Source organism: Grampus griseus, assembly GCF_964374135.1.
Source record: "Grampus griseus genome assembly, chromosome: X".
In the NCBI taxonomy this organism is placed as follows: domain Eukaryota; kingdom Metazoa; phylum Chordata; class Mammalia; order Artiodactyla; family Delphinidae; genus Grampus; species Grampus griseus.
In genome coordinates, this window is record NC_138999.1 from 62,620,541 (window position 1) to 62,764,719 (window position 144,179).

General features: G+C 38.9%; 1 protein-coding gene, 1 long non-coding RNA gene and 1 pseudogene across 4 annotated transcripts; 1 reads left to right on the plus strand and 2 right to left on the minus strand.

Moving 5' to 3' along the window:
* Positions 1–36,037: 36,037 nt before the first annotated feature.
* On the minus strand, positions 36,038–98,315 carry LOC309839129. 2 transcript variants are annotated; one of them, XR_014298461.1, is made up of 7 exons: positions 98,290–98,315; positions 89,127–89,267; positions 88,538–88,693; positions 87,999–88,101; positions 60,803–60,897; positions 60,033–60,152; positions 36,038–38,049 (listed from the first exon to the last, which is right to left on the minus strand). It is a non-coding gene; the product is annotated as an uncharacterized lncRNA (long non-coding RNA). The 2 variants fall into 2 exon arrangements; XR_014298462.1 differs by lacking the exon at positions 36,038–38,049 and having other exon boundaries at positions 59,256–60,152.
* Positions 98,316–105,122: 6,807 nt separating this feature from the next.
* Positions 105,123–105,629, plus strand: ZCCHC13 (zinc finger CCHC-type containing 13; the record flags this gene model as incomplete). Its single annotated transcript, XM_082681393.1, is given in 4 exon segments — positions 105,123–105,218; positions 105,222–105,527; positions 105,529–105,574; positions 105,577–105,629. Coding segments are annotated over 4 exon segments (501 nt in total).
* Positions 105,630–139,891: 34,262 nt separating this feature from the next.
* LOC309839816 (N-alpha-acetyltransferase 50-like) lies at positions 139,892–140,387 on the minus strand (annotated as a pseudogene). Its single transcript has one exon. The product of its transcript is annotated as an N-alpha-acetyltransferase 50-like (transcript).
* Positions 140,388–144,179: the final 3,792 nt, after the last annotated feature.

A 144,179-nucleotide genomic window follows, 5' to 3' on the forward strand; every position in this document is an offset into this window, starting at 1 on the left:
AGAAAAAAAAACTTCTTGTCCAAGAGTGGGACATTCCCAGGAAGAAAAGGAAGGTTCCAGTTGTTTCCTAAAATCACCAAAAGCTACAAATAGAAATAGAAGTGTATTTTCCATAAATATTAGTAGAAAGGGCTTAGCCATCTAGACAGGTGACCTTGATTTGTCCCATCTGCCAGAAACCCAATTTGAATCCAACCTCTTTTGTAACTGATGGGTTTTACAATGTTGTACCTGACTCATGGCTGAAATTTTGGAGTAGGAACTATGAGGTCCCTGTGTTTGTGTGTTTGTACATGTTATAGATGTGTGGCATTGCCAAAATTAATTTGTAAAAGAGCTCTGTTTAACTGGCCTAAAGGAAATTAAGCACTTACATAAATACTCATATATAAAAGAAACTGGCCAGAATTAATCTTGGGTTCATGTGATCTAGGAAATATTCAGTATTGAATTAATATTTTGTATTAAATTTAGCTTAAGCCTGTTGGTTTGATTAATATAGTAATGTCTTTAGAGTTATCAACATTAAGTGTAATACTTTTATTGTACCTAGGTTTACTAGAAATCAAATAAGACTTATTCCTGTTACAAAGTTTGTCAGCAAGAAAAGTAACAATATGACAAAGGTTTTAAGTAAATAAAATAGAGGTAAATGAGGTAAGAGTTTTAGGTAAACTCTATAGGAATAATTATGTTTTGGGAATGTCCATCTAAAATAGTCTCTCTTCTTTTATTTATATATATATTTTTTTAAACAATAAAAATTTATTGACTATCTACTAGCCTTACATCACAAGGTGTTATGTCATAAGTAGGGTTTGTGTATGGAGAAAAATACAATCATTAAAATAAATGCACTGTATTTCTTTATTTTGAATTTTTATTTCTCCTTTTTAAATTTATTTATTAACATCTTTATTGGAGTATAATTGCTTTACATTGTTGTGTTAGTTTCTGCTGTATAACAAAGTGAATCAGCTATATGTATACATATATCTCCATATCCCCTCCCTCTTGCGTCTCCCTCCCACCCTCCCTATCCCACCCCTCTAGGTGGTCACAAAGCACTGAGCTGGTCTCCCTGTGCTAAAGATAGTCTCTCTAGATTTTCATAACTTTAAACTAAGTTAAATGAAGATAATGCATTGACTCTCTGGGTCATTGCAAATAGGATAAAATATTAGAACATTAATTGCTGGGCAGGTCTAAGTTTACCTACCTTTGCCTTCTTGAGGGAGAATGACTAAAGCATAAGTTGTCAATCAGGAAATGCTAGTATGACAGAGTTTATAATTACTTGCTTCTTGGTTTTCACTAGAGATTAAAGTTTTAAGGTTAAGAATTATAAGGGAAACATTTTAGTATGCAAAGATGTAGAATGTGTGTTTTCAGCAAACAAGGTATGAGGAATGAAATACATTTTTGTTAAAGGGGAAAAGGTGTTTCTGTCCTAGAGCTGGTTGTTTCTGAATGGAAAAGAAAGTGAGGAACAGAATAATATGGATATAATATGGATACAGAAAATTGTGGAAGGTTTGTGGAGGAGGAAAACTGAAAGAGTTGTGTGTGTGGTCAGGATTGGCTAAGATAAAATTGAACTTAATTTAGAAAATGAATTTCAAACTAGAAAATGAATTTTAAAGGTAAAGTGGTACAAAACCTGAATTTGGTTCTCTAAGAGGACAAAGTTTTCTTAAAATATTGAACTGCTTTTGGTAATTGTGAATTTCTTTAAGTGATCTGTATTTGCCATTGATCTTTTATTTTCACTGGTTAAAACTTTTTGATATTTTTGACAAACTTCCCAAAGATCAAATTCTAAATGAAGTTCATTCGACCTCTAGCTAAATTTGAGGTTTTCCAAAGGGTCCCTGGAACACCTCAGATTGTTTTCTTTCTATTGCTGAGAGGAATATTAAACTAATTAGACTTATTTGGTATATTAAATTATGTGGGAAGCATTATCAAATAAGTGGTGATAACATTTCTTAGATTGTATCATATGGGTAAACATTAATATACACATTCTAGAAACTATATGGAACTCCTGGGCTTCCCTGGTGGCACAGTGGTTAAGAATCCACCTGCCGAGGCAGGGCACATGAGTTCGAGCCCTGGTCCGGGAAGATCCCACATGCCACAGAGCAACTAAGCCCATGGGCCACAACTACTGAGCCTGTGCTCTATAGCCTGAGAACCACAGCTACTGAGCCCGCACGCCTAGAGCCTGTGCTCTGCAACAAGAGAAGCCATGGCAATCAGAAGCCCATACACTACAACGAAGGGTAGCCCCCGCTTGCTGCAACTAAAGAAAGCCTGCATGCAGCAAAGACCCAACACAGCCAAAAATAAAATAAATTAATTAAAATTTATTTTAAAAGACTATATGGAACTCCTAAAATGCTAATGTATCCTGGTAAATGATCAGTCATAATTTTAGTAATTATCTTAAAATGTTTTATGTCACAGCAGTAACCAAGTTTCTTTTCAATTGCATTGCAATCCTGGTTGGTTGATGCCAAAGCAAAAAGGCTTCCTTTTAATGGTTAGAGATGATCAATTGGTATTCATGGTTTTACAGTGGCTTTTGAATAACTCTATAACTATTTGTGAAGAAGTGGGGAAGAACGATGAAATCCTTTGTGTACCAGCATGTGTGCTATTACATCGGAAAATAAGAAAATGGAATGAGACTGAGGGTATGTTGCTTCAAATCTTAACTCCTCCGGCTGAGCTCAGGACTTCCCCTCCTTCTAGGGATCAATTAGAAAATCCTGTGTTAGTTTCTGGGGCACAGGGAATTGGTCTGGTATCATAATTTGAGACCCGACAGGGCACCCAATTTGGGCCAGGAGCCACTCCCAGGGCAAGGTAATTTCCATTGCCGTTATCTCACATAGGGGGCTAAATGCAAATAATCAGCCAGATGGGTTTCTCAGGCGTTTTAATTGGAAAGATTGCAACCCTCCCTTATAGAGAGGATCCTCTACACCTGAAGCCCACTTGGCAGTACCCAGCTGAACAAAATTAGGACCCCAATGAAGGAAGAATGCCCTTATTAGAGCACTACTTATTAGTGCATCTTGGCAGGGCTTTGAAAAGGGGAACCAAAGCAAAAGAGTTTGAACAAAATTCAAGAGACTCAAAATAAAAATCCTTTCCAAAAATTCAGAGAGGTCTTATCAGGCCTACAGACATCATCTTAATGCAGATCCTGAAGCCCCCTAAAATATTAGAATGGTAAATTTGACCTTTATTTTGGGCAAAGTGCCTCAGATATCAGGTGAAAGTTGCAAAAATTAGACGGTGCACTTGGAATAAATCCTTATCAATTGGTAGATGTTGCTTTTAAAGTGTTCAACAGGGAGCAACAACAGAAGAAAGAAGATGCAAAATGAAACACCACTTTTTGGCAGTGGTATTGGATTCCTGGAAGCTGAGTAACCGAAGAGAGGTAAGCCACTATTGGGGAAGGAAAAATGTGCTTCTGTAAGGAGGAAGAACATTGGAGAACAGATTGCCCTAGGCTGAAACATAAGAAGAAAATAAAAGACAAGAACCTCTCATATGGTAGAAAGAGGAAGATTCTGAAGAATGAAGAGGCCCAGGTGCTCCCTTGGACTTGAGGCAACTAATTCCCCACAGGAGCCCCCAGTAAAATTGACAGTGAAGAATGAGCTGATTAACTTTTTGATAGACTTCACCCTAAAGTTTTTCACCAGAACAGCTTGACAGAGTCCCACCAGAGCACACTTTAAGCCTACAGGTGGTGTTCATGAAAACTCCAGGAAAGGAAACAGAGCTCTCCCCCACCCTCAAGGTCTACAAAAGAGTAAGACCAGAAGTGTGTGTTAACAGCAGCCCAGGGAAGCCCAAAAACACATGGCCAATAGTAATCCCATTAAAAAGGGATGCTGGGACACCTAATCTAAAACAACATCCTCTGAGGCAAGAGGAGCACTTCTCCCACAGATTGACTTGTCACTACCAGCCAGTGTATTCCTAGCCAGTGTATTCCTTGAGTCTGCCCCTCCAGGACGTCTACAAAATTGGTGGTATTGGTACTGTCCCTGTGGGTTGAGTGGAGACTGGTATTCTCAAACCTGGCATGGTGATCACCTTTGCTACAGTCAATATTACGACTGAACTAAAGTCTGTTGAAATGTACCATGAAGCTTTGAGTAAAGCCCTTCCTGGGGACAATGTGGGCTTCAATGTCAAGGACATATCTGTCAAAGATATTCGTTGTGGCAATGTGGCTGGTGACAGCAAAAATGACCACTGATGGAAGCAGCTGGCTGCACAGCTCAAGAGATTACTTGAACCATCCAGGCCAAATCAGTGCTGGATATGCACCTGTGCTGGGTTGTCACACAGCTCACATTGCTTGCAAGTTTGCTGAGCTGAAGAAGCTTGATTGTTATGGGGAAAAGCTGGAAGATGGCCCCAAATTCTCGAAAACTGATGATGCTGCCATTGTTGATATGGTTCCTGGCAAGCCCATGTGTGTTGAGAGCTTCTCTGACTGTCCTCCTCTGGGCCATTTTCGCAGTTCGTGACATGAGCCAGACAGTTGCTGTGGGTGTGAAAGCAGTGGACAAGAAGGCAGCTGAAGCTGGCAAGGTCACCCAGTCTTCCCAGAAATCTCAGAAGTCTAAATGAATATTATCCCCAATACTTGCCACCCCAGTCTTAATCAGTGGTGGAAGAATGGTCTCAGAACTGTTTGTTTTAATTGGTCATTTAAGTTTAATAGTAAAAGACTGGTTAATGATAACAATGCATCATAAAATCTTCAGAAGGAAACGAGAATGTTTTGGGGACCATTTGCTTTGTGTGTGGCAAAGTTATTAGTTTTTAAAATCAGTACCTAATTGGTTAAAGCCCTCCTTAAGGAAATTATCTCCTGATTTGGATTAAGCCATTGGAACTACATTCATCCTGGAGCCCACAGTCAACAGGAAAAACCAAGAAAATGAATAGTAACTTAACTTGGGATAAGGCCTTGCCAGTTGCTCTGATATTGATCAGTGTCTCCTTCTAAGAAGCAAGCTTAAATTAAGCACTTTTGAAATATTGCATGGTAGGCCATTCCAGGTGTCTGCCCAGGTGAGAGAATCTATAAGTGCTCTAAAAGAACTAGCAGTTGCCAAATACATTAAAACTTTGGGCACTATACTAACCTCTGTTCATGAGTTTGCCTCCAACAAGTCTGCATATCCAACTGAAGCAGATGGTAATTTCAGTGCAGCTGGAGAAGGGTTAATCAATTTGTTTAACTTTGTCCAAATAATTACAACAGGAATTTAGTGTTCGTATTGAGAACTGGAACCAACACCCCAAGTTCAATTACAAATTAGAGTGCTAAGGGGTTTCATCAGGTTCAAATAGTTGTAGCTAAAAAAAGACTGACTAAAGATTATAAGGAATATTTGTCACCTCCATTCAGCAGGAAGTAGCCAGAGTAGTCTTTGTCCCTTTTCCCACAAGATTGTGGAATGGACATTGACAGTGCAGAATTGTAACAGGGAAGAATCTTTGTATTCTATTACAAGTTAATCACTAAAGGGATGTTGCATGTAAGCTTAAATATACATAATGGCCCATCTCTGGAACCCTGCCTCCCAGGTAATGAGCATTAAGCTAAGCTACTTTTGTTTAGCTCACAGGAAATATCCTGACCAGGCCGACCTGTGAATGACTGCAGGAACACATCCCCTCTGGAGGCTGACCAGAATCAGGAAATATTTTACTTGATTCCTTCCCCTTTCAGAAGAATCCTGAATTCCTGAATTCTAACTCAGGCAAGATGTATTTTGGGGACATGAGTCCACTATCTTCTTGGTCTGCTGGCTTTCTAAATAAAGTCATTATTCCTTGCTCTAACAACACATCTCTTGATTTACTGGCCTGTTGTGAAGCAAGCAGTATGAGCTTGCAGTCAGTAACAATAACTTTTAATTCTACTATAAAAGATAAAATTATTAAAAACAATTATAGATTATGTTAATGATACATATCAATAGTGTGTAATGAGTGAGGAGGAGAGATAAAGCTGAGACTTTTTGTATGCAAGTGAAGTTGTTATCAACTTACTTTAAGTTATTATCAGCTTAAAGTAGACTATTATAGCTCTAAGATATTTTAGGTAAGCCCCTATGTGACCACAAAGAGAATACCTATAGAAGTTACACAAAATAAAAAGAAGAAAATCAAAATCTATCAATACCAAAAAATAAAAATCCAATGGGAAGACAAAGGAAGATAGAAAGAGAGAAAAAGAGGGACAAAAGAATCACAAGACAAACAGAAAAGAGCTAACAAAATGGCAATAGTAAATCCTTTCCTATTAATAATTACATTAGATGTAAATGAACTAAATTCCCCAATAAGGAGAGTTACTGAACGGATTAAATAAGAAAGATCCAACTTTATGCCATCTGTAAGAAACTCACTTTAGATTTAAGGATACACATAGGCTGAAAATGAAGGAATGGAAAAAGATATTAGCCACTCCTGCTTTGTTTTCTTTTTATTATGAGACACAGACTTTAAGTCAAAAACTGTTTCTAGAGATAAAGATATTATATAATAAAAGGGTCAATTCAACTGGAAGATATAACAATTCCAAATACATATGTGCTCTGATGTTGAGTGCATAAGTACACTGACAAACTGAAAGGAGAAATTGAAATAAAATAATAGGAGATGTCAGTAAACCCACTTTCAATAATAAATAGAACATTCAGACAGAAAGTCAATAAAGAGCAGAATAGAGCAATGCTGCATACCAAATGGACCTAACGGACATATACAGAACTTATCATACAACAGCAGAAGAATACATTTAAAGTGCACATGGAACATACACTAGGATAGGTCACACATTAGATCACAAAATAAATCTTAACAAATTTAAGAAGATTAAAATCATACCATGGATCATTTCCTACCACAATGGAATAAAACTAGAAATCAATAGCGGCAAGAAAATGGGAAAATTCACAAACATGTGGAAACTAAATAACACACTATTTAACAACCACTGGGTAAAAGAGGAAATCAAAAGGGCATTTTAAAAAATATCTGAAGACAAAAGAAAATGAAAACACAACTTACCAAAACCTACAGGATGCAGCAGAAGCAGTGCCAAAAGGGATTTCTATAGTAATAAAGGCCTACATTAAAAAAGATCTCAAATAATCTAACTTTATACCTTAAGGAATTATAAAAAGAACAAAATAAACCCAAAGTTAAAATAAAGAAGGAAATAATAAAGATTTAGCAGAATTTTTTTAAACTAGAAAAACAATAGAAAAAGTCAACAAAACTTTGATTCTCTGAGTATTGATATTCATTGGACAGTTAGATGAAAATGAATTGCAAATTATTAATGAGTCACAAATAAGACCTATTTCTTGAAAATGGAATAAGCATCAACTGATACTCCTATAATAACTATTACACTATTAAAAGAGGTAAGGCCCCTGAAAAAAAAATTTTTGGAAGAGATGGATTTTAGAAAAAAATGAACAATAATGACAAACCCTTAGTTAGATTAAATTAGAAAAAGAGAAAAGACTCAAAATCAATTGGAAATGACAAAAGAGACATTACAATGGAAGCCTCCAAATTTATAAAGATCATAAGGAACTATTATGAACAATTATATGCCAACAAATTGGATAAACTACAATAAATTGATAAATTCCTAAAAATGTACAACCTAACAAGAATGAGTCAAGAAGAAATAGAAAGCCTGAACAGACCAATAAAAATATAAGGAGATTGAAGTAGTAATCAAAAGTTTCCCAAAAAAGAAAAGCCCAGGCCCAGTTGGCTTCACTGCTGAATTCTACCAAATATTTAGAGAAGACTTAATGCTAATTGTTCTTAAATTCTTCCAAAAAATAAAAGTAAAAGGAATACTTCCAAATTTATTTTATGAGGTCAGCATTGCCCTGACACTAAAGCCAAAGATATGACAAGAATAGAAAACTATAAGCCAACATCTCTGATGAATATAGATGCAAAAATCCTCAATACAGTACTACCAAACTGAATTCAACTCATCAAGTAGATTACACACCATGACCAGGTGAGGTTTATTCCTGAGATGAAATGTTGGTTTAACATATGAAAATCAATCAATATGATATATCATATTATCCAAATAAAGGATAAAAATCACACAATTATCTCAATAGAAGCAGAAAATAGTTTGTTCAACATACATTCACAATAAAAATTCTAAACAAAATAAGAATAGAGGGAACTTTCGTTACCAAAATGAAAGCCATTTAGAAAAGCCCACAGCTAGCATCCTAATCAATGGAGAGAAACTGAAAAGCTTTTCCTCTAAGATTGAGTACAGGGCAAGAATCTCCACTTTGCCATTTCTATTTAAATAGTACTGAAGTACTAGTAAGAGCTAGACAAGAAAAAGAAATAAAAGGCCTTCAAATCAGAAAGGAAGAAATAAAATTATCTTTCTTTGTAGATGACATGATCCTATATGTGGAAAACCCTAAAGAGTCCATAAACAAAAACTGTTAAAAGAAATAAATGAATTCAGTAAAATTGCAGGATACAAAAATAAACATATAAAATCAGTTATATTTCTTCATGCCAACAATGACTAATCTGAAAAGGAAATAAAGAAAACAATCCCATATACAATAACATCAAAAAGAATAAAACACCTAGGAATAAAATTACCTAAGGAAGTGAAAGATCTGTACACTGAAAACTATAAAACATTAATGAAAGAAATTGAACCAGACACAAAAAAATGGAAAAATAACCTGTGTTCATGAAGTGAAAGAGTTAATATTGTTAAAATGTCCATACTATCCAAAAAGACCTAGAGACTCATTGTAATCCCTAACAAAATTCCAAAGGTGTTTTCACAGAAATAGAAAAAAACAATTTAAAAATTGGTATAGAACCACAAAAGGCCCTGAATAACAAAAGCAATCTTGAGAAAGAAAAACGAAGTTGAAGACATCACACTTTCTGATCTCAAATTATATTACAAAGCTATAGTAATCAAAACAGTGTGGTACTGGCATAAAAACAGGCATGTAGACCAATGGAACAGAATAGAGAGTCCAGAAATAAACCCAAGTACATATGCTCAATTAATTTTTGACAAAGTTGCCCAGAACACACAATGGAGAAAGGATAATCTCTTCAATGAATGGTATTGGGAAAACTGTATATCCACATGCAAAAGACTGAAACTGGGCCCTTTCTTATACCATACACAAAAAACCAACTCAAAATGGATTAAAGACTTAAATGTGTGACTTGAAAGTAATAAAAGCACTAAGAAGGAAGTTTATAGAGATAACCACCTACATTTACAAAGAAGAAGATTTCAAATAAACAACCTAAATTTACCCTCAAGGAACTAGAAAAAAAGAACAAAGCCCAAAGTTAGCAGAAGGAAGAAAATAATAAAGATTAGAAATAAATATGAAATAGAGAATATTAAAAATTGACAATCTAAAATATGATACAAATGAACTTATTTACAAAACAGAAACAGACTCACAGACAAAGAAAACAAAATTATGGTTACCAAAGGGGAAAGGGTGGGGAGTTTGTGATTAGGAGATACAAACTACCATATATAAAACAGATAAACAACAAAGTCCTAGTGTATAACACAGGGAACTATGTTCAATATCTTGTAATAACCTATAATGGAAAATAAAATGAAAAAGAATATATATATATAAAAATCACTTTTGCTGTACACCAGAAACACAACATTGTAAATCAACTATACTTCAATTTTAAAAAAGAAAATGTAGTATAATATATACATAAATAGAATATTATTCAGCCTTAAAAAAAAGCAGGAAATCCTGCCATTTGCCACACCATGGATGAACCTGGAGGACATTATCCTAAGTGAAATAAGCTAGACACAGAAGTACAAATACTATATAATACCACTTATATGAAGGATCTAAACTAGTCAAACTTATGGAAGCAGAGAGTAGAATGCTGGTTTCCAGGGTCTGGTGGGAAGATGGAAATAGGGAGATGTTAGTCAAAGTGTATAAAGCTTCGGTTATGCAAAATGAATGATTCTTAGAGATCTACTCTACAATGTGGTGCCTAGAGTTAATACTGTATTGTATACTTAAAAATTGGCTAAGTGGTAGATTTTATTTTAGGTGTTTCAAAATAATAACAATAATGGTGGTGGTGGTAGTAATAGTAGTAGGTAAAGAAGGCAGGATGAAACTTTTGTAGGTGATGGATATGTTTATTGACATAGATTGTGATGATTGTTTTACAGATGTATCTCCAAACACATGAAATTGTGTACATTAAGTATAGCTATTTGTATGTCAATCATACTTTAATAAAGTGGTTAGAAAGGAATAAAAGAAAAGGGAAAAAGGAAAACTATGAGAATTTGTTACTAGCAGACCTGCAATTCAAGAAATGCTAAAATATGTTCTTCAGAATGAAGGAAAATGACACCAGGTTGAAACAGAGACACTCAGAATAGAATGAAGATTATTGAAAATTATGTCTCTGGATAAATAGAAAAGATAATTTTTTTCTTTGCTATTTACCTTTTTTTATGAGTCACACACTAATTATAGCAAAAATTATAATGTTGACTTGTGGGATTTATTATCTATTTATAAGTAATAAATATAACAATTGTAATATCAATGAGGGGAGATGTCAAGCATATGAACTTATACAGTTGCAGGGTTTCCATTTTTTTACATTAAATGATATAACACTAACCATAAGTGTATTGTAAAATGTTTAGAATGTATATTATAATGCATAGAGAAACCTTTGGATATTTAAAATAAAAAATCAAAGGTAAATTAAGTGATGCTAGAAAATATTCAAATAATCTAAATAAAGGAAGGGAAGGAGGAACAGAGGGAAAAAACAGAGGAGACATGTAGAAAAGAAATAATAAGATTGTAAGAAGATGTCCAACCATATAAATAACACCATTAAATATTAATGGATAATAAATTTGTATACTTTTAAGACACTAGTTTTGTGGTAATTTGTTAGAGTAGCAATAGGAAAGAAATACAACTTATATCAATGAACAAATTTAAATTGGTAAAAATATTCTTCCCACAAAGGAAAGTCCAGGCCCAGATGACTTCACTGGTGGATTATATCAAATATTTAAATAAGAAATATTAACAATCCTACACAAATATTAGAAAGTGGGGGGGTGATAATACCAACTCATTTCATGAGGTGTTACTCTGATACCACATCACAAGATTATAGAACTACAGAATATTCATGATGACCAGAGATGCAAAATTCCAATAAAAATTTAGTAAATTGTATCCAATAATATATAAAAATCATAATTCATTATGGCCAAATGGAATTTATGGCAAGAATTTAAGTTTAGCTAGTTCAAGATGGCACCATAGGAAGATCCTGAAACTCCCTTCTCACTCACACACTGAGTCTACAGCTACATATGGAACAATTTCTTCCTAAAAAGACAAAGTCTGGCTGAGTGATGACTACACATTGGGCAAAGGAAAAGAAAATCACATCAAAACAGGTAAGAGGAGTGTTCTTGTCCCTGTGGTGAGCCACAGCCACCCGCGCCACTGCAGGAGACCCTCAAACACTAGCAGTCTGAGCCGTGTGGATGAAAGGCTCTTGGTGCTGCAGCCAGGAGTCAGTGCTGTGCCTCTGAGGTGGGAGAGCCAACTTCAGGACACTGGTCCACAAGAGACCTACCAGCTCCACATAATACCAAATGGCAAAAATCTCCCAGAGATCTCCATCTCAACACCAACACCCAGCTTCACTCAACGACCAGCAAGCTACAGTGCTGGATACCCTATGCCAAACAACTAGAAAGACAGGACCACAACCCCACCCATTAGCAGAGAGGCTGCCTAAAATCATAATAAGTCCACAGACATCCCAAAACACACCACCAGACATGGACCTGCCCACCAGAAAGACAAGATCCAGCCTCATCCACCAGAACACAGGCACTAGTCCCTTCCACCAGGAAGCCTACACAACCCACTGAACCAACTTTAGCCACTGGGGACAGACACAAAAAACAACGGGAATTACGAACCTGCAGCCTGCAAAAAGGAGACCCCAAACACAGTAAGATAAGTAAAATGAGAAGACAGAAAAACACACAGCAGATGAAGGAGCAAGATAAAAACCCATCAGACCTAACACATGAAGTGGAAATAGGCAGTCTACCTGAAAAAGAATTCAGAATAATGATAGTAAAGATGATCCAAAATCTCGGAAATAGAATAAAGAAAATGCAAGAAACATTTAACAAGGACCTAGAAGAACTAAAGATGAAACAGGCAATGATGAACAACACAATAAATGAAATTAAAAATACTCCAGATGGGATCAATAGCAGAATAACTGAGGCAGAAGAACGAATAAGTGACCTGGGAGATAAAATAGTGGAAATAACTACTGCAGAGCAGAATAAAGAAAAAAGAATGAAAAGAACTGAGGACAGTCTCAGAGACTTCTGGGACAACATTAAACGCACCAACATTCGAATTATAGGGGTTCCAGAAGAAGAAGAGAAAAAGAAAGGGACTGAGAAAATATTTGAAGAGATTATAGTTGAGAACTTCCCTAATATGGGAAAGGAAATAGTTAATCAAGTCCAGGAAGCACAGAGAGTCCCATATAGGATAAATCCAAGGAGAAACATGCCAAGACACATATTAATCAAACTGTCAAAAATTAAATACAAAGAAAACATATTAAAAGCAGCAAGGGAGAAACAACAAATAACACACAAGGGAATCCCCAGAAGGTTAACAGCTGATCTTTCAGCAGAAACTCTGCAAGCCAAAAGGGACTGGCAGGACATGTTTAAAGTGATGAAGCAGAAAATCCTGCAACCAAGATTAGTCTGCCCAGCAAGGATCTCATTCAGATTTGATGGAGAAATTAAAACCTTTACAGACAAGCAAAAGCTGAGAGAGTTCAGCACCACCAAACCAGCATTACAACAAATGCTAAAGGAACTTCTCTAGGCAAGAAACACAAGAGAAGGAAAAGACCTACAATAACGAACTCAAAATAATTAGGAAAATGGGAATAGGAACATACATATCGATAATTACCTTAAATGTAAATGGACTAAATGCTCCCACCAAAAGACACAGATTGGCTGAATGGATACAAAAACGAGACCCATATATATGCTGTCTACAAGAGACCCACTTCAGACCTAGAGACACATACAGACTGAAAGTAAGGGGATGGAAAAAGATATTCCATACAAATGGAAACCAAAAGAAAGCTGGAGTAGCAATTCTCATATCAGACAAAATAGACTTTAAAATAAAGACTATTAGAAGAGACAAAGAAGGACACTCCATAATGATCAAGAGATCAATCCAAGAAGAAGATATAACAATTGTAAATATTTGTGCACCCAACATAGGAGCACCTCAATACATAAGGCAAACAGTAACAGCCATAAAAGGGGAAATCGACAGTAACACATTCATAGTAGGGGACTTTAACACCCCACTTTCACCCATGGACAGATCATCCAAAATGAAAATAAATAAGGAAACACAAGCTTTAAATGATATATTAAGCAAGATAGACTTAATATGTACAGGACATTCCATTCAAAAACAACAAAATACATATTTTTCTCAAGTGATCATGGAACATTCTCCAGGATAGATCATACCTTAGGTCACAAATCAAGCCTTGGTAAATTTAAGAAAATTGAAATTGTATCAAGTATCTTTTCCAACCACAACACTATGAGACTAGATATCAATTACAGGAAAAGATCTGTAAAAAACACAAACACATGGAGGCTAAACAATACACTACTTAATAGTGAAGTGAACACTGAAGAAATCAAAGAGGAAATAAAAAAATACCTAGAAACAAATGACAATGGAGACACGACGACCCAAAATCTATGGGATGCAGCAAAAGCAGTTCTAAGAGGGAAGTTTATAGCAATACAATCCTACTTTAATAACAGGAAACATCTCGAATAACAACCTAACCTTGCACCTCAAGCAATTAGAGAAATAAGAACAAAAAAACCCCAAAGTTAGCAGAAGGAAAGAAATGATAAAGATCAGATCAGAAATAAATGAAAAAGAAATGAAGGAAATGATAGCACAGATCAGTAAAACTAAAAGCTGGTTGTTTGAGAAGATAAACAAAATTGATAAGCCATTAACCAAACTCATCAAGAAAAGAAGGGATAAGACTCAAATCAATATAATTAGAAATGAAGAAGGAGAAGTAACACCTGACACTGCAGAAAAACAAAAGATCGTGAGAGATTTCTACAAGCAACTCTATGCCAATAAAATGGACAACCTGGAAGAAATGGAAAAATTCTTAGAAATGCACAACCTGCCAAGACTTAATCAGGAAGAAATAGAAAATATGAACAGACCAATCACAAGCACTGAAATTGAAACTGTGATTAAAAATCTTCCAACAGGCCTTCCCTGGTGGTGCAGTGGTTGAGAGTCCGCCTGCCGATGCAGGGGACACGGGTTCGTGCCCCGGTCCGTTAGGATCCCACATGCTGAGGAGTGGCTGGGCCCGTGAGCCATGGCCACTGAGCCTGCGCGTCCGGAGCCTGTGCCCCGCAACGGGAGAGGCCACAACAGTGAGAGGCCCGCGTACCGCAAAAAACAAAAAAAAAACAAAAAAAATCTTCCAACAAAGAAAAGCCCAGGATCAGACAGACGGCTTCACAGCCGAATTCTATCAAACATTTAGAGAAGAGGTAACACCTATCCTTCTCAAACTCTTCCAAAATATAGCAGAGGGAGGAACACTCCCAAACTCATTCTACGAGGGCACCATCACCCTTATACCTAAACCAGACATGGATGTCACAAAGGAAGAAAACTACAGGCCAATATCACTGATGAACATAGATGCAAAAATCCTCAACAAAATACTAGCAAACAGAATCCAACAGCACATTAAAAGGATCATACACGATGATCAAGTGGGGTTTATTCCAGGAATGCAAGGATTCTTCAATATATGCAAATCAATCAATGTGATACACCATATTAAAAAATTGAAGGAGAAAAACCATATGGTCATCTCAATAGATGCAGAGAAAGCTTTCGACAAAATTCAACACCCATTTATGATAAAAACCCTCCAGAAAGTAGGCATAGAGGGAACTTTCCTCAACATAATAAAGGCCATATATGACAAACGCACAGCCCACATCGTCCTCAATGGTGAAAAACTGAAAGCATTTCCACTAAGATCAGGAACAAGTCAAGGTTGCCCACTCTCACCACTCTTATTCAACATAGTTTTGGAATTTTTAGCCACAGCAGTCAGAGAAGAAAAGGAAATAAAAGGAATCCAAATTGGAAAAGTGGAAATAATGCTGTCACTGTTTGCAGGTGACATATAATACTATACATAGAGAATCCTACAGATGCTACCAGAAAACTACTAGAGCTAATCAATGAATTTGGTAAAGTAGCAGGATAGAAAAGTAATGCACAGAAATCTCTGGCATTCCTATACACTAATGACGAAAAATCTGAAAGTGAAATCAAGAAAACACTCCCATTTACCACTGCAACAAAAAGAATAAAATATCTAGGAATAAACCTACCTAAGGAGACAAAAGACCTGTATGCAGAAAATTATAAGACACTGATGAAAGTAATTAAAGATGATACAAATAGATGGAGAGATATACCATGTTCTTGGATTGGAAGAATCAACATTGTGAAAATGACTCTACTACCCAAAGCAATCTACAGATTCAATGCAATCCCTATCAAACTACCACTGGCATTTTTCACAGAACTAGAACAAAAAATTTCACAATTTGTATGGAAACACAAAATACCCTGAATAGCAAAAGCAATCTTGAGAATGAAAATCGGAGCTGGAGGAATCATGCTCCCTGACTTCAGACTATACTACAAAGCTACAGTAATCAAGAGAGTATTGTACTGGCACAAAAACAGAAATATAGATCAATGGAACAGGATAGAAAGCCCAGAGATAAACCCATGCACATATGGTCACCTTATCTTTGATAAAGGAGGCAGCAATGTACTGTGGAGTAAGGACAGCCTCTTCAGTAAGTGCTGCTGGTAAAACTTGACAGGTACATGTAAAAGTATGAGATTAGAACACTCCCTAACACCATACACAAAAATAAGCTCAAAATGGATTAAAGACCTAATATAAGGCCAGAAACTATCACACTCTTAGAGGAAAACGTAGGCAGAACACTCTATGGCATAAATCACAGCAAAATCCTTTTTGACCCACCTCCTAGAGCAATGGAAATAAAAACAAAAATAAACAAATGGGCCCTAATGAAACTTTAAAGCTTTTGCACAGCAAAGGAAACCATAAACAACCCTCAGAATGGGAGAAAATATTGGCCAGTGAGACAACTGATAAAGGATTAATCTCCAAAATTTACAAGCAGCTCATGCAGCTCAATAACAAAAAACAAACAACCCAATCCAAAAATGGGCAGAAGACATAAATAGACATTTCCCCAAAGAAAATATACATATTGCCAACAAACACTTGAAAGATTGCTCAACATCATTAATCATTAGAGAAATGCAAATCAAAACTACAATGATATGTAATCTCATACAGGTCAGAATGGCCATCATCAAAAAGTCTAGAAACAATAAATGCTGGAGAGGGTGTTGAGAAAAGGGAACGCTCTTACACTGCTGGTGGGAATGTGAACTGGTACAGCCACTATGGAGAACAGTATGGAGGTTCCTTAAAAAACTGCAAATAGGACTACCATATGACCCAGCAATCCCACTACTGGGCATATACTCTGAGAATACCATAATTCAAAAAGAGTCATGTACCAAAATGTTCATTGCAGCTCTATTTACAATAGCCAGGAGATGGAAACAACGTACGTGTCCATCATCAGATGAATGGATAAAGAAGATGTGGCACATATATACAATGGAATATTACTCCGCCATAAAAAGAAACGAAATTGAGTTATTTGTAGTGAGGTGGATGGACCTAGAGTCTGTCATACAGAGTGAGGTAAGTCAGAAAGAGCAAGACAAATACCGTATGCTAACACATATATATGGAATTTAAGAAAAAAAATATCATGAAAAACCTAGGTGTAAGACAGGAATAAAGACACAGATCTACTAGAGAATGGACTTGAGGATATGGGGAGGAGGAAATGTAAGCTGTGACAAAGTGAGAGAGTGACATGGACATATATACACTACCAAACGTAAAATAGCTAGCTAGTGGGAAGCCGCCGCATAGCACAGGGAGATCAGCTCGGTGCTTTGTGACCACCTAGAGGGGTGGGATAGGGATGGTGGGAGGGAGGGAGATGCAAGAGGGAAGAGATATGGGAACATATGTATATGTTTAACTGATTCACTTTGTTATAAAGCAGAAAGTAACACAGCATTGTAAAGGAATTATACTCCAATAAAGATGTTTTAAAAAAAAACAAAACAGGTAGGATAGGCTGGGACACAATCTTGCCATAAATTCCTCCCCTGGCATTGCAATCCACAACTGGAAGGGAACTGAAATCCCAGAGCTTCTCTCTGAAGACAAGAGGGTTCAGACCCCACATTAGACACCCCAAATTTTAAGATGTGCACCTAAGAGACAAGCCCCCCAATCTTCTAAATTTGAAAATGAACAGGGTTCACATACTGAGGCCCACAAGACAGTAGCAATCTGAGAAACACATCTTAAAGGACTCACGCACTCAGACTCATCTGCCCCACGGCCCAACTCAGAGGCAGCCGATAGTGCCTAGACTTAAATTGAAAGAGGCTCACCTACTCATATTGAAACCTTGGCCTGAGGGGCAGGCATTTAATTTAACACACACATCTAGGAGCCTGCTGGAAAACTCTCCTGGGATTTAGATTGGTGGATGACATCTTTGTGCTCTCCCTTTACCATGTTTCAGACTTCACATGCATCTCATGTCCCAATTTTTGGCAGCTGACACCCAGGGAATGTCTCTTCATTGCCTGGCTCTGGAGGCCAGGGGAGTTACCTTTTCTGGTACCATGAGACTGTAATAATTTGTGTCACCCACAAAGAAGCTCATACTCTTATTTAGCACCCCAGCTTTTGTGATTATTGCCTGGCTCTGGTGGCCAGTGGGGCTTATGCTCCTGGGTCCCACTGTACTACTGCCAATGGAAAAAGAGTTCATAAACAACTACCACCTCCAGGGCATAGCAAGAGACAATAAACCCAAGAACTTGGTCTTTCTGTGAAAGAGGCCTATTAGCTAATCATCATAACTGTGACCTGAGGGACAGGGTTCTAATTAAACATGCATCTAGAGGCTGACTGTAGTCCTTTCCAGAGACCTTGGAGGGCAGGCACTATCTTCACACTCACCCTCTGCCATGCTCCAGAGCACTGGTGTCTCTTGGAGGCGAGCTTTACATGTGTCTGGTTCCTGGATCTTATGGTTGATGCCCAGAGGATAACCCCTGATTGCTTGGCACTGGTGGCCAGAATGGTTTGCATTCCTGAGTCCCACAGGACTGCAGCAATCAGAGGGACAGTTCTCAGCAGGCTACCACCCCAGGGCATTGCACAGACAGCAGAATTAGACACACATACTCCCCCTGTCTTTCTGTGAAGGAGGCCACTTTATTTGTCCTAGAGCTCCAGACTGAGGATCAGGCTTCAGGTTTGGCCACACTTAGTGGCCTACAGAACTGCTCTCAAGGAACGTAGATTGTGGATGCCATCTTGGAACTCTCCCTTTGCCTTATTTCAGTTCACTGATATCTCCCAGAAAGCAGCTTATCCACTCATCTGGAGCCACAGATTTTGTGACTGCTGCACAGGAGACACCTCTAGATTGCCTGGTTTTGGTAGCCACTGAGGCTAATGCTTGCAGCCCCTCGTGACTGTGGATATAGATATAGACAAAGATATAGATACAGATATACTTTTAAAAGCTACTGCCTGAGGGTCTGTCTTCCAGTTACCCTGAATCCAGGTGCTGAGATCCTCCCCTTTGTGACACTAACAAGTATTGACACATCCTCAACTACTGGGAGCTGTTACAAATATAATAGACTGATTGGATAAGTACAGATGGTTGAGAGATGAAAAAAGGCTGGGGCAGGAATGAATGAAAAGTTTCATTTCCTACATGAAGCCACTCCTTCAAGAATGGGAGAGGTGGTTGTTTCATCTACTGTAGAGCAACCAACACAGAGAGTCAAGCAAAATGAAGAAACAAAAAAATATATTCCAAATGCATGCACAAAAGGAAACCTCAGAAAAAAATAACTTAATGAAACAGATATAAAATTTACCTGATAAAGAGTTCAAAGTAATGGTCATAAAAATACTGGACTGGGTAGAAGAATGGATGAACACAGTGAGAACTTCAACAAAGAGGTGCAAAATTTAAGAAAGTACCAAATAAAAGTCACAGAGCTGAAGAATACAACTGAAATGAAAAATACACTAGAGAGGTCCAAGAGAAGACTAGATGAAGCAGAAGCATCAGTCTACTCAAAGACAAGGCAAGGGAACTCATCCAATCAGAGTAGCAAGAAAATTAAAAAAAATTTTTTTTAATGTGAAGACAGATTAAGGGACTTAAAGAACAACATAAAGCAGACTAACATTCACATTATAGGGCCCCCAGAAGGAGAAGCAAAAGAGAGGGAAAGAGGCAGAAATCTTATTTGAAGAAATAACGGCTAAAAACTTTCCCAAATTGGGGAAGGAAACAGAAATCCATATCCAGGAAGCCCAGAAAATTACAAGTAAAATGAACCCAAAGAGACCCACATGAAGACACATTATATTTAAAATGACAAAAGTTAAAGACAAGGAGGGACTTCCCTGGTGGCACAGTGGTTAAGAATCCACCTCCCAATGCGGGGGACACAGGTTTGAGCCCTGGTCCAGGAAGATCTCGCATGCCACGGAGCAGCTAAGCCTGTGTGCCACAACTACTGAGGCTGTGCTCTAGAGCCCACAATCCACAACTACTGAGCCCACACACCACAACCACTGAAGCCCATGCACCTAGACCCTGTGCTCCACAACAAGAGAAGCCACTGCAATGAGAAGCCTGTGCACCGCAACCAAGAGTAGCCCCCGCTTGCCACAACTAGAGAAAGCCGCTGTGCAGCAATGAAGACCCAACACAGCCAAAAATAAATAAATTAATTTTTTAAAAAAATATTAAAGACAAGAATAGAATATTTAAAGCAGCAAGAAAAATACAACCTGTTACATACAAGGGAACCTCCGTAAGGCTATCAGCAGGTTTTACAGCACAAACTTTGCAGGCAAGAAGGGAATGACAAAATATATTCAAAGTGCTGAAAGAAAAAAATTCCAACCAGGAATCTTCTATCCAACAAAGTTATCATTCAGAATTGAAGAAGAGATAGAGTTTTCCAGACAAGCAAAAATTAAGGATTCATTACCACTAAACCAGACTTACAAGAAATGTTGAGGTAGTTTCCCTCTATGTCCACATTTTGGAGAGTTTTTATCATAAATCGGTGTTGAATATTTTTGAAAACTTTTTCTGCATCTATTGAGATTATCATATGATTTTTATCCTTAATCTTGTTAATATGGTGTATCACATTGATTGATTTGTGTATATTGAAGAATCCTTTCATTCCTGGGACAAACCCTACTTCATCATGGTGTATGATCCTTTTAATGTGCTGCTGGATTCTGTTTGCTAGTATTTTGTTGAGGATTTTTGCATCTATGTTCATCAGTGATATTGGCCTGTAGTTTTCTTTTTTTGTGACATCTTTGTCTGGTTTTGGTATCAGGGTGATGGTGCCTCCCTACAATAAGTTTGGGAGTGTTCTTCTCTCTGTTATATTTTGGAAGATTTTGAGAAGGATAGGTGTTAGCTCTTCTTTAAATGTTTGATAGAATTCGCCTGTGAAGCCATCTGGTCCTGGGCTTTTGTTTGTTGGAAGATTTTAAATCACAGTTTCAATTTCAGTGCTTGTGATTGGCAGTTTATATTTTCTATTTCTTCCTGGTTCAGTCTCGGAAGGTTGTGCTTTTCTAAGAATTTGTCCATTTCTTCCATGTTGTCCATTTTATTGGCATATAGTTTCTTGTAGTATTATCTCATGATCCTTTGTATTTCTGCAGGGTCAGTTGTTACTTCTCCTTTTTCATTTCTAATTCTATTGATTTGAGTCTTCTCCTTTTTGTTGATGAGTCTGTGTAATGGCTTATCAATTTTGTTTATCTTCTCAAAGAACCAGCTTTTAGTTTTTTTGATCTCTGCTATTGTTTTCTTCATTTCTCTTTCATTTATTTCTGATCTGATCTTTATGATCTTTCCTTCTCCTAACTTTGGGGAATTTTTGGTCTTTCTTTAATTGCTTTAGGTGTAAGATTAGGTAGTTTATCTGAGATGTTTCTTGTTTCTTGAGGTAGAATTGTATTGCTATAAACTTCCCTGTTAGAACTGCATCCCCTTTTCCTGCATCCCATAGGTTTTGGGTTGTCGTGTTTTCATTGTCATTTGTTTCTGTGTATTTTTTTTATTCCTCTTTGGTTTCTTTAGTGATTTCTTGGTTATTTAGTAGCATATTGTTTAGCCTCCATGTGTTTCTATATTTTTACAGCTTTTTTCCTGTAATTGTTATGTAGTGTCATAGTGTTTTGGTCGGAAGAGATACTTGACACGATTTCTATTTTTTTTAATTTACCAAGGCTTTATTTCTGACCCAAGACACGTTCTATCCTGGAGAATGTTCCATGAGCACTTGAGAAGAAAGTGTATTCTGTTGTTTTTGGATGGAATGTCCTATAAATATCAGTTAAGTCCATCATGTTTAATGTATCATTTAAAGCTCTTATTTCCTTATTTATTTTCATTTTTGTTGATCTGTCCTTTGGTGAAAGTGGGGTGTTACATTCTCCCTACTATTATTGCGTTACTGTTGATTTCCCCTTTTATGGCTGTTAGCATTTGCCTTATGTATTGATGTGCTCCTAAGTTAGGTGCATAAATATTTACAATTGTTATATCTTCTTCTTGGATCAATCCCTTGATCATTATGTAGTGTCCTTCTTTGTCTCTTGTAATAGTCTTTATTTTAAAGTCTATTTTTTCTGATATGAGAATTGCTTCTCCAGCTTTCTTTTGATTTCGTTTTGCATGGAATATTTTTTTCCATCCCCTCACTTTCAGTCTGCATGTGTCCCTAGGTCTGAAGTGGGTCTTTGTAGACAGCATATATTCGGGTCTTGTTTTTGTATCCATTCATCCAGTCTATGTCTCTCGGTGGGTGCATTTAATCCATTTACATTTAAGATAGTTATGGATATGTCCGGACGCACAGGCTCAGCGACCATGACTCACGGGCCCAGCTGCTCCGTGGCATGTGGGACCTTCCCGGACCGGGGCACGAACCCACGTCCCCTGCATCGGCAGGCGGACTCCCAACCACTGTGCCACCAGGGAAGCCCTGCATTTAGTTTTTGATAGTTTGATTAATATTTGTCTTGATGTGTTTCTCCTTGGACTTATCCTGTATGGGACTCTGTGCTTCCTGGACTTGATTGACTATTTCCTTTCCCATATTAGGGAAGTTTTAAACTATAATCTCTTCAAGTATTTTCTCAGTCCCTTTCTTTTCTCTTCTTCTTCTGGGACCCCTATAATTCTAATGTTGGTGCATTTAATGTTGTCCCAGAAGTCTCTGAGACTGCCCTCAATTCTTTTCATTCTTTTGTCTTTGTTCTGCTCTGTGTTAGTTATTTCCACTATTTTATCTTCCAGGTCACTTATCTGTTCTTCTGCCTCAGTTATTCTATTGATTCCTTCTAGAGAATTTTTAATTTCATGTATTGTGTTGTTCACCATTGTTTGTTTGTTCTTTAGTTCTTCTAGGTCCTTGTTAAACATTTCTCATATTTTCTCTATTCTATTACCAAAATTTTGTGTCATCTTTACTATCATTCCTCTGAATTCTTTTTCAGGTAGAGTACGTATTTCCTCTTCATTTGTTTGGTCTGGTGGGTTTTTACCTTCCTCCTTCATCTGCTGCGTATTTCTCTATCTTCTCATTTTGCTTAACTTACTGTGTTTGGGGTCTCCTTTTCACAGGCTGTAGGTTCGTAGTTCCCGTTGTTTTTGGTGTCTGTCACCATTGGGTAAAGTTTGTTCAGTGGGTTTTGTAGGCTTCCTGGTAGAGGGGACTGGTGCCTGTGTTCTGGTGGAAGAGGCTGGATCTTGTCTTTCTGGTGGGCAGGACCGTGTCTGGTGGTGTGTTTTTGGGTATCTGTGAACTTAATATGATTTTAGGCAGCTTCTCTGCTAATGGGTGGGGTTTTGTTCCTGTCTTGCTGGTTGTTTGGCATGGGGTGTCCAGCACTGGAACTTGCTGGTCGTTTAGTGGAGCTGGGTTTTAACATTGAGACGGAGATTTTGGAGGGCTCTCGCAGATTGATATTACATAGGACCAGCAGGTCTCTGGTGGTCCCATGTCCTGAAATCAGCTCTCCCACCTCAGAGGCTCAGGCCTGATACCCAGCTGGAGCACCAAGACCCTGTCAGCCACATGGCTTTCAACACAGGTCCTTCTGACTGGTGTGGCTTGTGCCCAAAGGAGACCAAGTTTGGTTCAGAAGCAGAGGAAACTCTATTCTCAGACTGAAGAATGGAGAGGTGTGAGCTCAAGCTCTAGAGCACACACTCTCCCAACAGGCAGTCTTTCAATGTGTTTTTAACCCCTGTTTATTTCTTTCATATAGGAAGAGGGGGAAAGCATTGTCATTTATACATTAACACTATAAGTCCTTCCTCACAGATGTTGTTGACATTTAAGTGTCAGGAGACTGGATGTATTACAAGAAAAAGACATTGGGCTAAAAGACAGACTTAGATGTGTTCATTTATCGATACACTAATCAGCCACACAGCACATTATCAGAAGCCTACTATGCACAAGGTACTAGTGTTACAAAATACTGTAAAGAAGCCTATCATCTAATATAGAGAAGACATTCATGAAAACATACCATTTTATAGCAGTAAAATGAATGCAATAATGACAATATGAATGAAAGAATGGACCAGGAGAAAAGATATACTGAAGCCTACTGAATGGAAAATGCCCATAGTAAAGGTAGTCCTTGGGCAAACCAAAGCCTTATTTATTTTATGACTGGAAATTTGTACTTCCTTATCCCCTTCACCCATTTTGCCCACCCTCTAAACCCCTCCTCTCTAGCAACAACCAATCTGTTCTCTGTATCTATGAGGTTTTTTTTTTTAATATATAGAACATTTTAAAATTTTTTGACTGTGTTGGGTCTTCATTGCTGTGTGCGGTCTTTCTCTAGTTGTGGCGTGTGTGGGCTACTCTTCATTGTGGTGTGCAGGCTTCTTACTGCAGTGGCTTCTCTTGTTGCAAAGCACAGGCTCTAGGTGGTGCGGGCTTCAGTAGCTGCAGCATGCGGGCTCAGTAGTTGCAGCACATGGACGCTAGAGTACACAAGCTTCAGTAGTTGGGGTGTGCAGGCTTCAGTAGTTGTGGCACATGAACTCAGTAGTTGTGAGTCGCGGGCTCTATAGCACAGGCTCAGTAGTTGTGGTGTATGGGCTTAGTTGCTCCGTGGCGTGTGGGATCTTCCTGAACCAGGGATAGAACCTGGTTCTATGTCCCCTGCATTGGCAGGTGGATTCTTAACCAGTGTGCCACCAGGGAAGTCAGAGGTTCTTTTTTTTTCTTTTGTTTGTTCAATTTGTTTTGTTTTTAGATTCCAAATATAAGTGAAATCATATGGTATTTGTCTTCACTGTCTGGCTTATCTTGCTTAGCATAATACACACAACATCCACCCATGTCACATATGGAAATATTTCATTCTTCTTTATGGCTGAGTTGTATTCCATTGTGTGTGTGTGTGTGTGTGTGTGTGTGTTGTTTGTATAGTCTATTCAAATTACCTTCCCATATTTTAAATTGAATTGTTTTTTATTTGTTATTCAGTTGTACAAGTTATTTATCTATTTTGGATATTAACCCCTTGTTAGATATATGATTTGTAAATATCTTCTCCCTATATTTAGTAGGTTTCAATATCATTTTGTTAATGGTTTCCTTCACTGTGCAGAAGCATTTTAGTTTGATGTAGTCCCATTTGTTTATTTTTGCTTTTGCTTCCCTTGCCTGGGGAGACATAGCCAAGAAATATTGCTATGATTTATGTCAAAATGTTCTGTCTATATTTTCCCCTAGTAAGATTATGGTTTCTGATCTTACAATTCGGTATTTAAACTACTTTGAGTTTATTTTTGTATATGGTGTTAGAGAATGTTCTAATTTCATTCTTTTTATATGCAACTGTCCAACTTTCCCAGCACCAGTTTCTGAAGATACTGTCTTTTCTCCATGTATATTCTTGCCTCCTTTGTCATAGATTAATTGACTATAAGTGTGTGGGTTTATTTCTGGGCTTTCTATCCTGTTCCATCAATCTATGTCTGCTTTTGTGCCAACACCATAATGTTTTGATTACTATAGCTTTGTAGTATAGTTTAGATTAGGGAGTGTGATGCCTTGCTATTAATTCTTAAGAGTAAAGTATTGAAATCTCCAGATATAATTGTGGATTTTTCTATCTCCTTTCAGTTCTGTCAGTTCTTGGTTCAGGTATTGTTATGTCTTCTTGGTATAGTGCAATCTTTATCATTGTGTAATGTCACTATTTATCCTAGGGATATTTCTTCTTCTGAAGTCTACTTTTTAATGTTAATATAGCCATTCCAACTTCCTTTTGATTTGTGTTTGCATAATATAATATTATCTATGTACTTTTATTTGAAATGTGTTTCTGGTAGAAAGCATATAGTTAGGTCTCATTTTAAAAACTAAATATTTTATGGGACTATACAGCTTTCCTATTATTTCTTGAGTTGGTTTTGTTAAGCCACATTTTTCTAGGAATTCATCTATTTCCTCTAAATTTTCAATCCTATTGACATAAATTGTTAAAACTGTTCCTTGCTCTTCTTAATCTTTTTTCCTTTGTTATGATTTCCCTTTTATATTATTTCATTGTATATCATCTTGATGAATCTCCCAAATGTTTGTCTATTTTATTAGTTTTGTAAAACAAACAAATATGGGGTTTTATTGACCTTTATTTTGTCTTTGTTTTCTATTTTATGAATTTATGGTTTGCCTTTAATACCTTCTTCCTTCTACTCCCCCTTCCCATTTTTTCTTACTATATTCTTAGATTGGATACCTAGCTGTTTAATTTTCACCCCCTCATCTAATATAAATATTTAAGGCTATAAACTTCCCTTAAAACATGCTTTCATCATATCTCATAGGTTTTTATATGTATTATTTTTAAACATTTAAGTATTTTAAGATGTCCCTCATGATATCTTCTTTGATTCATATATTTAGAAGTGTGTTTTAAATTATACAATATATGTAGATGTTTTATTTACCTTCTTTTTCGTATATAACTTAATTGCATTGTGGTAAGATAACATGGTTGCTATGATACCAGTTCTTTAAAATTAGTAAATAATTTATGGAGAATCAATTCTTTTTTTGAATTTTATTTTTTAATAAACTATTTTTTAGAACAATTCTTGATTTACAGAAAATTGCAAAGATGGTACAGAAATTTTCCATATACTCACACCTAGTTCTCCCTGCGTTTAACATCTTTCATTGTTATCGTACATATTTTAGAATTAGTAAACTAAAGCTGATACTTTATTATTAACTAAAGCCCATACTTCATGCAGATTTGCTCAGTTTTTACCTAATACCCTTTTTTTTTTTCTGTTCTACGATCCCATCTAGAATACTACATTACATTTAGTGATCATGTCTTCTTAGTCTCTTCTTGGTTGTGACACTTTTGTACCTTATTTTTGATGGCCTTGATATTTGGGGAAAGTATTATTCGGGTATTTTGTAAAATGCCCCTCAATTGGTATTTCTCTAGTAACTGGTATTTTCTCTAGTAGTTTTTTTTTTTCATGATAAAACAATAGGCTATATAATTGTTTTTTGGCTTCCAGTTGGATTAGTCAGTGGAGAACAAGAGTAAGAAATCAGAAAGGGATGAGGTTTTGTTTTATATTTCCATGGTTCTCTCCATGTGAGGAACTTGGGCTGACTGTATTCGTCAAATACAGTGCACGACTCCACTAAGAGTGTCTCTGCCCACAGTTCTCAAGTTCTTGTAGCCACTCCCTCTCCTTGTCATTTCTGGAATTAAAAATAATTTCATCTTCACTCTTAGTGTTCCTAAACTCTTTTTTAACCCCTAATGGTTTTCTAATTCCTCACACATATCTTTGAAAAGAGTCCCTTTATTAAAACTTTCTTGAATCATTCTAATGAATCTGTGCCATTTATCCCACTGGAACACTGTCTAGTATATTATGAATCTAAATAAGCTTCTCCGGACATTGAGGCAGAACTGACATTTTTTTAAATTTATTTTTTATTGAATTATAGTTGAATTACAGTGTTCTCTTAATTACTGCTGTACAGCAAAGTGACTCAGTTATACATATATACACATTCTTTTTCATATTCTTTTCCATTATGGTTTATCACAGGATATTGAATATAGTTCCTTGTGCTATGTAGTAGGACCTTGTTATTTATCCATTCTTTGTTTTTTAAGTAACTTTTCTCCTTTTTAAAAAATATTTTATTTTTGGCTGCATTGGGTCTTAGCTGAAGTACCTGGGATATTCATTGTGGCATGTGGGATATTTTGTTGCAGCATGTGGGCTCTTCATTGTGGCACACGTGCTCTTCATTGTGGTATGTGAGCTTCTCTCTAGTTGTGGCACAGGGCTCTAGAGCGCATGGGCCCTGTAATTGTGGTGCACGGGGTTAGTTGCCCTGTGGCATGTAGAATCTTAATTCCCTGACCAGGGATCAAACCCATGTCCCCTGCATTAGAAGGTGGATTCTTAACCACTGGAGCACCAGGGAAGTCCCCTATTTATCCATTGTATATATATCAGTTTTCATCTGCTAATCCCAAACTCCCAATCCAACCCTCTCCCACCCGTCTCCCCCTTGGCAACCACCAGTCTATTCTTTATGTCCCTGATTCAGTTTTTGTTTCATAGATAGGTTCATTTGTGTCATATTTTAGATTCCACATATAAGTAATATCATATGGTATTTGTCTTTCTCTTTCTTACTTCACTTAGTATGATAATCTCTAGTTGCATGCATGTTGCTGCAAATGGCATTATATCGTTCTTTTTTATGGCCGAGTAATATTCCATTGTATATATGCACATCTTCTTTATCCACTCACCTGTCAATGGGCATTTTTGTTGTTTCCATGTCTTCGCTATTGTGAATAGTGCTGCTATGAACACAGCAGTGCATGTATCTTTTTTATATATAAATTTATATTTATTTTTGGCTGTGTTGGGTCTTCATTGCTATATGCGGGCTTTCTCTAGTTGTGGCAAGTGGGGGCTACTCTTCGTTGTGGTATGCGGGCTTCTCATTGCCGTGGCTTCTCTTGTTGCAGAGCATAGGCTCTAAGCGCATGGGCTTCAGTAGTTGTGGCATGAGGGTTCAGTAGTTGTGGCTCATGGGCTCTAGAGCACAGACTCAGTAATTGTGGCACACAGGCTTAGTTGCTCCACACCATGTGGGATCTTCCTGGACCAGGGCTCGAACCTGTGTCCTCTGCATTGGCAGGTGAATTCATAACCACTGTGCTACCAGGGAAGTCCCTCATGTATCTTTTTGATTTATAGTTTTGTCTGGATATATGCCCAGGAGTGGGATTGCTGGATCATATGGTAATTCTACTTTTAGTTTTCTGAGGAACCTCCATACTGTTTTCCATAGTGGCTGCCCCAACTTACAGTCCCATCAACACTGTAGGGGGGTTCCCTTTTCTCTACACCTTCTCCAGCATTTATTATTTGTCAACATTTTAATGATGGCCATTCTGACTGGCGTGAGGTGGTAGCTCATTGTAGTTTTGATTTGCAATTCTCTAATAATTAACGATGTTGAGCATCTTTTCATGTACTTATTGGCCATCTGTATTTCTTCTTTGAAGAAATGTCTCTTTAGGTCTTTTGCCCTCTTTCCGATTGGGTTGTTTGTATTTTTGTGGTTGAGTTGTATGAGCTGTTTGTATGTTTTGGAAATTAAGCCCTTGTCAGTTTCATTATTTGCAAATATTTTCTCCAATTCTCTAGGTTGTCTTTTTGTTTTGTTTATGGTTTCCTTTGCTGTGCAAAAGCTTGTAAGTTTGATTAGGTCCCATATGCTTATTTTTATTTTTATTTCTATTGCCTTGGAGACTGACCTAAGAAAACATTTGTACGATATATGTCAGAGAATGTTTTGCCTATGTTCCCTTCTAGGCGTTTTATGGTGTCATGTCATGTTTAAGTCTATAAGCCCTCTGAGTTTATTTTTGTGTATGGCGAGAGGGTAGGTTCTAATTTCATCGACTTACATGTGGCTATCCAACTTTCCCACTGACACTTGTAGAGACTGTCTTCTCCCACTGTATATTCTTGCCTCCTTTGTTGAAGGTTAATTGACCATAGGTGTGTAGGTTTATTTCTGAGCTCTCTATTCTCTTCCATTGATCCATAAGTTTGTTTTTGTGCCATTACCATGCTGTTTGATTTCTGTAGCTTTGTAGTATTGTTTGAAGTCTTGGATGGTTATGCCTCCTGCTTTGTTCCCTTTCTTCAGGATTGCTTTAGCAATTCTGTGTCTTTTATGGTTCCATATGAGTTTTAGGATTATTTGTTCTATTTCTGTGAAAAACGTCATGGGTAATTTAATAGGGATCACATTAAATCTGTAGATTGATTTGGGTAGTATGGTCATTTTAACAATATTAATTCTTCCAGTTGAAGAGCATGGGATATCTTCCTACTTCGTTGAATCATCTTCAGTTTCCTTTATTAATGTTTTATAGTTCTCAGTGTATAAGTCTTTCACCTCCTTGGTCAAATTTATTCCTCAGTATTTTATTTTTGGAGCTGCAATTTAAAAAGGTATTTGTTTTTACCTTCCCTTTCTGATATTTCATTTTTGGTGTAAAGAAATGCAATCTTTTTTCTGTATGTTAATCTTGTATTCTGCTACCTTGCTAAATTCACTGATCAATTCTAGTAGCTTTTGTGTGGAATCTTTAAGGTTTTCTATATATAGTATCATATCATCTGCATATAATGAAAATTTCACCTGTTCCCTTCCAACTTTGATACTTTTTATTTCTTTTCCTTGTCTGATTTCTGTGGCTAGGATTTCCAACACTATGTTGAAGAGAAGTGGTGAGAATGGGCATCCTTGTCTTGTTCCAGATTTTAGTGGGAAGGCTTTCAACTTTTCAACATTGAGTATTATATTGGCTGTGGGTTTGTCATAAATAGCTTTTATTATTTTGAGATATGTTCCCTCTGTACCCACTTTGGTAAGAGTTTTTATCATGAATGGATGTTGAATTTTGTCAAATGCTTTTTCTGCATCTATTAAGATGATCATGTATTTTTTGTCTTTTCTTTCATTGATGTGATGTATCACGTTGATTAATTTGTATATGTTGAACCATCATTGTAAACTTGGGATGAATCCCACTTGGTTGTGTTGTATGATCTTTTTTATGTGCTGTTGGATTCAGTTTACTAATATATTGTTGAGAATTTTTGCATCTACATTCATCAAAGATATTGGCCCGTAATTTTCTTTTTTGGTAGTGTCTTTCTCTGGTTTTTGTATCAGGGTGATGGTGGCTTCATAGAATGTCCTTGCAAGTGTTCCCTCTTGTTCAGTTTTCTGGAAGCGTTTGAAAAGGATTGGTATAAATTCTCTGTATGTTTGGTAGAATTTGCCTCTGGAACCATCTGGTCCTGCACTTCTGTTTGTAGGGAGTTTTTAAATTACAGATTCTATTTCAGTTCTAGTGATCAGTCTATTCAAATTATCTATTTCTTCTTGATTCAATTTTGGTGGGCTGTATGTTTCTAGAAACTTGTCCACTTCTTCTAGGTTGTTGAATTTGTTGGCTAATAATTATTCATAGTATTCCCTTATTTTTTTTGTATTTCTGCAGTATCAGTTGTTATGCCTCCTTTTTCATTTCTTATTTTGTTTATTTACGTTCTCTCTTTGGTTCTTGGTGAGCCTGGGCAGAGGTTTGTCAATTTTGTTTATCTTTTGAAAGAACGAGCTCTTGGTTTTATTGACTTTTTTTAAATTGTTTTTTAGTTCTCTATTTTGTTCATTTCCTCTCTGATCTTTATTATCTCCTTCCTTCTGCTGTCTTTAGGTTTTGTTTGTTCTTCTTTTTCTAATTCTTTTAAGTGATAAGTTAGGTTGTTTGAGATTTTTCTTATTTTTTGAGGAAGGCCTGTATCACTGTGAACTTCCCTCTAATAACTGCTTTTGCTGCATCCCATAGATTCTGTATGGTTATATTTTCATTGTCATTTGTATCAAGGTATTTTTTAATTTCCTCTTTGATTACATCATTCACCCATTTGTTTTGTAGTAGCATGTTGTTTAGTCTCCATGTAATCTTTTTATTCTCATTTCTTTTTCTGTGGTTAATTTCTAGTTTCATGCCATTGTGGTCAGAAAAGATGCTTGAGATAACTTCTATACTCTTACACTTGTGGAAGCTTGTTTTGTGCCCTAGTATGTTGTCAGTCCTAGAGAATGTTGCACGTGCACTTGAAAATAATATGTATTCTAGGTTTTTTTTAGTGTAATGTCCTGAAAATATCAATTAAGTCTAACTGCTCTATTGTATCACTTTGCATCTCTGTTGCCTTATTGATTCTCTGTCTGGAAGATCTGTCCATTGATGTGAGTGGGGTGTTAAAGTCTCCTACTATTATTGTATTCCTGTCAGTTTCTCCCTTTATGTCTGTTAGTATTTGTTTTATCTATGTGGGTGCTACTATATTAGGTGTATATATGTTGATGAGTGTAAAATCCTCTTCTTATGTTGATCTTTTTTGTCATTATATAGTGTCCTTCTTTATCTTCTTTATGGCCTTTGTTTTAAAGTCTATTTTTTCTGATATGAGTACTGAGGCCTCTGCTTTCTTGTCATTTCCGTTTGCATGAAATATCTTTTTCCATCCCCTCACTTTCAATCTATGTGTGTCCTTTGCCCCAGAGTGGGTCTCCTGTAGGCAGCATATCATAGGCTCCTGTTTTTTTTTTTTTAATCCAATCTGTCACTCTCTCTTTTGATTGGAGCATTTAGTCCACTGACATTTAAGGTAATCATTGATAGATATGTATTTATTGCCATTTTGAACCTTGTTTTTCCATTGATTCTGTATTTCTTCTTCCTTTCTTTTTCCTTTTGTGACTTGATGATTTTCTTTTGTATTGTACTTGTGTTCTCTTCTTTTTGGTTTTTGTGAATCTACTGTATGTTTTTGATTTGTGGTTACCCTGTTTTTCAAGTATGTTAACCCCTTCCTATATCTACTTGCCTTAAACTAGTAGTCATATAGGCTCAAACACTTTCTAGGGGGAAAAAATCTACGTTTTCTTACTCTCCTCCCCCATGTCTTATGATTTCAATGTCCTCTTTTACATCTTCATGTTCATTCTTGTGTTGTTCATTGTGGTTGTCATCACTTTCACAGAAATTTTTTTGTTTTTAATCTGTGTGCTGGCTTATTTAAGTGATTTATTTTCCAATTGTGATTTTGTCTTCCCTATGGATTCTTACTTCTTTTCTATTTAGAGAAGACCTTTCAATATTTCCTTTAGGATAGGTTTAGTATTGCTATGAGAGATTCTTTATCTCTCCTTCTATTCTAAATGATAATCTTCCTGGGTAGAGTATCCTAGTTTGCAAATTTTTCCCTTTCAGGACTTCGAATATATCTTGCCACTCCCTTCTGGCCTGCAACGTTTCTGTAGAGAAATCAGTTGATAGCCTAATGGGGGTTCCCTTGTAATTCACTCTTTGTTTTTCTCTTGCTGCCTTTAGAATTCCCTCTTTATCTTTAACTTTTGCCATTTTTATTATAATATGTCTTGGTGTAGGTCTGTTTGTGTTTATCCTGCTTGGGACCCTCTGTGCTTCCTGTACCTGGATATCTGTTTCCTTCTTTAGGTTTGGGAAGTTTTCAGACATAATTTCTTCAAGTATATTTTTGGTCTCCTTTTCTGTTTCTTTTCCTGGAATCCCTATTATGTGTGGGTTGGCACACTTTATATTATCCCATCTGTCTCATACTATTTTTTTTCTTTTTTTTTTTATTTGGCTTTCTGTCTGCTGTCCTGATTGGGTGATTTCCATTATTCTGTCTTCCAGGTCACTTATTCATTCTTCTGCATTATTCATTCTGCTATTCATTGCCTTTAGCTCAGCTTTCATCTCTGTAAATGAGTTTTCTAATTTTTCCTGGTTCCTCTTTATAGTTTCTAGTTCCTTTTTACAGTGCTCTGCATTTCTTTTGATAGCCTTTCTTAATTCCTTCATTATCATTATCTCCTTTTTGAACTCAGTGTCAGAGACCTGTTTCATTGTTAATTCTTCCAGGGGAATGTTCTTGATATTTTAACTGGGAGTTGTTCCTCTGTTCCTTAATTTTACTTATATTTCTCTTACTCTGTGAGTTTAGGAGAAAGTTACCTACAAACTCAGTGTCAGAGACCTGTTTCATTGTTAATTCTTCCAGGGGAATGCTCTTGATATTTTAACTGGGAGTTGTTCCTCTGTTCCTTAATTTTACTTATATTTCTCTTACTCTGTGAGTTTAGGAGAAAGTTACCTACTGTGGTCTTGGACGGCTATTTATGTGAGGTTGTCCCTGTGTAGCTTGTGTGGGTTTAATATTTTTGGTGTGAGGGCTGTTTTTAGTATGGATGCCTGTCGCCTCTTTCCCCAGAGTGTGCTGGTTGTTCCCCCCTTGATAGGGGGTGGGTGTGCAGATGCAGTGGCTCATGCCCAGTCTTGGGGTTCTCAGTTCAAGCAGGCAGCTCAGGCGTGCACTTGGGACATGTGATGGGAGTGGAGGCAGCTTGTAATAACGACTGGAATTTGGGTGGGTTCATGACCACTCCCAGGGTCTGGGAGGGAGTCAGCAGGGGCCCACAACCACTCCTGGTGTCTGAGTGGGAGGTGGTGGGGTCCCACAACTGCTCCTAGCGTCTGGGGAGGCAGCAGTGGAGGCTTGCCACTGCCTCTGGAGCCCATTCAGGCAGTGTCCTGCCCTCTGAGAGTGTACACAGAGGAAGAAGTCTACAATCTGGTCCCACCCCTCCCCACATGCACCCCGCAAACAATGGCGACTGGCCTCTAAAGTGGCCCAGGCTTCCTCTGCTTACACACCCAGCCACAGTCGCACTGGATTCCAGCGCCCCCACCCCACCCCAGTCTGTCTACACACAGCCAACCCCAGTCCTCTCCTGGTTCTGATCTCTGAAGCCTGAGTTCCAGCAACCAGCCCCCACCAACACTGGCGGACGTGCATGTCAGGCTGTGGAGTGCTGGGCAGCAGCACTGACCACCTGTGCAGTTCTCCCTCTGCTCTGGCTGCAGCAAACTGGTTGCTGCATTCTCCTCTGAGGCTCTGAAGCTCCCCTTCTGTCTTGGCCAATCTCCCTGCCGGTAAGGGGGCTTCCCAGGGCGCAGGAGCCTTTCCCATTTTACAGCTCCCTCCCAGGGGCGCAGGTCTCATCCTGATTCCTTGCTCGCTTTTTTTTTCTTTTTTCCTACCCAGTTACGTTGAGATTTACTTGCCTTTTCAGAAGTCTGAGGTCTTCTGCCAGCGTTTAGTAGATATTCTGTGAGAATCACTCCACATGTAGATGTATTTTTGCTGTATTTGTGGGAGAGGGTGAGCTTCACATCATGCTACTCTGCCATCTTGCTCTCTCTCCCAGAATCAATTCTTGTAACTGTTCCAAGTGTGCTTCAAATGAATTATGTTTTCTGTAACCCTTCAAGGCAGAAGTGTTTGTATTTCCACTCCCATTTGGTAAGGCTTGTGATTTGTGTTGTTTAAATTTTCTGTATGCTGTTGATTTGTATATGGGATTTCTCAACAATTGAAAAAGAGCTGTTTAATTCTCTCAGTTGCTTGGTGGATTTTTCAGTTTCTCTGTGGACTTCTATTAATTAATGCTCTGTATATTTTGAGGCTATTTTCACGTGGAAATGTAATATTATGTAACATTTTTATGAAAATGATGATCGCCATATCCTGTTGGTTAGAAGCAAGAAACAGATCCTGCCCACATTGAAGACGAGGAGATTACACAGTGTTAAGGACTAGGACAGATCTTTTAGATTTATCCTTAGAGTCTCACTTCAACAATAAATATTTGTAGTATTAAACACTACCTGGATAATTTAAGTGGCTTTGAACATTTTAATTTCATTTATACCCACCCCAAATTACATTGTCATGTATTTGACAAAGTGGACTTTGTCAAATTAAACACTTACTCTGAAGAAGGCACTGCTAATAGAAAGACAAGCCACAGACTTGGAGAATCCAATTCCAAATAATCTATCTGACAAAGGACTTGTATCAAGAATATATAAGGAAGTCTAAACACTCAACAGTAAGAAAAAGAACAACCTAATAAGAAGGGGGAGGGCAAAAGATTTGAACAGAGACTGCACCAAAGAAGATATTCAAATGGCAAATAAGCATATGAAAAGATGTTCAAACTCATATGCCATTAGGGCACTGCAAATTAAAACCACAATTAGAGATCACCACACACCCAATGGGTAAAATTTTTTAAAACATGATAATGCCAAGTGCTGGTTAAGATGTGGAAGAAGTGGAGCAATTGGAACTCATATTTGTGGTAGGAATGTAAAGTGATACAGAAACTTTGGAAAAGTTTAACTCACTCTCACTCCTAGGCATTTACCCTATAGAAGTGAACATTTATATTTACACAAAACTGGTACCTGAGAGTTTATAGCAACTTTATTCATAATGGCCTAAACTGGAAATATCTCTCATGTCCATCAATTAGTGAATGGATTAAAAGCTGGTACATCCATATAGTGAAGTACAACAATAAAAATAATGAATATTGATTTACATAACAATATAGATGATACTTAAATGCATTTTACTAAGTGAAAGAAGCCAGATCAAAAGGTGTACATATTGCACGACTCCATTCATATAACCTTCTGGAAAAGGCAAAACCATAGGGATGGAGAACAAATAGGTGGTTTCCAGGGATTGAGGGAAAGGGTTTACAACAAAAAGAGCAATCAAGAGAAATTATTAATGCTAAAACAATTGTGTATGGTACTGGAGTGGAAGGATACATGACTCTATACTTGTCAAAACTATAGAACTATACATGATAGGAATGAATTTTAGTGTATGCAAATTAGAAATAAAAATCTCAAACAAATGGATATTTTTGCCTGTCAAATGATGAGAGATTTATAAAAGGAAAGGGCATATTTTGATGCACATTTATGTACCACTGATGGGAATGTTATTTGTACAATATTGAGGACAATTCAACAACACCTTTCAGGTGCCCTAATAATGCTCTCATCAAACTCAGTAATTCCAATTCTAGAAATTTATTCTAAAGAAATAGAGATGCAATAAAGGTTAATGTGCAATTATGTTCATTATATTTTAATTTTATAGGCAAAATTGATAATATCCAAAATGTCTGCATCATGGGATCATCCACAGTAAGTCCCCTATATACAAACAAGTTCCATTCCAAGAGCGTGTTCATAAGTCCAATTTGTTTGTAAGTCCAACAAAGTTAGCCTAGGTACCCAACTAACACAATAGGCTATATAGTACTGTACTATAATAGGTTTATAATACTTTTACACAAATAATACATAAAAAACAAACACAAAAAATAAAGAAAACATTTTTAATCTTAAAGTACAGTACCTTGAAAAGTACACTAGTACAGTATAACAGCTGGCATACAGGGGCTGGCATCAAGTGAACAGGCAAGAAGAGTTACTGACTGGAGGGAGAAGAGGTGGGAGACGGTAGAGCTGAAGGATCATCAGCAATAGGTAAGCTTCAATTTTTTTTTTAACCTTAATTTAAAAATACTTTTTTTATTTAACATCTTTATTGGAGTATAATTGCTTTACAATGGTTTGTTAGTTTCTGCTTTATAACAAAGTGAATCAGCTATACATATACATATATCCCCATATCTCTTCCCTCTTGCGTCTCCCTCCCATCCTCCCTATCCCATCCCTCTAGGTGGTCACAAAGCACCGAGCTGATCTCCCTGTGCTAGGCGGCTGGGTAAGCTTCAGTTTCACTCACATTCTGGGCCTGAAATAAAGATACTGTACTACTATGCTCTATACAGTACGGTACAGTAAAGTACACAAAAGCACAACCACTTGTAGAAGATGCATGCACGTGACAATGTACACCAGACACGTGAACTAACTTACATGACTGGACATGTGAACACACGTTCGCATCTTTGAAAGTTTGCAACTTGAAGGTTCATATGTAGGGGGACTTACTGTAAATGAATTTTGTTAGAACCATATGAAATATTATGTGACACTTAATACTGTATTTTTAAATAATGCTAATGATATAGGAGAATGCTTGTTTATTCTCAAATGAGAAAAGTTAGAGAATAACATATACAATGTCAATTTTATTTTTAAACTGTGTTATATACACTTATTTTAAAGAGTAAAAGGAAATACATGCAAATGTTATGAATTATTTTCTGGGTTATAAGATTATAGGTATTATTTACTTTTTAATTTACACCTTTCACTTTATTTTTTAACAATGACCACTTGTTACTTTTGTCATCAAAAAGAGAACATTTTTTATTTTCAAAAAAGAAACAAACCCAGCCTAATGCAGCCAATCCCATGATCTTTTCAGTTGCTATCTTCACTCAGAAGGCCACACTGTTGTCCCCCTGGATGCTTGTTGTTGTCTTGCTCCTTCAGGTACTGGACTCATTGCAGATGAATGAATACCTGCCAAAGTGAGAGACAGAGAGTGGCAGCATCTCTCCAGCAACATGAAACTGCTTAGTTAAACTGGCCTGATCAGCCACAGGCTGATACTGGTATCAATCTCTATGACCTATACAGGGAACAGATGTCTTTAAAAGCTATAATGCCCATCTTATATAACTGGAAGTTTCCCCTCTTCTAAATCTTTCTTCTATGAAATAATCTTTTAAAACCCTTCTCCAAAGCAGCTCCTAATTTTATTTTAGATATTCCATCATTCTCTGGGGAATGACAAACGTCCAAGTATTGACCTTTCATTGTACTGTTTCCTTATGTCCTATCTGCTGTTTGGGGTTGCATGAAGCCATTCTGCCCACTATCTCTGGCCCATTCATCCCATTAAAAAGAAAAACAAAAAAACTGAGCTATTTGGTACTACTTGTGCTATTTCCTCCGTCCTCAACCCCTTTAACACCCTGTTATTGAACTGGAGAGTTCTTCTAAGTTGCAAACTTTTTTCTGGGTTGTTTTTTTTATACAGGTCAACAGAAACCTCCACAAGGGCAGACCTACCTAAGAAAAGTTGCTGACAGTGACTCTCACGAGTAACGAAAGTGCAGCACAACAACTTACCTTCACTCTACCTCTAAAAATAACAGGTTCATAAAGCGAGTCTCAGTGCCTTCTCCACTGAGGTAAAGGATTTTATGACCTTTACTTTTCTCTCCTCCCTTCATTCTTAATGGCAATAAGGAGTTAACACCTATCTTCACTCACAAATATCAGAAATCTCAGGTTTGCTTCCTTCAATCATGTAGGCTTCTAGGTCTAATACCCACTAAAATGCCAAGCATTTGTTACTCCATAATGGGATTTCATAGCTTCCCTCTCCTTCCCCTCTGCACCGCACTCCTTCTCTCCTTAAATCCAGAGAGAAACATGGTGTCACTACCAACACTCATTGAATCTTCATTCACTCATTCACAGTAAGGCTCTTCCTATCTGGGGCCTGTTACAGATGGCCTGGGGGAAGGAAAAGAAAATAAACACCTGCTGAAACCCATCAGGGTGGGGCAGGAGATGAAAGGTGGCTAGAGAGAGCAAGGAGTGCACTAGAAGGATTATGAAGAAAGGAGAGGCAAGGCACAGGATAAGGCACCAGAAGATGTGACTAGGGGTGTCCTGAACAATCACTGGGAATATTTGAAAGGTTCAAGACTTTCCACTTCCCCCATACCCTATCTTGCCCATCCCCAAGAGACAAAAAGTAACCTGACACTGTTTACTATTGACCCATAAGATGTGTGTCCTTATATATCATATGTATGCAAATCCTAATCTCTGATGACCAAGTTAGAAAGGGAAACAAGCCCTCCTACTGGTATTTCATAATCAGTTGAGACATCAGGAGTAATCCCTGGGGCTGGGGTCCAGTTGCTGGCCATGGCTACAGTGTCTCCTGTGGCTGCCCCAGGAGATAAGGTGGGAGTTGGTTTCAGGGTGATTAACATTGAGTATTCTCCAACTGCAGAGTAATTATGACAAATTCAACCCCAACCTTAGTATTCATACCTCCTTGGGTTTTAAGAGATGGAAAGAAGTGCTAATGAAAGACAGTGACTCACAGTGGCATATACGTGGGATAGAGAAGTGCCAGTGGAAGGAGAAAGTCATGGCTTTTGTTTGCTTTAATCAGTGATATCTTAGCCATAGGACTGAAGGAAAAAGAATATGAATGCAGGGATTGGGGTTATTTTCAAGTCAATTGACTACCTTCCTTCCATGAAGTTGGGGTCTTATGTTGCTGAAACTCAAACTCATCTCTGGTGGCCTATATTCCAGCATTGGGGATCTGGCAATTTTTGACTACATGGTGTCCTCTTTATGGGAAGTGATAGTTCATATATACATACATAGAGTACAACTTCTGAAAGGAGCCAAGAGGGCTAAGCATGCAATTGAAAAGAGCAACCTGTGGTCTGGAGAGTCTTCAAAAGAGTGATCTATCTATTGAGTCATGCTTTGCAAAGCTGGGATGAAGAGAGGCTGTAGTCATCCTCTGATCTTTTCCTTTTCTTCTCCTTCATGAAGTCTTCTACCAGCTCCTCCTGAGGAATAAATATAGAGCAGCCCCCATGGGAGGGGATGGGCTATCTGAGGGTCTGGTCACTCTAACACAGTGGCTCTAAACCTTTATTGGAATATTGGCTCATTTGAAGACTATAACAAAAGAAAAATGACTGCATGCAATTTCAGAGGGTTCAGAGAGACTCTCTTCCTAAACTTTACCTTCCAAGTCCTAAAGGCCATCTCTTTGCATCAATTTCCAGCCATCCTTCCCAACAGCACAAGGAACATCTACAATATGGCCACCAGACTGGATGCATCCTGAAGCTAAATGGCTTTTACAAAGTGGTTTTGTTATTCACCCACTGATGTGGGCTTTCTTTTGTCTACTCTTTATCTTAAAAGCTCAATTAGATAATAGGACTGTGTCTTGTTCTAATCAACACGAGTGTTTTTCAAGTACTGTGCCTGTCTTTTTCAAAGGGCAGTTCTAGTTCACTCCTCAACTCAGAGGCTCAGAAGCCAAAGCACATTATGGAACACAGCCAACAAAAGCCTGTACCATGTAATGAAGTTACATCAAGGTCAAGGGAAAATTTTAATCCTAAACAAATCTTTTTATCATACTTCCAGATGACCAGCCTTGCTGCTCTTTCAAAGAGTTAGGAGATGGCCACAGGATTCCACCAGTGTTAAGGGCCAGCAGCCTAGCTATCCTTGCCTGGGATTGCTGCTCATTTTCACACATGAAATGTTGACAGATCCAAAAGGGATAAACAGATGGCACACAGCAAAGTGTCAGATATAGAACAAGCACTTAATAAAGGAGGGGATCATTTTAGATGTGCATTCTACCAGCCAAAACCTCAGTGCAATGGGCAAACCACAGTTTTTGCATCTTCTAGTAATCCCCACCACTCTTCTGAGGCTCATACTACCATCCCACTACAACCTCTCTTCTCTTGCATCTGCACAACTGTCATGTGCCAACCTCCAGATCATTCCTCAGTCACTGAAGCCTATTTTATCTAGCCTACAGTGTTCATTCCTAGCCCAGCTTTTGCTATAATCCTGGGTCACTTCAGTATCCAGGTAAACAACCATCTGACATCCTACCATCACAGGTATCTTGATCACTCCAATTTTAAAATTTTAACATTCCAAAGTTCAGCCTCTGATACAGGTCCTATCATTCTAGTTTTCCAACTACTCAGCACCCATCTTGATTGCACTAAGGCCTCTTTTTTTTACAGACTCTGAGCTTCCTTCCATATACAGTCTGGATCCTCAAATCCATTTCTGCATAACTCCTCTCTTGCTAGCTGTCCATCCCTCAATCAATCAAGATCAGTTCCAGGCAACCAAATGTTACTTGTAACAATGGTCCAAGACCACTTTATATTTTCCTGAATCTATTATCAAGTTTCAAACTAGTTGTTCACTTTGATATGTCATAAGCTCTCCAATCCAGCCTTTTGGCCTGGATATTCCTTAGACTCTTGTCTCCATAATCCTGTCCCCGGTCAGCTTCCTCTCTATCATCCACCTCTCCAATTACAAATCTTCAACACCCTTATCAGGTACTCTTCCTAACTCTTATTCTTGTCACTATGCCCCAGTGAAGAGGTAACTCCTTTCATCTAAGGCTAACCCTCCACCCGTGTTCTAAGAGCCAAAAGTTATCATCTCTCTCCCACATGTACAATGCCTCCCTTTTCCCTGCCCTGTAGTCTGTGAGCATGCTCAATTTTCTCCTACATTAAAAGGGAGCTTTTATGACTCACTGTAGGGCCCTGATGGAATTGGTTAACTTGTATTCTAGTTGTCACATCTTCTAACAGAAAGAAGGCTTCTCATGAAGCAATAATGATTTATCACACTAAATAAGAAAAAGGAAGTATGAGCCTGTTGAGTGGTGAAGATAATCTGGAGGCCTACCTGTTAATGTAGGTAAGGGGATAGCTGAGGTATAGTTGAAAGGGGAAAACTGTGAATACCAGCCACAGGAGCAAACCCCAGACTGTGAGGATGAAGTTTCTGATCAATGATCACTCTGGTCCTACCCAAGGAGCAACTGGCAGCAAGTGTAGTAGTGGCAGCAGCAACAATGCAACATCTGCAAGTAGCCAAGACTAAAATACAGGCATAGAAACAGAGTATTTCATGGAAAATACAATATTAAATATGACATATATGTGGCACTTGTGCTGCTACTCCCCTTCCCCCACCCCCAGCAAACATCACTAATTAGTTATAATCCTCTTTCATACTGAGCTGAGATCTGGCTTCAGAATCCTTTTTATAAAACATAATCAAGACAGGTACTATCAATCAGTTGGAGATGGTACTTGAGATGAAGTATATTTGCTATTTTTGCACTACACAGAAAAGTCCTTGGCAAAAGAATTAGAAGATAGGAGTAAGCTTCAGGAGAAAGCATACTGAAGACAGCTTGGACGTTGTAGGCAACTGGCGGGGACAAGCTGAGCCCATGGAGATCACAGAGCAGGCGCCCAATTAATGTCTGTTGATGATTCATTTTTTCATTCAACAAACATTTAATGAGGCCTACAATGTGCACCGGATTAGGCACTGTGAATACAAAGATGAATAAGGCACTGTCCTTGCCCGTTAGGAATTTAGAGTCTGGTAGACGAGAGCCATAGACACGGACAATGATAATACAACCTGATAAGTGCTAGGACACTTAGCAGGTTGTATTATATCCATCCGAGTAGGATTTCTTCAGGTTGCTGTTGGATCCATGAAGTCCTCCCAGCCACCAGGGCCTGCTGTTGTTTCTGTCACGCGGTGAATGTCCCAAGAACTAACAATGATACCTGCAATTTATAGCATGCTTATAACATACACTTTACAATATCCTCATGAAAACCCTGCAAATTAATTATTATAATAGATGAAGAAATTGAGGTTCAATGAGGTTTAGTAACATGCCTTAGATCACACAGTTATTAAGTAGTTGAGCCAGGTTTCAAATCCAGTTTTGACCAATTCCAAAGCATTTTACTACATTTTTTAGGATACTTTTATTCAGTTTGGGTACTGTACAAATTTTCAACAACTTTATATTTGGAAATAAGAGCAAATGCAATAGATTAGTGATCAGGGCATGGACAAAAGTCATCTGTTTTCCCAACCTATTTGGCAGAGGGGAAAAAAAAGGCAGAGAAGTGACTTCACACTAGCATGCCATTGAAAACCTTGAGGTCAGTTAGTTTTACTTTCTTTTGCAAACCCCAACATCCTTATTGACAATATAAAATATAAGTACCTCTAGTTAACTATCTTCCTTTAATCCTCGTCAAGGTCAACATCATTATCTGCAGCAACTACAGTTCATATAGCATTTAGCATATTCCACACCAGTTCCAAGCAGTTTACAGAAATAATCCCATTAAATACTTACATTCCCACCCTCACTCATCATTGCAAAAAGATATTATTAATTCTATTTTACATAAGAAGTACCAGAGAGGTGAAAAACCATGCTCAAAACCACATTGGTAAGTGTGAGACTCGATTTGAGTCCAAGACCCAAACTGTCACTGTACTGCTTTGCTGTCCTGCTCGGGGCTTCCTGTCCCAAACCTTCTTCCCCCTACTGCCCTCCAGGATGGCTAGTGACATAAGGTCCACTGAAAATACATAAGGTCTACTTAAACATAATCTCCTATTAATCATTCCAGTCACAGAAAGCCATTCTCTGAATCCCCAGGGTCACCACTCTGAGCCTTAAGGGGAGAATTTCCCAAATATTCTGTTTATATTGCTTTGAGAAAAGAGAAAATAAACACTGGATATATTTAGATTTTTAATTATTGAATGTATTTTTTTACCAACAGATATAACCATAAACATTTAAAAATCCCTAAGCAAAATAAAGCAATTGAGACAATAACTAAGGCCATTTCTTCCCTGAGTGGGTTTTAAATATAAAAGCCTCCATTTTTGGTAAAAAATATTTTGAGAGATATATGACAATGAGATTAGCCCTGCTATTGATGAGAAGGACCAGGAACTTAGTAATACTATGAGAAGTCTGCAGCTGTTCAGATGTCTTTCCAAGAGTCAAAATTTCATATGTGGCTGCCCCCCAAACCAAAGAAACTTGCAAAATCTGTGCAGCAAAGCCCTAGTCTGGAAGGAACATCTTTAGATGTTCACCCATCTAAAGAACACGTGAGGATCTTTCATGAAGGCCAGGGGTGGGGATGGGGGATACACACTTGCCGAAGCCTGAAAGCCTAAATTTTCCCATGTTCTAATTATATCTGTATTTTGTATAAACCCTTATTTGAGAGGTTATCCCCTCTTCTTCACTCCCACTCCTTCTAGCCTTAGATCACTTATCATCTTAACTACTACAGTATCCTTCTAACTGATCTCCCTGTCCAGATTTGAAAATCTTCCATACTACCAGAGTGACCATCAAAAGCATCTCCTTAAAACACTCAAAATGAAATCCAAATTTCATGGCTTATTTCCAATCTAATTTCATGAACTACTTGTAGTTTCCCAATTCATCATTCTATTTCTAATCCCCATACCTTTGCTTAGAAGGTACTTCCCTCTGTTTTCTGCCTAGTCAACCTTTACTTTCTTAAAGAATCAACTGAAGCATCAGTTCCTCCAACCTCTGCATCTCCAGACTCAGTCAAATGATTTCTCTTCTGAACCCCATAGTATCTTGTACATACCTCCATTGTAGAGCATACCATACTGTTGTAAGTATCTGTGTACATGTCGAACTCTCTCACTAGACTGAGAACTCTTTGAGGGCAGGAATCGTGTCTAATTCATCTCCATATCCCCATCACCAAGCACTGTGCCTGGCAGCACAAAAGGCAGCAGAGAGAAGCTGAAGATGCAGGAGAGAGAACAATAAAGCAATATTCTTGAACTGAGGCATAATACAAATATGATGAATGAGTTGAAGCTATAGAAAAATATATTTCAGCTCAGTATTACATAGAGCTCTTGAAAGAAGAGATAAGTTAACTCAGGGAGGAGTTCCCTATCACTAAGTACACTTACTTGGAGGCAAAAAGACCATTTGTTGGGTATATTATAAAAGGACTTGAATTAGGGTCAAATTAAAATAAGCTGTTTTAGATATGAGATTTTTTTTTTTAAGGTCCTTCTATCCTTGAGGTTCTAAATCTATAACCTATGCTATAATCAAAAGAGCCATCACTCTGAGCCCATGTCACAGTGAATGGTGGCTCCCAGAGTTGTGGACAACTGTTGAGGCTTCATCTCATTCCTGTCCATTAGCAGACTGATTGTACAACATAACTCATTTTCCGGTGACCTGATTCCCTGGTGACCCTTGAACCTGGAGCAGGAAATACTTTAAATGCTTTAAAGGCCACCAAGTAGAACCTCATGACCCCAAATATCTTCCACAACCTGCTACCTGAAGCCTTACGTTTCTTCCTTAAACCTTTAGTGCCTTTGATCAGTTTGTTAAAATGCCACTTAATCTAATATGGCGAGCTCGCACCAATCCAGTGTATACTATAGGATGGATAAAAAGAATACAACCTTCTGTACCTCATTAAATCATCTAGTCTCACCTTCCCCTCCATCCAACACAAATCAAAGAATGCCTACAAAATATCCTGATTTTTAATTCTGGTACTGTTTCTTCAACTGCAAAATATGGACATTGTATTGAATAGTCTCTCAGATCCCTTTTACCCCAGAGAAATATATGTTCCTCACCTATAAAATAGACAAGTGGAATCGGTTCTTCCAACTTCACCAGATTTTTATAAGGGTCAAATAAAACCATGTTTCTGAAAGGCTTCTAAATGATAAACTGCGATACAAATGTAAGGAATTACTATTGCAAATTAAGATATATAGGAGGGGAGAGGTAAAAGAAGTATGCTCTGCCATTAATGAGATTAGTTACCTGAGCAAACTTATTCTACCTCTCTGGGATGCCTCAGAGGGTTGTGATGATTAAATGGGAACATGTGAAGTAGGCACACAATAAAAATCAGTTTCATCTGCCCTGACTGAGACAGAATCTCAGTTATAAATGTGACCTTAAAGTGCATGTAATCCAACTTTCACTCCATGCAGGGAGATTCTCAAATTCCACTAGGTTATTATTTCCAAGAGTATTTTCATCTTTGGACATTCTTGAATCTGTTACTCCATTAACTAGAACTGCCTTTACACAACAAAACCAACTATCCCTGACTTCAGACCAGCAAGCTCTCCATTTTGGAGTTGTCTCCCACAATCTAAACAGCTCTAATTCCTATAATGCTTCTCATAGGATCTAAGTTCAAATATCTCTCTGTATCCTGGATGTTCTCCTTTAGCTCCCTCTCAGAGAGTTGCTCTTAAAATTGAAACAAAACCATCAAATGGAAGAGGACTCTTACCTCTCCGAAACTGTAAACTTTTGTAGTGAAAACACAACCAGTTAGCTCTATATTGGAGGGTTTGAAGGTCTTCAATGGGTACATATGCTATAAACAATAAGCAGAGTCCCCAAAAGCTTGCAGGATGGAAGAAGCACTTCGAAAAGGGAAAGGGGAGGGTCAAAGGGATGCTGACAGTATTAAAAACAAATGTCTTACTACATGATTTCCCCTAATATTAGCAACCACCTCTATACTTATGCAGAACAGGGATATGGAACATTATAAATAATGCAGACTCCTAGGGCCTTGTGGAAGAAATGGTAATGTCATATTCAAAAATACATTTTATATGACCTTTTATACTAATAGAGTCTAGTCTATGCAGATGACACCTTCTGTACTTTTCCCACCAGAATCTCAGTTCCTAAGATATCTTCCTACTTCTTCCAGAAACTAGGAAAAAAATATTGAAAATAATAAGTGGAAAAGACAAGCACACAATAATGAAGACCTGAATAAAAGGAGAAACATACCACCTTCATGTATGAGAAAATTATAAAGATGACAGCTCTCCAAAAATTATTCTATAATTCAATGCCATTCCAACTGTAACTCCAATGGTATTTGTGGTGAGAACTTGACATGCTCTTTCTAATGGGCTCCTGGAAGAACAAGTATATGAAAATAAAGAAATTTTTTAAAAAACGAATGAGGGTCTTTCCCTACTAGATAAAGTTGTTATTTAAAACTAGACATGTAGGAACATATAGCAGTCACATTGTCTAATCACAATGCAATAAAACCATATATACATTTCATTATATGTATATATTTCAACATATATTATATACTTCATATATATATGAAATATGTGCTCAAACCAGAAAACCTCAACATGAAGCATCACAGTAAATAACAATTGGGTCAAAAAAGAAATGTAAATTACAATCAAGCCAATTTAGCAAGTAAAAAAGGAACACTATAACATAAAGCCAATACTATACATAGCTTTATGTTCTCTTATTATAAGGTAATGAAAAAGAATTACTTTCAGTAAAGATAACAAACAAAATGAGAGTCAAACAAAGGAGAAGAATAGGGGACAAAGAATATGTGAATAAATAATAGCCTAAAACTTGCCAAATTTGATGAAAAAAATATTAATCTATACATGCAAGATCAATGTATGCCCAAAAGGATAAAGTCAAAGACACTCAAATCTAGACTCATGACTAACTTCAGAATCTTGAATGCAGCAAGAGAAAAACAACTCATCATGTACAATGGCTTCTCAGTAAGTTATAGCTGACTTCTCATCATAAACCATGGAGACCAAAAAACAGTGGGTGATATATTCAAACTGCTGAAGGAAAAAGAATGTAAACTGAGAATTCTATGTTCAGCAAAACTATCCTTGATAAATTAAGAATTATAGCATTACTAGATAAACAAAAATTAAAATAATTCAGTGCTAGTAGACATGCCATCTACAAGAGATACAAAATCAAGTCCTTCAGGCAGAAATGAAAAGACATTAGACAGTAACTCACATGCACATGAAAAATAAAGAGCACCAATAAGATAACTCCATAAATAAATATAACAGACAAAAAAATCTGTATTTATTTGTAACACTTTTCTTCCCATTTCTGACTTAAAGACAATAGCATAAAGGAATAACTAGAAAATTGTGTTGATATGCTTACGTCATGTACAGATGTAATTTACATAATAATAACATCACAAAGGAAAAGACAGGGAACAAAGACATAGCAGAACAAATTGTATACACAATTGAAATTAAGTTGGTATTAATCTGAAATCAATTCTTTTAAGGTAAGTTGTTAACTGAAAGATCAGAGCAACCATGAGAAAAACAACTCAATAAATATAATAAAAGAAAAAAGGGAATTTAAGTGGTACAAGAAAATGCTTAAAATATTTAACAAAAATAAAAGAAGGTAGTAATACAGGAACAGAGGAACAAAAAGAGTAAGACTCATGGAAAACAAGTAGCAAAACAGACATCAATCCTACCTTGTCAGTAATTACATTAAAGATAAAAAAATTTTTAAGTAATGCAATCAAAAGACAGAGCTTGGAACAACAGATTTAAAAAATATAATCTACCAATATCTTATCTACAAGACACAGTTTAAATTCAAAGACACAAAAAGTTTACAAGTAAAAGGATAGAAAAAGACGTACCAGGCAAAAACACTAACCAAAAGAGAGCTGGAGTTAGCTATACTAATAATAAAATACACAATTAAGAAAAGATTATTACTAGACATGAATAAGGATATTTTATTACAATCAAAGGATCAATCCATCAGGAAAGTATAATTATAAACATATATGTACCTAACAACATAGCACCAAAAATAAGGAGAAAATGGTAGAAACAGAAAAAGAAATAGATAATTCAGCAATAAGTTTCAGTAACAGAACAACTAGGTAGAAGATCTACAAGAAAAGAGAAGACCTGAACAACTCTATAAATAACCACTTGAAAAAAAAAAACAAACAAAAAAATAACCACTTGATCTATTAAACATCTACAAAACATCCACACAACTGCAGAATACACATTATTCTCAAATGCACATGGAACACTCTCCAGAACAGACTAGATGCTAAGAAATGAAACAAGTCTCAACAAACTTAAGAGAATTGAAATCATATAAAGTATGTTCTCCCATGATGAAATTATAAATCAATAACAGAATGAAATTTGGGAAATTCACAAATATGTGCATATTAAACAACAAACTCCTAAATAACCAATGGGTCAAAGAAGAAATCACAAAAAGAATTAGTATTTTGAATGAAAATCTAAACAACATATAAAACGATACATAACTCAATTCCAGTGAACATAGGATTTGAATAGACATTTCTCCAAAGAAATACAAATGGTCAATCAGCATATGAAAAGTTGTTCAACACAGAAACACTAGGCAAAAACACGAGATACAAGAAACAAATGACCCTTGAACAACATGGGCTGGAACTGTGTGGGTCCACTTACAGGTGGATTTTTTTTCAATAGTAAAAACTGCAGTACTACACAATCTGTGCATATGCGGAACCTCGGATAGGAGGAACTGCATGTATGGAAGGCTGACTATAAGTTACATGTGGATTTTCCACTGTGAGGAGGATGAGCGCCCCCAACCCCCTGTGTTGTTCAAGAGTCAACTGTACTTAACATCTACTGGGATGGCTATTATAAAAGATAGAAAATAAGTGAGAATGGAGTTAAATTAACATCCTCATAAATTTCTTGGTGAGAATGTAAAATGCTGCAGTTACTTTAGCAGTTTGTCAATTACTCAAAACATTAAATGTAGAGTTTCCATATTCCAAAGCAACTGCAATGCTAAGTAGATACCTAAGGGAATGAAAATATGTCCACACAAAACCTGAAATGTCCTTCAACATTATGCCAGCATCAAACTGCCCAATCTGTGTAGGCATAACCCATAAACATATAAGCAAAAATTAGAGATAAAATAAAATACCACATGGAGATTAGTCTTACCATTGAAATATTTTCATCCACTAGGACATGTAAGCTTTCCAGTGATACCATGAAGTCAAAAGATCCCGTAATACAGCTGGGCTAAATAATGATCTAGCAGAGAAGTAGCAGAGGCAAGACTGTAAAGAACAGTCACTGAAGAACCTCCAAAACAGAAAAGTACATTTGACCACAGGTGGTGAAAAATCTTAGCAGGACCACATCTATAATACAAAGGGATTGCTGAGCCAACAACTAGACATTTATTTTTAGTAACAGGTAGGAAAATATGACAATTCAGTACCAATACAAGGCAGTAAAAAAGACAAAATTTTCTTAATGGTGGAAAAAGCCTAAGACCTACCAAATATATTTCAATCACCTTGGTGACTATGGTTTAGATTAATGCTATTCAACCAGTAACGACAGCAGACAGAAACAATGACCACTCACCATGATAAAATTCTGGCACACATTTGTTGATCACATGATTAAATTAACATTGGCAGTATAACAAATCACGGATCTATGGTTTCACAATACAGCAAGTAACAGGCCCTCCAGAACCACTCAGTCCATGGTTGGCAGATCCTAATACCTAACGTTTTGCTAATTAACAAAATTACAGGCAGTCAACTGGAGGAGCAAAGAAAGGCTAAATGGTTAACAATATTAGAATACCCCAATCTAAATAGCAACACTGAACTAAAAGTAAACAATGAAAAGTTCTCCATGTAAAGCACTATAACGTACTGAGCAACCTAGGTGACAATACTAAAGCACACCCCCTAAACAAGTTTTGCCATGACAAAAAAAGCAAAAATTTTTGAAACCAAGTGAGATGCAGCTCAAAGTACTGTTTAACAAACAATAGTGGTTACTAGAGAACACCAGCAAAATTAAACCACCACTCATCACTGCATTATACATATGCATGCTAGATAATTTTTAAAATAATTTGGAAAACAAAGCACAATTATAACCAATAATACATTAACACATACTATGCTTTTTGGTATCCATATCAGATTATCACAGAGCATGTGCTTACTAGGGCAATGTTATGTTTGACAAAAGTCAGCTGAAGTTACTGCAACAATAGTACAATAAAAGTATATCAAATAACAACACTTGGAAATTTCGGAATAGCACAGTAAGTCTTTAACAATACACTCCCTCAGGCATTTTTTCATATATGGAGTAATGTACTCCAGTGAGGTCAACTGGTTTTAGGAGAAACACGGTCCTTGTTATCTGATATAAAGACATCATCCATGTGTTTTTAATTTGCTAGTGAAATTTTTAAATTGCTAGTGATAAACCAGGACAAAGCTAATAAGTAGGAATATCGAATTAAACCAATTATACATCAGCACTACACTATACTGCACACAAACACCAACATCAACTTTTATAAGCCAGAGCCTGTAACTGGGCAAAATCAAGAAATGAAACAAACACCCTTGAAATTCCTCAAATATATTTTTGGCTCACTGCACAGTCATCAGTTTACTGTATCTCAATCAGAACCATACTTGTGATGCAAGCAATGCAATATCACTCAAAAGGGCGACACGTTGTGGACTAATGCGGTACTAGAGTCTTGGGGGGAAAAAAACTTCGTGTCCACAAGGTGGCAACAAACCTTGAAATATTTCCTGACAAGGGGCACAAAACCCTCCATAAATTTGGAGGCAAGACACCTAAAATTAAAGAAAAACAGCCACTGTAATATACGTAATAATTACACTGACCTACTTTAAAAAGGTCACACACCTCAGTGAATGTGGAGATAAAGTTAATGATATTACAAGCAAATAAACAGCTTTTATCAACACTAAATTATTTTTTGCTCTTTAGTACTATTAGACTGTGATGTTAATGGAAGTTTTCATTCACAAACTTCCATTTCTAGAAGAGACTGAAGAGACCAAATTTCTGTGAGAATGATGAACCTAACATATCCAAAAGGCATCATATTATGGGTAAATTGAGTAACAGTTTCCGTTATGTTTCCTCTTTGTCCACTAAACTATGCAAAATCTGGATGAACTTTTCTTGGAGTTTTTATGAGTGAAAACCTCATTCCTATCATGTTATGGAGGATCTACAGTAATTGGCAAGACTACTACTTTACATATCGCATGATCAAAGTGATCTATAAACAAGAAAATCAGACTATAGATGATATACATGCGATATATAACCTACAATAGTTGACAATCTCAATGTCCTCAAAAACCTTACAACATTATTGTTGTCTTACCATCACTGGAGCATTTACATTTAGAGTAATAATCCCTGAAGGGAAATATGCAACCAATACCACTAATACAAGCTGTGGAAAATTTCCACAATCATTGCTAATTGTTCTCAGAAATGCACAAACTTTGGAGGTATACTGTAAATGGTTGAATAAGACACTAAATGTACCAGTAAATAGCCTTATTAATACCTTTAACAACCAAAAAACACAATTATTGGGGCTTAAAACCCTATTACTCTTTAAAAGTATTTAAATGTCTAACAATAAAAGACACTCAACAACAACCCTGAAATATATTAGTGACTCAAAATGGAGGAACCAGATTGTAATGTTACTGGAAAATTGGGGAGGCATTTCTGATCTGTAGTGATTTCACAAAGGGTGCTGCCCTGTGGACAAATGAGGTACAACATAAAAGCTAACATAGTGGTTATCTTGTATCCACAAGATGGCGCCAAATTCCTACCAATCTCAATATTTGATTATGTAGCAGAGGTATTAAACTGCACTGCTGATGACACTAATTTCCTACATTCACATGAACATCAAACCGTCTAAATTCCCAAAGGGTAATGATGCATGTACCAATTGGCTACAAGTTCGGATTAGCTCCAACTTCTCTACAGTTCAGTTACAAATGTGAAAACACCCATTACAACCTATGAAAACGCCACACTATTACCGCAGATTTAATAGGCAGTGGAATGAGGCTTCTCTGCTGGCACAGTGGTTAAGAGTCCGCCTGCTGATGCAGAGGACACGGGTTCGTGCCCCCGTCCGGGAGGATCCCACATGCCGCGGAGCGGCTGGGCCCGTGAGCCATGGCCGCTGAGCCTGCGTGTCCGGAGCCTGTACTCCGCAACGGGAGAGACCACAACAGTGAGAGGCCCGCGTACCGGGGGGAAAAAATAGGCAGTGGAATTAATAATGAAACAATGGCTGTAAAATATTGGAGCCCAGAGAATGACGCATATATTTACGACTAAATTTACCTACGTATACTTTTTGGCCTGTCAAGAACCAAACTTAGAATGCAAGCTCGTCACCTGTTAAATAGCAGTGTGGGTAAATTTAGTACAGAGCATCACCTAACTCTGAGACAGTACCAAATCTAACATTTAGAAATATGCCCGGATAAACACATGCTATCAGTGCGTTAGAGAGTGATATTGTAAAATTATTTGCAAATGATAATGGTGATAAATCAAATACATTCATGAAACGTTCAGCATAAAGGATCAAGAGCAGACATACAATTTAATTAAAAATGTTTCACCACCAAATGCCTTTATTACTGACTTGCTGGTTTCCAACGCTGCAAGCAGTGCATTACTAAGAGTAATTTTCTTAAAATTCATCTAATAGCTTATAAAAGACAACACTGTAAAGACAAATGAAATATACGTAAGATCCATGGTAATGGGTCTTCTGTCCAAAACACAGCACCAAATTCGTCAAGGCTCGTGAAAGATATGATTGGCAGTGGGATCCTACTTAACATTGCCAAATATTCAGACAAAATTGACTCCCTAAAAAAGTAAATAGGCACCTAAGGATACCTAGCAAACTTTTTTAAAAAGCCTTATTGTATTGGTATAGAATCAAGGGATCCTAATGAAATGCAACTGGAAGAGACCCTGAGACGTTGACTTGTAATGTCACCTCTGCAGAGGCAAAGCAGAGTGGACAATTGGGGAACTCCATTGCAAGCCTCTGGCAGCGTAAACAAAAAGTAGGTGACTGACGTTTTAGGTATATGACAGTAGTAACGCTACTTAATGTAAAGACACAAATATGGAAAAGCATAGCTATCCAGGTTTGCAGTATTATCTGCCATAAAGTGATGACAAGACTAAACTTCCCATAGAAAACTGACCCAATAGCAAATGGCTACATTATTGCACTACAAATTCCAATTAGTGGCTCAATATTTCAAAGACGGATGCCAAACCTGTGACTTTATTGGACAACTTGATTGCATTGCCTGTTTGCACGAGATGGAAGCAACCCAGGTAAATTAATATTGCACCTAAAAAACAGTGACCGGTTTATCATACACGTAAGCATGAATATATAGTTACTAGAAATAAAGGACCTTAAGATACAATGAGTTTTTCAATAAGCAGCAAAATTTTACTAAAATTTTTACTAAGTCTAAACTTTGGAACACAGTGCTCTGCACCAGAGATTTCCAAAGGATAAGTCATGCAATTACATTTGATTTTCTTGCTAATTTGTCCATAGAGAAACCAAAATTGGAAATTCATTACAACCATATCATAGGAAGATTTGCTGAGCTTAAGCTGCCAATTGAGTGTTACATTCCATCTGAAGAATCAATTAAACTACAAACATAGAGTAGCACCATGTCTAAGACGTTTATCCTGTCTCAGGACAGCCAATTCTCCAGCAGTGGCTGTCTACAATGCAACAAAGCATCTACAGGAGCATACTTAGGAGACAGACAACTAGAAGAGGAGTTAGGCACTTACATGCTTTCAAAGAACCAAATATTTTAAAGGCATTTCTTGAAAAACTAAGAAAGCTCACCTGCACTACCAATGTAGGGAATTGTCCGAATAACCTTAACTTAATGAAAATTCAAGTAACATGTCCTAGGCAGTAGAATGCTTGAAAGGAATAGTAATGTCTACTAATAGTATTATCAGAGATTATCTGGGAAAATACAACCCAGCCCATCAGGGAATATTTGAGGACCACAAAGTCCCAGAACCCCAGGTGGCTAGGACAAAAAGTGCTAGCAGTATACAACAGCTTCTTGTCCACTTACAGGAAAACTGCCCTTAAAGCCAATGAGTGGAGAATCTATTGCAAACATGATTCCCAAAGAGCAGGGGGACACTATGGGTGACAAAATTATATTAGAATATTTTCAGATAGCAAGTTTGTTGAAGATAGGCACTATTACTAACTAGGCATTAAAGAATTTCACCACCTAAAAGATTGTTGCATATTTACTGACAGCGATGGCAAACTCCCATCTGAAGTTTTGCTTCCTAGTTCACTTTCAGGGACACTTTGACCAATGCTGTCATTAGGCAATTCTGATTTCTTCTTAGTACTGGGGGTGCATGATGCGAGGCACTTCACAATATGCTAAGAGGTTCTAGAAAAGGGCCTTTGTATGGATGGGGTCTAGGACAAACTATGAGACCTACATTTCTACTTCACACACTCCAGTGCAACGTAGAGAGGGAGCAGCAAAGGTGAACTAACCTTAACTTCCAACGATGAGAGATCTTTTGTGCCGCTGCATGGGACTCCTTCAAATCAATAAAACAGCCAAGCAGGGAAGTATATTCATGAGTCCCACCCATACTCCAAGGACACATTAAAAAGTATTTATTCCCCCCTTCTTGTGGAAAGCATGCCCAGTTTGTAGTTCCCACATGTATAAAACCATATGCTTTTCACTTAAAAATGCCAACTTTTTTGTGCTGGAATCTGAAACTGATGATTCAGAAGCTGGTTTTATTCCCATCTCTGCCAGTATGTCACTTTTAAAGGTTGAAATAAACAAAATCTTTCCTTTCTTGACTGCTCTTAATATGCGTTTGAGATGTGAACCAGGAAGTGCAAAGGAAGCTCAGAAACTAAGCACCGAAAGCAACTCATCCAAAGGATGAGTAACTCAATACAGGGTAATAAATGCAAAGTGCACTGGCCATTCTGGCAGTGATCAAAGATTGCCTATATCAATGTAGGCATCACAAAGCTCTATGGGCTAAGTATACCACAAACAAAAGGCATCAGGCTCATTCCTCCTCCCGATGAAAGCAGGGGTAATCTTTGTTCTCTTCATCGCAAACCTGCTCCAGATTATTCTTGAGGTCAATACCCGCAACCATCCTTCTGGTTAAAAACCATCTCAGTAAGAGTGGCATGGACATATATACACTACCAAACGTAAAATAGATAGCTAAGTGGGAAGCAGCCGCATAGCACAGGGAGATCAGCTTGGTGCTTTGTGACCACCTAGAGGGGTGGGATAGGGAGGGTGGGAGGGAGGGAGACGCGAGAGGGAAGAGATATGGGAACATACGTATATGTATAACTGATTCACTTTGTTATAAAGCAGAAACTAACACACCATTGTAAAGCAATTATACTCCAATAAAGATGTTAAAAATAAATAAACAAACAAACAAAAAACCATCTCACTACATCCTTGAACACGTGCTCTGGTCCTAACATAAGGTATGGGATTTCTTAAATCTTTTATTTTGGAGTCTCATCTAAGACCTCCTAACTCTAGAGCACATGCTGAACTACTGCACTTAGTTAAAAGGCTGTAAGGGCAGTGAGTTCCTGAGATGAACACCAAGAGTTCATCATAGCAGCATCTGTCTGGACAGCCTTCTGGTCCTGATAAGCAGAAGCCAGTAAAAAGTACAGCTAAGCCAAAGACATCCCATCCCAAAGGACAGCTGGAATTTCAGCAATACTATGATTGGAGACCCCTCAGGGGACCCAGAACCTTGTCTACCATGGTGTACTATTCCTTGGGGAACAAATGTTGCGTGTTCTTCCTATTGTCCTACAGAGGAACTCTCATCTTTGAAGAATACTGGCGTCCTGTATTAAGTGAACATAGTTCCAGCAGCAACTAAAACTTCTCAATAGGTTAACTTCTCTTAACCTTATCCTCAAGTGTAAAACATGCAAACCAGGAAGTGCTTCAAGTCAAATTACTGAATCAGATGGCCTACAATCTAATGTCTGTAGTTATGTATGTTGCTCAACTATCCTGTACTTACCGGACAGGAAGGTTCTTTGAGGCACGTCGAAATCCACAGAAAATCTTTAAGATCTTAACACACTTGATTATCCATCGTAGTTCCGCCATCCTTCTCCCATTAACCCCCAAATTGAACAGTGATAAATACTCAGGAAACACTGGTAGGACACAGGTTGGCCCATCAATCCCACAGGTATGAGAAGCCAGGGAAAGAGTGGAGAGGATTCTTGGATGTAATAATAAAGGCATCTCAAGTTGGAACTTTCTATATAAAGACGATGGTCCCTGGACTCCATTTTCAACATATTGAGCAGCTTGGGAGTGAGAGAGAGAAGAGGCAAAAGAATAATTTTTTTCAAAGTCACTGCTAATAACTACAGTGCCTGCTTGATAGGGTTGTGTGATAGAGCTGCAGCCATCCCCGACTGAGGGCACTTGATAGGTGACAAAATCCTGTGTCCCCTGATTCCTACAGGATATGCATCCTTCCCTCCATGCTGCCCCAAATAGCTCCTCTGCTGCTCATCAGCTTGACACCACATCCCCATTCCACAGGAAACCATCCCTTCCCTGCTGCTTTCGTGGCCTAAATGACAGCCACAAGTGGTCCCTCTCCCAGTGCTTGAGCTTACCCAGAGCATAAACAATCGCTGGGCTCCAAAACACACAGAACCAGGATGGGCATTAAGGGGGCAGAGGTTAGGCTGAGCCCTGCCAAGGAGATGGGGTGATGTGAAGATAGCTGCTGCGATCACATGTCTTCTTGGACTGATGTTTGATTTCTTCAAAGCACTATGCAGTCTTTCTTCTTTGAAACCGATTCCAGATGGATCTTCCATCCCTTCCCTTCTTCCCTTCTTGCCCCAAGCCCTCAGGCCCTCAGCCCTACCTATCTCCCTTACCTAATAACTCTCAAACAGGACTCCTAATAGCATCAACCTGTATGACAGGAAATGCTGACTATCCCACACCTTACTCCCTACTTCCCTCTTAAGCCAAGACTCTAAAATCCCTTAAATACCAAAAGCAAAAGTACTAGAAGGGCTCATGCAGTTTCCTTGAGTTTTCAATCTATCCTGGGCCAGACAAGCCACCCACACCCAACCCACGGATCTCAGTGTTCACACACAGAAACTGATAGGGCCTAATCAGGCAATTAGTCTATTCAGCTCTAATACTCTATAGAATATGGATTTGTATTCTCTCTCTTAACCACACACCCCTTTCCTTGAGGCTCGGGAGCGGCACTGTCCACCCCAGGACAGCTCTGGTGTTAGCAGTGGCCCCAAAGAACTCAATCTCAAACATCTTCTGAGATGCACCAGTTCTTCTGATGCAGCAGCAGGTTGTCAACCATGGCAAAGTCTAATAATGCCAAGTGAGTCTTCATCCTACCACCCTGCTCCTTGGACCTAAAGGCACTTCCCAGATTCTGCCTCAAGCTATGTTACAGTTTGGTGTGAGGGGACATTAGGCATCCAACAGCAGGGTAAGTGTAAGTGATTACAGTTCCTGATATTTGGCATTCCTTAGGGGCCAGGGTAAAATAAGTGACTTCCTAGACAGACGAACTCATAGGCACTGTGAAATGAGAGCTCACTAGTGATATGGTACAAGGCTAAAGATTAATGGGGGGAAACCTACAAAGGACTCCCTAAATTGCCCTGCCCACCCTCTTAGTAGGTCAGTTCAAAATTCCTCCTTTTGTGAACACTCATTTACTTAACAGTCAAGCTGCTACCAAACTAGCTCAGTCACCTGGGGTTAAAGCCTCAAAGGCAGAAGCAGGGAGGTAAGGCACAGAGAATAAGCTAGAGTCTAAAAACAGAAGCCTTCAACAAGTAAGCCCACCACACACAACTACCATTTTAAAGGTAAAAGGAGAAGTCTTAAAATGAGACAAATGAAAGACACCAAGAGGCACCAAGGGGCACATAACTCATTCTTCAGTGACTCCACAAAGCCCCTCACTTGTCTGGCTCAACATGGACCCCAAAAAGCCAGCACACCACTCTAGCTGAACCACTGATGCTCCCGAGCTCCCAGGAGACAATGATGCCAAAAGACCATGATCCCTACACCCCATACCCCATTTATATTCCAAAAGAAGGATAAATGACCCCACACTCACCCCCATCTGCTTTGCTGAGAATTTTATGAGGATTTATTTATTGTATAAGCCTGCCAGCTTTCCCAGCCAGGTGGTTAAACTCTGAATATGAAGGGCTGGAGAAGGTGGAGGTGAGAAGGATGATTTAAAAAAAAAAAAGAGAGAGAGAGTATTAGACTCAGATAAATGAAAGGGGGCAAGAAGGAATAACTGCACATGCCAGGGGAAGGAGAGTGAAACAGCAATCGATGAGGGGCCTTGATGTAGTGGCTAAGAGTGTAGACCCTGCAGTATGATCACCTGGGTACAAATCCCTGCTTTGCAAATGACTTGCTGTGTGACCCTTGACAGGTCATCTAGACTGTGTAAGCTGTAATTACCCCATCTGTAAAATCTGGATAAGACTACTCACAGAACCTAAAGGAAAGGGTTGCTGTATTAAATGCTTTAATACATGAACAGTGTCTAACACACAGGAATTACCCAATAAATGTTAGTTGCTTCTGAATCTGGGCTCCAGCGATCTGGGTCTATCAGTCACTTTGCTTCGCTGTTTCAGCCCTGACACAGGGATGCTATTCTCACTAGGGCCATGTGGCCAGGTAAGAAACTGTGCCTGGTCTAAGGACTTGCGCACATTACAACTGAAATGACTCACACGTATGTGAATTAAGTATATTTAACTTCAACCTGAAAAAACTTGTGAGCTAGAAATTCAGAAACTTCAAGGCCAAGTCAAGGCTGAAGGCCAATAAATAGAAAGAAAGCTTCTCAATCCCAAAGGAGTCCCTGGAAAAGGAGTAAAGCCTGACTTTCAAAAGGGCTGTAGTTAACAGTGGAGATGCAGGTCTGACACCCAAAGCCCACCCTCCTCCTACCCTGTCGAAGCAGGTCTCTGTCAGGGCAGTGAGCACTAGTAGCCCCAACAACTGCCACAGAAGTGTCTTTGAAGAACAGACGGTGATCAATTCTCCCTCTGTGCACGACCGTTTTCTTTCCTATTAAAAAAGAAAACTTATTGAGAAAAAACCGCCCTGTTGGGGAAGGCTAACTGCACTTCAGTTGAATGAAGGTTTAACTGCTGAGAAACCACATGTATCCCTTAGACAAATATATAAGTGCATACGGGTCATCTGTTCCCAAGCAAATATGGGGAAATTTTCACAGGTGTGAAGGTTAGCCATGCTTCTCTTCCTTTGAGAAATGTGAGTTAACTGAATCCCAAACAATTCAAAGCTTTCCTTGGAATGTAAAATGCCACAAACAGCAGAGCCTTCAAATTCAAACTGTAACTTAAAAAGCATTCTGATCTTGTTAAAATTATTTTCTCTCCAATTCACACTCTGATTATCTGTACAATGTACATGATATGTACACCAATTATAATTTACTTATCAGAGGATGTGGGGAAGAGCATATCTGCAAGGCCCATGGTAGGTAATAATCAATAGGAACACAGACAGATATTCAGTTTAGGCACAGCAAAGCTCTGTTTTTAATGGATTTTCTTTAAAACCAACCAATTGGACTATGCATTATAGTTTATAAATTATTCTGTAGTTTAAAGGAATAAAACTTCCCCCCTCTGACAGAAAGACAGCCCTTGTCCCAACAACATGAAAGATAATGAGATGGAATGATCGCTCACCTGACTTAACTCAGCAATCCTCCGTGGACGAGATGGAAAGTCAAATGGAGGATGAAGACCTGAAGATTGAGGAGCCTGAATTTCCAAGGTTGAACCTGGACAGAAACATCTGGGGTAAAACAGTTGACTTGATAGCAGGTTGGCTCCCAGGAATCTCTCTATCCTGGTAGCCAGATAAAGGAACCAAAAGGCAGATCTCTACTTGGGAAATCAATTGAGTAATTTGGAACAAGTCTCATTCTAAAGTGCTTCTTCAGGGTGGCGGGGGAGGGATAAATTGGGAGATTGGGATTGACATATACACGCTACTATATATAAAATAGAGAACTAATAAGGACCTACTGTACAGCACAGGGAACTCTACTCAATACTCTTGTAATGGCCTATACGGAAAAAGAATCTAAAAAAGAGTGGATATATGCATATGTATAATTGATTCACTTTGCTATACACCTGAAACTAACACAACATTGTAAATCAACTATACTCCAATAAAAATTTTTTTTTAAATGCTTCTTCCATGGAGTGTGGTTAAATCACGAAAACATGTGTATAATAAAGGTTGTTAGGATGGAGACATCACAAGAGGAAATACCAGAGAGGTCAAGGGTAATTAAGAAAGTCCAAAGATGACACTGTAGTATCCTGGGGCAATTAAGAGATTAGGTTCTTCCATCATAAGACATGGGTTCAAAAAGGGAGTCTACAATTTACTGTCTGGCCATGCTTGGATGAGTTTTGAACTTCTCTTGATTTGATAACCTGTCTTTGAAATGTAATAAAAATGATACTAACACCAGAGTTGGTGAGATTATTATATCAAGTAGAAGCAATTAGAACAATTCTAGGTTTGGCTATCTCTAAAATGAACCAAACTTGGGAGGAAATGGCCTTTATTAAAAGGTCTTTTCTGTATGGTTCAATTGTGTGTTTGAAAACCAGATGTGGAGATAAGGGTCATATCCAGGTGTTCTATTAGAAACGTACCCCAGTTAATCCTAACACACCTATCCTATATACTCTAATGATTGCCTCTACTTTGCTGGTCCAGCATTTAAACTTAAAAAAAAGGGCAAATCTTAAAGAGTTCCTGATCTTCCTAGGAGCACAGTTACCCCTGGACATTGAAAAGGACCTCAATTTACCTCCAACTAGAGCATCACTGATAAAAAGATAATGAGAGAGAACCTACAGAGCAGAGACTCTGGGGATGAACTGCTTGAATTGCTCTGTGACATTTCGGGAGCAAGGTTACTGAGTTTAACTGACCTCAATTACGGCAGCTGAAGAAAACAAGGGATAATATTAGAATTTACTTCCTGACCATTAAAACTGAGTCAAAGCACACATAGAACAGTGTGTAGGGCTTCCCTGGTGGCGCAGTGGTTGAGAGTCCGCCTGCCGATACAGGGGACATGGGTTCGTGCCCCGGTCCGGGAAGATACCACATGCTGTGGAGTGGCTAGGCCCGTGAGCCATGGCTGCTGAGCCTGCGCGTCCGGAGCCTGTGCTCCGCAACGGGAGAGGCCACACCAGTGAGAGGCCGGAGTACTACAAAAAAAAAAAAAAAAAAGTGAAAGAACAGTGTGTAACACTTACTATGTGCTCAGTTAATGTGAACTATTGTTATCAAAAGACTATTATAAAAGAAAAAGGATATTGTATAAAACCGACTGCTGTCTGTAATAGAACAAATAGATATGATTAAGAGGTATTTAAATGAGAAGGAATAGTTGTATTTGGTAGAAAGTGCTAGGAAAACAGATTAAAAGGTTAAAATAATATTTCAACCATTAAAAGTGTTATCAACTAGTGAAAGTGAAAGGAACAGAGGCATCTCATAACATAGAACTGAAAGAGGAAGGTAAAGGATGGTGGATGACAGCAGGGCACAGAATGAGTATGTCTGTCAGAGGTGAGACAATAAATTAAGTGTGAAGGGATGTAGGGATGTATGGACAACATTTGCTTATTGAATGTGGGTCTAATTACTTTACACTTAACTGTCTTCACATCAGCTAATCAAGAGGTGCAAAACAAACAAAAAATAATCGCGTCTCTAACAAGTTTATAATAAAAGAAATTATCAGGGACATACGTACACAAAGATGTTTCTGTAAGTATGTTAACTGTACTGATATGTTCAAATTTTATTTTTAAAAATACTTAAAATAATTCTAATGTCTAAAAAAGAGGGAGATGTTATACCAAAAAATCACGGTCCAAATGAGATTAGTGTGTATTCATATTTAAAGACAGGAAAATGTTTTCGTTAATTTAAGAGCCATCTAAAAATGTTATCAGTATACATACATATACTAAAAAGAAATGTACCAAAAATCTGAGTGGTTCTGAATATTCTTCTTTTAATTGTTCTATGCTTTTTTACTTCAATTTTTTACAATTAATACCTATGCCTTTTATAATTTTTTAATACATTGTATAATGGGGGAAAGAAAATGATTCTTTGAGTGATAGATACATAGATTTGAACTTATTCCTCCCTAAAGAAATTGACTAAACGTCCTCAGAAAATATGAAGAGAATAAGGAGAAAAGGAAAGTAAAGAGCAAATGTTCAGGAAATAGACAGCAATTCTACACAAAATACTGACCTATATTAAAAATTATAGCTAAAAGAAAAATACATTTTAAATCACATAAAACTATTTACCCAATTAGTATTACTGTTCAATTTTAATCAAGGAAAATAGACATTGATGCCAAAGGTATCTCAACTAAAATTGGAAAATATTTTGTTAATTTTTGGATAGCCTGTGCTGATATTAATATAGATGCCTCATAATTTCAGCAGACCAAAGTTTTATCTTAATACTACAGAGCCAATTTCAAGATTTTTATTGCAAGAGTTAAATAATTCTCTACTGTACAGTTTACTATGAGCAATTTAATTAGCTTAATAAAATGTAGAAACAATTAACCCAAAACATTACATGCATGTTGTAGAGCAGGGCTATCCACTAGACAATAAACAAAATGTGTTTTATAAACAAAGTGTATATATAAACAAATATATACTAATATATGTTGTATAAAAACAAAATGTGTCATATAAACAAACTGGATGCATAAATAAAGTGTGATACATACATACACACACAATGAAATATCATTTGGCCATAAAAAAAAAGCAATGAAGTTCTGGTACATGCAACACTGATAAACCTTGAAGATATGCTAAGTAAAATAAACCATACACGAAAGGACAAATATTATACTGTTCCAATTATATGAGGTACCCATAATAGGAAAATTCACAGAGACCAAAATTATATTTAGAGGTTACCAGGGGTTAAGGAGAGAGGGAATGTGACAAATGTACCATAGTAACTGACATAAAATGTTAATATAGGGGACCCTGAGTGGGGCATATATGAGAACTCTTTGTAAATTTGTGTACACCAAAAACTGTTCTAAAAACAAAAAGTTTATTTAAAAAAAAATAACCGAATGATGACATCCACATCCCCCCAAATTTTACTCTATAAATAGGTCACCACACATTTTGATCTTTCCATGTACTAAAAATTAGACTTATTACAAATTCAATAAAGGAAATTGAATCAAGTTTATAATAACCTTGTTGAGGCCCCTGATGTGCAAGGAAAATTTGGGGATAACCTGTTTTGTGATATTGTGCTAAAATACAGGTTAAACAATCCACAGCCTTGTATTTTGAAGAAAATTAATTAAGCAACTATAAAAATGGTTAAGTAAAACATTTCTAGATGGGCAACTGAGAAGAACTTTAATAAAAATTGTTCATATTTTTCCAACTTTTGCAAAGATACCATCATATAGAAATCATATAAAAATACTCACACAAGGAAATATGGATCATGTTTTCACTTCACCATTATTTGTGAAAGGAACAAAAGGCTTTAAAGTAATCTGTTAAATAAATTATATTATGCATAAATTTTAATTTCAAACTAACAGCCAAATATTCTGATGTATAGTCCAGAGTCACATGTTAAGTGCCAAAATTGATAATTTTTAGAACATAAAATTGAATGACTTATGTATGACAAGGGGTCCTGTTTAAGGCATGCAAAGACACAAGGCAAGACAGAGGACTCTGAATATGGCTGTCATGAAACATCCCATAAATATTACTTTGATAAGATTATCTCAACCAAGAACACCAGCAATGTGCAGCAAATAGGCATGCAAGGAAGCACAGATCATGAAATATTACTTTTTCTGCTTTAGCTCTTCTATTATGCTATGTGTATGCTGATTAAAATCACCCTGTATATTAATTTTAACATGTAAAATTTCCTGTTATAAAGCCCATGTATATATATATACACCATACATCTTTACGGTACACCTGGCAGGAAAAAAAAGTATAAAAGCAGCTGGGAAAAACAAAAACCCTGTGTAGAACTGACACAAAATAGAATAATGAAAAAAATTCAGATGGAGACTACTCTAGTAAATTGTTAAAGTGGGAAAGTCAAGAGCCATGATGAACAGTTATTGACACAAATATTATGTAGAACCAAGAAATTTAGAGTATATGGAATGGTGTCAAATAAATGAATCTAAGTATGGACAGGCAGCAAGTGGGCACAGCAAATAGTAACATCTTACACAATCAAAATAATTCCATACTGTCACAGAAAAGACAGTTAATGGACTCACACACCAATGAGTCCAGAAGCAGACCCAAATAAATTATGAAATTTAGTATTTGACAAGATGTAATTTTAAATGAGTGAGGAAAAGATGAATTTTCAATAAATAGTACTGGGCAATTGGCTAGCCTTTTAAAATAGAATGTGAGATCATTATATGACTACTGACATCAAAATAAGATCTAAATGGAACAATGATTTTGATTAAATTATAAAAATACTAAAAAGTTCAACTTGTAGGGCAGCTCATGTGATGTTTTTTCCCTCTGGCCTAACCATGTGGTACTTATATTCACAGATTTCCTAAAATTGAATCATCCTTGCATGGCTGGCATGAACACTACTTGCTTATATACTAGTCATGAATATGCTTCTGGATCCTTCTCACGAAGTTTATATTTAGGTTATTTGCTTATACACTTGACCCTTGAACACCGCTAGGGTTAGGGGTGCTGACCCCCCCACGCAGTCAAAACTCCACACACAACTTTACAGTCAGCCCTCCATACCTGGGGTTCCACATCCAAGGATTCAACCAACTCGGGATGGTGTAGTATAGAACGTATTTATTGAAAAACTGAATACTCGTATATAAGTGGGCCCTGGCAGTTCAAACCCCTGTTGTTCAAGGATCAACTGTATATCACTGTCAGAGACTGGTCCACAGATCTATTTTTATCAGGCTATTGTTTCTACAATATGCTGACTTTATAACAAGAGTATCAACTTATATATGCAGAGACTCCCTCTGAAAAATTACACATGAAATTAGTAACAGTACTTATATCTGGGAAGAAGGAAGATTGAGGATTAGAAACCAGGGGTGGAAAGGCAACTTTTAACTATATCCACTTTAGTACAAACTGAACTATTTACTATTTGCATGTATCATTGTTTTTTGAAAAAAACTATTATAATCTGTGAGTGACAGTAAAACTGGAACATTTTCAAAGGGCAATCTAGCAACCTAATGAATCAAATTATTAAATGTGCATATTCTCTTTATTCAAATCATACAAAATTACTAGTGCAAGTACCTCAGAACAAGTGTACAAGATATAGAAAAATATAAATGACATGTAACACACTGTTTGCATTTAGGGGATGACACATATGGTATTGTAGACATATTGGTATTATATTCATACCAATGTTTATTCAACATTTAATGAGCACCTACTAAGTGCCAGGCAGTTTTAAGAGATGGAATCACAGCATTCTAAAAGGATAAAAATGCTTGGTCTACAAAGACACAAACCCTGTATATATCAGCAAAGAGTATACATATCAGCAGCAACAACCAAATTGCCACTAGGCTGCCAATCAATCAGGGGTTATAGGGAAATACACCAATGCAAGACGGCAGGCCACCTTATGATATTCAACCTAACCTGCGTTGAAAGTGTTAATGCTCAGCAGACTCCTATAAATTCTACAATATACCTTTGAGTTCCATGACTTCGGTAGAAATTCATTGGTTTTAAAGATGTTCATACAACTTGTTGGAAGTAGATATGTCTACACCCTACATTACAATGTAATTTCAGACCCAGGGTGCAATGCTTGTATAATATGATATGCCAACTATTCAATCCCAGGTACTGACAGACATCATGTAATCTCTCAACTAGAAAATAATAGAGCTGACAAAGTATCAAACTACCAATTATAGATCAGTCACTAAAGTTACTATAAGATATACTGACCCCTTGGGCTTGATCACAATATTTGGTCTAACATCAGAGGGAACATTCTGGGTCAAAGGAACCCCCCAAGCAGAACTTAAGCCAGACACTTAACACTACTTCAACAGATTTTTAAGTTTCTACAAAGTGAAAAACAATTGTAAATTATGCCAGGGTACCAAGGTATCATGATTCCAAGAGAAAGGAATGGGTGATGATCAACAACGTGAAACTAAAAAATGACAAAATTTATCTAGAGACATCATGAAAAAGGCTGCATTTATGACTGACATGATTCCTGACCCAGAATTACAAAAATTTTAGAAAGAACACCTAATGGACAAAAGTAGGTCCCTTGGAACCTCTAATAATTGGAATTTAAGCCCCTTGGTGGCAATATATTGATATATATGGTGGCTAAGTCCACTGTAAAAATACCAAAAGTCCTTCAGAGAACAAGATCTACCAATGTTAGCTTGGTTACTTGGCCCCAAATATGGGTTCTGCCTTAGGGTACAGCTTTGGTGATAAAATTCCCCTGAAGTCCAATGTTGCAAAGTCCTCCTCCTCTCCCCTCCTATCACCTCTACTGTTAGGTAACCTTCCTTCCTACGTACCTCGTACTTAACTCTATTATACTTCCCCTAGCTTATTGATCTCCCAGAGAAAACCTAGAACCTACTGTATGTATAAATTATGTACAGTACCCATGCATGGTACAGGAGGCATTTAATGTATACAAGTTGAATAAAAAGCTTATCAAGAGGAAAAATGAGTTAACATAGCTTTTTTTTAAAAAAAAGAAAACCTCTTATTAAAACATAGTTTATCCTCAAGTCCACTCTCTAGTAGGTCTGTGTCTTTATTCCCATCTTGCCCCTAGGTTCTTCATGACCTTTTTTTTTTTTCTTAGATTCCATATATATGTGTTAGCATACGGTATTTGTCTTTCTCTTTCTGACTTACTTCACTCTGTATGACAGAGGGGGAAGGGTAAGCTGTGACAGAGTGAGAGAGTGGCATGGACATATATACACTTCCAAGCGTAAGATAGCTAGTGGGAAGCAGCCGCATAGCACAGGGAGATCAGCTCGGTGCTTTCTGACCACCTAGGGAGGGTGGGATGGAGGGAGACGCAAGAGAGAAGAGATATGGGAACATATGTATATGTATAACTGATTCACTTTGTTATAAAGCAGAAACTAACACACCATTGTAAAGCAATTATACTCCAATAAAGATGTAAAAAAAGATTAAAAAAACAAAAAAAACACATAAAGACTAGCATGTAAAAGAAATCAACAGATCAGCGAACACAATATACCTTAGAAATATACACAATATATAAAACATTACAGTAAAAATTAAAGGTGTATCTTGTCACCAGAACCTTCCAAACCTATCAATTCTGCTACCTTCCCCCTCTCTATATAAAAAATTATATATAGAAAATTCTTGTTCTCATCCCTGGATACACCTGCCCCATTCTCCCAACACCTACAGGTAACCACTTTTATATAATCTGTTATTTTTTTTAACATAAGTGAACATTGTCCATTTCACTTTTTCACTTAACAATATATCACTGCAGAGACTGCTTCCTCATGTGTTTTTACAGCAACCTAGTATTCCACACTCATGGGCTCCTGGGTTGTTTCCAATCTTTTACTATTATAAAACTGTCTGCAATGTTACATATGCAATTTGTTTCACATGTGCAGATACACAGGATCACTGGATCAAAGAATAAAGGCAATTATAGTTTTGATAAATATCTCCAAAGTGCCCTCCATAAGTATTATACTATTTTGTACTCTAACAAACATTCTATAAATGCCAGTTTTCCCATAGTCCTTCTTCCAGCAAAGTTCTCAAGTATTAACTTTCTCTGTAGTTTTGTTTTGCATTTCTTATGAGCTTGAGCATTCTTTCATAGGTTTAAGTGTTGTTTTTCTGTGAACTGTCTCTGTTCATGCCCACTGCTCATTTTAAACTGTGGTCTTTTGATTTTATTTAGAATCTTTTTATACATTAATGGAGATTAGCACTAAGTAATACATGTTGCATATATTTTCCAATTTCTCATTTTCTTTTGACTTCATTTAGTGTTTTTGACATGAAGTATTTTATTATGTTAGCTGCGCTTATGAATCATTTTATGGCTTCTATGTTTGAAGACACAGAAAGATAAAGATGTGTTTACAAATCAGTGAGCAAAGAATGGATTAACAAATAGAATAACCAAACAATTGGGAGAGAGAAAAAAGTAAATCCTTTCCACTTAAAAAAAAAAAAATAATTAAGGATTGCAAGATTTTGACAGAATAAGAAAATATACATAAATATACTGATTTAGCCTTGAGATTTAGAATTCCTTTCTAACAGTAAATCCAAACATTTTTTAATACATTAAACTCGATTAAATTTTATATCATGACATTTATCAATCTTCCATATTAAGAATTTTGCTTTTGGTATTAGGAAAAGCACTGATATCCTTAATGTTTTAAGCACTCTTTAAAAAGAAACATTTTAATGTTGTTTTAGAAGTGCTTTCCATTGTAATAAGCCTCTCTTCCCTTGGCTCCTAAGTGAAACTTCTCTGCAGTAGTAGTCTTCTGAGTCTACTACTGTTAATTCCCAACCTAGCCTAGGAAAGAGCCAGTCAGGATGACAGGCTGACAATTTACATGCACTCAAGTTTTAAATATGCATAACGAAGTGAAGATAGAACTGGATCTCTAAGGATTCATGGAAAAGCATAAACTATGAGTAAGCAGAAGTGTAGAGAAGGATATAAAAGGTCAAAAGAAAGAGCAAAACAATCAGAGGTAAGGTAATGATAGAGCAGAAATGCAGAACAGGGGAAATCCCTGGTGGTCCAGTGGTCAGGACTCCACGCTTTCACTGCCAAAGGCCTGGGTTTGATCCCTAGTTGGGGAACTAAGATCCCACAAGCCACCAAAAAAAAAAGAGCAGAACATGGCCCATAAATAGAAACAAACCCATAAAGGGTTTCTCCTGATGCCTCCATTTCCTGGTGGCCTTCTAGTTACCATGCCAGAGAGGCACAGCCACTCACCTGTTCCTTTGGTGGGTTTCCAGTAAAATTCTTACCTCCCTTACTGCTCACGATCCCTTATAACCTTGCAAATTATCATCCCCTCATTGGATCTATCATTTGCGCTCCTCATAACAAAAAACTTTACAAAACTAGAGATAAAATATAAAAATGTATAATATAAATTTGGTCTTTGTCCTCTGTTGGAAGCACAGATCTCTAAAATGCATGAGTGATGGAGTGTTCTTTTGTTATTTACAAGAAGTCCATTTTGAGCACACCTGAGTTTATGCTAACGAGGTGACTCAAGATGGGCTTAGTTGCCAGAAAGACCAAGCATATTAGTAGAAGATTGGAACTTTCAGCCCTATCCTCTAGACTTTCAGAGAGGAGGGGCTGGAGACTGAACTTAACCAACTGACCAATGATAAGACCCCAATAAAACTCTAGAAACCCAGAGCTCAAGGAGCTTCCTGGTTGGTGAACACTTTGATGTGCCAGGAAGGTGACATATCCTGAGTCCAAGGGGTGAGGGAATGGAAGCTCCTTATCCAGGGTCCTCCCAGACTTTGTCCTATGTATCTTTTTCATTTGGCTGCTCCTGAGTTGTATCCTTTATAATAAAACTGTAATTGTAAGTATAGCACTTTCAGGGAGTTCTAGAAATTATTCTAGCAAATTAACAAACCCAAGATGGTCACAGGAATCCCTGAATTTAGCTGATTGGTCAGTATAGGTTGCCCTAAGATTTACTAAAGGGAAGGCAGTCTTCAGGAAGATGTTGCCCTTAACTTGTGGGATCTGGTATTAACTTGGGGTAGTTAGCATCAGAAATGAATTGAAGCCAGGTGGTGTCAGAGACCTGGTGTCATAGCAGTATCAATCTCTCACTGTCAACCTACCAACTTTTTATTTTTTCCAACATAGTGTATTTTCATTAAGAAAAAAAATCAAACCAAAACACCCCATAAGAAATAATAATTACTTATGTAAACCTGTCTCAAAAGATAACCAATGTGAACATTTTGGTGTCTTAATAGACTTCCATATTTTTACTTTTGATGCAGGAAAATACATCAAAGGGGTTACAGCAATTTCTTCAGTTTCTGATAAGGGAGAAAAATAGTATTACCTGAATCGAATTATGCCCAGATAGCACAATCAATCTGCTTTTAAATCTTCTCAAATGGAGAGGCCTGTTACTTTAAACTAACTTTCAGTTTTTTAATTAAATTCATGTGAAACCATAGAACAAAACTTTAATATTCCCTTGGACTTCTTTCTTAAAGAATGGTTCCTTGAAGGTGAATTTCCTAATTAATGTGTGGGGAAGGAAAGACACCCAAAATTTTAAATTAACACACTTCTCTCAGTTAACTATTTCCAACAGTGTAAGGAGGAAAAAAGGAAAAAATAGCCAGTATATCAAAAATTTTGTTAAAAATACTTTACAAGTTAAGCTTAAGTCACTCTTTGACATAACCTAAAAGGCTTCCCAAAATTTTTTTACATGCCCCAAACAGAACGGAAATCATATATTTGAACTCACTCTTATCACCTTAAGCAGTACCTGAATGTGATCAATCATAGAATGCTATAATTTTGATCTATTCTTATACATTCAACCCACGTACACAGGAAAGAGTTAACATAGCAGGCCTAAGACTACTATCCTCAGAAAGACCTGCTTGCAAGGTTGGCCCTTGGCTGGCATCAGGAAACTTTACTGGTAAACAGTTCCCTGCACTGATAGAAAACTTTCCCTAACTGATAAGGGTGGCTCACTGTGCCTAAATTGCTTATATAAATAATGTGGATCACGTTGAATACCTACTTTCCTTCTGGAAGTCTGATGTCTTGGTATGTGCTAAGCAGAAAGTGCCTATGTGACCAGCCCACAATAAAAACCTTGGTTGCTGAGTCTCTTAACAGGTTTCCCTGGCAGAAACATTGCACACGTGCTGCTGTATTTTTATTGCAAGGGGATGCTCTGTGTGACTGCTCATGGGAAGGAGAAAGCAGATGGAAAGCTGCACAGGGACTCCTCCAGACTCCACGTGTGTCTTTTTCTTTATGCTAACTTTAGAAAGGCTATGTATCCTTACTATGTTAGCCCTGAGTAAAACTATATGCTGAGTCCTGTGATCCAGTGATACCCCCACATATCATCCATTTTTGATATTAAGTAGGCAAATCATATAGGCCACCCTTGTTTTCCTTGAAGTTTCAAAATGCATTTTTACAACCACAATTAAATATAATATATATTTACATTATAACGATTAGATGTTTTGGTTATAATTATCCTTACTGTCACATTTTTTAAATCACTGGATTAGAACTGTCAATAAATGAGGTTACAACTATCATAAAACATACAACTTAGGAACTACTTCTGACTTAGAACAAAATGTTAAGCTGGTTTTTAAGCAGAACAATGCATTTTCTGAACTAGGCAAGGTTTTTTTTTTTTTTTTGAGAGGGCACTTTACTCCCCACAAAAAGAAAAAAAAGTACATTTGTTTCCCAAACTTGTTCCCAGCAAGACATTTTTCTTCTTAGTGATGCAGAAGTTCTTTTTAGATATTAAGCTGTTACTCTGAGTTAAAATATTTTATATCCTACCTTTAGTTAACGACATTTTTATCAAGTTCCAGGCTACTAAAAGCAGGCACGCACACTTTTCAATTACAAATACTTCATGCAATTCTCCCTAGTTGGATGTATTCAAGGAGTGTAAAAATCCTTTGGTGGCCCATTGTAACCAACTTCCAACAACTGTGCCTCAGGAACAAGACAAAACATATACATGCTGCTATCTCTGAACTGACTAAAGTAATTCTCTAGGTAAATTAGAAAATGAGGGAGTTTCTCCTAACAAACTGTAACCACTGATTTTTATCATATTCTCTAATACTTCTTCAAATGCATACTTATGCTCATGCCTGCTGCCAGGAACATGTCGACACTATCAGTCTTTTGTCAGGCTCTTTTCCATGGAAACAAACCAGGCCTAAGGGCCCTGAGAGAATTCACTGCAGCTTCTGTGACTAAAAATTATGGTTGGTAAGGAAATGATGAGTCAACTGTGCAAAGATAAATTACAAGGGCATTCATCATAGCTGACATATAATGAGAGGTAAATAATCTTCAACATGCCAATTTAACTTACTACAAGAAACATACCCATCTATGTAACCAGAATACTCGTTTCCACATGAGGAGCATATGCTTTTCTTGTAGCCAAATTGTAATCATGAAATTGCTTAATCAGCACAGAATCTGAACAGGTGGCATAATTAGATAAAATAAATGCTCAATGACAAAGACAGCCCAACACTGAAGTCTATACACCATTAACAGTGGTTTTAGATGAATGATGGGATTATAGCTTATCTTGCCTGCACTCTTTATATCCTTGTATTATTTGAATTGCTTATTATAAGTACCTCTTTATAACCAGGAAAAACAGCACTTCCATTTTGAAATAAGCTAGGAAAAATAAAGTTATTAGAATTAATAGAAAATTGTGGCTACATATGGCATAAAATACCTAAGGAGTAACATAAGAAATACTGGGGAGATCTACATGATGAAAATTATGATTATTAGGACATAAAAAGACTTGACTAAATGTCTCTAGAAGAGGAGAAGAAATGTTTCAAGCACGTTAATTCTGACCAAATGAATTTATAAATCAAATGCTACCACGATAAATATCCCTAAATGAATTTTTTTAGATGAAGTAGAATTTTACAAAGTAATTTTTTTTTAATTTTGTATAAATTTATTTTTTTTTTTTGGCTGCATTGGGTCTTCGTTGCTGCGTGCGGGCTTTCTCTAGTTGCGCCGAGCAGGGGCTGCTCTTCGTTGCGGTGCGCGGGCTTCTCATTGCGGTGGCTTCTCTTGCTGTGGCACACGGGCTCTAGGCGCACGGCTTCAGTAGTTGTAACACACGGACTCAGTAGTTGGGGCTCGCGAGCTCTAGAGCGCAGGCTCAGTAGTTGTGGCGCCCGAGCTTAGCTGCTCCGCAGTATGTGGGATCTTCCTGGACTAGGCCTTGAACCTGTGTCCCCTGCATTGGCAGGCGGATTCTTAACCACTGCGCCACCAGGGAAGTCCCCAAAGTAATTCTTATATTCAAGTTAATGATGAATTGGAGAACAGTAGCTAAGAAGATACTGAGAAAGAATAAACAATAAAGTTTACTATGAACAAGGAAGGAACAGACCAGGGGTCAGCAAACTACAGCCAATGGGTCAAATCTGGCTGCAGACGGATCTTGCATTCACTGTCTCTGGTTGATTCCCTGAGTGAATAGTTGCAACAGAGACTCTGTGGCCTACAAGCCTCATATATTTGCTATCTGGAATTTTACAGAAAATGTTTGCCAACCCTTGCAATAGACACTTTAATTTTGCTGTCATGCCATAGGCTCTTCTCTAAGGGAGCTCATTAAGACCAAGAGAAGGCAAATTTACGAGGTAATACAATCCATGAATATCACAAGTAAGCAGAAACTGGCAGGTAGAGAAATAAAGGTTGGGGAAGCCAGTTAATAGCAAAAGAGGACTTCCCTGGCAGTCCAGTGGTTAAGACTCTGCACTTCCACTGCAGGGGGCATGGGTTCGATCCCTCGTCAGGGAACTAAGATCCCACATACAGTGCAACCAAAAAAATTTTTAAAAATTAAAAGCAAAAGAAGCATGAAGGAACTTTAAAAACTGATGCCTGTGGCGATTAAATCACAATATCTCACCCTGGTTTATTTTTAAAGTTCCTCAGTTGATTCTAATGTACAGCTCTGATAGAGAGCCACTGAGCTAGAAGGAACAGCAAACGCACAGTGGCTGAGTGATGTCAGTGGTGTAGCACAAGAGTAATGAACCAAAAATACCTGCTGTTAAGGTGCCCAGCGCTGCTCGAATCCAGTTCCCATACTCAATATTGTTTCTATATTTAGATTCCCATTATAGCCCCATTTTCCACATTGTTCAACATATTTATATAAAATAAACTCCTATTAATGAGGCAGGCTGAGTGATTCTTCATTTCTTGAGACCAAAAGAGCCAATTTTGTATAGAAATTTGTATCAGAAATACAGTTGCATGAAAACAGACCCCCAGGAGAAATATAAAACATTTGGAATTGTTAGGGTATGACTGTAGGGTAGAAAATCATACACAATCCCCTCCAGATACCAGGATGCAAAGTTTTTTTTACAAGTCCAGGTTATGTTGTGGCAAAGCCACTAATTACACAATTGCCTTTGTGACTGATACATACAGCCACTTAAGGTGAAGCACTGAGGCTACTGGTAGTGTTTGTATTATAGCAACAACAAAAAAATAAGCAGAGCAGGGTTTGGCAGTTATTTCTCTTCTGACAATGATGTGCAAATTCCAACATAACCATGAGGTGCTGACCCTGGAAAGCATGATTTTATCTCTCTTATAGCTAGACAGGGTGCTCAGTTACCATTCCAACAGGCACGGAATAACATGGATCAGACCATAGGTTCCCAAGCTTGCGAACCACTGGACTAAATGTGTCCAGTGTTCAGGTTCCTACAAATGTACGCCCGCATCCTTCTAAAGATCACCACCCTATCTATTGTCACAGCTGTAGCACAGCCCTTAATGACCAGCTTTTGTTTCACATTATCTAGTACTACATCCTCTCCAATGAGCACGATTGTCGGGACCAATCCATATATTGCCAGCATGTCTAAGCATGAAAAAGCACTGCACAAGTAAAGATAAACTAAGCCAATTAGATTTTCACTCTTTGGAATTTGAGTAGAAACAATGAAAACTAGGTAATTACAAGTAAAAGCTGAAGCTGAAAGCCTCATTGAAGTAGTGGCAAAGCCAGTCATGAGGAAGAAAAAAAAAGTAGAGAGGAAGAGAATAGCTGAACAAATAACTGATTTAATTCAAGTCAACAGCACAATGGAAAAGGTCTACAAACTCCATGTGCTTAAGCTCTTAGAGCCACCACAGATTTAATTCCATACCACACTGTTCTTAAGATTCCTATGAAATCCTATCTTCCTTACTGTGTGTATCTTACTATGTGTATCTATTTGATAAATGTCTATTTCTTGAGCTAATCCTGTGTCTTATTTCTTGAAACCAGAAATCTTATGTAATTTAGAAAATAATGTAGAGTTGGGCTACATAAACAGACCTTCGGCAGGAAGTAAAATATTTAGACCTGGTTATGACTTGGTGGTGGGGCAGAGAACAGACACACACCCCACCACAACTCAGGCTAGAAGGTTAAGGGCCTACAGGAACTGCGGCCAAGTTATTGTCACAGGATCACACATCCAATGAAGGTAACTTGTGGTAGAATCGCAAGAGAGAAAACTGAAGTGGCCAAGAAGATCAGACAGGTGGATGCTTCTAAAATTGGCAGGGAAATATCTAAAGTGGCCTCGTGACATCAGACTATAGCATCTGGACGTGACTTAGTTACTCTCCAACATTTCTGCTTAAGTAAGAGCTGGAAAAGTATAAACAGAAGCATCTTTAGAAATGAGAAAATGAGATGCGGGGCACAGGTGATTAGTGGTCAAGATGTAGAAATGCAATACAAACACACCTGAATCAAGTGGTGGCTACACTCACAGTCTCATCTAAGGTAAACTGTTCCACTCATAGTTCTGGAGATGAGGCAGTCTGAGAGAGCAATGAATTTTAGAATATGACCTGTCCTGTCACCCAAAGCTGAATGTACCAGGTGTGGGACACACTACCTAAGTGCTGTGTCATTGCACGACTCAGAAACTGACTACCCAAGCAGGGGGTGAGCTAAGCCATTTAAATTCTTGCATTGAGGAATAAAGTTTGTGAAATACAAAAAGAGTGAGGCCCATAGCAGAGGGAGCTGAATATTAAATGACAGCGCTGGGAAACATGAGATACAGCCAAGGACACTGGAGCAATAAGCAAGGTTTAGTGATGAATAACTGAAAATTTATGAGGAAGCAGAATATAAACAAAACTAGGAAGTAAACTAAATCTTGAGTAGATAATGAGGAAGGCAAAAAAGCAGAGAAAAGGAGGAATGAAGACATGTGATATATGGCATAAGGTCAGTTAATAATACTATAGTGAATACTGAAAATTTGCTAAGAGAATAGATTGCAGGTACTCTCATCACAAAAAAATAGGTAACTAGGTGAGAAGAAAGTTAATTAGTTTGACGGTTGACTATAGTAATCATTTCACTATGTATATCAAATCATCAAGTTGTATACCTTAAATATATAGAATTTTTATTTTAAAAAAAAGATTTTAAAGGTAGCATACTAGATGAATGATACAAACCCCTGTTGCTTGCATCTATCTTGGAACCGTTTCCAATCCTCAAACCATTTTCCTCAGAGAGGAAACTGAATTTCATTTTCTTTATTTTTTAATTGTCTTATTCAAATACTGGATTTTCTTTATTTTGACTCTTATGAAACCTTTGTCTACCTTAGAGGCTGGCCATGCATAGCCATGGGTGGTCCAAATTGCCTGGCTGACCCAAGAGAGGTCCGTTTCTTGAAAATAAAAGAACCTACAATACCAGAAATTGCTAACAGAATTCCAGGCATAACTGAAGCTCACCAAGAATGTGAGTTTGCTCGATTTGGTTAGGGTGTCACAGTAGGGGATAAGGAAGTGAGAATCCCCCCACATATTAGAATAGAATGATAATAGCCACTAGGAGGCCATGACAGAGCTGTTAATTAGGCATTTAAAGCCATCAAAGATGATGCTGTGAGGGATCCGGCAACTGTTGCAATAGAGTAACTTTCCAAGTTTTTCTTTAATGGCCAGGTAGTAAATATTTTAGGTTTTGCAGGCCATATGGTCTGTGTCACAACTACTTTGCCACTGTAGCATAAAAGCAGCCATAGACAATACATAAATGAATGTGTGGCTGTGTTCCAATAAAACTGAAATCTGATTTTTGTATAATTTTCACAGGTTATAACATTATTCTCCTTTTGATTTTTTTGAACCATTAAAAAATGTAAACACCATTCTCCACTCATAGGCTGTGTGTGTGTGTGTATATATATATATATATATATATATAAAAAGCGGTGGGCCACGTTTGCCCCGTGGGCCATAGCTTGATATATAGAAATGGAAGGTTTTATCAAAGATGGTCATCAAGTATTTTTTAACTTGATTATATTTGAGATACTCAAGGATATTCTGATGACTGTGTAAACTTTGTTTAATGGGTTACTCCTGTTCTTTTTTTTAAACCGTCTTAACCATTTTTAAGTGCACAGTTCAGTAGCATTAATCATATTCATATTGCCGAGCAACAAATCTCCAGAAATTTTTCATCTTGCAAAATTCAAACTCTATACCCAGTAAACAACAACTCCTCATTCTCCCCCTCCCCTCAAGCCCCTGGCAATCACCAGATTTTTAAGAAACACTGTGTGAGCCAAAGGAGACCTGTATACAGGAGGGATTTAGCCCACAGGATGCCAGCTTACTCACACTATTTCACTAGGTGCCTTATAAAGTTGCTTAATCCACAGTAAGAAACAATTACATTAGAACAAAGATATACATACATACAAACATATAGCTGGAACAAAAATTTCACAAAGTACTTACCCTTTGCCAGATGGAGGCTAGTATTTTCTCATTTTTAAATAGTCTATCTTCATCTGTTCTTTCCTAATCTATTCGAATCTATACCATTCCATTCAAAACTGCGACCTAGCTTTAAACACTACCCAAGGAAAACTGCCAACCGCAGGCCAAGCTGAACGGGTAGTACTACACACTCATGTTTCATACCACATGGGAAAAGGGTAACACTACAAACAAGTCAAAAATATAAAGAAGCAGAAGCTATGGGGTTATAAGAGCATTTATAAACACACTGCGTTTGGGACTTCCCTGGTGGTCCAGTGGGTAAGACTCTGTGCTCCCAATGCAGGGGGCCCGGGTTCAATCCCTGGCTGGGGAACTAGATCCCACATGCATGCCGCAACTAAGAAGCCCACATGCTGCAACGAAGATCCCGCGTGCCGCAACTAACACCCAGGGCAGCCAAAATAAATAAATAAATAAATATTTAAAAAAATAAAATAAACACACTGTGTTGGCCTGCAGCAGTTAAACAAATTTAAGCTAACAGCTCAAACTCAGGCTCCTTGCAGAGAGCTGGAAATCCTGTCAATGTTGGGCAGCATTTTTACTGGGCAACAATCAACAGGAGCCAAGGAGTAATAGCCTTCTCCTTTGGATGAAAGGTTCATGTTCCACTGGACCACAAACCTAAACACTCCCTCTTAGAAGCATCAACTGCTCTTTACCATTGCATTTGAAATCTTTATTTTATTTTAAGAGAATTCTCTTTTCCAATGTCTGTATCAAAAGTAGAGCAACACCGGGCTTCCCTGGTGGCGCAGTGGTTGAGAGTCCGCCTGCCGATGCAGGGGACGTGGGTTCGGGCCCCGGTCCGGGAAGATCCCACATGCCGCGGAAAGGCTGGGCCCGTGAGCCATGGCCGCTGAGCCTGCGCTCCGCAACGGGAGAGGCCACAACAGTGAGAGGCCCGCGTACCGCAAAAGTAGAGCAACAAAAGAAAAGCCAAAAAAACAAAACAAAACAAAAACAAAGCAGTGTTTCAAGAAATAAATAAGAAAATAAATATCAGAACCATCTTACACATTTACCCCATCTGGACCCTGCATGCATCTGCAATTGCAACCCCTGAAATAAAGGATGGAGAAGCCAGTTGTTAATGGATGCATTGGAAGCTAGAAGAAACGAAGCAAAGTAAAAGAAACAGAGACTAAGTATAATAATCATATTAACTGCAGAACACAAAAGTAAAGACCCACAAACATATTTCCAAATAAAGTCGCATTCTCAGGTACCAGGGGTTAGGATTTTATCTTTTGGGAGACACCCAGGGTGGCTTCTACGATGTCGTCGTAGTGAATGACTAAGTGGAGTCTGGTGAGAGCGGAGAGCTGTTGACGATTTTTCAAGTGAGAGGGAAACACGAGAAAAAAAAGACTGAACCCTGTTTGTTCTAGGATTTAAGAGATATTCAGAGTAAGGAATAGTATTCTTAGGCATAAGGAAACATCCATCAATTACAGTATGAGAGCTATTATATGTGTTCATAGAATTCCATATCTACCCAGAAGTATTGTAGATTGTAGATTTTTTAATCAACTTGCACAAAATCTTAAAAAAAAAAACGACCCACAAACTGCTGCTGTTGGTATATAAATATCTAACTAAACTGGGATAAGTCAGGCCTAGTACATTTGTATTCTCAGGAATTAGAATTGGGCTATCAAAAGTAGTAATCGGGGCTTCCCTGGTGGCGCAGTGGTTGAGAATCTGCCTGCTAACGCAGGGGACACGGGTTCGAGCCCTGGTCTGGGAGGATCCCACATGCCGCGGAGCAACTAGGCCCGTGAGCCACAACTACTGAGCCTGCGCGTCTGGAGCCTGTGCTCTGCAGCAAGAGAGGCCGCGACAGTGAGAGGCCCGTGCACCGCGATGAAGAGTGGCCCCCGCTGGCCACAACTAGAGAAAGCCCTCACACAGAAATGAAGACGCAACACAGCAAAAATAAATAACTAAATAAACTCCTACCCCCAACATCTTCTTTAAAAAAAAAAAAAAAAAAAGTAGTAATCATAGTTAGCAAAGGGAACTGAAGCTGAAAGGATAGACAGCAAGCCAACACAATGCAGAGAGGTGAGGCCACGAGGGCCACAAACAAGCAAAACTTATGATAAAGGTGAAGCCCTCAGAACACTGTCAATCAACTATACTCCAATTTAAAAAATAAATAAAGTATACAATTCAGTGGGGGGAAAAAAGGTGAAGCCCTAAGTAAGCAGAACCTATGAATAAGCTAAAAATATGAGGCAGAGAAAAAAACTAAAACAAAGTGAATAGGTAAGCCAATAGGCAATGGGAGAAATAAGACACAAAACTTAAGAAGACAGAGTAACTCAGTTACATAAATGGCACAATCGTAACATGAAGATCCGCAAACTCCTGCTGCTGAGTTTCCCAAAGCTTCTTTGGACCCAGATCCCATCCCTAATGGGCATAACTATATTAAGGTCCCCCTATAATTGGCATTTCATGTGATCCCAGTCACCATTATTTCCCCACAAGTCACCAGCCAATAACCTGTCATTAGCTCACTGGTGAATTTGTTTCTAGCAATCAGAAGTACCTAACCAATAGTAAGAAGCAGAATAGCCCCTCAAGAGGAATGCAATTTAGGGAATTGGCTATGATCTTCCAGAAAATCCCTTGTTTTAAAGATGCTGTGCAAACCAGCTTGTGACATAGAATTTACATTTTATACCCACTTTAGAAGGTGAGACTTTGAGAGACTTGCTAGATGCTGCAAATAAGCAGTGTTAGGCAGCTAAACCAGAGAGAATAAAGTAGACATGTCACAGTGTCACCCATGCCCAAAATTCTTCTAAAGGAAACTGTACTGCAAACAAGTCTAGCTAAGAAAGCATTCTTGTGACCAAGAATCCCTCCTCTGAATCCATGGCTATTCAGATCAAGGGGAAGTAAGGATCAGATCCAAGGACAGATATCCACAAGCCGGTCAACAGCCTATGACTTGCTGTGACATGAAAGCTGTCCGCAAACAAGGATGAGGTAAGAAAATTAGATTCAACTTACAACTGAGGAAAAAGAGGGACAAAACCTCTGCAGCTGAAATGAATGGATATGCAATGAAAGAACATACCACAGCCTATGTAAGAATCATGAAGTATTTAAGTAATATCAACTGTAAGCACAGAAATCAGAAGCTAAAAATAAGCAAAAACTCCATTAGCAATAGAATAAAGAACAGAGGATAAGGAAATCAAACAGCAGCAGGACTCAAGGATATAGAGAAAGTAGGGTCGTGTAGTCATTTGTGAAACTGTCGCTTTCAAAGATGGTTAGGTATGGCATCTTTCGGATGTCCCATGACTGGGATGCCTTCTAGTTTTAGAGCAATTAAATGACTCCGGATATACCTATGATAGATGAGTTGTGTTAGTCTAAAGTACTTCGGGATTATAAAAAGGGAAAGAAAAACATTTCCACATAGCAATCAATAGGGGGAAATGTCCTAGACCTGCCAAATAACAACTGCTACCTCTACAGTCTCAGGAAACTTAACCCACAGGCAATCAGTCTCAATTTAATGACAACTGGGCAGCATGGAGAACAAGAGTGGAAACAGATAGTTTGCAGAGAGAAAGATGAGGTAGAATGGAGGCCACGCCTACAGAGGCTGCACAAGCTCAAGTTATGAATGAGAAAAAAACATAAAAACATAAGTATTCAGTAGCTAGGAGGTAGAGGAAGACAGAGTATGAGGAAACCAGTTGGAAGTAGAAGCAAGATGACATGCAGAAAACCAGAGAAATAAAGTGAATCACATTAATAATGCCACGGTGGAGTCAAGTTCTGTAAACTTCTTAAACTGATCCAAATGAGCCCATTTCTTGCAATAAAATTTGGATTGCAAGGAATAGACCCTGAAAAGGAATGTAATAAATATGGAATTGGTTATATTGAAGCAGCAAGGTAGACAGCCAAGCAAATCACTTTTACATCCCAGAACATAATACTAATGACATACAAAGCACCCAGTCTGGCTACCACCTGTGCTCTCAGAAACTTAGAATTGTGAAATATGTACAGAAACAGGTAATCAGTAGCAGAGATTGGAGGTGAAAAAGTGCTCTAAGAGGTTATGAGGGGAGATGAGAGGCATGAACATGAGGAAGTCCACCATGACTAAGTAGAAACTATGAGAGCAAAAGTTATAAAGCAAAATATCACAGAGCAGATGTTGGCAAACCACAGCCCACAGGCCAAATCCAGCACCATCTTTTTTTTTTAAATAAATATGGTTTTGTTGGAACACAGACACATTTGTCTGTTTATGTACTGCCTCTGGCTGCTTTCATGCCACAGTGGCAAAAACCATATGGTCCACAAAGCCTAAAATATTTACTATCAGGCCCTTTACAGAAAAAGTTGCCAAACCATCAGAGGACAGAATAGGCCAGTGGAAGCAAAACTGAGAAGCCACACAAAAGAAACAGGGGCAGACAGAATATTTAAGTCATGTTATAAAAGCAGAAAACTGGAGAAAAAATTCTAAAACTCCTTCTGCTGAGATCCCCACTAGTACCCTATCACCCCCTGAACCCTGAATGTGCTGGACATTCAGAAAAATTAGTTATATACCACACACAAAGAGAGGATCCCCAACAGAAAAAGATTTATATTTAAAAGTAAATAAATAAAGCATGAACTATATGAAACTATAAAGTGAAGATGAACTATATTTATCTTCACTGTGAAATGCAAGGGAAGAATAAACCATAAAGAAAAAAGATATTTGAGCTACATAAAAATGAACTTCTGGGCTTCCCTGGTGGCGCAGTGGTTGAGAGTCCGCCTGCCGAGGCAGGGGACGCGGGTTCGTGCCCCGGTCTGGGAAGATCCCACATGCCGCGGACCAGCTGGGCCCGTGAGCCATGGCCGCTGAGCCTGCACATCCAGAGCCTGTGCTCCGCAACGGGAGAGGCCACAGCAGTGAGAGGCCCACGTACCGCAAAAAAAAAAAAAAAAAAAAATGAACTTCTATGTCAAATTGAGGGAAACATCTGTGACATATATGGTATATCAAAAATCAGTGTGAAAAAGAAACTTAAAAATAAGACCCAAGAAAGATTTTTAACTGTTCCATCTCATTAGGAATCAAATAAATTAAAACATCAAGGGAGACCACTTTTCACCTTTGCAACTGGCAGATTTTTTAAAACCACAATATAGTATATTACTGAGGATATGAAAAAACAGGCATTCTCATACACTAGATGGAATTGTACATTTAATCCAACCTTAGGAAACAAACATGGAGATGTGCAAAAACTTATTTACAGGGATGTTCACATTAAGCATTATTTACACAAACTTAGAAGGGCAGCAATTGAACGAGGGCCCAAATATCAGATACAAATTATTTTTTATATTATAATGCCAATTAAAACAGATGTTTAATTTTTTATTATTAAAATTTTTTTTTTATTAAACATGTTTCAGATGGCATGGGACAGTTTGAGATCTGCTGAATTTAAAAGCTCAGGCAACAAGGTTTCATTAATGACCCTAACGTCAACAACTGACAAAGACTGTCACTCCAACCAAAAACTCACTTTTGAACACAGAAACAAGGTAGTAAAAAAATAAAATAGAAAATAAAATTTAAAAATAGCGAATTTAGCAGACCTAATTCAATACTCTTGAAAACTAGGAAATTTTCTTCTGGAAATACAAGGTAGGTTCATTATAAGGAAAGCTATTAAATATAACAAATACAACAAAAAGGGTAAATAAAAAGATTTACTTCCATGTTCAACACTTACTAGACTGAGATCCCTGTTACTTTGTTCAGATCACATTTTGAGACATCAATGGAAGGATTAATTCCTCCTAATCCTGAAAGCCATTTAGGGTTTGATATAGCAAATTACCAAAACCACAGCCCCCTACGATGACTGCTAGGAGAGTGATTACATCCAAAGTAACCTCTGTATCAGATTCACTTTTGGACCTACATAGGGTAGAAGACATGCTGGTGAAGAAGGTAAACACTAGAGCTGATAAGGTAAGAATAAGAACAAATAACAGACATAAAGACAAAGTCACTTCTAAGCCACCCAAAGAAAAGACCTGTGGCAAGGAAGAAGATCCTCTAAGGGATGATAATAACGTGGCCCATGAGGATTCTATCACTCTACCAAGAACTCAGGCCAATATCTAGGTGACTATTAAGTCATGCACATAATACACAGATCATGAGACACTTTCCAGTGCTAATTCAAGTAGAGCTGTGTTACTGTCATTGTATTACAAGTATTTTGAATAAAGATCACCCTGAATATTTTCTTTAACGTATCACCTCAAGTCTTATTTTAAAGTCTTCGTGTATATACAGTATAGAACAAGGATAGTATGCTATGGCCCATGGGCTGAATCCGGGCTGTCACCTGTTTTTGTAAATGAAGTTTTATTGGATCACAGTCCTGCCCACTTGTTTCCGTACTGTCTATGGCTGCTTTCATGCTACAGGGAGGGGAAAGATGTATGAAAAATTAGGATAAACTCATAATTAGGAAACATGAGTAGTACTTCATTGATACTTGAGAATGGCTAAAATTTAAGTCATCCCTGAAAAGAAAAAAGAAAAAAGAAGGGAACCATATAGGATAAACGAATAGCTACAGTGAGGCATATAAAACATAGTTCTTTCTGTATACATAGCAAATTTGTGAATGTGCTTTCTTGGTGAGCTTAATTTGAGTGGGAAGAAATTCAGAGGCAAACTGACTACTATAAGATTCCATACTTTCTAGGATCAGCTGTAAATCTAAGCCCCACAGAAAAGAAAATGGGTTGGGAGGGGAACATCTGTAGTCATAGTACATTTAACCTATGCCAGTGGTTTGCAAACTTTCTGTGAAGGGCCAGATGGTAATGCTTCAGTCTCTGTGGATCATATGGTCTCCGTTGCAACTACTCAACTCTACTGTAGTGTGTAAAGCAGCCATGGACAATAGTGAATGAGCATGACTGTATTCCAACAAAACTTTATTTACAAAAACGGGCAGCTGGCATGTGGGCCATAGCTTACCAAGCCCTATAGTTTATGTTAACTATCTGGACACTGTCACCTTACCAGCAATAAAATTTATGAAAGTATTAATTGTTAGGTATTCTTGTTGTTTTCCACTTGATATGAACAGAAAATAATTTTATCAGCATTGTCTGCTAAGGGAAGGCAATGTTTATGTGGAATTCGCGCTTGGACATGCTGATCTACACAGCAGGCTGCTCCAACCCCTGATACACCTACACCTGAGTTAACATTCTGCAAGCGATGGGATTTTCAGTTGTAACTCTGACTTTTGTGATTCCTTTTTGTTTGTGTAAAAGGAAGTATAACCTCATAGAAACTATACAACATAAACATCATGCTGGAGGGTGGGGGTAATAATAAAAGGTGAGAAGACAATGAGAAATAGTGAATGGTGGTGTGGGAAAGAAATAAATGCTAATCCATCCAAAGTGGTCATCTCTAAAAGTTAGAGGGGCCTACACAACCCTCGCACCATCTCTCTTGTGCATCTGTATCTCCCTTCAAGAATGAACCACTCACATGTGCCCCTATATCCCAGAAGACGACAGTGATGAAGAGCCCACAAGGAGTCAGGAAGTCCCAACAACTAAGAACGTGCTCAAAACATTCTAGTGCTTCAAGTAAGGTAGCTGAGATATTTGGAGTGTGACTCACACAGCTCCACCACTGGCTCCCTGTGTTACATGAGTGACAACACTTCTCTGATCCTCAGTTTTATTATCTGTAAAGGAGGAACAAATCCTACTTCCCAGAGGTAATGTTAATTTAAAATGAGATAGCAAATAGGTGTAAAGCACTCACCTAGAACATAAAAGCCACTTATAACTAATAAGCACTATTATTAATATTATATGACTTTAGGAAGGAAATTTTCAAATGTTGTATGTGGGTGCTAGATGACTAGCCTAAAGAGAAAAGAAAAAGAAAAAACAACAGACCTGCTGTCACAAAAGGAAAGGAGGATGGATAACAAGGCTAGGGAAGTCCTAGGGCAAGAAATGGCATTCAGACAGCAAAAGCCAAATTTATACATCCCACTTTGGCCCAGATAGAGAAAGTGACAGAAGACTTTTTTAACTGCATGCTAACATTCATATCCTTATACATGAACAATGTCATTTTAAAATAAGTTCTGGTGAAGGATACAGAATGCAGGGACTCTCTTTGTATCAACGACTATTCCAGACTTCTCTGTAGGGAAAAGACCATGTTTCTATCATTCAGGTTCCCAGTGCAGGCTAATCTACCTAATTCTGCCAGCAGGAATTATCCAAACACACCAGAAACTATACCAAGAACATTATGTTATGAAGGCACCATCTCAAGACCATCCATCCTTATGAGAAAAGGTGACTTTTATTGCTTCCATAAAAAATGGCAGATACCAAGGAATGATATGGCCCTCAGGTATTAACTCTGGATGGAGGAGCTACTAGCTTAAGATAGGGGTGGCTTCTGCAGAGATCTCCGAAGAATGGCCATTTTATAGATGCTGTCCAGTTTAATTATGAACCATTTCATTATTCCTTAAAGCCTATTAGGGGGCTGATCCCTGAGGAGCCAAAAATGAATGCTGGTCCAATTGGTTTAAATGGAGTGCACAAGAAGACGCTGCTCCTCTGAAATTACTAATCCAAAGTGCCATATACTTGGTGGCTGCTGAAACAACAAGCTTCTGCTAATGAGCTGGCTTTTGACAAGATGTATGTAGCTCCATAGTCTGATAAAGAAAAACCCTCAACAAGTCTGGTTTGAAAGATTAGACTCTCCCCTAAGGGGAGTGTAATCAGTGTCATGTTGACATTATTTATGACATGCAGCTTATGCCACCGAGTTTACTTGGGAACCATTTCAGTTCTCGTGACCCTCTGCAGGGGTGTTCTCAGACTGGGTAAGCATATAATCCACCCCAATTGTTTTGAGAAGGATATATCACAGAATAAACTGTAGGCTTTAAAAGTACTGGCCCCTGGAAATGACATTTCTAAGAGCCTCCCTGACAGAAGCCAAGGCAATGTCAGTCTTTCCTCCCCCCCTACTTACCTTAATCACTGTGTTACCTTAATCACTGAGAAGACCCCCTCTTCTGCTGCACATGCACTCACATGGAAAATCTGGTAGACTCTCTAAAACACTTTTCAAAGATATCCTTCAAAATTCAGCCTAGTGAGGGGTTACAAAAAGGAAAAAGATTGCTTTCGTTATCTATGACCCTCCCATACTCAGCTTGCCAGCCTCCACTGCACTGATAGACAGTGGAATGTATGAAAAGGGAAAATGAGAAGGGGGGAGAAAAACACACAGTATTGCTTAGTCCAACCCAACCATTTTTTAATGCCATTTTCACACCAAAATGGAGAAACTTCTGATATAACATTTATGATACATATTTACTTATTTATTGGTTATTTATTCTTTTGTCTAGTCTCATAGGAATGAAAGTCCATGATGGCAGGACTTTGTTAATATCTAGAACATTCTCTGGCACTTAGTAAGCACCTAATAACTGTCTGTTGAAGGAAGGGGGGAAGTGCCACGTCACAACCATCTCTTCTCTGCCACCAACTGGGGAACCCCACCGAAACCACCACCAACTTACCAAGACTTCCTAACGGCTTCACAAGGACATCCAGGGCAATGATGCTTCATTCTGGCTTGCTGGTGAACCCACTGGGCAGGAAGCCTCAGGATAAGTGACAGGTAGGTCTTAGTGTTGCTCTTGACTCAATGACAAGGTTTCAGGCTGCCCAGGAATCTGCATTTTTAACAAGCATCCCAGGTGATTTTATGCATAATAAAAAAAATCACACCATGGACATTTCCTTCATCAGAGGAGCACAATCTCAGAGGCTATTATAAAAATCTTTCACAGTATGGAATAAAAATGTTTCTGTCTCACATGGCCTCCTTGGACTTAGATGGAATCTAGAGGAAGCACTGGGTGGAAGACACAGTATTGGGCTTGGATTCAAATCCATTTTCTATACCAACTAGCTATGATCTTGGGCAAGATATCATCTGCAGAAATGGGAGAATGGGAAAAGAAGAGGTTAGGCTCAGTACTCTCTAGTGTACTCTGAATATTTTAAGACCTTTTTTCATATCATAATGGGAAAGGCCTAGTAAGACTACCTTTCCTGGCCCTTCCCACTAACTGGGCAAGCCCACCAGAGCCACTGACCACTTACTAAGACTTCACAATGGTTTGATAACCATGTGCAGGATGCTGATTTGAGTCTCTTCCAATTCTCTAGTAACCTCACTGGGCCAGGCAGGGCTCAATATACCTCTTCACCAGTGGCATGGTTTCTGATCGAGTTTGGTGTCACCTGTAGGATAGGGAGAAGGAAGAAGAAACAAATGTAAGAACAGTTAAGGTATGAGATCTAGCTTTAATTTTACTTTACCATAGTCAAGTCATCCAGTCCACACCATGGACCTCAGATTACACTCTTGCTAAGCACTGTTATTAGCATCACAATTATCTTTATCTGGCAAAGACTGTTGCAATGCAAACAATTATTATTTAATAAGGATTCTTGCCCCCATTTTAAATGAGATAACTTGGGTACAGAGGCACCAAGTAACTATACCAAAGTGTTAGAACTCAGATCTGAACTAATGCTGATCTTCCTAGCTACCTACCCTCTTTAGACCTCAATCAATATCCTACCTTTGAATGGAGGTAAACTTGGTATCTTAGGGGCCCTTCTATGCCTGGCAATTATGACCCTTTATTCCATACTCCTGACTAAAAGGCCCCCCTAAAAGTGAACTAAATCTCCATCTACTCATCATATGGCATTTAGTTCACACTGATGAGGAAAGGTAACAAAACCCTGGGCTCTGGACCAAGGCCTGTCATTTACAATCTCAACTCCCACCAGGACTCACTTTTCCCATACCTGAAAAGTAATAGAACATATCTTGTCCCTTATCAGCTGTGTGGGTTACCAAAAGGATCACAAGGAGCTAGGTAGGCCCGTGGCTAGTCCCCTACCTCCAAAACTCAACCATGAGGAATGGGGCTCTGAGACCTAAGACCCACACAGGACAAGCCAAAGACCCCCAAAGGGTCCTTTCTTCCCTAAGGAAGCAGCCTTCTGCCTCTAAGTTTCCCAGTCCCTAGCTGTTTAGCATGAAAAGCAACCCAGAAATCTAGCAATTCAGTGACGGCCCAAAGCCCAGGCTATTAATTATTATCATTAGATGCTGGCAGCACCAACTAGTGCAACTAGGTTTCCTGTTATTGCAGTGAGATGCAGGCAACCCTCAAACCCCAGGAAAACCCAAGGAGCAGTTTATCAGGGCTCATTTTTAACTGTTTCACCCACAGTGAAATATAATAGAGTCTTATAATCTACTAGTGATCATGAGACCCAGGAGAAAGCTCTCCCACCATAGGTGGGGAAGATTCATAATGCCAAGTGGTATGTGTTGGGGGCGGTGGGGGGACGTGAGGAGGCAGCCTTGATGGGTTTGAGCCTTCTCTTTATTGGATAAAGTAAAGCAGCCGTTACTAGAGCAAGATCTGCACACCCATAAGCAGCTGCTGCCACCAGCAATTATTTAGCTTATGAAAGCCCAGAGGGACATGGTTAGGAAAGGAATGTGTACAGGGTCTAATTGGGAAATAAACAGTAAGTGTAAAGCCTGATGCGTGAAATGCCTGCACTAAGGAGCCAAGAACAGTTAGTAGTTAAGCTAGTGCCTTTCTCTAAAGACAGAGATCTTATTTCCACCATGCCCTACTCCCACCCGGCCCAGCTCTTTTCCAAACTAAACTGCTCCAGTTTCCAGCCCCCTCAACCAACCCATTTATTCCACTTCTGTTCAGGTCAGCATATTTCAAAATGGAAACCGTTTCAATGTTTGTCTTAACTTTCAAAGTCATAAACACACGCTGTGAAAAAAAAATTCCAGAAATACATTAAGAATACACAGAAAGTAAAAATCACAAAATCCCAGAAAGTTTAACACTTGGGGTATATGCTTCCAATTACTTTTATGTACGTGTACAAACATGAATTTTTATTTAACAAAAATTAGATGAAACCATAGCCTTTCAATTAATATACTGGGTACATCTTTCCAAGCCATATACTCATCTACAAGACTTTTCATTTTTAATGCCTAAGTTGTATTATTACATGAATACACCAAAATTTATTTATTCAAATTCCTATTTAGGGATAAGTAAGTTTTTCTATTTTTTTTTACTGCTATGACCATTGTGAACATTCCCATACCTAAATCTTTTAAAATACCCTTAGAACATTTAAAAAAATATTTAGAATTTATTTAGAATATTTTAGGGGTATATCCCTAGAAATGAAATTGCTGGGTCAAAGGGCAAGCAATATTTATTCTGCCCACTAATATATATTGCCAAATTGCTCCTACAAAGGATTACACTAAAATTGGACATATCCCACCAACACTAGTATAACATTTTTTAATCTTTGCCCATGTGATAGGTGTTAAATGTAATACTGCATTTTTTATGAATATAGACATTTTTTACTAGGAGATGAGTAAGATATGGCCTCTGCCCTTGAACTTAAATGAAGGAAGATAGACACAAACAGGTAACATGTACCATTATCATATTCATGATAAAGATAAATAAGATTTCAGTTCATGGTGCTTCCTTTGACCCTGTGGCTATTGCTAACAGAAAAGGTCCAAAAGAATATTAGACAGTAGTCCAAATTAAAAATCCATTTACTAAAATTCCAAGGAGTTGTGTTAATGCTGACTATCACATCAGTGGCACTTCGATATCACTTTGTTTCTCCTTCATCAATTCTTAAAGGAAAGAAAAAGCAGAATCAGCTCAGAAAACCAGCTGCCCCCCACCCCCTAAAGCCAGTGAAGTGAATGAGGTGCAGGGCAGTATATTATTGGAAGGATTTACTGACACTGGATCTGGACTTCCATTTTTCCTTCGCCTATTATTTCCAGTAAACAACAGTGAGCTGCAGCCATTTTCTTTCAGAAACAAAATGTCTTCTCTCCCTAGGACTCTTATTCCCAGGAAGATCTGCTTGTACGTAGTTAGGCTGCAGTTTCCATACCATCTTGGAAAATACAGATAAGAATCAAGAGATTATTTTTCTGTACCATAATGGGTCAGATACAGATGAAATCAAAATGAATGACAACACAAGTACTTTAAAAACCCACCCAACAAAGATGGACGAATATGCAATAAAGCAGATACAGCAAAATGTTAATTGTACCATCTAGGGGGTGAGTATATGGGTTTTCACTGTACAATTCTTTCAATTTTTCTGTATGAAAATTTTCATAATGAAGTCCTGGGAAAAATCCAGCAAGCAGCTTGAAAATAACACTGTAAGGCCTTTCCCTCCATTTTACTCCTAGAATGAGACTATCTGATATTCTCTCCATTTTGCTTTTTTAGATCTACATTTCTTGCATCAGACTTGGAGCTCTCCAACTTTTTAATGAAGTGAAATGAATGACAATATACTCACAGACAGGTTACCAAGACAACGTGCGGTGGGTTAGAGAGGGTTGAGGGAAGGGCCCTAAGCTCTTGGAAGGGCAGGCTCACTACCTGTATAAGTCTGAATAAGTGAATGTTTCAGAAATCCCATTTCTCAGTTTAAAAATTAGCATTCAGACCCTCTAAACATTTGCCTCAGCCTACTTTTCTGCTTTATCTCATATTAATTCCTTATTTCCCATATCTTCATTGCAAAGAGCTGTGTAGGAAGGAGGGGGGCAAGGCATAAGGTACCAAAGCATGAAATGTCCATATGCTTCAAGTTAGGATATAACAAAAGGAATTTTAATTTCTAGGGTTGAAGCTCGAAACTTGATGCTGAAGGACACCGTATAACTGACTGACTGCAGGACCCTGGGGGAGGCCTTATAATCAGTCTCCTAGTTTGAAGTGTGTCCTGGCTGGCCCATCTGTAAAACAGGAAAAAGACTCGTCATAAGTAATAATGAATGAAGTAAATAAATGAGTTTCTGAGATGCTAAAAGTTATCTCCGGTGAATGGAGAGGGGAATGAAACCATGACTGTTGAGTGATACTCCAAAAAGGGTAGGCAATCTTTTTCTAGGGCCAGACTTTGTGGGTCACCATGTCTCTGATGTGGCTACTCAACTCTGCTGTTGTAGGTCAAAGAGGCCACAGACAACACATCAACAAATGAGCATGGCTGTTTTCCAACAGAACTTTATTTGCAAAACCAGGCAGCCCATGGGCTGTATTTGCCCACCCCTGATCTAGAATGTGGAGCCCACATGGGAATAGCATTTGGAGGATGACCTGAGGAGGAGTGAAAAGGGGATGAGTCTACAAATAGAAACCATTTAGCAAACACTAGACAGTGAGGATGAAGCTCCTGATCTGGCAGCTTTCACCCAGGTTCCACCAAGGAAGAGACTGTCAGCAGTAGCAATAGTAGCAACATCTGTAAATACCAAGGACTGAAATGCAAACACAAAAATAGCATTATCTCATGAGAAACTCTTGAGAAGATATATACATAACTAGAAAGAAACAGCTAGTTTCTGACCACACGCATTTTGAAGAAAACAGTTGACAGTCCAGAGCCTGTGGAGATCACGTTAGCAGGCACACAATAAATGTTTGTTGATGAGTCATTCATTTATTCATCCAATAAACATTTACTGAGGCCTACTAATGTGCCAGGCTGGGCTCTGGAGATGAAGACACTGTCCCTGCCCTCAAGGAGCTCACAGTCTAACTGATAACATAGGAAGGGAGACAGGCATATACACAGACAATTACAATACAACCTGATAAGTGCTGTAACACTTATCAGGTTGTATTATAATGGCCGATGTAAAATTTCTTTCCAGGGGGTGCTGCTCCAGGCTGCTGCTGGCTGTAACATCAAGAGAGGGGAGGAACAAATTGTAGAAACCAAAGGTTAAATGCTTTCAGGCTATTTCTAATAACCAGGCTCTCCCTAACTCCTGATCATAAATGGATTTGGGCACTAGACACTGGCATGACGTAAAATGGGACTCCCATCCTTAAGATAGGCACAGACCTCCAGTAAAGGACATTCCCAATCACTTCCTCTACAACACAAGCTCTGTTGTTGTTGCTTTGTTTCATTTTGTTTTGTTTCATTTTGCTTATTATACATCTGTCAACCTCCCCACCACACGCATAAGCCTAGTTTAACATCTGCAACTAGCAAAATGCTGAAACATGGGAGCTTACAACTAACTGAATTAACCCAGCATAACTGGATAACAAAAAGCAAGTAACAGCTCACTTGACACCTCTAAATCCAATAATCCCCCTTTCACTGACAAAATAAAATTAGAATGTTACTAAATATAAAAGAGATAGTATATAGCTCATGGAGTGGGAATAATAATTTAGAAAGGCTTAACTAATAAATACAATTAAACAGATTCTTTGAACCACAAATAACAGACTCAGTTTCAGGAAACCAAAATAAGATACCTTATCCCTCCAAAAAACCTTTGAGAATATATAATCTAAATCACCTCCATATTATAAATAAGAAAAATTAAACAGAGAGGTAACACACTCTTCCCACCACCTTCTCAAAATTCAGTGAGAGGTAGTTAAGAGACTCCTTGAGGAGAGATTACTAGTGTTAACTGGTCATTTGGTTCAGATCATTTTATACAAAGATAGGATGGAATTTTTGTGTGTCACATACTGCTTCTTAATAAGGCCTAAGTTTTTTTTGTTTGTTTGTTTGTTTTTTGCTGTACGCGGGCCTCTCACTGTTGTGGCCTCTCCCGTTGTGGAGCACAGGCTCCAGATGCGCAGGCTCAGTGGCCACGGCTCACGGGCCCAGCCGCTCCGCGGCATGTGGGATCTTCCTGGACCGGGGCACGAACCCGTGCCCCCTGCATCGGCAGGCGGACTCTCAACCACTGCGCCACCAGGGAAGCCCCAGGCCTAAGTTTTTAATGGGTCTTCTGTCTCTGCAACCGCAAATTGAGCTGATGATATCAATAAATTGTTTCTGCTTACACTGAGATCCCTGTCTTGGGACCCAATGTCTCTGAGGCCACTATTTTGTATGCTTAACATACTATTTTCCCCTAAAGTCATTACACTGCTCTTATCTACCCTGTTCCATTCTGCCAATTGTCAGCCCACAAGCACAATGTCTTCTCAGGTGTTGTGGTTTGTTCCTATTACCATTTTACATCTCCAAAGAGTTCCGTGTTATCTACAAATGTGAACATTCCACTATGTCCATATCCTCCCCCAGATCAGTCATAAATATTCAAAAAAACACCAGTCCCCGAATGGATGGGGGGAGGGGGACTACTGTTTTGTGTCTCGTCTACTTGGTTGCCATGTCTTATTAAGGACAAAATGTTGCCATGTCTTCTCCCCACACCCATAACGAGGGAGCATCACTGCTGTACAGCAAACAGTGCTTTCCTTTTAGATGAAAAGAAATGGTTATCTATTTAAAGAACAAATAAATGTTATTTCAAAATGGCTACCAAGAATTTGACATGTATTCCATGCAGCAGTTTTCTTTGGAATCACAAACATTTCTTCATACTCAATGGCAACAAACATATACCAGGAGTGTATGTGCAACAAATGAGGTTTGTCATTTGCAACAAATGACAAGGGGTAATAGATTCTCACACAGAACACATAATATAGAGCTCTTACAAATAGATAACATTCAGACCCAAGTCGAATAGTTCATAAAAGGAAATAGGAGCTATCAATTAACATTTAAGAGTCCAGCCTCAGCAATAATCAGAGAAATGTACCATAAATCAAAGATACCATTCTTTTACATATAAAGTAAAAAAAATTTTATGTACCTAAATGACTGCGTACAAAAATTGACAACGTTTGGAATGCTATTTGGCAGGTCTTTACAATGTTAAAACTATTTGATGAATAATGCTAATTCTGAACTCTGTTCTATAAAGAAATAACTCAAAATAGATAAACAATAAAAACTAAATGAAAAGACATTAATTACATAATTTAAAATACTGAAAATCTTAAGCTACTTCCATACAACAAAATATCATGAAACCATTCAATGACAATCACAGAAATGTTTAACATGGAAAAATGCACATTATAAACACAAAACACCATATAAAATAGTACAAATATGTGATCACTGTAGAAGAATTCAGAAAGAATGAAAAAAGTGAACACATTTATTAACACTGGTTATCTCTGGGTGGTGAAATTATGGATCTTTTTCCCTCATACTTGATGGTTATCTTCAGATGAAGCTACAATGGGTATTTACCAAATTTCTACATTGAGGGAACTATTCAAACTTAATGGAAGAAAAATCACGAAACAGAAGATACAGTGATTTGACCACAATTTCAAATTTCTACTAACCAAAAATTTAGAAACAAAAATTAAAAGGCAAACAATAACCTGTAGTACATATTTCTAACATTACAGAAATCTGAGTAAGAGCCTTTATTTACAAAACACATTCAAATAGATAACAATAGTAAACGCTAAACTAAAAACTCCAACAGATAAATCAGTATAAGACATGAACTAACATCACATGGAAGAAAATAAAACTGCTAAGAAACATATAGAGGAAAACAGAATCCAAACTTACAACCAAAGAAATGCAAAATTAAATACTGTTTTTTTAATCCATTAAAATAATGTTTTTAATAAATACTACTCAATGCTTGTGTGGGTAAAAATTGGTACAACCTTTTCAGGAAGAAACTTGGCAATACATATTAAGTGTTAAAAATGTTCATACCCTTTGACACAGTAATTCCGCTTCAATGAATCTATCCCAACCAAATAATAAAAGAAATCCATGTATTCTCTTTTATTATAAGAAAGAAAAGCAGTACCCTCTCCTTTACTATCGAACCTTGGTATTAACACCAAAATATTAATAATGGGTAAGGAAAAAATCTCTACTGCGGTAAATGACTGGTTGTCTCAAAGCGTCAGACCAGATCTCAAATCAGGCAAAACAAGAAGGGTGTGTCCAGCCTGCCGCAGTCGGCCATTTTAAACCCTCTGCAGAACAAAAAGCACAGAAGACAAGGGTAGGTAAGGATGGCCACCCCACTAGGCTCCAAACCAATTCTTTACTTTTTGTCTTCAACATATGTAACCCTGTACAATGCACTGAATAAAAATCAGGAAACAGGTCTCCTTTCTTATACATCATAGATAAGTTACAAATAAAATTTGAAACCATAAAAGAAGGGTCCTTTAAATTTGCCCCATGATTTTGGTGGATAAATATAATGTTTAAGAGCACAGGATTCCGAAGCCACAGTTCCTGGATAAAAATCCAGTCTCAGTCATTCAAACGGATATAAAGCCTTGGATTTACTTTACCTGTGTCCCCCCAAATTTCTCACTTGTAAAAGATGAATAACGGTACTGCTATTTCATAAGACTGTCCAGAGTACTAAATTAGTTAAGGCATGTGTAAAAGCATGTAGACCCAGTACTTGGCACACAGTTTAAGCTCCAAAGACGTTTAAGCATAATTATTATTATAGATAGGGAAACAGGCCCAAAGAAGGAAAATGACCGTATGAGATCACAGCTAGGATTACTGAAAAGACCTATCTCAATTTTGAATCCTGTGCCCTTTCTTCTATATATCTAACTGCTAAATTACTAGTTTTAGCAATTAACAGTGGATCCTTACTGACAGCCCTCTAAGAGCCATGACAGTGCTGCTGCCTAAAAAAAAAATAGTCCCCCTAGACGAAACCGTGCTCAAAGTTCTACAGAAAAAAATAATTTAGAAGAAAGGGTGTGAACCGAGGTCACCTTCATACCACCATTATCATTTGCCTAAATCCTAGGTTTAAAGCAAAGTGGAACAAGCACTTGGAAACAGCCAAATCCTCACCCCTACAACCTCAAGGGGAGAAAACCAAGGGCTTCTGACCATCAGTAGGTTCTCACAATATTGCAACCGCTGGGTTCTGCTACTCTGATGGAATGAGAGAACGTGTCCAGAGCCAAGGACACCGGCCCACGATCTGCAAGTCCGACAGAGAGCCCTCCAGAGGCGTACTGCCCGAATGTGGCCTTGTCTCCAAGTGCTCCCGTTTTACGCATTTCCTACACACAGCCTGCTGCCGTAACCTTTTGTAAAGTCATCATCGCCTCCGCATTTTTAAACCCACATTATCTATAGGCCAGAGAGGGGCTAAGATTCTGGGTTATTATCTGGTGGATCTGGCCACAGCCTAAGACAACTCCAACTCAGGCTAAACCCCCTCACCCAACTAGAAAGGTCGATCTGCTCCTCTGCAGGCCCTCCTAGCCCAAGATGGCCAAGCAAAAAGACAACTTACCTCCCCCCTCGCCATTTTGCAATCTTAATTACACGTACGCTACGCACCTCCCCTCCCCTCCCCGTCATTCCGTTTGAAATACGCATGCGCGCCTCTCCCCTCCTCCCGTTAAAGCCGTCACAAAGTCGTCTCGAATGCGCATGTGCACCTTCACTCTTCCCTTCCGCGCCTATCAACTACCGGCAACTTTGCTTTCCTTAATACGCATTCGACCCATCCCCCTGCCCCAAGCCTTGCGCGTGCGTACCTCCCGCTCTCCCCAATGGTCGCCCCCCCACCCCACCCCCACAGACATCAGACCTCAAATACAGTGGACCCTCCGCGGATACGGAGGACTGACTATACTATGCCGTTCTACATAGGCGACTCGAGCATCCGCGGATTTTGGTATCCGCGGGGGTCCTGCAACCAATCCTCCGCGGTTACCAAAGGATGACTGCATACCTGCACGCTACCGCGCCGCGCATCCCCACACTCTCAAATACACGTGCGCACCGCGTCTGTCCTCCCACCTCAGTTTTTTATATAAAAGTGCCTGATGATATATGGATGTGTTTCTTGCTATAGTTGTGCCCCAGTGCTCAATCAAGGAGAGCCATTACCAGCCTTCCCTAATGGGGGTAGGTGTGATAAACTAGGAAGTGGAATACGGAAAAGACGTCATTGCTTGCAGAGCAGATGCCAGATCCAGATAGAATCCGTCCCGACCCTCAGGGAGGGGCTTAGAGTACCCTCGGATTCCGTAATAAGAGCCACCACACTGAACAAAGGCAAAGAAAGCTATCATAATCTCCTAGTCCTACAACCTCGACCTTTAAATACACCTTCTACTGCATATGAGGAACTCCAAAAAATTTTAAAGCAAGGAACGTTATGGAAAATGCCGACACCCAGGTGCCTCAACCCTGATTAATGGAAAGAAGTCTGTATTACTTACACAATGGGAAGTAAATGCTCAACATCCTTTTGTAGGTCTGAGGCGCGTACTGTCCCCCATTTTTTCCTCTCGTGAACCGGGAGAACACACAAATTAAGGATCCCCCTGGGCCGAGTTCCCTCCGCCGCCCTCCATGTTCTTCCCCTATGTCGTTCCTTTACCTCCTGGCTGCATCGAAGGTCATAGCATGAATTCTTAGCGCCGGCCGTCCCAAGACAGGGTGAAGGGAGAGGCGGCACAGAGTTCGCGGCGCCAGGGTGGCAAGAGCAGACCAAGGTGGCAGTGGACAGCAGGCAGAGGACCAGCCGTACCTCCAGCCGCAGCGCAGATGCCCAGACAGCGCCGATGCCCAGACAGCGCCGCCTCTCCAGGATCGCCGCAGTGTGCTTCAGGCGCATGCGCTGAGCCCGCCCTCTTCTCCCCACCCCTCCACCCAGCCCCAGCTTTCCCTGAGGCTGACCCTCCGGTGTTCCCCCTCGCCCAGGTCCCTGGCCCATCCTGCTTCTTCAACCTTTCTTCCTCTTGGTTACACCCGTTTTCACCACCATCCTTCCCTCAGCCCATCTTCCTTCGTCAGTCCCTCTTCTGTTCTTAGCCCACCATTTCATTGCCAGTTGGCTGCCTTTATTCGCTCTGTTATCCTTAGTGGCCTTACCCGTGTATTCTTGGCCTTGCCTGGTCTGCAGCCCTATTGGGCCTCTTACTCCTCCCCTTGTGTGTCTGATGTTGCAAGTTGTAAAAGATACGGCAAAAAATGCTGTTTAAAAGATATTGTATCCGCACAATCTTCTCCAAAGAAGCTCTCAAGCTGAGCCCAACCAGCTAATGTTGGGCAAACAACGCCTGGTTAGTGATGAACCCACAGAGGAAACCCAGAGGCAGGGGACCAAAAGACCCTATGCACAGAGCAAAAAGGGAAAGGGTGTTCCATCAGTTTGGGGGGAAGAAGGAGTATGCAACACCTTTTTCTTTCTCTTCACAACCCTGGTATTGTCTGAACATTAAAAATACTGTTCAGTGTACTTTGGTGCTAGATGCAAGGCTTGTTCCTGTCTCCTGTGAGAAATTCACAAATTAATCTTAAGAAAAGTGGCATCATTTATTCAACAGGCTCTGAAATAGATTCCTTTTCGGACGTGAGGAGGAGAGAATACAAAATAACATTTTGTTTCTCATTATGATGTTTTACTTTGGTGGCTGGTTCTTGCTTTCTAAGAAAGCCAGTTTGGAAATACCAAAAACTAAGAACCCACAATTCTATAAATTCTGAGACCCATAAAATGTGTACATCATCATCCTCTCTAATTGTTAGGAATGTCATATTAACATTATTTGGAGACATAATGGAAGATTATTTTTTGCCTAATATGCACAAAAAGGTTATATACAACAATGTGCAATATGCAGAAAGAAAAAAAGAGAAAAATAGAAATGCTTGAAGTTATAGTAGTATAAAAAACCTCACTCCTAAATTAAAAGAATCATTTATTATTGCACAAAAGTTAAAAGGGAATTTTGGGAATTCCCTGACAGTCCAGTGGTTAGGACTCTGCACTTCCACTGCGGGGGGCATGGTTTTTGTCCCTGGTTGGGGAACTAAGATCCCACAAGCTGCCACAGCGTGGCCAAATAATAATAATAAAAGGGAATTTTGCCCACAATTCTACAGCACTATAACAAATGCTTTTATTTCTTTGTGTACTTTTTTTTGTTATAACAGTTCTATTGAGATATAATTCACATGTCATACAATTCACCAGCTTAACGTGTACAGTGCAATGGATTTTAGTATATTCACAGCTGTATGGCCATCACCACAATTTTAGAATTTTTCATCACCCCCAAATGAAACCTTATGTCCATTATCATATCTTTGTGTTCTTTCAATTTTTGCTTAAATATGTAATGTTTTAACATCGACATTTTAATATAGTGTTGTTTTAAATATTTTGACATGGTCCTAAATATCATCTTTATCATTTTAACAAATGGACAACATTCCATTTTTTAAAGTATTCTAAAATTGAGGTCAGCACATAATAATAATTGCAGATGCAGTTACTTGCCCTTTCCACTTCTCTTCCCTTTAACAAAACTTCCCTAATCTACTATGTCCAATCTGAAGAGAAATTCAAGAAAGAGGCACAGCTTGTAAATCTTGAATGCTATAAAATACTTTGGGTCCTGGACCTACGCATTTTTCTGAACTTTTCATTTCCTCAGGAGTGGTAAAGAAAAAATCTGGAGACCTCTACTACCTCCACACTAACACTCTGAGGCTCTGATTCCCTTTTATTCCCCACCCAATACATTTTTTAGAAGAATGACCCTCTTTAGAAAATATGATAGTTAATTTTATGTGCCAACTTGGCTGGGTCATGGTGCCCAGACACATGGCCAAATATTATTCTGGATATTTCTGTGAGGGTATTTTTAGATGAGATTAACATTTAAATCAGTGGACTTTGAGTAAAGCAGATTGTTTGCCATAATGTGGGTGGGCCTCATCCATCAGTTGAAGGCCTGAATAGAACAAAAGACTAACCTTCCCTGAGCAAGAGAGAATCTGCCAGTGGACAGTCTTTGGACTTGAACTACAACACTGGCTCTTCGCTAGGTCTTCAGCCTGCTAGCCCACCCTGCAGACTTTGGACTTCCCAGCCTCCATAATGAAGTGAACCAATTCCTTAAAATAAGTAAATGAATATTTATTTATATATTATATAAAAGATATATATACATATATCCATAGATAGATAATCTCTCTCAATAGATAGATAGATATAGAGATATCATGTTGGTTCTGTTCCTGTGAAGAATCCAAATACAGAGGATCTCCTCAAACCTGTGAACACCATGAATTGAGGTTGGGGTACAGGAATGAAAAATAGTCAAGAATACTCTATCAGTCCCTTGAATACAGCTTTGCCTTGCCAAATTGTACATTGACTAAATCTGACATAAGACTGGCCTTAATTCTGTAATAGCTAGCATTACAAGGATATAAAACTGAGGAAATAAGAGTGAAAATAAATGAAATAGAGAATAGAAAAACAATAGAGAAAGTCAACAAAACCAAAAGTTGGTTCTTTGAAAAGATCAGCAAAATTGAAAAAAACCCTTCAGCTGGACTGATGAAGAAAAAGAGAGGTAAGAATCAAATTTCTAAAATCAGGAATGCAAGAGTGTTCATCAGTATTGACTTCACAGAAATAAAAGAAGTATAAGGGAATATTATGAACAACTGTATGCCAATAAATTAAATAACCTGGATGAAATCAACAAATTCTCGGAAAGATACAAATTGCCCAAAGTGCCTCAAGAAGAAACAGAAAATCTGAATATACCTATAACAAGTTAAGAGACTAAATTCGTAATTTTAAAACTTCCCACAAGAAAAGCCCAGGCTAAAATAGCTTCACTAGTGAAATCGTGCAAACATTTCAAGGAGAAATAGTATAAATTCTTTACAAATTATTCCAAAAAATAGGAGAGATGGGAAGCCCTCCAAAATCATCCTTTGAGGTCAGTATTACTTTGAAATGACAACCAGACAGAGATATCACGAGAATAAAAATTTTAAAACTTCTACAGATTAATATTCCTTATCAGTGTAGTTGCAAAAATCCTCAACAAAGTACTAGCAAACCAAATCCAATAGTAATAAAGGGCAAAACCACATGATCATCTGAATAGCCACAGAAGAATAGCCATAGAAGAAAATCCAATGCACTTACATGTTTTAAAAAAGTGCTTAATAAATTAGGAATAGGAAGGAACTTCCTCAACCTGATAAAGGGTATCTACCAAAAGCCCACAGCTGACATCATACTTAATGATGAGACTGAAAGCTTTCCCCTTAAGATCAGGAACAAGACAAGGATATGCACTTTCACAACTTATATTCAAAAATCTACTGGTGGTTCTAGCAAATGCAAGAAGTCAAGGCAAACTCAAGAGATGCAAAAAAAGCATTTGACAAAATTCAATATGGCTCAGCCATGAGTAGCATTTGCATAGTTATAATTATGTAAATGTTGGCTATTGACCCAATCAATATTAGGAGAAAGGTGCAAGGGTGGGAGGGTGAGTGGAATGCAAGCACATGAAGTGTACCAAAAGATGGTGTAGGTAAAAGAGGGCTAAATGTTCATTCTCTGAAATGGAAAAGCATAGATAATGTCTAAAATTGAAACATCAAGAAGTCATAACATAAGCATAAGCATTGTTTATAGTTATCAATCAAACTATGAGTAAAAATCATTTAGTGAATTGAAAGATTAATTTAATGGGTTACTACCAGCATTTTTTACACATATCCTCTATTGTGATGTAAAATGCATTTCTTCCTTCTTGTCTCAATTAAACCTTTTTGAAAATCAATGCTTTAAACTATGGGCATGAATTACTTTAATATAACTATAAATCTAAACAGGGGTTTAAATATGATAGTTAATATGGCTAATTTAATAAACATATATCAAATTTTAAAACACAGAGAGAATTTTTGCCATTTGAAACCATTTATGCTGCATCATTTAATTGTTTAGGAATAAAACTCATTCCACTACTCTATATGTGGCAACTGCTCATCCTCTTTGGCTATAACTTTTATTAATTTTTGAAAACAGTTTTCTTTGTGGTTGCATTTATGAAACCAGTTGCACATTCCAATCAAGTCATATTGAAAATAAAGGGCAATTGCTACATTCATCATTCTCACGTCTATGTTTTACCAAATACATTTGTACTGGCTTCCTGAAAAAAATTCATATGCAAAACATAGCTAGCTAGTAACTTAAAGAAAAATATTTATTGTGGATTTTTAAAATTACACAACCTAAAGTCATTTCAAAAAGTGTAAAATACAGGGAAGGAAAATAAGGAGAAAAAAGTCCTGTTCAATCTTATAGCCCCAAAATAGCTACAGTTGGATATTTTGGTGTCTAGTTTTCCATACATATTTCTATATCTATGTAAGTGGACATGTCCATAAATCCTTATGAGATTTATATAATAAATAATTGAGAAAACAGAGAGGAAATCTGTCCAATATTTATTCTTTTTTTTTTTTTGCATGTGGGATCTTCCTGGACTGGGGCACAAACCCGTGTCCCCTGCATTGGCAGGCAGACTCTCAACCACTGCGCCACCAGGGAAGCCCTGTCCAATATTTAAATTAAGATTTTGTAATTTATTTTCCAAAGAACATCATATTCTTTATACTGAGTGCTTCAATTATGTTGTTTTACAACTTAAATGGTGGTGATTATGTTGAAAACTTAGATTCCTGAAATAAAACAGGCTAAATTGTGAGTAAATCTCCCTGTAGCATTTTACACATTTTTTTTCTATCTTATGTATCTCATATCTTTATGGACGTTTGTATTTTATTTTTTAATCCCCCCCAAATGGGTTACTCTAATTTGTTATAATTTCTTTCATTTACTGGATTAGATACATCTCACACGTATCTCTCCTATGTCCAAAGCACATATATAAAAACTGGTCATCTACTGGACCACAAAGAAGGCCTAAGCCTTAATTATAAGAAATCCTACAAGGCACATTTTCTGAACAAGAACAGATTCAAACTCAAACTTAACGACCCAAGAAGTGTTTATTTAACACACAAAAACAAAAATAAACAAACAAAAAACGGAAAACGCCCCTGAGACGGGCTTTGGGCTTCAAGGACAGCAGGAAAGTCAGGCGGGAAGGAGCTGACTACTAGAACGCCTGTGACACAAGAATGGGGCCGTGCGCAAACCCTGTGTGACGTCACTGAGGCCCCTCAAGAAAAACAGCCACTTCTGTTTAAACCTCCGTAAGGGGAGTTTTGTTGGGGCTTCCGGGGCAGCAGTGGGACTGCTCACCTGAAGATCTCACTGCAGCCATGAACAGTAAGGAATGCTTCAAGTGTGGACACTCTGGCCCTAAAGGAGGAGGAGCTCGAGGGCACGGAGCTAGAGGTGGTGGCCGAGGTGCTCAGTGAAGTTCTGCCACCCTACCTGTCATCTGTTACCGCTGCAGTGAGCCTGGTCATCATGCTAAGAACTGTAACCTTCTCGATGACATCTGCTCCAACTGTGGGACAAGTGGCCACATCACCAAAGACTGTGTTAAGCCTAAGCGAGAAAGACAGCAGTGCTGTTACACCTGTGGCACACCAGGGCATCTGGCCCGTGATTGTGACCATCAGGAGGGGCAGAAGTGCTACTCTTGTGGCGAATATGGCCACATTCAGAAACACTGTGCCCGAGTCAAGTGCTACCGTTGTGGCGAGACCAGCCACATGGCCATCAACTGTCATCAACTGCAGCAAAAGAAGCGAGGTCAACTGCTACCGCTGGGCGAACCTGGACATCTAATCCGGGAATGCCCCATTGAGGCTACCGCTTAACTTTTCCCTTTGTTCCTCCCCACCCCTACTCCTTTTGCTGCGTGATAATTGTGTTGTTTTCTCTGAAACCTCTTCTCTGACCAAAGGTTGATAGACTGAGGCTACTCTCAGGCCAGTGAGCTTTAATTACAAAGGTAAAAGAGGAAAGGGCTGGGGAAAAAAATCTCAGAAAAAGTTATTCACTTGTAGATGTCTTATAATTAATGTGTTTCTGCACCACTGATAACTCCAGTCATTGAACATCCTGAGCATTAGGCAGTTTCTAGATTCTTTGGAGGCATTTTGATTTAACATTTAATTAAGAGCTACTGTGTGCCAGCCACTGCCAGAAAAGCTGGAGAAATATCTGTGAACAAATCAGACCAAGTTTGCAAACACAAGCCTGGAATCTATTAACAAGTAAAATAGTGTGTCAGATAAAGATAAATTGCTATCGAGAAAAAAAAGAACACCAGGTAAAAGGATAGAGAATGTGTGTGTGGGGGGGGACCTATGTTTCTGTCTTAGATACACAAGGCACCCTGAGAAGGCGACATCTCAGAGATTCATTGCACAAATAAAGCTGATTCTAGAAATGTCTGTGACTTTGCCAAAGTAACTTTATTATATATCGATTGCTTTGATTTATTTGACCTCATTACCTCTTAAATAACATTGAAAGACATCTCTATCTGGTCTTACAGAGAGTGTATAGTTTATGAAAATAAAACAGAAAAATATGTATAACGTGTATAAGTAGCTTTGAGAGAGAGCAATGAGAAAACAACCAAACAAAAAAACCTTAGCAGCAAATTGTGGACATAAAGATATTGGTGATAAAGTTTGGACTTACATATTTTTAAAAATCTAAGAAAACAGGTAAAAACATTAAGATTAAACATAGATAGGGGCTTTTGTAATTTCAAAAACACACATTTTCACAGGTATGAAAATTATATTTATGTTTAGGAATTTCCGAAAAATGTGTTTTCCCAGATATGAATACATTCAATTTCATATGCTGCGACGCATTTTAAAAAATCAGATCTGAAAAACAACTGAAGTTCTGTAAAATAGAAAAGGCAATTTAAATTCTAAATTCTAAATAAAACCTGGGATGGGGAGAGGTAACCGTTGTGTCAAGAAAAAATTGAAGTTGTAATGAAAAGTGATTTACAAAATAACAGTAATGACAATACTACATATCAAACCTAGGATGTGATAGAATTTATAGCAGAAAAGATAGTGTAGAGGGTATAGTTTTTGATCCATAAACTCAAACACAGTAAAAGAAATGTAACTGGTTTTATAATTGAAGATGCACTCTTTTATGAACCTCCATAAGAGTTGATGTGTGACCCTTCATCCCCATCTGAAAGACCCTTTCAATTCAGCTGAGTTTCAACTTCTGTGACCCTCTTGGGCTCCTAGAAATTGATTCTGTCACTCTGTGCTATCTCAACAAGATAAACTCAGTCACTCCCAGCCCCTAAACGGGGCAATCTCAGTCCAGTCTGCCAAGACACAGCTAGAAACTCCTATATCACACTGAGCCAAACAAATTCTTGAGTCTCATCATAGTGCTGAACTCTTATTTAGGAAAGGAGGACCACAGGAATCTGCTTTTGAATCCGCCCAAACCATCTGGCATTTCATTTCCCATGACCTCAGGAGTTTGGCCCAGAGTTGGAGGGGAGAAAGAGGCTATGTCCCTTTATTAAGGACACACACAGCATTGAAGTCCTCTTTACATTCCCTTTAGGCATTTTTTCTAGTCTAGAGGAAAGGAAGTCTTATTTTGACTCACCTGTACCCTGTGCCAGAAGTTACAAAATGGTAGCTCTCTTACTGAATCAGGTCCACAATATGTTTAGTTTGACCTGAACATTGTTTAACAACATTCATTAATTAGATGCCAACATTTAAAAATTGGAACATTTCCAATGGAAATTCTTTTTCTACTTTCTGGAATAAAACGAAAGATCAGGAAGCAATAGGCACCAATTTCTGTGCGGAAACTTTCATCTGGAGGTGAGTAGTACTTTCTCCCTACAGACAAGTCACAAGTTCCCTCTTTAATTTAAAAGAAAATGAGGAAGGAATTTAAACATTTTACTACAAAAAAATCAACTAAACACAAAAGAAGACAGTAATGCAGGGAAATGAGGGAAAAAGCTATAAGGCATACAGAAAACAAATTGCAAATGACAGAAGTCCTTCCTTATCAGTAATTACTTCAATTGTAAATGGATTAGACTCTCCAATGAAAAGACAGATATTGAAAGAATGGATAAAAACACATGATCCAACTGTATACTGTCTGTAAGAGACTCACTTTAGGTCCCAAAACACAAATACATTGCAAGTGAAAGGATGGGGAAAAAAATTCCATGAAAATTGTAACCAAAATAGAGCAGAGGTGGCTATACTAATATGAGCCAAAATAGACTTTAAATCAAAAAAGTTTATGAGAGTCAAAGAAGGACATTATGTATTAATAAAAGGCTCAATGGTTATACCTGTTGGCCAGGATATGGAGAGATGAGAACCCCATACACTACTATTGGAAGCAGAAAATTTGTATAACATTTCTGGAAGGCAATTTGGCATTATAGATCAAAAACCTTTAAAAAGTCCTTATCCTTTGAAATAGAAATTAAACTTCTAGAAATTTAAGAGACTGATCATGGATATATACTCAAATATATAGTAAAAATAGTGTTCACCTCAACATTATTTATTGCAGTGATACATAAGAAACATTTATCTTCAAAGGGTAGGGAATTTAAAATATGACACATGTATAAGATAAAATACTTTGCTGCCACTAAAAATCATATTATAGCAGAGTGTTTATCGACACAGAAATGATCAGGCTACCAAATAATACATACAGTGTAACATAGGTAGTTCTTCCTATTATAAAAGCTCTGAGCACATTGTACTTTCTAAAACAAGAGTAAACACCAAAAATAAATTTAAACTCTCTAGCTATTTTAAAATTTATAAATCACTTACTAAATAACTGTAGGTTCCAAAAGGTAATTACAATTACAATTGCCAGCAATTTAGAAGATGGAAACAAAATTTATGGACTCCAGTCAAAAATGGTATTCAGGGGCTTCCCTGGTGGTGCAGTGGTTGAGAGTCCGCCTGCCGATGCAGGCGACATGGGTTTGTGCCCCGGTCCGGGAAGATCCCACATGCTGCGGAGCGGCTGGGCCCGTGAGCTATGGCCGCTGAGCCTGCGTGTCCGGAGCCTGTGCTCTGCAACGGGAGAGGCCACAACAGTGAGAGGCCTGTGTACCGCAAAAAAAAAAAAAAAAAAAAAATAGTATTCAGAAGCCAAATATTTTATTACATTATAATTCAGGAAGATTTTTTTAAAAACTTAGACAAAGCTGCAGAAATTAGAGAAATGAAGAAAAAGATTAAAACCAAAAAGTTCAAAAAACAAAAAAAACAAGTGAATTAGACAAAACAATTGATAAACAAAAAAAAATCAGCATCTTTGAACAAAATAAATATATTTAAAATAGAAAAACCTGCGTAGACTTTGGAATTATACAGACCTGAATTAAGTCCTTGCTCTACTCTGTGACCTTAGGCAAGTCTCAATCCCTGTGAGACTAATTCTTATCTGTAAAATAAATAACACCTCAAAGGGTCATTTTAAGAGTTACTTGAGATTTTATATGTCAGATGCTTGGCACAATGTCTGGTACATGGTAAAATTTCAACACACAAAAGCTGCTATTATATGTAGCAGACTGCTTTTAAAATTATAAGAAAACAGTGATTATAATAATTTTACTCTTAATGCACTTTAATATCAATGAATATACATTACTAAAAATGGCAAATTATGCAAATAATGTGAATATTACTACTAAGTTGATTATTGCCACTATTAAAATGATATAGCTCAGATGGTTTTAGGGTTATTTCATAAGAAAAAATAACTACCAGCAAATTATTGACTATTCCAGAGCATAAGAGAGACAGCACACTAATTTTCTATAAAGCTAGTATATCTATAAAGCTAGCATAGAAAATTTTAGCAAATGCCAGTAGAAAAATTTTAAAAACTCTGCAGACTAATCTTATTTATGAATACTAGTACAAAAATCCTAAATAAAATTACTAGAGTACAAGTTAGAAATTTCTTAGTTATAAGTGGCATACAATTCTATAATACTAAAACCTGGCTTAAGCAGAAGGGGGATTCAGGGTTGCATATAATGAAGTAGGGGTAGGTGAGGCTTCAGGCATGACTAAAAACAGAAATTCAAACTGTCAGGATCAGTTTTTCTGTTTCTCCAACTCTCAGTTATACTTCTGCATTGAGTAAAAGCTGAATAGGTAATTCAAACCAAGCTGCTTACTATAGACAACTTTAAAAGCTGGTCAAAATATAAAGCACCATCACTGTAAAAGTATCACAGAGCTAACAAGATAGTGAGGAACTGCTGGAATGAAATTCTGGGAAAAGACAGGAATCCTGAAAAGTGGAGGTGGACCTATCAATTAGGTTTACCTCTGTTCTGCTTACATTTGCCAAAGCAAAGAGGTTCCTAAGATGCTGGACTGTGCCTTTTGAGGTTGGGGGACAAATGGGACAAGTGGAGTTCAGGGCACACTGAGGATGAGAACTCTTGTAAACTATAGCCCATTTGTTTTGCCAGGAAGGCAGAAACCACGTATTTACAACAGGAGGAACATACTGCAGGCAACTGGCACACTGGTGACGGAGGATCTGAAATCCAAATGGGATACCATAGATTAATAAGAGCAAGATGCCACAGTCTTTCCTGGGTTGGAGATACAGAAGTAAGAGGCAATGTCACTGGAGCTCAGGGGTCACCTAGTGGAAGCTAGAACTGTAGCAGGCCTGTCCAGTTGGAGCCACAGAGAAAATGGAGCCACTGCCAGAGCAGCTGCCAAAAGCAGAGAGAAATGCCCTGGCCTCTTTCTTCCTCCCAACCATGGAGGCTTTTCTCCAAGAGGCTGGGAGCCAGGGAAAGTAGAAGAAAAGTTTTGAAGGCAAACATGGCCAGGAGAGCACAGACCCCAAAAGCTGCACCCCAGGGATGAGAATGAACCAGAACTAAAGCATCCCCTTCCATTATAGCTTATTAAACTACTGTTCCATTTTAAATGCAGATGACTCAAGGCATCAAGTCACTATGTTCATAGCAGAGTACAAGTTAGAACACCTGGAACTATGTTAGAAGACGTAGCCTTGTGATTGCTAAGATGACTGGCCCAGTATCACACATTTTCCCCACCTTTGCTCCTGACTGTATATTCATAGAGCCGTGTATTTACCATGTTGCATCTTAGATATCCATAGAAAAAATTTCTCAGGGTTTTTTAAAGTTGCAATAAAAAACACACAACATAGGGACTTCCCTGGTGGTGCAGTGGTTAAGAATCCGCCTGCCAATGCAGGGGACACAGGTTCGATCCCTGGTTCGGGAAGATCCCACATACCGCGGAGCAACGAAGCCTGTGCGCCACAACTACTGAGCCTGCACTTTAGAGCCCGCGAGCCGCAGCTACTGAGCCGGCATGCCGCAACTACTGAGCCCGTGTGTTGCAACTACTGAAGCCTGTGCGCCTAGAGCCCGAGCACCACACAAGAGAAGCCACTGCAATGAGAAGCCCACGCACTGCAACGAAGTGTAGCCCCCACTCGCCACAACTAGAGAAAGCCCATGCACAGGAACAAAGACCCAACACAGCCAAAAATAAATAAATTTTTTTAAAAAAACACAACATAAAATTTACCATCTTAACCATTTTAACGATATATTTTAACTGTATAGTTCAGTAATGTTAAGTATATTCACTTTGTTGTACAACAGATCTTCAGAACTATTTCATCTTACAAAACTGAAACTCCATACCCCTTAAACAAGAACTTTCCACTTCCCCCCTCTCCTCAGTCCCTAGTGACCACCATTTTACTTTCTGTTTCTGTGAATTCTCAAGAGATTTTATGTGCGCACACATGTGCACACACATAAATGCAGACATTAAATCAAATATGATAAGATGTTAACATTTGTTGAATCCACATGGTGTAAATACAGAGTACATTGTACTATTTTTTTCAACTTTCTTCTGTGAAATTTTTCATAATAAAAAGGTAAATAAAAAGTTGTTAAATGATTAGGCAAAACAGAAATAGTAAATAAAAATAGGCATTTTCAGGCAAACAAAAATCGAAAGATTTTGCCACCGGATGTTCTAGAAGAGGGAAAACGATACCAGATAATAGGTCAACTATACAGGAAGTAATGAAGAGCAGTGTAAATGATGTATGCGGTTGTGGAAATAATAATGTCACTGATACTAGAGATGAGCATAATGTATTATTTAAGGGTAGAAATGATCCAGTTTTTAATTCAATGAATGCCTAAGATGAAGAAAGTTCTCTACATATGCTGGTGATGAAAAATCTTTGTGCTCTAAAGGTTGTGATTGCCCAGGCTTTTAGGATGAAGACGAAAACTTTTCAATGCCAAAATAAAGGTAAAAGTATCGTATGGCACCTCCTCAAAAAATTAAAAATATTACCATATGATCCAGCAATTCCACTTTTGTGTATATATCTAAAAGAATTGAAAGTCGGGTCCTGAAGACATATTTGTACATAGCATATATAATTCATAGCTGGATTATTCATATTAGCCAAGAGGTAGAAGCAACCAAAGTGTCCATTGGCAGATGAATGGATAAACAAAATGTGACATATACATGCTATGAAATATTATTCAGCCATAAAAAGGAAGGAAATTCTGATGCTATAACATGAATGAAACTTAAAGATATTATGCTCAGTAAATAAGCCAGACACGTAAGGACAAATATTGTATGATTCCACAGTATGAAAAGGCAACCTACAGAATGGGAGAAAATACTTGTAAACTGTATATCTGATAAGGGGTACTTATACAATTAATTCAAATAGCAAAATTCAATTTGTAAACTGTATATCTGATAAGGGGTACTTATACAATTAATTCAATAGCAAAAGTATAAGTACCCCTTATATCTGATAAGGGGTACTTATACAATTAATTCAATAGATTAAAAAATGGGCAAAAGACTTGAATAGACATTTTTCCAAAGAAGATATACAAATGGCTAACAAGTACATGAAAAGGTGCTCAACATCACTAATCATCAGAGAAATGCAAATCAAAACCACAGTGAGATATCACCTCACATCTGTTAGAATGGCCAATATAAAAAAGACAAAAGAGGGGCTTTCCTGGTGGCACAGTGGTTGAGAGTCCGCCTGCCGATGCAGGGGACACGGGTTCATGCCCCCATCTGGGAGGATCCCACATGCCGTGGAGCGGCTGGGCCCATGAGCCATGGCCGCTGAGCCTGCGCGTCCGGAGCCTGTGCTCCGCAACAGGAGTGGCCACAACAGTGAGAGGCCCGCGTACCACAAAAAAAAAAAAAAAAAAGACAAAATAAATCGAGTGTTGGTGAGAGAATGGAACCCTTGTACACTGTTGGAAATGTAAATTGGTACAGCCGTTATAGATACACTGTGGAGTTTCCTTAAAAAATTAAAAATAGAACTACTATATAATCCAGAAATCCCACTTCTGGATATATATCCAAGGGAAATAAAAACAGGATCTCAAAGAGATATCTGCACCCCCATGTCCATTGCAGCATTATTCACAATAGCCAATTTATGGAAACAACCTAAGTGTTATGATATCTATATATATAATGGAATATTATTCAGCCATGAAAAAGAAGGAAATCCTGCTGTTTGGGTCAACAAGGATGAACCTGGAAGGCATTATGCTAAGTGAGAAAAGCCAGATAGAGAAAGACAAATACTGGATGGTATCACCCATATGTGAAATCTAAAAAAAAGAAAAGAAAAGCTGAGCTAATAGAAATAGAGAGTAGAATATCTGTTACCAGGGGCTAGGAGGTGGGGGATAGGGGAAGATGGACAAAGTATACAAATATTTGATCATAAGATGGGTAAGTTCTGAGGATCTAACATACAGCATGGTAACTATAGTTAATACTATTGCATTGTATACTTGAATTTGCTGAGAGTAGATCTTAAGCATTCTTACACACAAAAAAGGTAACTGTGAGGTGATGTGTTAATAACTTGATTGTGGTAATCATTTCACAATGTGTGTATATATTAAATCACCAAGTTGTATACTTTAAATATATATAATTTTATTTGTCCATTATACCTCAATAAAGCCAGGAAAAATGGTTTAGTAAATATTATTTTATATGCATACTACCACACTTAAAAATAAATAATAATAATAATAAAAGTAATAATTCTAGTTTTATCTCTAGTAGTGAGTTAATATTGATTTGTTATTATTACTTAAACTATACATATTAAAAATATGTTGTATGTATGATAACATGATAACATGTTATGATAACAATTTTCAGAAAACTAATAACTTATAAAGATGCCAATTTTCCCTAATTTATAAATTTAACAGGATCCCAACAAATATAACTACATGGTTTCTTTATTTGATTGTTTTTTGAAGTAGACAACCTGATTCCTTAGTTCATATGGGAAAATATACATGTAAAAAGACACAGAAAATCTCTGAAAAAGAAAAACAACTAGGAGGAAATTTTTGCTCAGTGTTTTTAACGTTAAATGGTGTTGGACTTTGTCAAATGGTTTTACGCATCAATTGAGATAATCATGTGGTTTATTCCCCTTTAATTATCTTAATATAAATTATATTAATTTGTTTTTGTGTGTTGAACCACTCTTGCATTTCTGGGATATTTCCTACTTGGTCATAGGTATAATCATTTTAATACACTACTGGATTAGTTTGCTGTTATTTTGCTGAGGATTTTTGGATCTATATTTGTATGGGATGTTGATCTGTTGTTTTTGTTTCTTGTGATATTTTTGTCTGGCTTTGGTATTGGGATAATGCTAGCCTCATAGAATGAGTTCCAAAATGTTCCTTCCTCTTCTATTTTGAAGGATTTGAAAAGGACTGGAGTTAATTCTGCTTTAAATGTTTGGTAGGATTCACTAGTGCAGCCATCTGGTCCTGACCTTTTTTCTGTTGGGAGGTTTTTATTACAAATTCTGTCTCTTTATTGTTATAGGACTGTTCAGATATTCCATGCTTCTTGAGTCAGTATCTATAGTTTGTGTGTTTCTAGGAATTTGTCTATCTCATCTAAGTTATCTATTTTGTTGGCATACAATTGTTCATAGTATTCCCTTATAATTCTTTTTATTTCTGTAATGTCAATACTAATGCCTCCACTTTCATTTCTGATGTTTTAGTAATTTGAGTATGCTTTCATTTTTCATAGTCAGTCTAGCTAATATTTTGTCAATTTTATTGATTTTTTTTCAAAAAACCAACTTCAATGTCTGTTGATTTTCTCCATTCTCTCTTTCATTTATCTCTACTCTAATCTTTATTATTACCTTCCTTCTGCTGTCTTTGGATTTAGTTTTCTATTCTTATTCTAGTTCCTTAAAATCAAGTAATGAATTTGAGACCTTTCTTCTTTTTTAACATAGGCAGTCACAGCTGTAAAATTTCCCGAGCACTACTTTCACTAAATCTCATAAGTTTTGCTGTTTTGTTGGTTTTTTTTGCGGTATGCGGGTCTCTCACTGTTGTGGCCTCTCCCGTTTTGACGCACAGGCTCCGGACGTGCAGGCTCGGCGGCCATGGCTCACGGGCCTAGCCGCTCCGTGGCATGTGGGATCCTCCCGGACCGGAGCACGAACCTGTGTCCCCTGCATCGGCAGGCGGACTCTCAACCACTGTGCCACCAGAAAAGCCCTCCCTGTACTTTTATTGCAACTTTTCTACAGAAAACTTAAATGTTTTGTATTTACATTACATTACCATTTACATTTACAAGAAAACTTACAAGCTTTACAAAATATAGACGAAAGGTAAAATATATTGTGTTAGACAACACATGTGTACACACAGCCCAATGTGGCCCACCTCCTTTTGGGATCTTATTTAGAAACTGTTCAGCAAGCACAGTTCCAAATTTCCACTTGAAGCACTGCCTCTTGAAGGTCACTTCACCCAGTAACTCTAAAGGAAAGAATTCAGCTCTCTCTCATATCCCTCTCCACTTGAGAGAATATTTCAAACACCATTACTGCTTATGCTGAGTTTATCTAAATGTCTTTGCATGATTTTTCTAACAATCTGGATGCCAGAAATGGACATTTCTTGGCTCAGGCCTAAGGCATGTTTAGATTTGGATAGAGTTGAACATGACTTCATAGTTCCATTATCATGGAAAAGCCCCCAAAAGTAACCAATATGAATACTGGACCCATATGGTCCAATTACTGCAAGGAGTTATATTCAAAGACATATGTTCAGAACAGCTTAAATAATCAAAAAATGTTTTCCTTTTTTTTTAATTTTTTTACTCTGTTCTTTTATCTTTTGAGCTAAATACTTGACACTTTAATTTGTCTTAGGTACATATTGATACATAGGTATAGATATACATAAATTTTTCCATTTTTATCTTATGTCCCTTTCAGAATATGACATAGAATCCAATTTACACCAGCAATACTTTTTTTTTTGAAAATATACTTTATATAGAAAGAGTAGATTATAAAACTCTTGGAAAGACATACACCCATGCATTAACAGCCATTATCTCTATGTGGGGGCATTTTGTTTGGTTTTAAGCTTTTCATGTTAAATTTTTACTTACCCGTATTCATATTTTCCAAAGTTTTATAATAAAATATTTTTCTTTGTAACAAGAAAAATATCCATTCCACTACCTTCATGCTTTTTAAGGGGTTGCATTTTTCTCATCTGCTTTTAGCAATACTTTTTATATCCTCTCTTATCTTTCAATTTTCTTACACCTCCCACCCTAATATCTTTGGAGCCTCTCATCTGCAAAAATGCCTTCAAATACTCTTTTTCCCCTCTCTTTCGCCCCAATATCTTTTGTTTCTTTATTATGTAGATGAGTTTAGCTTCCTCTCTTTACATACTTCCTTTTCTTTGCTCACCTTTGAGATATTGTTTTCCTCAGTTCATTTTCCATTTCTGCATCACAAAAGGTCCAAGAACTCACCAGGTAGGGAATTGGTCTCCTGGTTGGGGCTGCTAAACTGGAAAGACTGCATCTCTTTACTTCCTTGGGGGAGAGAGAATAGATTGAGAACGTTCACACCTTATTAATTTTTTGCCCTTTCACTTAGGCAATAGGAAAAAACACATCCAGGGACCAGTCCCTAGGACAATCCAAATAATTTCTCCAGGCAGTCTCTTTCCCCCTTGGGGCTGCTTTTAATAACCAAGCTTGCAGTAAAAATTTCCCCATATCACTCTTTAAAAGATTATTAGGTTTTTGGCTTCCCTGGTGGCGCAGTGGTTGAGAGTCCGCCTGCCGATGCAGGGGACACGGGTTTGTGCCCCTGTCCGGGAAGATACCACATGCCGCGGAGTGTCTAGGCCTGTGAGCCATGGCCGCTGAGCCTGCGCGTCCGGAGCCTGTGCCCCGCAACAGGAGAGGCCACAACAGTGAGAGGCCCGTGTACCGCAAAAAAAAAAAAAAAGGATTATTAGGTTTGAAAAGCAGAAAAATATAAAGAAGAAACAAAAAACCTATGATTCACTGTCCAGAGAAACTCTCAATGACAGTATTTTTAATAATACAATGAATGTATACATAAGACCAGAAAATTCACACAAAATAGAAGAGTATAAAAAGAAATGTTTACCTTCATCATCGTGCTCCCCAGTTTTCCTCCTCAAAGGTAAAGGAACTAATAACAGTTTCTTGTGTATTCTTCCAGAAACATGTTTATGAATATGCTAGCATGTGTGTACTCTATAGTATCATCTCAAAAACTCCAGACAATAATGCAGCCTGAAAGTTATTTTCCTAAATCAAGATGATAGGAGAAAGCTAGTAACAGTGTTTAACTATATTTGAGCCTTGTGCTTTGGAAGAGCAGAGATGGTTGAGAAATCCCCTCACCTTTTTGTGTTCTAAGAAATGGCTAACTACAAAGGGCACCCCTGCCCTCCTATATTCCCTTCCACTCTTCTTCATAAGTTAGATAAAATTTGATGTTCACCTTTCCTCATGGCTCCCTTGTTTATCTGCCTCTGTAAATTTAGGCCCCCTTCCATTTCTCCGAAACATTCTCCCACAGAAATTAACATTCTCCCTATTGCAATAGCATGAATGAAAGCATCTTCTTAATGTCCAGTGCATTTTGTCTTTCACATTACTGTCAAAGAAAAATTATTCTGACACTTGTTAAGGAATAGTAATGAAGACTTTACTCAAGGGACTACTGCAAAGGGGGTTTGCAGCTGGAGGGAGAGATTGAGTTCAACTCTGAATACACCAAGGACAAGTAGGGATTTTTGCCAAGGAGCAGGGTGGGAGTCAGTGGGCAGAAAATTACTAAGGGGAAACATCAGGGGTGAGGGGGGGATTCTGACTTGACAGGATTCTTGCTGAAGGCAGGCCTGGGTGAACAGATACCAAGGGTGAGGGATGAAGAATTTAATCAGATATCAAGGATGATCATATATTGAGTGTGGGGGATCCTTGCTAATTCATTTTAGCAGGATTTCTGCTAAAACTGGGCAATGCAAAGATGGACACAAAAGTCCAAAGTTCGAGGCCTAGTTGAGAAGAGTGCTCAGAGGAGACTGACTAAAGTTTGGTCAGAGTTTTTGTCACTAAAAATTGACAAATTCTGCTTTCTTTATATAAGCAAAGAATACACACTAACCTCCAACATTAGGTCAAAATCTATGTGTAACATTTTTCTCTTCCCCATTTCTAACTTTCAATTGTAAGAAATCAGGTGTCAAGGAATCCTTTTATTTCCTGACCAGAACGTCCAAATCCCTAAAGACGTATTCGCAAAATCTTTTAACACTATCATTTATCCATAATAGTTTTCCAGAAATGGTTACTGATCAACAACTCTAATATCTCTCAGCAAACAGTAATAAAAATCACCACTATTTTTTACAGGCTTTTTCATGCCATTTACCCTCTTCCTTTTTTTAAAGTATTATTCCTACAATCCCCAGAGCTAGTCCTTCAATGTTCCCTATTCCATCATTTTTTCTCACCTTATTGGCAATGTCAACGAAAGGCTATGTAGGGCAATAGAAACACCACAGGGCTTGGAGCCTAATCCAAGTTCCAGTACTGCCCTTGATGCCAACACTAATGAAGAGGGCTAAATTATCCTGAAATGGAAGTTGCCAAGTATATCTCTAATGGCAGGGGAACATCAACAAGGGGTCTAGGTTGTCTCATTACTTTGATCTTGCCTGCAAACAGTCCATTTTGGCACAATTACCACAGTGACCCAGTTAATGACTAGAGGATGTATTGATAATTTTGCTCCTCTCCTGATAATATAATGCCTTCCCACCTCACTGTGAATAAAAACCAAAGTTCTTATCACAGCCTGCAAGGCTGTATATAATCTGACTCTCTCACTTCAATTCTTTGCCATCATCTCCCAACACAGGAACTACCTCACTCTCATTACAGGCAAACTAGTCTTCTTGCTGTTCTTCAAACATATCTCAGGGACTTATACTTCTTATTCCTCCTACCTGAATATTTTCCGCCAGATAATCACATGGCATGTTCCCTACATTAAGACCTTTCCTAAATCAAGATGAATGTCGCTTCCTCAAGGAGGCCGCTCTTTATGGCCCTATAAAAGATAAATGTCCATACTATATATACTGCAACATATTATATATTCCTATTAAGGTTTTTAGCGTTTATGTCCATTTCAATGCAAGATCCATGTGGGCAGAAGATTTTACCTATTGTTGTTTACTGTTGTACTCTAGTACCTGGAACAGTATCTGGCACATAGCAATCATTCAGCTGAAATATTTTCAGTGAATAAATGGAATGGAAAATTAGCATTACGTTATCTCTTTCCAAAATATCCAAGCTTATCGTTAAATTCATTAGGAGTTACCTGTGTTGCTTGGAACAAGGGCAAGAGCCCTGTGTTCCCTGGGTCTCAGTTCCCAGCTCTGAGAAAGAAGGGGCTGAACGCCACTACACCTATGCTTCCTCTCTCATCCAAAGTCTGACAGGGGTGGGTATGGCATGGGGTAGAGAAGGGAAGTGTGTCCCCCAAAGCACTGGAAGCCCACTGGGATCATTGTTTTTCATGGGCACAGGCCCCACCCCCCAGGGCCAGTGGCAAAGAGAGACCATATGGACAGAGTCTGTGGGTGGGGGCCCCAGGGACCAGAGGGCCCTTCACTTTCTGTTCCAAGGACACATACAGCTTCTCAATGCGTCAGTACTTATGAAACAGCCTGGAAACCAGAAGTCTCAGAAGCCAAACAACAGGAGTGACCAGGCGGGTAAAATAAGGCATTTCCTTATTTTTTCCCTGAAAGTTTCACTTAAACATCCCTGTGTGTCACTGAGCTCAGTAAGTAAAGGATCCACAGGACATTGTCCCATGCTTTTCCCCCCTTCTTTCCTGTGTCACTCCTCCACCCCCACCCCCACATACATAGGAGAAGAGTAGCAGGGATGGAGAAAAGGGGCAGCCTTGCTCCCTGCCCTTTATGTTAATTGTCAAGGTCAATGGAAGCTAAATCACAAACACAGGTTTGAAGAAGGCAATATCTTGGCCCTCTGCATGAGTGGGGGAAAAAGAAAACGGTTTCTCAGAACAATTGAACTGTTGCCATTTTTGGAGGCCTTGCAACCCACACTTTGCATCACAAGAGCCAGCAAGAGAAAGGGCACCCAGTTCATATTCAACTTCTGCTCAGAACAGCCACTGAAGACTCAACAGTGAGCTTTGGGGTCCCTAACCACTACTTTGAGAACCCCTGGCGTGATGAAGGGGAGCCTCACCTCTTCTCCAGGCCCCAGAAGTTGCCCAGTTATCGGTGACGTGACAAAAAGTTCCGGAGGGTAATCCGCACCCTTGACCACGTCTGCCTGGCCTGAAGAGGGGAGACCGATGGCTCCCCAAGGATACCTTCCCAACCAGCTAGAACCGACTCCTCCAGAAATGGGCACGGACAGCCAGGAAAGTGCCTGCAGCACAGGATGGTTCCTGAGCCCCTGAGACGGGCTCCGCTGGGTTCCCACAGCCCCTGGCTTCCTTTAGCCTGGGGGTAGCTCCCTGGGTTGGACTCACCTCTCGAGCGCTTGCCTGCCTAGCTAGGCTGCAAGCTCTGAGAGGGCAGGGACCACGTCCCACTTGTTCACTGTTCGGTTCCCAGTCACTCGGTCACTAGTTGTTGAATAAAAGAAGTAGCTAGGATACTCAGTGGCTCGTGGTGGGTGGTCAAGTTAAGCGTCCCAGCTCAGGCACTTGGTAGTCAGACATGCTTGTGACCTTTCTCCCTGTGGCGTGCATGCATGTGTGCCTGTGTGCCTGTGTGTGTGTGCATGTGTGTGCGTGTGTCCTGTATTTGCCCAGGAGAACCCAGGAGCTCCCTGAGGGTGGGTTTCATAAACTGGTTTTAGTTCATGCCACAACTCTGCTCCTTAGGGGACTGGCTCTCCACTTCACCATCACCCGCCCTGCCCAGGAAAGATCCCTCCTGAGGAGGTCTCCAGCTCTTTCCTACCCCAAGCTCCTCCCTGTCCCAGCTCTGTGTAACCTTGGACAAGTCCCTGTTTCCTTGTCTGGAAAGTGAGGATGTTGGGCTACATGGAGGGCAAGGAGCCAATCGGTGCCACAGTTGCTCAACTGCATGATGTCTCAACACTGCTGCCTCCTGAACGCCTCGGGGATTGGGAGCAGGGACTTGAGGGCTCTAGAGCCCACTCTGCCACCATTGTGACTTGAGTTGTGGTGATGAAAATGGCTGTCACCCACCCAGGCACTTCTGGGTCAGCCAAGAAGCTTAGACAGACCCAGGCTTCGGCCAGAGGAAATGAGGCTCAGAGACAGTGGGACACAGGCAGGAAGACCCTCCTGACTGTAAAGGTAAATAAAACCAGCAATCATTTACCAAGGAATGTTGTGGGTCTCCCTTTCCTGGAGATCACAGAAACGTGGAAGCTAATGGGCCCCTGGAGATCGACTGGTGCAGCCCCCTCATTGTATAGATGAGGAAACCGAGACCCACAGGGAGGAAGTAGCCCACCCAGGGTCACAGAGCAGCGTAATGAAAGAGCAGAGACCCAGACCTGCCACCAGGGCTCTCGGGCCAGAGCTGATTCCATTACTCCAAGCTGAGAGGCCTCCTTCAACCACAGGGCAGCCCAGGCGATTCTCTGGAGTGTCTTCGCTGCACGGATGAAGACTCCCTGAGGCTCTCAGAGGGTAAATGATCTATGGGAGGGAGGGCTGAGGCCAGAGGCCAGAGGCCCCTGTCCTCAGGATGCCCAAGCCCAGGCTGCTCCCTGGGCAATCCCTTGCCTTCTCTGGGGGCAAGAGAGACCCCTATCACTCTGGAGTGTCTGATGGCTGTTCCTGCCTGGGGTCCGGGATCTCTCCTCAAAGCCTTGCCCGTACATTGAGCCCACTCACCCTCCAGAAGCCCCCTCACTCGGGCAGTCAGTCAGTTAGTCAGCTGCCCTTTGGGGAGTACCTTCCAAGTGACTCTGGGTGAGGCTCAGCTGGGGCAGGTCACAGATAACCAGAAATAAGTTCCCCGCACTTGGGGTGCTTCTGGGTGAGGGAGAGACTGAGGTACATGCACCCAAGGGCAGACACTTGGGAATAGAGAGAAATGGGCCAGGGTGGTCAGAGGAGGTGGGAACGCGTGGGTCTTTGACAAGATGCTAGGCAGGACCTGGACTAGGAGGCGGGGACAGAGTGGAGGCCTTCCCTGCCTCCTTCCTAAAGCCTTCCCCCGCCTTTCTGGAGGCAGGACAGGTGGAGGTGGCAGAGTGTGTTTATTAGGAGTTTAGGCTCCTGACATGAGTTCCCGGCCTGGCCGCCCCCCCCCCCCCGCCCCGTGCCTCAGTAGCTGGGTGACCTTGAGCTCTTCATTTCATTGCTCTGAATCTCAGTCTCCTCATCCCAAGATTTGGGAATTAATAATGCCTCACATAACTCAAGGCAGGGCTCACAGGAGGCCTCAGGAAGAGCCCGGGGGTTAGTGGTTTGCAGGGTAATTTCGGTTTCTTGGGATTTCAGTATATTGTAGGGACATACTCGGGACCCAGAGTTGGTATAAAGATTGTTTTAGCTGAAGACATTTGAGCTTTGATAGACAACAGGGAAAAAAAGCCTTTTCTGTAGCTTCCCTTATCTGACTAAAAACAGCAACTTCTAGGAAATGAGGCTGCCAAAAATTCCTTCTCAGGGCGGATCTACTCCCGGAAGGTAGACTGTGAATAAAAAGTCTACGCCAAATCTTTTCCCCAAGTAGTTTTGTGGCCCTGAAAAGATAGAAAGGCCACTCACACCTGTATAGACAAACATGACAGCCTCTCTTATCAAGTGTTGGTTCTCCTGAAAATCGGTGTATCTTTCCAAAAAGTCATTTATACTCCTGGCAAGTGCCTTTCTCCCCCACTTCATCTATTAAGATGGTATGTAAGACCCAAATTCCAACCACTCCTTTGAGTTATCATCACTGAGTTCTTCTGTGTATATGGAAGTTGCACATGTAAATACACTCTGTTTCTTTCTCCTGTTAGTCTGTCTTTTATCAGTTTCATTCGCAGGCCCTAGGTACTGAACCTAAGAGAGTAGGAGAAAAGTTTTTTCTCCCCCAAAGTGTTCAGAAAGGGGAACCTCTAGATTACCGTGTGGCCTTTATTTAGACCTTGACTCAAATAAACCGTGAAATCAGAACAAAAAATGAAAAACAATCAGTACTTCATGATATTGATGAGGCATTTGAAGTTTGAACACTGCCTGGATATTTGATGAGATTATGGAATTATTGATAATTACTTTAGGTGCTCTAATGACACTGTAGTTCTGTTAGAAAGAGAGTTCTCATGTTTCAAAGCTAGATACTGAAATGCAGTTACAATGATGTGATATCTGGCCAGGGGTTGATAATTGTTGATGCTGGGTGATGTCCACGGGAGCCTCATTATGCTATTCTCCTTGTATATAGGCTTGAAATTTTCCACAACAAAAAGTTTTTAATATGAAATAGAAAAGGGTGGATCAAGGAGATGTTTACCCAAATGTGGCTTAGCTGTCTGCCTTTGGAAGACTTTTCATTATAGAGAACAACAATCGCAAATTTAAGAAAAGCCTGGTATCTGTTTTGTGAGCAACAGCGACATATGACTAGAGACAGTGATTTCGCCCCCTCATTTCAGCCCCCTCATTAGGCAGCATCTGTGCTGCTCCTCTCAGCCTGTGGCAGCCCAGTTTGGTTGCCAGGCAATGGAAGCCAGAAGCCAGAAGCCCTTTACTTGGGAGGGAGAAAGGGGGAAAGGGAGGGAGAAAAGCAAGGAGTGGGGAAGGCAGAAAGAAGCTGCCCAGAGGAAGGCTTGTCCCTGTCTAGCGGCCTGGCCCAGGGGGGATAGATGGGGTGGTGGGGTCCCTTGTTGGACGCTGGTTTCCTACAGCCCCCACTTTCCATGGTTTATTCCTGGGGGCAGCCTCACTGTCAGAGCTTGAGGCCCCACAGAAGGAGTGGGGTGGGGGTGCACACATGTACACCTCCTGCGAAGACCAGTGAGGTCTGCGGTTAAGTAAGATACCAACTAGCACCCACTCAGAGTCAGAATTTCGGACAGGCCTCCCCTGGGGGATGCTCCTGAGCTCTTATTGAGTTAAAAACAATTCTGGGAAAGCAGCTCGTCAAATGGAAATTCTCCAAAGGTCACCCCTTGCTGGGACCATTCCAGAAGGCAGGAGGGCAGGAGGCTTCCCCCTCGGGGTGGAGAATTCTGTCCTCGCTGTCTTTTGGGGAGGGAAGGCAGAAGCCTCTGGTGCTGTGCAGTGGCCTGGCAGTCTCATGGACGCTGACTGTGTTGGGGAGCCCTGTGTTCTGGCATTGGTTCAGACCCAGCTCTAACTGTGTGGGCCTGAGCCCATGTCGGACTCTCAATTTCCTGATCTCTAGAAGCCCAGGGAGTATGGTACCTTGCCTCCCTTCAGTCTCAGATGGGCTGGGGTTACAGTGCACACCCCACCCCACCCCCGACCCTGGGCAGGAATTGCTCTCATCCAGGGTAAAAGGAGCCTGGCCCACGCTGAGGCAGGAGGTAGATGGGCCCCAGGCTGAGCAGCTGGAGTTGGTCCCCTGTGGACAGATACTCCAAGATGAAGAGGAGGAGGAGCTGAGCCCTGCCCAGGTAAGAGACAGAGACCACATACTTCTCATTCTCGAGGTCAAGGAGACCTTCCCGACTATACATGTGCAGAAAGGCTCCTTGGAGGTCAAAAAGGGATTGATGTCAACCTACCCATAGGCCTCTTCACTAGAATCCATCTTGGCTAAGAGATGCGTGTGCACACATGGGAGGACCCAGAGATAAACCAAATACGGACTCAGAACCAGGCAAAGCAAGATGGTTGGCCAAATTAAACCCGGAAGAAATGCCCCATATAAGTGATTCAAACTACCACAAGGGCGTGACTCTCTCTGAGCCCACCCGTGTGTGTGTGTGTGTGTGTGTGTGTGTGTGTGTGTGTGTGTGTGCCTATTCACACGTACTCTTTTTCCTCCTAATAGACACTTGTTTCACTACTTTCTGACTCTCTGTGGAAATTCATTTCTACACAGCTGATGGGCCAGGGCCTTGTTACTGGCCACTGGTCCCTGGTGGTCTAGTGGCAAGGATTCAGCGCTCTCACTGCTGCGGCCTGACTTCAGTCTCTGGCTGGGAACCGAAACCCTGCTTCAAGCCTCTGCAGGCCGAGGCCACCCGAGATCAACTCTACTTCCACCCACCAGGCCAGGCTGGAAGAACCAACATAGTCAGCGACCTCTGAGAGACAGAGTGAGGGCCCTTCCTAGAGCCACCCTGCTATGATCATGAACTACCTCCTGCTGTCCTGGGAGGTGGGATTCAGAGAAGCTCTAGGCAGGCAGGATAGGGGGTGAGGTCAGGCAGCTGCCCCAGAGATCAGCCTTTCAAGACCCAGCATCTGAGAGGAAGGCTGGCTGTACTCAGTGAGAAAAAAACATCAGGGAGGCAGTAGTCAGGAGCTGAGCAGGAGCAGGGCCCAGACAGCCCCCTTTCTCTGCAGCATCTTTGTGGCTCCTGGTTGTTAGGAGCAGGCTCTTCCGTTGCTAAGCAACTGGAGCCTGGTGGATTAAAACCAATTTCCTGAGCTCACTGAAAGGGGGAGGGAGAGGAGGTACAATGCAGATGCCCTGGGGAAGCTCATCCCTGCCTCCAACCTTTGTCGGTGCATGCGGGTGGAGGTGAAGGGAAGGTGAGGTGCAGCTGGGAGCTGATCTCTAGGGAGAAGGTTGGGGGTGGGGTGGCTGGGGGAGGGCTATGCACCAGATATCCATTATAAAGACCAAAAGACCAGAGCGAAACTGGCAATTAAGATGCCAATTAGAGCACTAATGAATGCTAATGCTGCTCCTTTTTGAAACCCCAGAAAAGGCCTGCAGTCCCTGGGGTGTTTCTGAGCCACCTGACCAGGCCAGAAAGGATTGGGCAAGGTTTGTCCTCCAAAGATGGGAGGATCAGAGCATTTTAGGGTCCACGGGCCCCCAACAGTCCTGGGGTCCTACCTCTTGTTGAATGACAGAGGCCCCTCGACACGCTGCCCTCCGCCTAGATAATAACCTCCAGATGACAGGGAGCTCACTTCCTCCTGCAACAGCCCTTTCTGTATCTTTCCCATAGAGAGTGCTTTGCCCCACATGGCCCAAGTCTGTCTTCCTGTGGCTCTTTCCCGCAGGAGCCAAGGGAGTCATCCCAATCTGCCCTGCTGTAGGGACATGTAGCCTCTTTCTTCTGTGAGGCCCACCTCCTACCTCTTGCCACTACTCAAGGGACAGAATGGGTGGGGCCTCACCATCACTTGGTGCCCTCTGATCCCCCACCCCCAGCCTGGTCTTTAGCCTCCTTAAGGAAGAAGCCACTAGGATGGACAAATTTACAAAGAGGTCCTGGATCCAATTCCTGCCCCAGAGTCCAGGCTTCTCCCACTACTCTGCTCAGGCAGAGACCTCCTGTCTCAGGACTTCATCAGTCAGTGCTCAGGTTTTTCTCTCTCTGCTAGGGTTTCTGTTTTAGGAATAACTGGCTCTGGTCAGAGGAGGAGAGCAGTGTGTCTTCTCCCTGCTTGGTTATCTGTGCCCTGATCCTGAATATCTTTAGGCCTCAGCTGCTGCTTCCTAAGCAGGGCTGCTTCCTGGACTTGGGCCTGCCTGGGCTTTGTTATTTCAATCTGACTGGCAGACCACCTCCCCATGCCGGTGTCCCCTCAGCAATCAAGGGCACATTCAGTTGGTGCTCAACAAACATTTTCTTTTTCTTTATAACACTTTCCATCATATAACATATGTTACTTATTATTTTGTTTTTCTGTTTCTCCCCATTTTGATATAAGTTCCATGAGGGTTGAGATTCTGTGTTTTATTTGCCATATCTCAGTGTGTAGAATAGGCCTGACACCTTGTAGGTCCTCAACAAATATATGCTAAAAATAATCAATATATGCTTACACATATAGATAAGCTCTTTATGTATTCATATGGCATGATATCCAAGCTAAATTGCTGACTAAAAGAAGCAAGGAGGGGACTTCCCTGGTGGTCCAGTGGTTAAGACTCCATGCTTCCACTCCAGGGGGCATGGGTTCAATCCCTGGTCAGGGAATTAAGATCCCGCATGCCGTGCTGTGCAGGCAAAAAATTAAAACAAAATTTTAAAAAAACAAAGCAAGGTACAGAACAGTATGTATCATATGGTACCCTTTGTGTGGAAGAGCAAAAGTGTATAAAAAAGCATTTTATTTTGTAAATTCTCAGGTTGTCATTGAGAAGATAAACAAGAGACTTGGTAACCATGGGCAGGAGAGTTGGGTCACTGAAAGAACAGGCATAGGATACATATTTCTCATGATGTACCCTTTTTTTTTTTTTTTTTTTAAACATCTTTATTGGAGCATAATTGCTTTACAATGGTATGTTAGTTTCAGATTCACAACAAAATGAATCAGTTATATATATACATATGTTCCCATATCTCTTCCCGCTTGCGTCACCCTCCCTCCCACCCTCCCTATCCCACCCCTCCAGGCGGTCACAAAGCACCGAGCTGATCTCCCTGTGCTATGCGGCTGCTTCCCACTAGCTATCTACCTTACGTTTGGTAGTGTATACATGTCCATGCCTCTTTATTGCTTTGTCACCGTTTACCCTTTCCCCTCCCCATAGCCTCAAGTCCATTCTCTAGTAAGTCTGTGTCTTTATTCCTGTTTCACCCCTAGGTTTTTCATGACATTTTTTTTTTCTTAAATTCCATATATATGTGTTAGCATACGGTATTTGTCTCTCTCTTTCTGACTTACTTCACTCTGTATGACAGACTCTAGGTCTATCCACCTCATTACAAATAGCTCAATTTCGTCTCTTTTTATGGCTGAGTAATATTCCATTGTATATATGTGCCACATCTTCTTTATCCATTCATCCGATGATGGACACTTAGGTTGTTTCCATCTCTGGGCTATTGTAAATAGAGCTGCAATGAACATTTTGGTACATGACTCTTTTTGAATTATGGTTTTCTCAGGGTATATGCCCAGTAGTGGGATTGCTGGGTCATATGGTAGTTCTATTTGTAGCTTTTTAAGGAACCTCCATACTGTTCTCCACAGTGGCTGTATCAATTTACATTCCCACCAACAGTGTAAGAGGGTTCCCTTTTCTCCACACCCTCTCCAGCATTTATTGTTTCTAGATTTTTTGATGATGGCCATTCTGACTGGTGTGAGATGATATCTCATTGTAGTTTTGATTTGCATTTCTCTAATGATTAGTGATGTTGAGCATTCTTTCATGTGTTTGTTGGCACTCTGTATATCTTCTTTGGAGAAATGTCTATTTAGGTCTTCTGCCCATTTTTGGATTGGGTTGTTTGTTCTTTTGTTATTAAGCTGCATGAGCTGCTTATAAATTTTGGAGATTAATCCTTTGTCAGTTGCTTCATTTGCAAATATTTTCTCCCATTCTGAGGGTTGTCTTTTGGTCTTCTTTATGGTTTCCTTTGCTGCGCAAAAGCTTTTAAGTTTCATTAGGTCCCATTTGTTTACTTTTGTTTTTATTTCCATTTCTCTAGGAGGTGGGTCAAAAAGGATCTTGCTGTGATTTATGTCATAGAGTGTACTGCCTATGTTTTCCTCGAAGAGTTTGATAGTTTCTGGCCTTACATTTAGGTCTTTAATCCATTTTGAGCTTATTTTTGTGTATGGTGTTAGGGAGTGATCTAATCTCATACTTTTACATGTAGCTGTCCAGTTTTCCCAGCACCACTTATTGAAGAGGCTGTCCTTTCTCCACTGTACATTTCTGCCTCCTTTGTCAAAGATAAGGTGACCATATGTGCATGGGTTTATCTCTGGGCTTTCTATCCTGTTCCATTGATCTATATTTCTGTTTTTGTGCCAGTACCATACTGTCTTGATTACTGTAGCTTTGTAGTATAGTCTGAAGTCAGGAAGCCTGATTCCTCCAGCTCCATTTTTCGTTCTCAAGATTGCTTTGGCTATTCGGGGTCTTTTGTGTTTCCATACAAATTGTGAGATTTTTTGTTCTAGTTCTGTGAAATCATGATGTACCCTTTTGTGCCTTTGAATTTTGTACCATTAACATGTATTACTTAAATGTTTTTATTAAAAATTTAAAGCTTAAAGACATTTTTTTTTTTTTTTGCGGTACACGGGCCTCTCACTGTTGTGGCCTCTCCCGTTGCGGAGCACAGGCTCCAGACGCGCAGGCTCAGCGGCCATGGCTCACGGGCCCAGCGGCTCCGTGGCATGTGGGATCTTCCCGGGCCGGGGCACGAACCTGTGTCCCCTGCATCGGCAGGCGGACTCTCAACCACTGCACCACGAGGGAAGCCCTAAAGACAATTTTTAAACTTCAAAAATAAAAGCCAACTTACTGAACCATCTCCAACAACCTCAGGTACTACTGTTTGTCAACTTGACCCTAGTTATATAGGCCTATGTCATGTGATCTCCTAACTGCCATTCTTTTAGGCAGTCTATATTTAATTATCACAGATAACATAACTTGCCCATGTCAAGTTGTTATGTTGAAACAGACAAGTCCATACTATATGCCAAACATTTTCATCTGCCTTAGTTGCAATCAGCAAGATCTCATTCTTTCATTCTCTCCTATCAAGATTACCAGTCTTTTCATTTCTGCAACATGAGGCTATGTATATCTTTGATGAGATAAGTTCTCTCTCATTCACTGCCCATGGGAGCATAAATTATTATGGTTTTTCCCAAAAGTGGTGTATCAATATGTACTAAAGCTTAAAAGTATTCATCCTCATGAGCATCCACTTCTGGATAGCATAAAGAAAATATTAGAAATATGCATCATGTTTTACGCATAAGGATCTTTGTCATGACATTGTTTATAATGGGAAAGTATTTGAAATCATATGAATTTCCAACAAGAGGAAAATGGTATTAAAATAAATTATGGCATGGCCATGTGATAGAATATCATGCAACCATTAAAAAAATCATGCTTTTTGGGAAACTGAATTTAACTTTATGGAAGAATGTTGAAGGATGCGATGAATTATACATACAAGATATACTGTCAGGGGCAACCATGGGAATTATGGAAAACAAAATGGCAGAATAAACCTAATAAACAATTATGAGAGAGCAGAATGCCAGACTAAGCCTGAAGAAGAATTATGAAATATAGGACTTCCAAATAAGTTCAGTGTAGCAACTGATATAAAGTGAATACGGGCTGACTGTTTACCAAAAGTACTGAGCAAAATAGGTAATACAGGTTCTAAGAATCCATTTGGTTCACCATTAGCTTCAATGGTAGAAAAATATGGGAAGCCCAGAATGTTGCTCGTAGGTCTCTCTCTTAAAAGACTGATTTCACTCTATCATGTTTGTGATGGGGATACTTATTAAAACCCTATACAGTAAGTCCCCTACATACGAATGAGTTCATAAGTCCAATTTGTTCATAAATCCAACAAGGTTAGCCTAGGTATGCAGCTAACACAGTCAGCTATATAGTACTGTACTGTAATAGGTTTATAATACTTTTCACACAAATAATACATAAAAAACAAACACAAAAATAAACATTTTTAATCTCACAGTACAGTACCTTGAAAAATACAGTAGTCCAGTACAACAGCTGGCATACAAGGGCTGGCATTGAGTGAACAGGCAAGAAGAGTTACTGACTGGAGGAGGGAGAGGAGGTGGGAGATGGTAGAGCTGAAGGATCATCAGCAATAGGAGATAGAGGGCAAGCTGCAATTTCACTCATGCCTGACATTGATGGCACAGGTTCTGGTTCCTTGCTGGATTCAATTCTATCTACCCTCTTGAAAAAACGATCCAGTGATGTCTGGGTAGTAGCTCTTTTTTTCTCATCATAGATGACACAGTAGCACTGGATTGCATTGTGAACGGCTGCTGCAACCTTCGTGTACCATTCTATGTTAGAGTCCTGTGCCTCAAAAGCTAACAGTGCCTCCTCAAATAAAGAAAATCCCCTTGCCATTTCCTGCATCATGAATCTCTTTGGTTCTTCAGTTACTTCTTCTTTCCCTGGTCTCTCTTCATTCTTTCTCTGGGCCTCCAATTCCTGGCGCTTCTTAGCAGTACCAGCTACATCACCGCTGCTTTTACACTTGCTTCCGGACATCCTGGGCTTGAAATAAAGATACTGTACTACTGTACTCTATACAGTACTGTACACTAAAGTACACAAAAGCTCAGCCATTTGTAGAGGATGCATGCATGTGACAATGGAAGCCAGACACGTGAACTAACTTACTTGGTTGGACATGCAAACGCACGTTCGCATCTTTGAAAGTTCGCAACTTGAATGTTCGTATGTAGAGGACTTACTGTATTTCAATGGCCAGAGGAAGGCTTTTCTGGGGTAGACAAATTGGTCTACTTACAGGAATCTTTAGAAAAACCCAACCCAACCAATGGATTATTGAAAAATCTCTGAGATGAATATTTCTCAGGAAGTAAATGCAAGAATGAATTGGGTAGCCATAAACAATTAATTAATATATTGGAGGAAGATATTAAGAAACGGAAAACTCCTTCTCTTTCTCCAAGTTCACAATTCTTCCCTACTTTTGCCCCTTCTGCTCCTTGTTTCCTTTCACCATTCCTTGTTTCAATCTAGGACCTGGGAGAAGGTGGGTAATGACCTCTTGGATGGATGGTGCCTAGTGGGTCTGAGACCCAGAGATGACTTCCTTTTAGAAGAGGGAGAATTGCCAGCCTTACTCAAATGTCCTGATATGGGTTGCCCAAGACTCAATTTTACCTCTGAGATTCTCAAAAAACCAAACATGCAAAACATAGGGAAGCAAAAATGATTAAAGGAAAGAGCAAGGAGTCATTTAGAATTTGAATAAGAGACTGTGCCTTAGAATAAAGGCATTGGATTGGTAACTGTAAGGCCAGCAGGTCCGGGGAAGGGCCCAGGGAGTCAGACAGAACCCCCGCCAGGGTGGTTGATGCAGCCGGACCCACGAGTGGCATCAGCCCGGGACTTTCCACCTGCTCAGGAAACAGACCCAGGACTTTCCACTCGGCCCCGGTCTTCCCGCTCCCCGAGGGGCGGAACCAACGGCTCTGAGGCTGATGCAACCAACACCTGACATTGCCACAACACCCGAAAGATTACCAAAAAAGGGGGCTGCTTCACACAGCAAGCGCCTCCCCTGTGTCCACCCCTATAAATTTTGTTCACACCCGCAGCCGGGCGCGACTTCTCTGGCCCCTTTATCTCGGACCAGTGAACCTCGCCCGGGAGCGTTCCCAAATAAAGCTTGTTTAAGCTCTCCTCCGTTTTTGGTGCCGTTCCTTACAGTATCTGGTTGCCCTGGTAACTTGCAAGAAAAATAATTTTAAAAAGCAGTATAAATGGCAAAATGAGAATGGAAACTAGAATGGCTTTCAAACCTCCCTATTTTTTAATCTCTGCATGAAGAAAATCTATCCTACCCTTCTGGAGCTCCAAAGCTCAAATGCTTCTTTAGAGGTTATCCAGGACTCCTGGGAACACCAGAAATGGTAAGAGTCCGTATACCCTTTTGCCAGCTATTACTATTTTAAGAGCTCTTTTCCAGTGCTCCAGGAAGATCTGTAACTTTTTTCTGAGGTGCTCCATGGAGTGTTTTCAACCTGCAGCCCTATGCATGGGATGTATACTGGCTGCTGCATGAACTATTGCTATTGGCTGTCTTGCTCGACTAAAGGAACAAGCGTGATGAGGCTCTATTAGGTTCCTAGGGATGCTATAACAAAGTGCCACAAACTGGGTGACTTAAAACAACAGAAATTTATTCTTTCACAGTTCTGGAGGCTAGAAGTCTGAAATAAAGGTGTTGGCAGGGTCATCTCTCTGAGACTGAATAGAATCCTTCTTTGCCTCTTCCTAGCTTCTGCTGGTGACTGCCAATCCTTGGTACTCTTGGCTTGCAGCTGCATCATTTTAATTTCTGCCTCTGTCCTCACATGGCATTCTCCCTGTGTGTCTCTGTCATCACACAGTGTTTTCATCTTCTTAAAAGGACACCAGTTACATTGTATAAGAGCCCGCCCTTTGCTTGTTGACATTTGCAAAGACCCTAATTCCTAATAAGGTCGCATTTACAGGTTACTTGGTGTTAGGACTTCAACATATCTTTTTGGAGGATACAATATAACTCATAACAGAGACCAAATAATAACTCCTATTATCAGGGAATACCATGCCTCAGGAAGTCTACAGTTTGCCCCCTCCAACAACTCAGGTTGCTTTTCATACCTTGGAAACTCAGCACAAGGGATTGATGTTGGCAATCCTCGAAGTCTTTCTGCAGAAGGTGAGCTGGAAGAAACTACAATGCCGCACTCAAGAAGCTGGATAAATCCTCTCTGATTTTCACGAATAGTTTACTGGGCATTATCTAAATTTACAAGGATGGATCCAGGGGCAGATTAGTAAAAGCCCTTTGTCGTCTCTACTTTTGTGGCAGCCTTTTTGCCTAGAAATCAAGCACAAGTAAGAGAAAAAGTAGGTGGATTGCAAGGACAGTTTCTCAGATATTGGCAGTAACAGCAACTCAGTTTTGGGAAAATATGGAGAAAGATAAAGAAGGCAAAAAGAAATTTAAGACCTCAGTGTTAGCTTTTCAGTTAAAATTATTCACAAAGGAAAGAGACCCTTATCTGAAGTCATCAACTCATAAGAGGGAGTCCCCTAATGTAAAGTCAATATGTCACTATTATAAGAAGATGGGGCCCTAGAGAAATGGATGCCAGAAGAGATTGAAGAATATGCAAGGGATAGAAACCAACTCTGAAGCTTTACAACTGCATCAAAGAGACTACCCCCCAGGAAATCACACAGGAAATAACTGGCAAGTGGTGCAAACTAATGAGCAAAATTGGCATAATGGGGGAAACTTGGAGCTGAGAATGGGAAATACTTATATGTCTGTTTCTTTTCCCTGCCTTAATCTTTCCCTGGCTGTTCTTATGGATACTGGAGGCACATGTTCTGTATTTTCTAATGATCTTTCTCATTTTTCCTTTACCTATAAAAATATTCAAGTTGTGGGTACCTCTGCACTACATTTTACCTGTTCTTCTCCTCTAAGTTTCCTGTGCAAATAAGTCATCTGTTAAAGGAACATGCTTTTCTTGTGTCTCTTGTTGTGCCTCTTAATCTGATGGGACGGGACCTGATCTGTAAACTAAGGGCTATCATATTCTATACTCTAGATGGAGATTTTGGTAAATATGTCCTTCTGAAACAAAAGAAGGACAGGATAGAGTGACAGTCTCACCTAAAAAAGTGCTGGAAAAGCACTCTGAATTATAGGAAATAGATTCATCTTTAGGAATTAGGATTTAGGAATCCTATGAACAAATGACACCTTTAATAAAAAGGATTAATACTAATGTTATAGCTTACAACAAATGAAAACCATGGCCATGGTCACAATATCCTCTCTCTTTAGCTCCAATACAAGAACTAGAACCTGCAATTACATAACTAGAAAGATGGGACATAATAAAAAAAAGGGGGGCCATTTGCCATGTACCTATAAAGAGGAAGGAAAATTTGACATGAAATTTCAACTTATAAATTTGTACAAGAAGTTAGTCATTTCTCTGACATCTTTTTTCCGGTTGTGGAGCACAGTCTCCGGACACGCAGGCTCAGCGGCCATGGCTCATGGGCCTAGCCGCTCCGCGGCATGTGGGACCTTCCCAGACCGGGGCACGAACCCGTGTCCCCTGCATCAGCAGGCAGACTCTCAACCACTGCGCCACCAGGGAAGCCCTCTCTGACATCTTTTATATCCATCCCTGCTATCTTTTTTTAAAAATAAATTTATTTATTTATTTGGTTGCGTTGGGTCTTTGTTGTGTGCACAGGCGGTGCACAGGCTTCTCATTGGGGTGGCTTCTATTGTTGCAGAGCACGGGCTCTAGGCGCGTGGGCTTCAGTAGTGTGGCACGCAGGCTCAGTAAGCTCACGGGCTTAGTTGCTCCGTGGCATGTGGGATCTTCCCAGACCAGGGTTTGAACCTGTGTCCCCTGCATTGGCAAGCAGATTCTTAACCACTGAGCCACCAGGGAAGTCCCCCTGCTACTATCTTAACCTCTATACCTGCATCTCCTAAATATTTTTCTGTAGGGGACTTATTTTTAGCTTTCTTTTCTCATCTTTAGCTGAGGAATCACGGTTCTTCTTTGTGTTTACCTATGGAGGCTTTCAATATTTGTGGCAATGAATCTCTCAGAGATTTGCCTATTATATATTCTCTAGATATTTATAAAAGAACTTGAAGAAGTTCCTTCGTGGCCCATGCTAGTTCAATACGTGAATGATTTATTGATAATTGTTAAGACTTTAAATGCCTATAAAGAAAATGCTTTGGCTTTCATAATATTTTTAGCTGCTGAAGAACATAAAACCTTCCTAGATAAATTTTAGTATCGTTAAATTGAAGTCAAATATTTGGGACATTTCATATTAGTCAATAGACAAAAGGTAGTTCCATTACAAAGTCAGCCTATTTATAAATGAAGTAAACTACTATGAAAAAAAAACCACTCCACCAATTTGGGGGGTTGGTTGGGTATTGCACGCAATGTATCTCTGCATTTTCTGAAAATACTAACCATCTCTTTGAGATGTCACATCATGCATCACCAGAACCTTTACAGTAGTCCAAAGAAGCTAGAGAAGCCTTTTAAACACTTAGAGTAGCCCAAAGGTATTAGGAGTTCCTAACTTTGACAAAATATTCCACCTTTTTTGTAATGATAATAAGGGAGCACTTAAGAAAGTGGTGTACTTTCTTAAAAGTTAGGCTCTGATTATAGGCTTATTGCTTACTTTTATGTGTTGTTGGATTCTTTTGTTCTAGAGATGCCAGGATGTTTATAAGCCTTAGCAGCAGTTGGTATTCTAGTTGAAAAGTCTCAGGCTTTGACTCTGGAACATTTAACTTACTTATATGCACCTCATGCTGTTACTGCTATTTTATAAATTCATAAGATACAACATTGTCACTGTGCCACTGGACTAGGTATGAACAAGTCTTATTGTCTAATTCTAATGTTATTCTAGGAAGGTGTAACCTTTTGAACCCAGCTACTCTGTTGCCAAATCCTGACCAAATAGCAGACAATGATTCCCTCACAGTTATAGCAGAAGATATTCAAAGTTTGCCTGACTTATCTGATATTCCTATTCCTAATCTTGATTTAATATTGTTCACGGATAGAATTTGAGTGAGAGACACACAGGGAAATAGAAAAGCATCATATACAGTAGTCAGTCCTCATGAGGTTTTAGAGGCTTATCCTCTCCCAAATATAAAGTCAGCCCAAGAAGTAGAATTCCTAGCTCTCTCTCTCTTTCTTTCTTTTTTTTTTTTTTACCAGAACATCAGGTAAGTTTATTTCAGATGTAACAGCAATGTTAAAATCAATAAGTTTAAATCTTAACTGCACCAAGTAAACTCAGCTATTTAAGTATTTTTAAAGTTATTCCCTCCAAAAAACTGAGGGAGTTTTTCTTTTCCACCCCATATACCATGGTTTCCCAATAGTTCTATTTTTGGAGGACTTTCAGTTGATGAGTAAACTGCTTTGGGGATATTTCTGAACTTCTTTCTCCAAATAAAAACTAATCTGGACCAATTATATATTGCATAGATTTCTCTGCAGATTCTTTTCTTTAGAACCTAATGCCATTACCATACAATATAATTTTTACCTATTTGCCCCACAGAAAAACTATCTGCCGTGAAAAATATAATGGATATATCCTGTGATCTTCCAGTTAATAGAATTGTTTTACCTCAATGATAATTTTTATCAAAATAACCAACTGAACATGGGACATTATTTCAGTCTTTACCGACTCATAGGCACACGAACTAGTGCCCACCTTCTACCTCTTCTACATCCTCCTCTTCCATAAGTGGATGGAATTATTTCATGTAAGTTTGATGTAGGACAATTCACCCTTTACAAACACAATTTAGGTTAAAGCCAGTGACTAGTGTGGAAAAAGAAACACTAAAATGATAGGGAGCCTACACAGTTCAAAATTTAATATTTTTTCCTCCATAAATAATATGTACTTAATTGTCATGAGGCAGCTATTTGGTTTTCATTAAATACATTTAAGGATACATTCATAGGACTGATTAGATAGTCTAGGTGAAATGGTTATAGAAATAGAGGCAGTGTCATTTCACAAAACTCATTTATATATCAAAATCTATTTTGATATCTGAAGTTTACAAAAAGGCTGAATTTTCAAACTAATTATACCTTCTGTAACTCAGGCACTCTTCTCTTAGCAAGAGCAAGCTGAAGTTTATCCGTGAAGGTAAAGGTGCTTAATGCTAAACTTTTCTTCTAAGCTTAGATTTGGACTGCTTAAGAAACTGATACCCAAGAAACCAGCATGGTCTTTCTACATTTTTACTATCTTGAGATTATAACCCTATAAACTCATTTATCAACTATCTTCCTTTTCTATATTATTCTTCACACTCAGCTAAGACTGTTGAAGTCTACTGTACCTTGTTTTTTTTTTTTTTTTTTTTAAAGGGCTTCAAATGCTTGGCTTTTTATTTATTTATTTATTTATTTATTTATTTTTGGCTGTGTTGGGTCTTCATTTCTGTGCGAGGGCTTTCTCTAGTTGTGGCAAGCAGGGGCCACTCTTCATTGCGGTGCACGGGCCTCCCACTATTGCGGCCTCTCTTGTTGTGGAGCACAGGCTCCAGATGCGCAGGCTCAGTAGTTGTGGCTCACGGGCCTAGTTGCTCCGTGGCATGCGGGATCCCCCGAGACCAGGGCTCGAACCCGTGTCCCCTGCATTAGCAGGCAGATTCTCAACCGCTGCACCACCAGGGAAGCCCTGTACCTTGTATTTTTACATTCTCAAATAAGAACTTAAGATTATAAAATGTGCATGAACATTGTGTAAAATAATTTTGTCATTCAACAACATGTATGAAGAGATGAAACTTTTATGCCAGAATTTACATAAGAGGATAAATATTATGAATCAACATTCCTTTTAAAGTCAAATGACAGAAAATGCAAGCCCTGTGCATTGTTTTAAAGTCTAATGAAAACACTTCTTGGGCCACCAGTATTGGCAATGTAGAAAATTTTAAATATTGGAGATGGGATTATGGAGGAAAACATGAAAATTTCAGATGTCTTCTATCTTACAAAAAGTTATCGACCCATCAAAGCCACTCATTATGTGCCAGAAAACGATCTGGCATAAACCAGTCCTGTCAGTAGAGGAGGTCACAGTGACATTTGCGTTATTAATGCTTCTAGACTTCTACTTTTTTCCAAGAATAGAAGCAATATGTTTAACAATTCCCCCACCCCCAAATTCTTAAACTCAATATCACAGGCACAGAATGTAAGCAAATCTGGGATGTTCTCCAACAGATAAGCAATAGCACAGCTATGTTATTCTCAAAAATACTGTCTAGATATTCTTTCCTCTAAAATCAAATGCTCAGTGGCCACACTTCTAACAGTCTGCATTAGCTGATATTAAATTCATTTGTTGTGCCATAAGTCCATCTAAGCTTCCTTTTAGGTATTTTTTAGTATGTCCAAGAGACAATGCCTGCTTCGGGTTTATTTAGGGGCACTCACCTATGAGGACATCAACTCCATTTTTAAGGTCTGACTACCTATTGTGGGTTTACTGAAGAAAGAGGACAGGAGAAAAAAAAGCAAATCACAACAAACCTCTTTAGGTCAGTTAAAGGCCATATCTCTAGCTGGGATATTAAAAATTAATCTCACCAGCCCACACTCTAAAAGTTAATGCCACTTCTAACAATCAACAGCAAGAAAAATAAACCTGATAACAACCAGCCCACTCATTAGCAAAAATCAGTTTAACTCAAATGCTGAGACAAAAGTATAATACTACCTACTCAAACTGTCCCACCTACCCTCAGCCGCCAGCGAGGAAGGAAGAAATAACTGCTTAACAGAACAAAATAAGCTTAGTATTTCTTACAAGGATAACAATGGTCCAACTTCTGAGATAATACTCAGAAGGACAAAAGGTGGAGTGAAGGCAATGTATAGGGATTGGTATCCCACAAAATCTTGAAAAATCCAAAGTACCACAAACACACTAAACTTGTCTATGAGTTAGAGAACAAGATATTGCTGCTGCTGCTTTTTGTCCTTTGAATTATACAGTATTTTGTAGACTCTGCCCTTCAATGTGAAAGCAGGACATTAAAAGAAATGAAATTGACACAAGTTTTTGGGACCATATATCTTATCTGTGAAACTAGACAGATCTATTTATACTTTCTCCTTCCTACAGTCAAACCACCTCACAAAAATAAGAAAACTAAAACAATCCAAACATGATTAATAAGTCCTTAAAAGTTTAAAACCTTTAGAGGAAAGGGAAGGAGTTTTGAAAGGAGGAAAAACAAGAACAAGGAAGGGGGAAAGCTTTAAAAGAAAGAGGGGGGTGGGGAATCAATGGGCATCTCTTTTATTTGGCAACAAGCAAGTGCAAGAAAGTTCATCTGTAATTTGTTCAGTTGTCTGTCTTTTGCACATGTGCGTTCTGGCCAGAAGGGACTTTGAGGTTTTCCTGCATCTGCGGGCTCTATCCACTTATAGTAATTCTTCTTTGTCTCAATAATCTCAAAGCCAAACTTTCTGTAGAGGTCAATTGCAGACTCATTGCTGATTTGGACATGCAGATAGATGTTGTCAAAAGTGCCAACTTTTTCACAGATGTTTAAGACATGATTTAACATTTTAGTTCCTATTCCTAGCCTTCGGTATGGTACCAGACACCCTAGTGTCATGATGTAAAGTCTCTTCTGATTCTGTGAATGATTCACCCTACAACATACTGCGCCTGCAGCAATATCATTGAAATAGGCAAATTTTGCTAGCTCGCCAACCTCCAGCACATCCTTATAGAACTTATCATTGTAGCTGACTGAAAAGATGACCTGGTTTAATCTCTACAACTGTTTAATATTGTGTGGTGTCACATCTCCCAGCTCGATCCGCCCTTCCATCTTCCCGGCTTGCTGAGGCCGTTGTTACCACCGATATCAACACCGTTGTTGTCGCCGCCCTGAGCTCTCCGCACCCTCAGCTCGGGCCACTCAACCCCCCACAAGCCGCCCTCCTCGCCTAGGGCAGGGAGCTGAGCTGGTGACGGAGGCCTCGAGAGTCGAGCGCGCCTCTATCTCCACAAGCGCACACGGGGCACTCGCCTCCCGCCCGCCGCCGCCGCCAGCCAGACCCGCCGCTGCGCTGTGAACTTTCACCGGAACTACTAGCTCTTATACAAACTTTTAAATTAGCCACCAATCTTAAGGTGAATATCTATACTGATAGTAAATATGCATTTGGTATCTGTCATGCTATGGAACAAATGTGGAGGAATAGAGGGAACTTTCTCATAGCAGTAGTAACTGAAATATAACACTAGAAACGTAATTGCTGATTTATTAGTCACCCCCGCTTCTCCAACAGATTTCTGAAATTCATTGTAGAACTCATAACAGACAACAACATGACATATCTAAAGGAAATTAATTTGCACATCAAGCCACAGAAAGGGCTACTTAGGTCTTGACTGGGGAAATTGAAGCCCCATTACTTCTATCCAAGAACTCTTATTTACAATTTCAGAAATACACAACTCCACAAGATTTAGAAAATTGGAAACCAAGGAGAGCTATGAAGAATATCATAGGAATATGGGAATTACACTCTAGGAGTATTTTTGTATCTCACTTATTATATGCTTGGATGGCTTTTACATGACACCAGCAACCTTATTCAAACAAAAGGAGTATACTGAAAACCTTGGAATTGTACCACATTTGGAATAAGGGTCAAATAATTCAAGAAATAATACAAAGGTGTGCTGCTTGTCAGAAAAATTATTTACAGGAAACACTTAAGGTAAGGCAAATAAGTCTACTGAGGACATTGTTACCTGGGATCTGGTGGCAAATAGACTTTATAGAGTGTCCTAATCCATTTGGGCTGCTATAAGAGAATACTGCACAGACTGGGTGGCTTATAAACAACATAAACTTATTTCTCATGGGTCTGGAGTCTGGGAAGTCCAAGATTAAGGTGCTGGCAGATTCAATGTCAGGTGATGGTCCACTTCTTTTTTCATAAACGGCTTTCTTCTTGCTGTGTCCTCACGTGGCATAAGGGGCGAGAGAGCTCTATGGGGTCTCTTTTATAAGGACACTAATTTCATTCATGATGTCTCCACCCTCATGCCCTAATTATCTCCCAAAGACCCTCTTCCAAATACCATCACATTGGTGATTAGGTTTCAACATAAGAATTTGGGGAGAACACATTCTGTTGATAGCATAGAGCTTTCACCTTCAGAAGGCAGAAGAGATTGATCAGTAATGTTGTATATGATGTCTGGATTGCCAGAAGTGTTCCTAGCAGCTAAAGCAGATGCTCAGTGTTTCAAGGACTTACTGAATTATAACATCCCAACCTTTGGAATTTCTGAATATCTGGAGTCTGATAGGGAAAGTCATTTCATTTCTATGGTTATGTAGGAGCTCTGTAAACACTAAACCAATAATTTGCTATACTCTTTATCATACTCAGTCTTTTGGACAAGAAGAACAAATGAACTATAAAGAATTCTTTGACTAAATAATATCAAGCCATCAGCTTACAATGGCCCAGAGCTTCACCTTTGGTTTTATTAAAAATAAGGTCAACTTCCTCTGGCAGGCATGATATTTCTCCCTTTGAGTTATTGTTTGGAAGATTTATGAACTTAGAGTTTAAGTATAATCCCTTATCTGATATAATGGAAAAAACTCATGATCAAATATAAAACTTAGAGGGTTTGCTGTTTTTCTGGCCACATTACACTAGTGTGTGTGGCCAGATGCTGGAAAAATTCCCCTGAAGAGGTGTGCCATTGATATCGACCAGGAAATAAAGTCTATATCAGAAAAAGGATTGTCACAACTGTTATGTAAATAAGCTAAAAATGGCCCCTATATTTACTTATTCACAACAGGCTTGGACCATAAGCTCAAAAGCCTAACAGTACCAAACTCAAATTTTACACATTTAAGTTTTATTTCATTTTATTCAGAGTGTTGGGACTTTTTTAATTTAATTTTTATTTTATGCTGGAATATAGTTGTTTTATAAGGTTGTGTTATGTTCAGGTGTACAGCAAATTAGTTCAGTTATATGTATACATATATCCATTCTTTATCAAATTCCTTTCCCATATAGGTTATTACAGAATTTTGAGTAAAGTTCCCTGTGCTATGCAGTAGATTCTTGTTGGTTATCTATTTTATATATAGTAGTGTGTCTATGTTAATCCCAAACTCCTAACTTATTCCTCCCACTCACCTTTTCCCTTTGGTAACCATAAGTTTATTTTCTAAGTCTGTGAGTCTGTTTCTGTTTTGTAAATAAGTTCATTTGTATCATTTTGAAGATTCCACATATGAGTGATATCATATGATATCTATCTCTGTCTGATGTACTTCTTTCTAGGTCCATCCATGTTACTGCAAATGGCATTATTTCATTCTTTTTAATGGCTGAGTAACCTTCCATTTTATATGTGTCCCCTATGGTTTTTTTTAAAGATATATTTTTTAATCTTTATTGGAGTATAATTGCTTTATAATGTTGTGTTAGTTTCTGCTGTACAACAAAGTGAATCAGCTATATGTATACATATATCCCCATATACCCTCCCTCTTGAGCCTCCCTCCCACCCTCCCTATCCCACCCCTCTAGGTCGTCATAAAGCATCGAGCTGCCCAATTTTATTTTTATTTTTTTGGCCACAACTTGTGGCATGAAGGGATCTTAGTTCCCTGACCAGTAATGGAACCTGTGCCCCCTGCATGGGAAACGTGGAGTCTTAACCACTGGACCACCAGGGAAGTCCCTATACCATATCTTCTTTATCCATTCTTCTGTAGATGGACATTTAGGTTGCTTCCAATGTCTTGGCTATTGTAAATAGTGCTGCAGTGAACATTGGGGTGCATGTATCTTTTTGAAGTATGGTTTTCTCCAGATATATGCCCAGGAATGAGATTGCTGGATCATATGGTAGCTCTTTAGTTTTTTAAGGAACCTCCATACTGTTTTCCATAGTGGCTGCACCAATTTGCATTCCTGCCAACAGTGTAGGAGGGTTCCCTTTTCTCCACACCCTCTCCAGCATTTATTGTTTCTAGACTTTTTGATGATGGCCATTCTGACTGGTGTGAGGTGATAACCTCATTGTAGTTTTGATTTGCATTTCTCTAATAATTAGCGAACTTGAGCATCTATTCATGTGACTTTTGGCCATCTGTATGCCTTTAAAAACTTTTTCTTTGAGATATCTCATCCATTTTATTTGAATAAATATAAAATCTGATGTTACACTGTATTGCTAAGAATGTTAAACAATGACTCTAAAATTAATTTTAAAAAATTTATACAATGTTTAAAGGTTGCAATCCATTTAGTTATTATAATATATTGGCTATATTCCCTGTATTGTACAATACATCCTTGTAGCCTATCTTACACCAAGTAGTTTGTACCTCCCACTTCCCCACCCCTATATTGTGTATGTCTTCTTTGGAGAAATGTCTGTTTAGGTCTTCTGCCCATTTTTTGATTGGGTTGTTTGTTTTTCATACTGAGCCACATGAGCTGTTTGTATATATTGGAGATCAATCCCTTGTCTGTTGCTTCACTTGCAAATAATTTCTCCCATCCTGTGGGTTGTCTTTTGGTTTTGTATATGGTTGCCTTTGCTGTGCAAAAGTTTTTAAGTTTAATTA